At 38.4% G+C, this 144,179-nt stretch overlaps 2 protein-coding genes, 1 long non-coding RNA gene and 6 other non-coding genes across 9 annotated transcripts; 6 read left to right on the top strand and 3 right to left on the bottom strand.

The window, feature by feature from the left end:
* The first annotated feature begins 28,460 nt into the window (after positions 1-28,460).
* Positions 28,461-106,774, top strand: LOC132847462 (cilia- and flagella-associated protein 46). The gene is made up of 60 exons (XM_060872758.1): positions 28,461-28,560; positions 28,725-28,831; positions 33,591-33,722; positions 33,932-33,996; positions 35,242-35,406; positions 35,507-35,630; positions 35,836-35,924; positions 38,891-39,037; positions 39,156-39,255; positions 39,365-39,463; positions 42,526-42,716; positions 42,909-43,137; positions 43,268-43,385; positions 43,643-43,763; positions 44,675-44,790; positions 45,861-45,940; positions 47,576-47,700; positions 48,244-48,456; positions 48,544-48,742; positions 49,549-49,692; positions 49,835-49,945; positions 50,115-50,296; positions 60,269-60,400; positions 60,637-60,802; positions 61,180-61,256; positions 62,655-62,656; positions 65,729-65,870; positions 66,263-66,446; positions 66,842-67,004; positions 67,220-67,443; positions 67,713-67,826; positions 69,390-69,533; positions 70,644-70,792; positions 72,382-72,480; positions 74,604-74,689; positions 74,790-74,953; positions 75,087-75,287; positions 76,390-76,496; positions 76,666-76,848; positions 77,108-77,243; positions 81,104-81,301; positions 84,302-84,475; positions 84,976-85,098; positions 89,685-89,864; positions 90,100-90,270; positions 90,437-90,534; positions 93,697-93,773; positions 94,079-94,242; positions 94,810-94,916; positions 95,607-95,686; positions 96,459-96,611; positions 100,454-100,533; positions 100,940-101,000; positions 101,384-101,419; positions 103,711-103,810; positions 103,922-104,034; positions 105,053-105,134; positions 106,049-106,185; positions 106,298-106,372; positions 106,532-106,774. Exons 1-60 carry the CDS (start codon positions 28,512-28,514, stop codon positions 106,627-106,629), a joined length of 7,686 nt encoding a protein of 2,561 aa, XP_060728741.1. The 5' UTR covers positions 28,461-28,511; the 3' UTR covers positions 106,630-106,774.
* trnag-gcc (transfer RNA glycine (anticodon GCC)) lies at positions 50,877-50,947 on the top strand. Its single transcript has one exon. It is a non-coding gene; the product is annotated as a tRNA-Gly (tRNA).
* Positions 51,772-51,842, top strand: trnag-gcc (transfer RNA glycine (anticodon GCC)). The gene has a single exon. It is a non-coding gene; the product is annotated as a tRNA-Gly (tRNA).
* Positions 54,870-54,940, top strand: trnag-gcc (transfer RNA glycine (anticodon GCC)). The gene has a single exon. It is a non-coding gene; the product is annotated as a tRNA-Gly (tRNA).
* On the top strand, positions 56,574-56,644 carry trnag-gcc (transfer RNA glycine (anticodon GCC)). The gene has a single exon. It is a non-coding gene; the product is annotated as a tRNA-Gly (tRNA).
* On the bottom strand, positions 61,380-61,450 carry trnag-gcc (transfer RNA glycine (anticodon GCC)). Its single transcript has one exon. It is a non-coding gene; the product is annotated as a tRNA-Gly (tRNA).
* Positions 68,375-68,445, bottom strand: trnag-gcc (transfer RNA glycine (anticodon GCC)). The gene has a single exon. It is a non-coding gene; the product is annotated as a tRNA-Gly (tRNA).
* Positions 106,775-109,975: 3,201 nt separating the features above from the next.
* On the top strand, positions 109,976-110,564 carry LOC132846797 (uncharacterized). Its single transcript, XR_009648543.1, has 3 exons — positions 109,976-110,076; positions 110,196-110,270; positions 110,429-110,564. It is a non-coding gene; the product is annotated as an uncharacterized LOC132846797 (long non-coding RNA).
* A 17,878-nt stretch (positions 110,565-128,442) lies between these two features.
* Positions 128,443-138,976, bottom strand: valopa (vertebrate ancient long opsin a). The gene is made up of 5 exons (XM_060872756.1): positions 138,613-138,976; positions 136,057-136,267; positions 134,466-134,583; positions 133,983-134,222; positions 128,443-128,670 (listed from the first exon to the last, which is right to left on the bottom strand). The coding sequence occupies exons 1-5, from the start codon at positions 138,974-138,976 to the stop codon at positions 128,443-128,445; spliced, it is 1,161 nt and encodes a 386-aa protein (XP_060728739.1).
* Positions 138,977-144,179: the final 5,203 nt, after the last annotated feature.

Below are 144,179 nucleotides of genomic sequence, written 5' to 3'. Positions count from 1 at the left end.
AATAAATTAAGCTTTATTAACTGGCAGGCAATGTTTTTTTTCCCCCTCTACAGAACCTGGGGAACCACAGATACTTAAGTTTCTCATATGAGTATGTATTTTATTGACAGCTACCAGAATGTTAGTGAAACTTAATTAAATATTACAAAGCATGTACACTGATCTTGCTTTTCAAGCTGAGTGAAACACTCTAAATAGTTTGTGATTGAAAATCTTTTCTCAGAATGATGCTAACCCCTGAATGAGGTTCTTATCTGAATTCCTTTTCAGCTCCTGAAGACACATTTTACAGCTTGTTGCAGAATTTACAGCTTCTCGGTGTATACACAATACACCACACCATCTGAACCTACTGTAGTACCACTGAGAAGCCTAGACTGTCTCAATATATTACATTTTTTCAGCCTCCAACATATTACGTTTGAACCTCATCAGTCAATATATTCTTTCCTTTGATGATTTTCTCCACCTCTCTCATATCTACATCTTTAACATCTTCTCCTCCTCCTCCCAGAGTGTCCCTTTGCTCTCCTCAATACTGTTTTTTTTCCACCCTGTCTTCAATCTCCTCTGTCCCTCACACCTCTCCAGTATTCTCAGACTTCTCCATATCCTTAATTCCCATCTGGCTTTTTGTTTGTATGAAACTCTCTCTTATTTACCATCCTGTTTTCTTCCTCAGTTCTGTTCATACTCTGTTGTGTGCATTTATTTATTTAACACGTCCCGTATGAACTGTTCCAATATCTTAATTTAAAAAAGAACTAAAGAACTAAAATATATATATATAACTCACAAAGGCTGTGGGAAAATGGTTATGTGTTATGCAGATTTTTACTATATGCATGTAATGAATACAGAACCACATTTTCAGAGACCTAAATTGAATAACATTATGTGTATGTAAAAAAGCCCCTGCAATTTTACAGTTATAATGTAGCTCAAAGTTTTATGTTGCACCAACAAAAATGTTTATTAAAGCAGTCAGTTCATTTTGGTTATGAAAATCAGAGTTTACTTTAAAGTATTAAGTTAAAAACTTCTGGAATTTTTTTTTTTCTATTCCAGAAAAATATTCTGGAATAGAAATACGATTTTTTAAATAAAATAAATAAATAAATAAAACACAATATGGGTTGATATGAACATAAGCAGTTGCGTGATCTCCCGTTTAAAATTGTTTCTTGTATCCTGTCTTGTAAAATATATAATATATATATATAATGCAAAATTTTTACAATAGCAATACAGTAAGTGCACACACACACACACACACACACATACACACACACAAAAGAGGAAAAACATTTGCTGCCTTGTAACAATGCTTATAATAATTAACCACAGTCAGTTAAATTTGCACAAATTAGGCAACTGCTACTCTGCACAATGTAATAGATAGATACAGACTTCTGAGATTATTGTCAAAATTGTACATGGTAAAAAAAACAACAAAAAACCTTTTGATTGCTGTGGTTCATGAACAACAATACTGTAAATCCACCAAATTGTACGATGTATCCCATGATATTCTGAAAATATTTTCCTCTAAACCTCCTCCAGCTTAAAACACAGCATTATCCCTTTTCCATATGGCTTTCCCAGCAGCAGGTTTGTTAACACAAGGCAGACATGCTGATGCACTTCTGAAATAAGCCACAACATTTTGAAGTCCTTTGCGATTCATTAAGTGTGAAGCTTCTAACATGCCGTTTATATTATTTAATGTTCTAACATTTTGCATGTCTAAGGTTACAATTTTCACTTCATCTCTCAGCTTACTAAGGATTTTAACCACTTGGATGTTCCCAGAATGCCAGAGCTTCTTTCATTTTGAACTGTACATTATAAGCAATGTTTTTAATATATATAAAATTGTTATCCTATTACTATGAGCTTTATAGAAATCAGTATTGGTACTGACCTTTGCCTGTCAGCAAGAGATTCAATTGACAACACAACTGTCTTATTTGCTTTGGGAACAGTTTACCAGCCATACAGCACATGGTGGAAAACATTATGGTGTTTGGGGGATAGAAGATGGACAGATGGAAGCCCAGTGACTCTATAAGCGCTACGTGCTGAGAGGAAACAAAAAGAAAAAAAGAAAAAAGTTAAGAAAAATAGTTTTTATATCGCTTAGAATTGTCATGGTACCAGACTAGGAATGGTGGAAAATTCCCAACAAAAGTGAAATTGACATAATAGAGACACCTTAACAAGACTTAACACTTGCACCCATAATTTATGACTTTTTTTTATCTTGAGGAGATGGGAGAGAGAAAATATAGTCATATTATAGACACATATATCAATTAATGTAAACAATCACACACTACATTGTATTTCACATGCACTTTACATATGTAAAATATTTATCTCAAAAAGAAAGTTATTGTGCGTATTTCACAAATGTTGACTGAAAACTTTCCTATTAAAGAGTATAAAATTTGTGATTAAAAAACCCAATTAGGTATTTGTGTTTTTATGTGTGATATTTAATGTGCACTGACTGCATAATTTTCCCACGACTGCATATTTATAGTCACTTTTGTGAAAAAAAAGTACCTTGTGTTTACTGCAAATCCACCGTTTTGCTTCATATGTGTCACATTTATGCTCCTTTTTGGATAATGGATATGCCACTCTATTCTTTCTATTACGAAGGAAGCTGGAGCTGTCTAGAATTAAACATGCTTCTACATTTAGTGTTTATGACAGAAGCTCAGACGAATATGTGGGAGGTAAGTATTCCTGCATTTTATGGCACCAGTGGCCAGTCAGAGATAACAAAATTATGCATCGACATCTTTTTACATGCATATTTTCCTGTAATTCTTTTTACCTCATCATAATCTGATACTTTACACAGCAGTACCATACAGCATAGCAGACACAACAGGACTCTGGTATATTTCCAATGGAAAATTAGGTTATATCTCTTCCATCCAATAAATTGTGCCCAAGATTGCATTGATGTTCAGGACAAATTCTGTTGCAGACAATCAGACCTCAGCAAGATTAAATCAACTTCCTTTCAGACTCACTCTTCACTCTGATTTATTTACTGTGCTCAAAACCATGTCACACAATGCTATTAAGGAAAAGAAACATGTCTAAGTTTATAGAAATGTAGAAAATACAAGAACATTTCTTGACATGATCAATATGGACATGTTTCTATGCATGAGTTGTCTTTGATTTAAGCTAAAGCTTTCCACGAACTGTTTCTTCACAGTTTGAAAAGCTTTAATTAAAAAGGAAATTCTTTGTGCATTAAGAAGTTTTAAGAACTTTTTATCCTCCTGTCACTGGTAAAGTAAATAAAGGCCAAGTTTGTAAGTTTGTTAAATTGTACCTAAACTTCTCACATATACTGCAATTCTCTGTGTCTACTTAAAAAAACAAAACAAAAAAAACAGAATCTTTCACGGTTTTCATGTGACAAATCTTACACAGTTCATAGCTAGAGCAAGTGACAATTCTTTCAAATTTGAACACAGAATCTCACACTTGTACTCATAAATGTATATAAAGGCAATTCAAGGTTTAAATCAGTTAAACGTTTAAAGGTTTCAGTTCTTTATTTTACTGTCAAATATTCTGGCTTGATTGTTTTCTTCTGCAATTAACTTGTACTCCAATTTAAAATGTTCAGATATCTTGGTTTATTTACTATTAGAGTTCCAATGAAATCTATGTATTCAACAGGGTTATGTACTTAATTTATACCAACAAATTTTTCACAGTTTTGATATGATGGGGGTGTGAGTGTCTGGCTGTGTATTTCTGTATCAGCCTGCAGAACTTCATTGACATTTATGACATTTGGCAGACACCCTTATCAAGAGTGACTTAAATTTTAACTTATTTTATGCAATTGAGCAATTGAGGGTTGAGGGCCTTGCTCAGGGGCCCAGCGGTGGCAGCTTGGAATTTTACCTCTGATTTTAGCTCACAACTTACCAATTGGTAGTCTAACACCTAAAACACTAAACTAATACATCTCCAATGTGAACTGTGACTCACTGTATGATTTCTTCTATTCTGTGCAAACTATACAGAATCTTATACATGAAAATTGTAGCATATAAGCAGATTTTTCAATATTCAAACCAGCCCTGTCACTAACAACGATGACATGGTCAAAGTCACTAAGATCACCATTCTGGTGTTTGATGTGAATATGAACTGTGCTGCTGCCACATGATTAGCTCATTAGATCATTGCATTAAAAAGAAGATGTACCCAGTGGCCAATAAATATATAACATAGCTAATACTGATAGCATTACTAGTAGTATTCATTCATTTTCTACCGCTTATCCGAACTACCTCAGGTCATCGGACATCAAGGCAGGATACACCCTGGACGGAGTGCCAACCCATCGCAGGGCACACACACTCTCATTCATACTAGTAGTATATTAGATTTTATTTAATTTTTTATTATTATTATTTTATTTAGTGAAAACTGTAAAATTGTAGAGCTACTAAGATGTGTAAAATCTATCAGGCACTAAAAATATGCTTTACTGTGATATCCTATATTTGTCTTCCTAATATCATTCTCTTATATACTTTCTGTTTACATATGCTTGAAGTATTTAGATTTCCTAAAATCTTTTGCTTTTTTTGGTTTCTGAGAAGGTATTTAATTTTTCAGAACCTGTATACAGCATGTGAGGCCCTTAAGACTATACTTTATGTGTGAACCATTGGACAGCATTTTCATGATTGTGTTTTGTCTTTTGTTTTCATTACTCCTCCATACTTGTAAGATGTCACGTGTAATGGAATTCAAGCACTAATTAAATGGCTTTACATTCACATGACTACCATCAGTTTGAATCAGAAATTCATATGTCATTAATCTGTGTGTATGTAAGAGCTCATATATTAGACCTGTTAAGAAAATATAACTTATCTTTATAATTTTATATGGCGTTAGAGGGAATTTTGTGAAAATATTCCTGCCACACTCAGTAGTGGGTGTCAGTGAAAGCAGAAGCAGTTCTGTGTGGGAAGACAATAATAAGGGAACATTTGTCTATGTGCTAGAAAAAAGGTTGCAGTGGTAAATGCGGCCTTTCACATTTGTCATAACAAATTGGAGTAAGTGCACATAATGGCATTAGTTTGCCTTATTCACTCTTGTATCTGTTTCTCCTGGAACCTCTACAAGCAAAAGCAAAAAAATGATCCTTTACACATGGTAAGAGTGATTATACAGACATATCTGATCATGTCTGATTACAATACAGTTACAATACAGTCACCTATTACTGAAAACACACGTCATGTGAATAAACAAATGATTCAAATGTGAAGTTCACACATTTTAGATTTAAATACTTGTTATGTTTGAGGTCTGATTTTTTTTTATATACATTCACCACCCACTTTAATAGGAACACCTGACCACTTGTCTAAGCAGCTATCCAATTAACCAACGCAGCACAGTGCAGATATATGGCATGTTAGTGACATATGGCCTGGTTTGACTATTTCATAAACTGCTGATCTCCTGGGATTTTCACACACAACAGTCTCTAGATTTTGCACAGAATGGTGCAATAAAAAAAAAAAACACTGAGTAAGCATCTGTTCTGTGGGTGGAAATATACTGTTGATAAAAGAGGTCAGAGGAAAAGGTCTATATTGGTTTAAATACTTAATCTGGGAAAGATATAGTAGCTCACATAATCACTCTTTACAAATGTGATAAGCAGAAAAGCACCTCAGCCTGTACAAAACATTAAATTCTAAGTTGGATAAGGAACAACAGCAGAAGACCACATCAGGTTCCACTCCTGTCAGCCGAGAATAGGAATCTGAGGCTGTCATGGCCACAGACTGAACGAAACGGGACAGTTGAATATTAGGGGAAAAATCACCCGGTCTTTTTCTAGTTTTCAACTATCCAGTCTCAGAGCTGCCATACCACACTGTGACACAGTTAGTCAGGATGGTGTCTCAATGGTGCGGGGAAAGAAAAATTTTAAGATCTTGGAAGACAGATGAAATGTCTCCTCAGGAATAAAGTTGGTCTTCCTCATTTCTAACCCTCTAAGTGAATTATTATGGTGCCAGAAAAGATCTTTAAAGATGTGGATACCTAGGAACTTGAAGATTTAGACACATTCACATACTTCATTCCCTCTGATGTAGATGGAAGAGTGTCTGCTGTTTTTATCCTTCGGATAGAGGTTTGTGGTCCTCTCGGCATTGAGGTAGAGGTTGTTGTTGGAACACCATGCTGTAAGACCTTTAATCTATTCCCTGCATGCTGACTCATTATTGCTAGATGATTGCAGGCAGTGAAACATCAGTGGCCTAATTGTGTAGTGTACAAGTAGGGAACCATTGCATATGTGTATGTCTGACATAAGATAAGATAAGATAAGATAAGATAAGATAAGATAAGATAAGATAAGCCAGAGGTGTTTTGGAAACAATAAGTTGTGGAATGTTTTTGCAAAAATGTACCATTTACAAAAAGTAAAAAAACTCTATGGACATATCAATAAAGTGAGTCTACTGCCAAAAAGCTTTAAACTAGTTGCAAGGAAAAGGCAGAAAATGCCAAGGAAGCAGGTTGGAGGAAAAAAAAGACTCCTATAATAAACAATATTAAAGTTAGTAATATTTTAGGAATAATATATCAGTCATATTTCAGATCTATAAATATGAGGAACTGATGAGGACGTATTCTTAGCACCCTAGTGTTTGGGCAGGTCTAATCATTTTTATGTTAGCTGAAAGTTATTGTTTCAAGAGATTCTGAGATGTAAATGTGCAGTAAAAGATTTTAGACAATAATAAATAAAATTAACTGTGATCAGCTGTCTCCCATGTATACTGTATTTCTCTTTAATGCTTTCTTTCAGGGCAACTTCTCTCAGCTAGTTCAAAAGAAATGGCACCCTCTGAAAGGAGAAACTGTTAATCTAGAACTGTTAATCATTGTGCAATTTAGTCACATTTTTGTCCTTTTCTGCTTTATAAATGTGGCCTTTTATGAAATTTGCACCATCACCGTCACTAAATGTAAATCAGCTGTGTAGTCAACATGAGCGAAAAACAAAATCCTAATTATTAAAACTTTTCAATTCAGTTTGGCCTCTGAAAACATTCACACACGTTAAATATTCATAAATCAGGCCTATTGTGTAGAGGCATTCTATTAAAAAACATTGAAAGCAAGCCACTGTTTCACAATTTTTAGAATGTTACAAAGTTCAAATTTTTAAGAAACTGTTGAATACTTCATGCAGAATGTTCTAATAACATTCTGTGTTAGCTGGGTTATTGACAGAATAGGCATATACATACGAATGAGAAAATGGAGCCTTGGAGAGCAAAAGTATATTACTGTGAATAAGATGCAACTACTGTGGTGTAATCAAAACTGCCTGAAGTACAGCTGTGACCAAAGCCTCCTGCAGATCTCCTGCATGGTCTTTAAAACACCATGAATCAGTATAACATATTGAATGAAACTGAATGATCCAGGGAATGTATACTGATACTGTAGGAAGCATATATCTATTGATGGAAATCCCTACTGTCATTGCAAGCAATCTTAAGGGTTCAATGTCCATGGTGATACTACTATACTACTACTACTTAGAGCAGAATTGACTTACTGAGAAAGGTTGGCCAATGAAGAGGACAATTCGATTCTACATATAATGAGTATAGACTCAATCTATACATTCAAGAATTCAGGCTGTCAACACATAGAAATTAATTCAGCTGCTGAATGGCATTCAGAGCAGCTCAGTAGCTACAAATGTCATAGAAAAAGTTCATTTTAATGTTTACCTTCCCAGATTTGTGGCTTCTCTCCAAAAGTTTAGAGTCTAATAGACTGCTTTACATCGTCTCAAAGCTCTATTCCTCAAAGGTTTATGAAAAAAATATGGAAGAAACTTTTGGTGTTGTTTTGCTAAAATGCAGAATTAAGGCTTGGGAATATAATATTACACAGCAGTGATAAACTGTTATTTGCTCCTGGCATTTATATTCTAGCAAGTTACATTCTAGAAGTGTCCATAATGTGGCTTCATTAACCATTGAATATGAAAATATGTTTGCATGCTGTTGGCAAATGACCAACAAGGATCACTGAATGAGAGCAGATACACACAGGATCTGTACAACCACAAGCAATTCATTTTTGCCTGAAACCTGAGCTTGCTAACGTTCAACACCCACATGTACTTACCTGCCTCCTCAGGTTAAATCCCCTCATGCACCTCTAAAAACATATCCACCATGGAACAAATTAAAATAGCAGCAAACAACCATCAAATTCCTTTAACGTCCTGAGTAAAGACGGACCTTGTTGGAGCAAGAGAGAGCATCTTCAGATGTTGTCTTTTCCATAAAAGAAGGTAGAAGATGTGGGCTGTATGTGGGATGTAGTGTGGACCAGACTGAATGAGCAATTAGACTCTTCTGCAATATAAGCCACCGTAAGTATTGCAACTGCAAACTGCAAAAAAAACCAACAACATGCAAAAAAACGCAAAACAAACTTATGGTGACAACCTGGAGAGGGCTTCATATACTTATAAAGTGTATCGAATAGGAGTCTTTGATATCATCAAGGTCACAAACTTTCCTTTCCAGCCAAAGAGAAACTTCCATTGAAAACCTCTATCTGATTAGAATGATAAAACTGCTTGGTATGAATGAAAACCTGTAGCCACATCAACCATTTGCAGATGAGATTGAAGATGCTTAGAGAAGTCTGTTTATTGTAATCTAACTTCTACCTGGTCCTGAAGGAATTCTGAATTAACCTTGGAATGTTAGACTTACGGGGGCACGGTGGCTTAGTGGTTACTGTAGCACGTTCGCCTCACACCTCCAGGGTTGGGGGTTCGAATCCCGCCTCCGCCTTGAGTGTGTGGAGTTTGCACGTTCTCCCCGTGCCTCGGGGGTTTCCTCCGGGTACTCCGGTTTCCTCCCCCAGTCCAAAGACATGCATGGTAGGTTGATTGGCATCTCTGGAAAATTATCCCTAGTGTGTGATTGTGTGAGTGAATGAGAGTGTGTGTGTGCCCTGCGATGGGTTGGCACTCCGTCCAGGGTGTATCCTGCCTTGATGCCCGATGACGCCTGAGATAGGCACAGGCTCCCCGTGACCCGAGGTAGTTCGGATAAGCGGTAGAAAATGAGTGAGTGAGAGATGTTAGACTTAAAGTATGCTGCTTGCTTCCAATGTTATTATTTTTGTTTGAACCTGCCATTGATATTATCTTAGAAATATGATTTACCACAGTTCCCAAAATACAAGAAAATAACTAATTTATTAAACCACAACATCCATGATAAAGCATTTACTGAATAAATAAACACTAAATCTGTGAAAGCCTGTCTCATCCAGTGAGCTATATTAATCAAGTACAAACACATCATGTTCAAAGAACTTGATCTCAATCCAACTCTTTAACATAATAAAATGCACTATCTTGTATGGATTATTTTAGAGGTACTGTATATGTTGTCAGAAGCAGTGTGCTTTGCTTATTGACAGAGAAAATAGACCAGCATGCCTCCAGCATGTAATAGGACTGTATGAAAGAGAGAGAAAGAGAGAGAACTAAGAATAAATAGAAACTAACAGAAAAAAACTGTCTTAAAACTCCATGTCTCTTACTATTAGCTGAAAAATGCTTAAATTGTCTTTCTACCTGAGCAGAATAGAGACTAATCTGTCAATCCCTAAGTAAGTATACTGTATGAGGTGATGGGGTGATTGATAGAGATAGAAAGCATCTCTGCTCTTTCCCTTTATCATCTTTGAGGAGCAAATATGACCACAAGATAATGCAAGACCATTATGAGATTTGTAGATCGGTAAATAAACACAACATAAAGCCTGTGTGTGTGTGTGTGTATGTGTGTAATATATTACCTTCAGTAATATTGTACCTTCACCAGTCCAACCTGACTTGGTTTGGTTAGTATCTAATAAAAGAGAAAGAGAGCGAGAGAGCGAGAGAGCGAGAGAGAGAGAGAGAGAGAAAGACAGACAGACAGACAGACAGAGACCAGATCAATATAATAACTAGTGTTTGAGGAGAGCAAATAATAGGAATTAATAGGAAGAAAAAGATGCCATCTGTAAATAAGCATTTCTTTCTTCATTAGCTAACATTTCCAATTATATACAGTATATACCTTAAACCCATCACCATTTATAAGCTTTAAACATAATCAATCATTTATTTCTAAACCATTTTATACTTGTGCCATGTGAGATAGTGCCCTAGTACTTATACCAAGTAAGAAGTACCTGAGAGAGCACAAAACCATACAGCGCAACACAACTAACCGCACATTTTTATGTCATCATTCCCAAGCCAGCACTGAGCTGTGTTGTTGGCTAAATTCATATGGATTACTGCTGAATGATTCTAAACCAGGCAGCTGGGTTTGCACCTCTGTCCCACTCTTTCATTTGGATTTACTTTCAAATTCCATTTGAACTAGCTGACCTTGTCAAATTTTAATGTCATAAACTAAAGATTATTTCAGTAGCACTAACAAAGTGCAGCGATGGTACGTACACTCTAAAAAACGATTCGTTGGCTGAACAACCATTACTTTTAAAAATAAATAAACTAAACACAAATAACAAAGTAATTTTAACTTTCCAACCTCTACTTAGCATATATAGTGTCTGTAACATAAATATATAAGTTACAAGGTGAACCTAAATGTATGCATAAATATAATGAAAAAACATAAGTCACGTCAACTAGTATTAAAATTGCATCAAAACTAAGTAATTATAACATAATATTTTAAGTTTGACTGTGAGCCACGTGATATGCAAATCTGGAAAAAACTGGAGCCATTTTGTGACGCACATGTGAAGACGGTGGAAAGAGGTAAGCTTAACTTTCAATAAACTAAGCAAAATATTCGATTTTGAGGTTTTGAAATTAATAAACACTTGTTTGTAGTGTTAGATGAAGATATTTTCTGAAACGCAAAGAGACGAAGACGCTGAAAAGAGGTAAGATTTGTCGTTTTAACGTACATTCGTTTATTTGTGTTTGTGTTTGCGTTTGTGGTCAAGAAAGAAACTTTTTTAAATTGAATTTCTGAATTGCTACGAATTTAGCTTCAACAATTAGAAACGTGTTACTTGAATACTTATGAAAGTCCAGTTTGTACAAGTAAGTTATTGTATGAAAGGAGGAACGAGTGTGCACGCGATTGTCCGCCTAAAAGCAGTGTGCCTCCATCGAATGAATGTTCTAGTGGTTAATTTGTTTATTTCAGAGGTATATGACCATGCATCGCGTTGGCATGTTTGCATTAAGATAAGGGCGAATTCTGACGAATCTGTTCCCGCCCTGCTCCGTGTAACGCTTTGCAGTTCTTTGTTCAATTACCACCTTGGCTTGAAACTTAACTTTTCTTATAATAATGAGAAACTTCTACGCATGCGTAAATGCGGAGCAGAAGGGCGTGACACGCTTCCGACATCCGCTGGTCTCAGCATAGCACATTATGCAAAAACGTGATCTATTAATATCTTTAAATAACAGTATTGATAAATTACCAGTATATGAGTATTTTGCCAAAAAAAGGTGATGCGTCATTAGTATATACAATCTTTTACTGAAAAGGTCTATGCTAGTAAGACTCTGCAATGTCTTGCCTATTCATACTAAATATAAAACTTTTTTCTCTTTCTAGCTCAGAGCAAGAAAGTATTGCAAAGGGGGCAGCATCAAGGAAGTGTCCTGTTTGTTTTTTTGTTCAAAATTTGTTAATTTGACACATTTGTTGTACATTCATGATGTGTGGTTTTAGGCTTCACCATTGTATTGCAGCCTGTTTCAAAAAATAAAGTGAAATGCTTTATTTTGTGTGATTTGCATGTGTAATTTATTTTAGTGAAGTGACATGATGACCCATACTAGGAATTTGTGCTCTGCGTTTAACCCATTCAAGCAGCAGTGCAGTATGCAGACCAATAGCTGATGATCTAAAATAACTTAAAATTTTACATTGGTTCAACTCAATTAATTATCTTTTTTTAACATAAATGAGCTTAAATTTTAAGTTAACTTAACTTGCAGTTACTTAGCAGATTCTACCATGTTACTTATATTTTTAAGTAAACAATGTTGAGTGTACCCAAAAATTTAAGTACATATAACAACAGTTTTCTTGTTAATTTTAAGTAATTTTTTTCCAAGTTGGGTTTACTTAAAAAGTGTGATGCAAAAATGGTGCATACATATTTTAAGTAAATCCAACACATCATTTTTTAGAGTGTAGACAAGAAAACCTTCCAAATTAGCTAGACCTTTAATGACTAGCAATTCACTTCATAACAGTTACTACTGTGATTAAGCCTTCAGCAGAGAACACACATTTGTACATTCTGTATATTGCATTTATTGTACTTATGGATTATGGTCCAAATGTCCTGTTTGGAAGGTGAATTATGAAAGTATAGAAAGATCTTGTAGTAGTAAGTGCAACTGGACTGAATTATACAGCACATACCTGAGTGATTGCATCACTCCTACTGTACTGTAGTGGTGAAATATCACACACACTCATGCTCTCTAGCCTAAAAGCCTTCCAGACTTATAGCATAATGCACAAAAGTTAGACAGGAACAGCTAATACTGCCTACAACTCAAGGATTGTAATCCAAATTCTGATGAAATTTTGTGAAATCCGATAAAATATGACTTAAATTTCATTAAAATGCAAAATTGTAAGATAAACTTGTGACAGTGATGTCAAACAAAGTAAAGTAAATATAGTACCTTATATAAAAACCTTATGAATGAGAATTAGCCTTAATCCTAATCACAATCCTACCACGATTGGCAAGCCTAAGAGGTTTTAGAAATGTAAGCATTGTGGTATTTAATTGGAATGATGAATTCATTTAAAAATATGAATTGGTTCATTCATATTTTAGTAATCACTTTCTTCTGGTCAGGATCACAGTGATAAGCTGAAGGAAACCCAACAAGAAACAGGAACAGGAAGAATATACAAAATTCCACACCTACAGTAACCCGTCAGCAACATTAGCTGCTGCACCACTCTGCCTAAAGTACTTTTATTTTGATTACTATCTCAAGACACATAATATAAATGTTTTCTCATTGGTTATTAGGCTAGTCAGAGATACGGAAACCCCAGATGGTACTAAAAGTCCAGTATCCAAATTAAATCTTTGCCTAGGCAACTGACTGTTGCCAGGTTAGTGGTTTTCACACAAAATGTCTACCATATATGAATATAGAAACTGGCACTGTTGAGAACTGTAGTGACTTGCACTGTATTGACACAGTGGTTGGCCAAGTAAACATAATGCAGCAGATGACACATCATGCTTACTTCCCTTCAACATCGGAGGATGTCCAGCAGTTTATTCATTCTGCATTGTGCATTCTGCATTGTCATTAAGAACTATTATCAGGGTAGAGAAGAACAAGGATTCCTGGAAGTGATGGTTGGCATCACAGGGCCCTGATCTCAACATCATCAAGTTTGTCTGGGATTATATGAAGAGACAGAAGGATCTGAGGCAGCCAACATCCACAGATCTGTGTTTAGTTTGCCAAGATGTTTGTAACAAACCGCCAGGTGAATTACTTCAAAAACTGTCAAAAAAATGAACTATTAACACTAAAAACTTTTGCACAGTACTCTTTCTCTCTTTATCTATCTTTTTTCATATAATAATGATATTTGTGATTTATTAGATAAAACTATGTTATCATTAATTGGTGAAACCCTGGATTAGCAAAAACTTTTAATATTAATAAATAAGCCTGAGGGAATGAGAAGCTGTGAGAAGGGTAGCTAGGTGAATAAGAAGAAAAGGTGCATCAAGTAAAGCAAAGGAAGCCAAATGCATGGAAAGCTTTTGGGATTCAAGAGACTGGGGATAAATTTCAGGGAGATTAGGCTCAAAAAGTATGCTTTAACACAGCCAGAGGCAAGAAACTGAGATTTAGAGGGCAGAGGGAAACGAAAAGAAAATCAGAAAAGGGAAGGCATGATGACAGATGACAGAAGTTGAGGAGGTAGAGGAGGAGGCAGGAGGAGTAAAGAACACCTGCCAAAGGAGAGGGGGGTGGTCTTCTGCTGACAATAATCTGAAAGAGCAAAGATAAAAGGCCAAGACAGATACAGAGGGAGTGTGGAGTGGTATGACTCCTTGCTATTAAATGGCCCACATGTGGCCTTACAAAGAGCATTTCCCAATAGGTTAACTTAGAAGGAACTGTTATCTTTAAGTCAGTCCAGTGGAGATATTTCCCTGCATAATGATCCTATCTCAATAATAGCCTGAAAAAGTACTTTATTGGGCAATTTATATTATAACTAATATGGCCAGTGGACCATGATTATTTATATTGCCTTAACATCAGGTGTTAGTAAAATGAAAATTCATTCAGACATACTTGTACAGATTTTCATACAGAAATGGACCCATTGCTCTGTCTCTCTCTCTCTCTCTCTCTCTCTCTGTATGAGAGAGAGAGAGAGAGAGAGAGAGAGAGAGAGAGATACTTTCAATGCAGAATTCTTTCTGCTGTGTGATGTTTGAGGGATTTCTTGCATGCACCGTGCATTTCAAATCACCCCACAGGGTATTATTAGGATTTGTTCTGGGGTTTGACTTGGTCATTCCAGAATTCTCTATTTTTTACTTTTCATCGAGTACTTTGTGGATTTACTGGCATGTTTTTTGTCATGTTGCAAGGTCCAGTTCCGCTTCAACTTCAATTTTTTTGACAGATGATCTCTCATGTTCCTCAAGCACCTTCTGATACAATGTAGAATTTATAGTGGATTCTCTGATGATGATCTGGCCAGGCCCTGCTGCAGCAAAACATCCCCAAACCATAACACTTCCACCTCCATGTTTTACAGTTGGTATGAGGTTCTTTTGCTGAAATGCTGCATTTGGTTTATGCCAAACATGACCTCTGTTATTGAGTCCAAATAAATCAATTTCTGACTCATCTGTCCAAACCACATTATTCCAGAAGTCTTGGCCTTTGTCTCTGTGTTCTTTCACAAACTTCATCTTGCCCTCATATTTTTCTTAGACAGTAAAGGTTTTCTGCTTACACATCTCCCACGATAATTAAAGTTGTTCTGTCTTTTTTTCCATTGTAGATTCATGAACTTTGACATCAACTGTAGCAAGAGCTTGCTGTAGGTTCTGTGATGATATTTTAGGGTTTTTGGAGACTTCTTTAAGCATCTTGTGGTCAAATTCTTGGGTGAAATTGCTTGGATGGACTGACCTGTTGGTCATGTTGGAAGTTGTTTAAAATGTTATCACTTGCAAATGACAAATTCTTTTATATCCCTTACCAGACTCATAAGCATTAACAATCTTGTTTCTGAAGGCCTCAGAGAGCTCTGAGGATCTCTCCATAGTGAAACCTCTCACTTCAACAATTAAGAGCAAACCAAACTAAACGTCTAAGGTTTAAATATGACAAGCCTTCTTTAAAATGCTCTGTAACAATGTTCTAATAATTTGCACCTGATGTGATACACCTGTAGGTACTTTTATCCATTTTAAGTACGAATAAATGTGGGGTGTCAATACTTTGTCCTCACAAGAATTTTTAATTACATTTTACAGATCATTTAAAACTAATATAAAATGGTGTCATGATGGAAGCACCCATCTCGTCCTCCGACCGGCAACAGAGGGAGCCGTCCCCGGAGTACTAACACTTCCTGACTACATTTCCCATAAGCCACATGCCGGGACTGATTGCACCGTCACCTGCGGCCAATTACCCAGCGCCTATTTAAGGCAAACTTGCAGTAACTCCAGTGTGAAGTCTTGATTTGCTTCGGCTGTCATTCTGAGCGTTTCAAGTATTTCCTGTTTCTGGTTTTTGATCTGTTTCTGTATTTTTGATTGTATTCATGACTGTTTTCTGCCTGCCCTGATCTTTTGCCTGTTATCAGTGTTGTATAAAGTACTAGAAAGCAATACTTGAGTAAAAGTACAAGTATCGTACTAGAAAAAGACTTTGGTAGAAGTGAAAGTTACCTTTTAGAATATTACTCAAGTAAAAGTCTTAAAGGATCTGATATTTACTGTACTTAAGTATCAAAAGTCATTTTCTGATATTTAATGTACTTAAGTATTTAAAGTACAAGTAAAAAGTAAAATTTCAGTGATTTTCGGTAGGCATAAGAGCAGGGGCAGTTCTAGGATTTCATCTTTAGGGTGTTTAGCCCTCAGTGAGAATTTAAAACAAGAAGAGTTTTATATTATATATTATATGACTACATAGTAAGCCAAAAGTTATGGTATTATTTAAAATGGCAAAAGTGGACACCAAAATGTTATGCATGATGCCAGTCTTGAATCAAATCAGTTCATGTATGTGTGCATTCTCTACAAACAGTGTGTCTAATGAATGCAGTCATTAATAAAAAAAATATTCACAAGACAAAGACCAAATCAATAAATGTTATTTTTATTTAGTATTGAATGGATTGTTTGCATTAATATTTTGTTTGTGCTACAACTCTGGTAATAAGAATAATGAAATGTCACTGCCTTTGGTTGCCGTCTTTGCGGCTTTCCGCCGATTAACGTTATAGATAAACGCCTCCAGCTCTGACTGCACGAGCACGCTGCGCGTTCCTGTGCTTCTCTGTAGAGCGTGCGGAGCTGCGTAATGCAATCTAGGAGCAGTGATTCGCCAAACCTCCCTTATTGCAGTTGCACACATTTCTTCTGATTTTATTTTGTAGTAACGAGTAACGAAGATGCTTAGTGGAAATATCTTCTTCTTCTTCTTTCGGCTTTTCCCTTCAGGGGTCGCCACAGCGAATCATCTCTCTCCACCTAACCCTATCTTCTGCATCCTCAACACTTGCACCCACTAGCTTCAAATCCTCATTAATTACATCCATATACCTCCTCTTTGGCCTTCCTCTTTGCCTCCTGCCTGGCAGCTCCATGTCCAACATTCTCCTACCAATATACTCACTCTCCCTCCTCTGAACATGTCCAAACCATCTTAATCTCGCCTCCCTAACTTTGTCCCCCAAACGTCCAACATGGGCTGTCCCTCTGATGTACTCGTTCCTAATCCTGTCCAATCTTGTCACACCCAAAGAGAACCTCAACATCTTCAGTTCGGCTACCTCAAGCTCTGACTCCTGTCTCTTCTTCAGTGTCACTGTCTCTAAACCATACAGCACGGCCGGTCTCACCACTGTCCTGTACACCTTCCCCTTGATTCTTGCTGATATTTTCCTATCACACAGAACTCCTGACACCTTTCTCCACCCACTCCAACCTGCCTGCACTCGCTTCTTTACTTCTTTCCCACTCTCTCCATTACTCTGGACTGTTGACCCCAAGTACTTAAACTCCTGTACCTTCTTCACCTCTTCACCCTGTAACCTTACTGTTCCACTTCCCTCCCTTTCATTCACACACATGTACTCAGTCTTGCTACGACTGACTTTCATTCCTCTTCTCTCCAGCGCAAACCTCCACCTCTCCAGGTTTTCCTCCACCTGCTCCCTGCTCTCACTACAGATCACAATGTCATCTGCAAACATCATCGTCCAAGGAGACTCCTGTCTGACCTCCTCTGACAACTGGTCCATCACTATAGCAAACAGGAAGGGGCTCAGAGCCAATCCCTGATGCAGTCCCACCTCCACTGTAAACTCCTCTGTCTGACCTACAGCACACCTCACCACTGTCCTGCTCCTCTCATACATGTCCTGCACCACTCTGACATACTTCTCTGCTACTCCTGACTTCCTCATACAGTACCACAGCTCTTCTCTTGGCACCCTGTCATACGCTTTCTCTAAGTCTACACAAACACAGTGCAACTCCATCTGACCATCCCTATACTTCTCCATCAACATTCTTAGAGCAAAAATTGCATCTGTTGTGCTCTTTCTGGGCATGAAGCCATACTGCTGCTCACAAATTTCCACCACCTTCCTTAACCTAGCTTCCACTACTCTTTCCCACAACTTCATTGTATGGCTCATCAACTTTATCCCCCTATAGTTGCTGCAACTCTGCACATCACCCTTATTCTTAAAGATCGGCACTAACACACTCCTTCTCCATTCCTCAGGCATCCTCTCACTTTCTAATACCCTGTTGAACAAACTAGTTAAAAATTCCACTGCTGCCTCTCCTAGACACTTCCAGACCTCTACTGGGATGTCGTCAGGACCAACTGCCTTTCCACTTTTCATCCTCTTCAAAGCCTTCCTGACTTCATCCTTTCTAATCTTATCTACTTCCTGTTCCACAGAGTTCACCCCTTCTACTCTTTTTTCCCTCTGATTTTCCTCATTCATCAGCTCCTCAAAGTATTCCTTCTATCTCCTCTGTACACTCTCCTCACTTGTGAGCACCCTTCCATCTCTATCCTTAATAATTCTAACTTGCTGCACATCCTTCCCATCTCGATCCCTCTGTCTAGCTAACCTGTACAAGTCCTTCTCTCCTTCTCTAGTGTCTAACCTAGTGTACAACTCATCATATGCCTTCTGCTTGGCCTTAGACACCTCCCTCTTCACTCTGCGCTGTAACTCCTTGCATTCCTGTCTATTCTCTTCAGTCCTGTCCATATCCCACTTCTTCTTGGCTAATTTCTTCCTCTGGATACTATCCTGAACTTCCTCATTCCACCACCAAGTCTCCTTATCTTCTTTCCTCCTTCCAGATGACACACCCAGCACCTTTCTCCCTGTCTCCCTGATCACTTCTGCTGTAGTTTCCCAGTCATCCGGCAGCACTACCTGACCACCCAGAGCCTGCCTCAACTTCTGTCTAAATTCCTCACAACATTCCTCCTTTTTCAGCTTCCACCACTTAGTTTTCTTCTCTATCTTTGACCTCTTCCTCTTACATACCATCAGAGTCATCCTACACACCACCATCCTATGCTGTCTGGCTACACTCTCTCCCACTACCACTTTACAGTCACTAATCTCTTTCAGATTGCCTCTTCTACAAAGGATGTAGTCTACCTGAGTTGTCCTACCTCCACTCTTGTAAGTCACTCTATGTTCCTCCCTCTTCTGAAAATAAGTGTTAACCACAGCCATGTTCATCCTCTTAGCAAAGTCTACTACCATCTGTCCTTCAAGGTTCCTTTCCTTAACTCCAAACTTGCCCATCACCTCCTCATCACCTGTGTTCCCCTCATCAACATGTCCATTAAAATCCGCTCCTCTCACCACTCTCTCACCCTTGGGAATACTCTCAATCACCTCATCGAATTCACACCAGAATCTCTCTTTCTCCTCTAACTCACAACCTACCTGTGGGGCATAACCACTAACAACATTCAACATCACCCCTTCAATCTCTAACTTCAGACTCATCACCCTGTCTGACACTCTCTTCACCTCCAGAACATTCCTCACAAACTCCTCCTTCAGGACCACACCTACCCCATTTCTCTTACTATCCACACCATAATAAAACAGCTTGAATCCTGCTCCTATACTACGAGCCTTGCTACCCTTCCACTTGGTCTCCTGTACACACAGTATATCCACCTTCCTTCTCTCCATCATATCAGCCAGCTCTCTACCTTTCCCTGTCATAGTACCAACATTCAGAGTTCCTATTCTCAGTCCTACACTCTTACCTTTCCTCTTCTCTCTCTGTCTGTGCACTCTCCTCCCTCCTCTACTTCTTCGACCAACAGTAGCCCAATTTCCACCGGCGCCCTGTAGGTCAACGGCACTGGAAATATAACGGAGTAAAAGTATACATTTTATCCAGGAAATGTAGTGGAGTAAAAGTGAAAGTTGACAAATTTATATAGCGAAGTAAAGTACAGATACGTGAAATTACTACTTAAGTACAGTAACGAAGTATTTGTACTCCATTACATTACAACACTGCCTGTTATCCTGACCACGTCTTTGCCTAGCCTACTCTGCTGTGTTTGCCGTTACCGAACCCTGCCTGTTTTTTATGAGTTTGTCTATTAAAAGCTGCAAATGGATCCTCATTCTCACGACCCGTCATTACAAATGGGTTCGGGTTACTATTTAAAAAAAAAAAACAGGCTTTCATGGGATGTCCTAATTTTTTCACTGAGAGAGAGAGGGAGAGAGAGAGAGAGAAAGAAAGAAAGAAAGAGAGACTAAGAAAAAAAAACAGTCTTAAATCACCATGTCTCTTACTATTAGCTGAAAAGTGCTTAAATTATCTTCCTACGAGAGAGGAAGCCTCCTCATCTTAATCCAATCAAGGTCATGGCTTAAAATCACTTTCTTGCATTAAGCAACCCTGCTTCAATTTTGTTTACGAATTTCAGAAAAATATTGGTCATGTCATTTTTCACCCTCGAGCATGTACAAAATTCAAAAAAAGTAGTGCAGATTATAGCATGCATGTCAGCAAGTATAAGCTTTGGTAATATGACCGTCAGATGAACTTCCATTTGAAGAAATGTTGGATCTTGTTCAGAGGGTGTGCTCTTTTTCTTCACCAATTAGTCTGGAAAGATAAGGCAGGGTTTTGCTTCTATACATGCATCTGTAAATTATGATGTCTTTCTGCACACCTTCTTCAGCTTTCAAGTCAGCATCCTTGGCAGGAAGATTCAGTTAATTACAGTTTCTCTTTTTACTTCCCATAGCCTCCCACTTAATTTTAGCCTGGTGTCTAGTTGTATAACACATTCACAGATCAGACATATCATAAAAGCCACCTGCCTAATATTCTGTAGATCACCCTTCTGCTTCCAAAACAGTATGGGCCAGTAGAAGTATGGAATCCACAAGACCTCTGAAGGTGTGCTGTTGTATCTTAGCAGATCCTTTAATTCCTGTAAGATGTTTACTGTAAGGTGAGGCCTCCATGGATCAGACTTGTTTATCCATCACATCCCTCAGATGATTGATCCAATTGAGATTTGAGTAATTTAGAGGCCAAGTAAGTAGTTTTCCACCAGAACAATCCTAATATTGCTGAGAATCTATAGCGCTTATATCTAAATGATTACACATTTGCTATAAAAAAACATTGTTTACACAAATCTTATCATTTGTACATAAAAGTTATAGAAAATATAAAAACAGTAAAACACAACAATTTCACATTCTATGAATCTTCTAACATATCTAGGTGCAATATTTGCACTGAGGTGCAGTGAGGGATGATATCTATGTGTGCTCAAACAGAAAGTAATAATGGGTTGAAACAGGAGCCTCATACCATGAATACAAATCCGAAGAAGCAAACCTCAGGTGCTTTGGGTGATCAAATACATTTCTGGTAATGGGAAATTTATGTGCACTTAATTTTATGAAACTACTCATTTTAGTATAATTTTTAGGTAATGACATTTTTCCAATCAATGGCTTGTTTTATGTTACTTCTTTTAGTCCTGGACCTGCCATTTTCTTGATTGCTTGTACCCTAATAAATTTAATGCCAAGTGCAAGCATCTGTAAATAATGATATTGTCATTGTGCACAATACTTTAAACTTTTAAGTCAGAATCCAACACGTGACATGAAGATTTAGCTCACTATAATGTCTCTTTTTACCTTTGATAGCTTCTTACTTAGTGGGTCTCTAAAACATGGATTATAAAATAAATGCACAGATCAAACATACCATTAAAACCACCTGAATAATAATGTGTACAGCTCACATTAGCTCTTATACATTGAAGCATGAACTTTGCAAGATCTCTGAAGGTGTAACACACCCTGCACACCTACAGGCAATTTACCAGAGATTGAGAGATTATAAAAACCAGAGAACCTGAAGGTAACCAATGCAAACACAGGGACAACATGTGAAACTCCAGACAGACAGTAAAGCAAACTTAGCTTTGAATCAAAAATGATGTATCTGTGTTCTGCATAAAAAGGACTGTAAATTCATGCATACATTTGAGTTGATATTGTTGTGAGGTATATTGTAACATGTATCTATGCTATGTCACATCAAATAAGCTATTACACTGGTACATTACACTTTCTTATGTTACAAGAGAGGTAAAATATTGCCAACACATTTAATTATCAGATGAAACAATCATCTTGTCCAAAGACATCAAGGTACCCAAAGAGCAACAGTAAAATATGCAACATGCATTTGCAGGATATTACACTTTTTTGAGTCTGCACCAAAACTGAGTCAACCCTGTCTGCACCATTACTCTCTCTACTGAGTGTTATTTTTGCTCTTACAGATAAAAAGACTGTATGAAGGCTTTCTTATCAGTGTTGGTTAGAATGAAGATCATATCTATCTGGATACTATGAGTCATACCACAAGGTACATGATGAAATATGAGTATGCATGTCCCGTGGGCATTGGTAAGATAACTGACTAGTCCAGTACAGTCAAATCCAGTTTGAGCCGGCATAAAATTACCCTAGTTGTAAAGTCTCTTCAGGCAAAGTTTCAGTTTTGAGAGACTTGTTCATTTTTTAAACTAGTATGCAAAGTATTTCCTAACATTTCTACTTCTTATAAAAAGGTTTGTTCAAATCTGTTCACATTTATTTACATGCACATAGCATCTGAAGGATGATGGAGGTAAAATGCCTGTACAATAGCTGAGAAAAAAAGAACAAACAGTCAAGGGATATAAAAAAGATCTGGATAAATCTAATGAAAAAATTTAACAAGGTGATCAATCAGTGGCAGTCATTAAAACTGTAAGCAAGTAGCATAGTTTCACGTGGTTCTGATTCATCCATCTTGCTCATGTCAAACTGCATCACAGATGAATACACAATCAATTGAGATCTGGTCCTTTGGCTGCAAATTACATTACGGCACCTTAATAACCGGATATGGATTGATCAAGTGGGAAACTCAAACCATTGACGTTGACTAATGAGTTTCAATGCTTTTTTATGTGTGTGGTTTTAAAGAGCAGATTATAGAGGATTTATTGCTGGTTAGTAAAGCACAGTGATGCAAGTACTGTAGCTCCACTAGCAGAGCTAAAGGTTCTCATATCTTTTGCATAAAAAGATAAATGATACCCTGTATCAAACTTCAAAAATCATTCATTTTAATGTGACAGTAATTTTTTGTTTATTTTGTATGGGGTTTTTTTAAACTGTACTACTGCCACCCGCACTTCATCTTCCTGTACGGTTAAAATTATGCAGAGTGAAATATGTGTAAAATGTCTGGCCATTAGCTGAAGCTGATCAATAACTGAAATAATTTTACATGAATCTTACAGCAATGAATCTTACAACTCCGGGGCTGTGCTGACTTTTCATTATTATTTAATAGGATGTGATTTATAAATATACATGCAGTGAAAGCCCTACATTCCATTAATCACCCAAAAGAGAAAAAAAGGTGCAGAAATGAATCATGTAAAATACCTATACAGATTAAGAACTACAGCAATGCCCTTTCTATGATTCACAATCTTTAGCATTTACACATGTCCACAGACCCCTGTAAGTGACAGTGATAGAGTTCTATTAAATTTGTAAGATTTAGGTACATGTAAATTACGTTTTTCAACTTGGTTTCATTTTTCTCTATCTTTTTTACACTGTGTGACCAAAAGTATGTGAACACCTGACCATCTCACCAATATATGGGCCTTCCCCAAACTGTTTAAAAATCTTCTAGAATGTCTTTGTATGCTGTAGGATTAAGAATTCTCCTTTATTCAACCTAAATGGACCAAACATTTTGTAGTAAGTTTGTTGTGGAAGAACTTCAGTGGCCTGCACAGAGCCCTGACCATAACCCTGTCAAACAACTCAGCCATAAACTGAATCGGTGACTTTGCCCAAGATCCAACATCAGTGCCTGAAATCACTAATGCTCTAGTGGATGAATGAGTAAATCCATAAAGCTACCCTCCAAAATCTAGAGGAAACGCTTTTCAGATGATTGGAGGTTATTATAAGCGCAGAGGGGAATGTTTTCACTTCTACCAAAATCCTACTTACAGGCTGAAAATCCCTCTACATTCTCAGATATTAATGTGATTAGCACGCACAATTTTCTGTTGTTGCATTGTTAGCCATTGCTCAGCACCTAGCTGGAAAAAAGATAGAAAGTAAGAGATTGAAAAGGGGATAGAAATGAGAGAGGAGTTATGGCTCAGGCTGAAGGTCTTTGGTCAAGCTTATTGCATCTTAAGCTGATAGTGATGACAATTTTCCATTTATCAGCTCCCCTTATCTTGGAAGAATAGATGAGAAAAACCAGAGACAGCTAAGATGATTTCATGGTACACTATGAAGTGTAATTGAGAAGCAGAAATAACAGTCTGTAGGTTATTATATCACAATATTACATGAGAAGGTGACCTAAACAGCTTCACGCTGTAGCCACAAATTGATACTCACATTCTAAACAGCTTGTATAATTACATCTCTGCTATTATAGGGAGTATGGATGTTGAAAGAGATGCTGCTTCCTTGCTAAGCACTGCAGTCTTGTATCTACATAAAGTACAGAGCCTCTGAGTCATCGGTACACTCCAGCTTATACATTCATGTCTACAGTTTTAGGTGCTTTTCAACACCACTCACGCCACTGTTTGGACGTCAATCCCTGTTACTATTACACTTTATCCTCTTTTATGACTCACATGAAAACTCTTTTTTGCTGAAAAGCTTTCATTTGCAAATTTTTACTCAACACCTTTTTTGTTAACTGTTCCTTTTTTATCCAACGGTGACATCAAGTGTGAACAATATGCTATAAAATAAAAAGAATTACTATTATTATTCATTTACCCATGAAATGAAATATGAATGGACTAATGAACTGTACTGCTGTGCCATGGTTTTTCCTTCCTTAACACTAATTAGATTAAGCAGTACAATGTTTTGATTTTTTTGTGGGATTAACAATGAACCTTGTTGCAAAAAGACAAATTCAGCATTTTTGCAACTTTCAAAAATTGAAACTTTTTTGTATAATTAATCTGTCTAGAGAATTTGTTTAGAAAAATTATTTGACACAGCTTGTATTTCCAGATCATGACAAACAAAAGCAAACAATGTAACTGCTAGTTAGCCAATTAGCTATCTATATGTCTGGACATTTTTCTCACTGTAGAATTATGAAAATGGTATCTTCCCATAACAAAACACAGGTAGCTGTTACAATGCACCTGAACATGCGGAATGTGGTAGCCTAGAGTTTAACGTGTTGGATTACTGATCGGAAGGTCATGAGTTCAAATCCCAGGGCCACCAATCTGCCACTGCTGCGCCTCTGAGCTTAACCCTCAATTGCTTACCTGTATAAATGAGATAAAAATGTAAGTCGCTCTAGATATGGGTGTCTGCCAAAATGCCATAAATGTAAACGTGCATGCTGTAAAAGTGCAGTGGCAAACACACATGTGGAGGATTCACGTAGTACATACTAAGTACATACTAAGATTCAATGTTCAATGTTCGACAGATTTTCCCAGTTGTATCCTGCAAGACTGCTGAAAACAACTTGCTGCTGTTTAGATTAGACCTCCAAAAAGGCATTGTGTGTAGACAAAGATATTAGTCTACTGCTGTCGGATGATGAGGGTTATACTGTATAAGAAATAATCCTTGACATGGCATGCTGTTATGGGAAAATAATCTGGAGATGGAGTTGACAAAACCGTCCGTCACTGTGTCACCATTGTGGGGTTCACATAAACATATTGAATAGTGAACAGAGTGATTGTATAGCAATATTCTTGGCAATATTTTTCTCAAAAATATTTGAAAATTGTTATTGGAAAAGAAACCTGATGCTGTACAAATGTGCCAAAACCAATTGATGTGTGGAACAGTAGGAAAGGTACTTCATTTTACATGCTCAGCTCACACACATTGAGGTGAATAATATATAATAAGTGTATATATTTAATTCTGTAGTTATTTCTTGGTTGTTCTGTTTATAGATACCCATGCGAAGTCAAGAAGTGAAACTATAAGGGCTCTAATGCTCAGCTGTTACAGAAAACATAGCACTATAAGTAGAAAAACAATGTAAAATAACAGGTGAAATAATGTGATCTGAAAGAAGTGCTGTCTTAGTATCCTGTTTTTATGTCCTTTTTTGTCAGTGTTATGTTACCTAGTAAATTTTCTAATTGTGTAACTTACTTCGGAATTGCTATTAAATCCAAGTGAATGCATCAATCCTTTTCATTCCCTAGTCATTTAAAATTAAACTGAAAACATATCTTTTATCTCTAAACACACATCTCTCAGCAAGCAATACTTTTAAAAAATGACTTTGAGTCTAATAAAGGTATTAATAACGGAAACATGAGTCATGGATTAATAAACTGCATTCATATGCTGATGTTTCTGGTTACATTTGATTTAATTATGTTCTATGTGAAAGCAGTAGTATACAGTGAGACGGATATTGCCTAGATGTGCCAGGTTGTGAGCAGCCTTGGCTGTGTAATGTACTTTATATCTCCACTGGTGGGTATAGAGGTTTTTTAAAAAAGCCGTAGTGATTGCCTGAAAACATGTTCCCCTGCTGTCTGTATGGCCCAAAACAATACTGCACACCCAAGAAACTCCAGCAGCGCAGAAAAGCAAGTAAAAGATTCTGCAAAACAGCCAGAGAAATAAAAGCCAAAGAAAGACTTATGGGTAAACATGAAATACGTTGGCTTTTAAGATTACAAAGGATATATGAGACAAGCAATCAAAGGTGCACAGAGCTAAATAAAATAATCTAATTGTTCTTACAGTCTCAGAGCACAAATGATTTTCCCCCTTTGCCAGAAATAGGCCTATTTGAAATGCATTTAAAAGTATCTAAAATATATACTTTATGCCTCAGTGCCTCAGCACTCTCCCTCCTTTTCTCTTTCTCTCTCTCATTATATAAGGTTCATCAACACTACATTGTATTCAAAAAATTTGTTATTTTTGTTGTCCTAAATTAAATTTAAATGAAATCCTTGCGTAGTGAGATGAAAATTTCTATCATGACCTAGACTGTGTGAAAGAGCACATTTGCACCCATATTATCATCATTACCATTGCATCCCTTTTTTCCTAGGCACTATAGTTTGGGACATGTCCAATTAGAGACTGTTATCATTGTTGATGACTATTATAACAACAAGATGGCTGATTCAGCCACAAGAGCATTAGTGTAGCAATGTCAGGGGTGAAGGCCTGGCACATGGTCAGCATTCTATGTCAAAAGTTTATACCAAAGGTGTTCAGTGGGGCTGAAGTCAGGGATCTGCAGGCGGTTTGGGCAAAACATGTCTTCATTATCATGCGATGTTTAGGCCTCTTACTTCCAGTACTGGGAAATCGTTCGAGACACAAGCTTGGAGAAGTGGGTTTGGGTGTGATGGAAGGGCCAGATGAAATGACCACAGAGTAAAAATACAAGATACATGCACATGCATATGCATAGCAAAATTATCATCATTGCTTGAGAACGAGTCTCACCTCCGTATCAAACAGTTTCAGCTCTGAACAGCTCCGTCAGTGACAGACTGTTCCTAAGATCCTAAGTGTCTGAAGGAGTGATACAGACGCTCTTTTCTCCCTGCTGCTATAAGACTTTACAATCAAAGCTGCTCCCAGTGAACCAGTCACTATAATACACACTGTTATTACTGTTTAACTGCAATAATAACAATAACAAAGTATTTTAAACAACACGTGCAATAACAGAAATTTTGAAAAACGTACAATATTACCTGTGTGCAATATGTCTGTTAGTGTAACTACTTACTCGTGGTCTCTTTTTCTTCTCTGTATTTATACATTATGATTTGTATACTGTATATTATATTATGTCTCTATTCTTTTATATACTTGCATTTCTTTCTCTTTGCTGCTGTAACAGAGAAATTTCCCCATTGCGGGATGAATAAAGGTATATCTTGTTATTTGCACCTGCATTATATATTTACAGCCTTACATTTTTATACAACTAAGCAGTTGAGGGTTAAGGGCCTTGCTCAGGGACACAACAGTGGCATTCGAACCCAGAACCTTCTGTTCAACAGCCCCTCAATCAACACCCACGCGCAGCCATAGGACACAACACACCGTAACCACCACGCACGCTACCACATCCAGTGTTACACCTAAGCTTCAAAGTCATTTAGCCAACATTACTGAGTGTAGATGAGCTTTGGGAAATAAGCACAGTGAAAAACAGCGTTACACTGAGAAATAATTCAACGCTGCACTTCCGGAGAACACGCGCTCTGCATTCGGTCGTTGCTGGGATACGGGTCTTAGTAACAGGCACGCGAATCCGAAGTGTCTTTTAGTTCGGCAGTTAGCTTCTTCACCTTAACTTAGAACATAGAAACCTTAAATTCAATTAATTAGAGTAGCTTCATAGGTTAAAACTGCCACATCAATTCTAGTCGGTTGTTTTTAATCTGTGTTTGAATGTGTTTTTCGGAACACGAGACACGTTTAATCAGCTCATGACATGCCGTTAGCTAGTGTCAGTGTCTCACACGAACTATGGACCTCCAGATACGACAATATTTAAAACTATCACAGGATAAAGACGGTAATAATGGCTCCAGTTGTTGTTGTTTTAAACATAAGCGGGTTTTTTTCGTATTTGTAATTTTCCGCGTTCATATAGTTGAAAAAAACCCTCTATGTTTAAATAGGTTTACAGCTTATTTAGGGAAGTTAATCTGACACGATAATAAACATCTTGTCTTGCAGATCCTGTAGCTCTGAGAGACGCTTATGCTACCATTAAAGACGCTGTCTCAGATACTCGGTGTTTCCTCCCAGAGCTGTATGTGCTGTGTGCAGAACAGGCTCTCAGGGTAAGCACTTCACAACCTCCTATTTATTTATCCTCCTGCCTTCCCCTCAAGCAGTCATCCACCCAGCTGCAAAATTGTCCTTTGTGCACTATATAATATGCTTTAACTAAATGTAAATTACTCTGAGGTACTTGCTCTCTTTTGGTCACCTTTAGTGCCAAGATGCTCACTTCTTTCAGTTTTCGAGAGTCTCCTACACAGCCAAATCAATGTAATATCAAAATTATACATCATTTCAATAGAATATTTATAACTAAAGTTTTTTAACTACATCCACCTTTCAGTTAAATGTAGTTTTATCAGCTATACCTGAAATATTGAGTATGTGGCCTAAAGTTTCTGGACACTTTTGACATTTAGCAGACACCTTTATCCAGAGTGACTTACATTTTTACTTCAATTTGTACAATTGAGCATTAAGGGCCTTGATCAGGGGCCCAGCAGTGGCAACCTGGTGGACATGGCATTTGAACTCACAACCTTCTGATCAGTAAGCCAACACCCTAACCACTGGGCTAAGGTGCCCCACTAATCACACCAGCACAGGGGCGTAGCCATCATTTAAAAAGTGGGGGGGACGAAATGTCTAGTGTTATCTGTTTTTTTTTTTTTCAGTTAACCCTTGTGTAAATGACAGGTTTTATTTTAATCATGATTTTTTTTAAATCATGCTTATATGCGTTATGATTATATATGATTATAAAACAGAAAGAAAGAAAGAAAGAAAGAAAGAAAGAAATAGAACAGCTTGCCACTGGGACAGTACCCTTAAAAGGACATCTTTGTACCCTATTTAACCCCAAAAATGTATACATTAAGGTACACATTGGTACTCTAAGGTAGTGATGTGTACCCTTTTGAATATAAAGTACAAAGATGTATTGTTTACATATTTCAAATTGTATTTTTTGTGTATGCACAGTACATGGCACACAGTAATGGATACTTGCACATTCAAATAATACTTAATTTTTTTGTACGTTCAAAACACAACATAAATATTGACACGTTGAAGAAACATTTCCTCAAATTGTCATAATTCATATAATGTTAGCTTGCATAATGAAAACAAATGATGAAAACAGTGCATGATATTTTCTTTGAGAAACAATTACATTACAATTAAATCATTATTTTAATTTTAATTCTATTCATTACATTCATCCCAAGCTAGAATACTGCGAAAACACATGTATTTATTTATATAAAAAGAAGCCTCGCTTGCATACGATTTTAATGCAAAAAATACAAACAAAAAGAGCAAATCGACCAGCAAAAATGAATTTGATTTTTCTTTAATTTATGTTTACTAAAACATTAGAAATGACACTTTACTAGTCTACATCATCATTTAGCCCTTGTTATCTAGTGCACTATGCTAGTGAATATTTCATTTGAGGTTGTGCTTGTCTGTGTGTGTGTGTATGTGTTAATACATGGTGGTAACTAACTTCAATAGACCGTTTTTTCTTCTTTTCACACTCAGAGATGTTTTGGTCGACAGCAGCGACGTTATTAGTGATGTCCATGTAAAATAATTAGTAAATTAAGAAAAATGGATCGTGGCCAGTTTAATCTGGTCTGATTATTAAAATGACATCTTTAATGTCACTATTCGTCGTCCTCGTCTCTGTCGTGTACATACAGTGATACATACTTGATATTATGTAGAATTGGCAGAGTTAAACATGCTGTAAAATCTCAGTTCAACATTATCTTTATTCTTATTTGAAGGGTTTTGATAACACACTTGTTAAAACAAAAGACGTTATAAAAGAGTTTATATAACGTTTGTCAAAGCAGCTATTTTTCCTCATAATCCTTTAAATTAAAACTTGCTAATTATTCAAAAAGAGCAACAGGCAGAGTTACTAAACATTGTGCAACACAATTCGGATACCATATGCCAACTTACACTGCTTGACATTTTTATAAAAAAGGAGTGAAGCGTTTTTTGCCGCTTTGAGCTCATCGTAACCGAATGCTGGACCGCGGGTGCGACTCGAGCTACAGTACTGGGGCGCGTGATGATGACGTGACAAGTGAGTGACTGATTGCCGTGAACGTCATGTATAGACTATCTTAAACTTTCTTGTCTCTTTGAATTTTAAATCACTCTGCATTTATATACATTGCTCCATTAAAACCTCAACATGTGGTGAACACAACTCTCCACTAAAAAAGTGAGGGGGACGAATTTACTTTTTATAAAAAGTGCGAGGGACATGTCCCCCGCGTAATCTATGCCCCTGCACCAGCACATGCTTTTTGATCAGCCTATTACTTATGTAAGCTCCCTTTTCATATTATAATAGCTCCACTTTTCTTTCCTTTTGGGAAAGGCTTTCCACTAGATTTTGGAGTGTGGCTGTGTTTTGTTAATTCAGTCACAAAAGCATTAGTGAGGTCTGGTACTGATGTTGGGTGAGGAGGCCTGGGGTACATTCCAGTTGACATTCCAGTTTAGCAGAATGGTGTTCAGTGGGGTTGAGGTCAGGGCTTTCTGCTGGACATGGAGTTCTTCCACACCTCCCACCTGCTCCTACGTTAAAGCGGGTATGTTAGAGTACAGAAGATTCTCTGAGATTGTACAGTACACAGGGTTCTCCAGGACCGAGTTAGCTCTACCACTGCAGACATATTACAGACATTCTCAGAATAATGGTGAGACTAGGGTGGTATTGGCAAGGTAGTGTGTATCCTGCACACATGAGTTGAATTTTGGTGCATGAGGTGAATTTTGGGATTTTCTTTTTAAATCCTCAATGTCATTTTTGAGGGTGAGAAATTTGGTGTGGAAATGTGGTCAGGATGCAACACTAATTAAGGATAAGAAGATGATTAATTGTGAAAAATATGAGCTGGGTAGTATGTTGTAGTATGCACTGCTGCATTGGGAATGGTCCACTATTGAGCTAATAGCACTAACCAGTTTTCTGGGGTGGCCTTTTCCACTGATGCATTGAGGAGAGGGAATTTAACAAATTGTGCACAGATGGACAAAAGCTTGTATGCATACACAACTATATATATATATATATATATATATATATATATATATATATATATATATGTATATATACACACACATATATATATATATATATATATATATATATATACACACACACGTATATATATATATATATATATATATTCATTCATTCATCTTCTACCGCTTATCCGAACTACCTCGGGTCACGGGGAGCCTGTGCCTATCTCAGGCGTCATCGGGCATCAAGGCAGGATTCACCCTGGATGGAGTGCCAACCCATCGCAGGGCACACACACACTCATTCACTCACGCAATCACACACTACGGACAATTTTCCAGAGATGCCAATCAACCTACCATGCATGTCTTTGGACCGGGGAGGAAACCGGAGTACCCGGAGGAAACCCCCGAGGCACGGGGAGAACATGCAAACTCCACACACACAAGGTGGAGGTGGGAATCGAACCCTGACCCTGGAGGTGTGAGGCGAACGTGCTAACCACTAAGCCACCGTGCCCCCCTATATATATATACATATATATATATATATATATATATATATATATATATATATATATATATATATATATATATATATATATATATATATATATATATATATATATATATATATATATATATACTATAAACAGATTGAGTATTACCAATCTTACTTTCCCATCTTTATCTAGCATGATGGTTCATGTCCTCATATTAAGTAAAGAAAAGCATGAAATTATTATTCATATATATTGAACAAGACATGTCTCATCTACTTTACAGATCATCTACAGTTATCAAATATTGTTATTATGCATGTTTGGTGTCCTCAGATACTGACAGTTCATAACAAAAAGTGATGTTCTGGTATGTGGTTTATGTGGTTACATTTTTTCTCTTTATTACAATTTTGACACTACTTCATACACAGAAAATCATCAATTATCTGTAACTGCTGTGTTAAACAGACATGCTTTCTCTGAATGTGTGTACTGCAGCTTTTAGTTTGAAATAGATTTGTTTGAAATAATTCACAAGCACCAAAGAATGGTACACTGAGACACTGGAGCTCTTTATCTGCAAAATGGCTGAAACATCTTTAATCTGCAATAGAGAGGGTTTGAATTAAGTGCAGATCTCTACTGCAATAATGCGGCACTCCCTACCAGGCAGAAAATGACAACAGGAACATTGTGTGCTTTGGAGTGATAAAACAGGCAAAGATGATTGGTCACATGCCTTTTTAAATTGTGATGTGATTTTACTGTACCAATTATCCCACCATGGCAAGAAGTATTGTAATAATACGCAGAGCCAATAGTGAACCTCTCAGTGTCATAAAAGAGAATAAAAATAAGTTGTAGCGCACAGACAGCATACATTTTCTGACTTTTTAATAAAAAAATAAGTGTGAGATCATAGAATTTTGCCAACATAAACTATAATCATATCCCTTAAATGTAGTATTTCCAGAATGGACTTGCACCGGTTAGGAACCTACTGATCATTTATATCGAGGGGAAAGAAGAACATCATATTTTATTATATCAAAACAAAACATAAATAATTACTATTACAGTCATAAAAGCTAAAAGCTCATACATTATGCAAGCATGTACTTATAGTATACTATATTTCCTTCTCATTAGCACAAATCACATGCTCAAGGGATCTTTTAATAAGGTGGTGTGAAATATTCTGAAATATTAATCATCTGGACTCGATGAGTGTATTTGGTTATGCTTGTGTGTGTTGCTGTTTCAGCTGGGATGTAAGGAGATCACAGAGGATTGCCTAATGATGTACTTAGAGAGCAAACCCCCACCTGATCAGTTTCTATGCCGTGCATACTTCTGCCAGGCTCAGTTGAACTCACCATGCACTATTGCCTCTGTGGTAGGTATCCATGCTTCCTGGATTCATTAGAGGCCGTATAGTCACTTATGGGTAACATTATATAAGGAACTCGTGCGTCATAGATCATGAGGGTGTAGTTATTCTTAGAGCATGCTTAGACACCGTAGATTGTAAAAAAAATAATTCTGTTATTCTTCTGTGTTTCATGAGAAGCAACATTTTCTTGTTTCTCTGTGTTCTATTTCCAGGAGGACATGCATAGAGCAGTGACATACTATTTGAAGGCTATAGAAATATCCAAAGATAAGCCAAGGTAGGCTGTTTAGGTAGCAGGAGAATGGAACATTTCTCATCCCTATGCTACTCATCTCTTTGCTTTATTATAATTATCAAATGTATGCTTTTTAAGTGTGAGAGAAAATAATGTTGTGCCGTTTTTGGTGTATCACCAAAAACTGCTATCTAAAAAAAAAACATCATAAAATAATCTGCCTGGTTCAAACCCTGTAAGAGCTAAGATTTAAATTAAATATCTTTTTTTTTTTTTTTTTAGGATTTATCTAAAAAAAGTTAAAAGTCTGATCAGAGTAATACCCCTATGCATAATCCCATTACAATATAGATGTTATAATCTGAAGTGAGTCTTCAGTGGTTAGTGATGGATGAGGGGATGAGGTACAGTTTAAAAGATTCGGTGTCAACCATTTTTTCAGCATACCATATTGATAGTCTGCAATATCTTTGTAACTAATTTTTAAGCACATATACTGTAATAATACTAATGTGCAAACCCTAGTCTCATGTGTTTTTTATGAGAGATTAAAACGAGTTGTAGGTTACGGAGTCTTCTGGGTCTTCCTTTTCAAATAACATTGAGATGCAGATACAAATAAGCCCTATAGTTTGATGATTCTCCTTTGCACCCATAATAACCGATCACTAATCTGCCTAAGCTTTTGCGCATCATTGCTTGGATGTTATACATTTGCTTTTTTCAATGTCTTTGATCAATGGGCAGAGCATTGTGGAAATGGAGATGTACTGAGAACAGACAGCAGCACTCATGAGAGAGCAACAGCACTGAATAATTGAACTAGGCTCAGTTTCCCCAACATACTGCTGTGTTCAGATAATCTTAACTGCTAGAAAGTGTTCAAAGTGATTCTCAATTGGCCATCTTTTGAGACAACACGCCCTGAATATTTTACTCCCATCCCTGCTTTGCCATCTCTTCTTCCTCTGTTCCATTCTTGATAACACTCACCATAACATATTCCCTTATTTTGTGTTCACATTACAAAACTGTACAATACATTATATTTACAATTACAACATTCATCAGATGCCCTAAACAGAGCCATTCAGATAAGTTATTTGCAGTACTTCTAGAACATTTTAACAGTGAATACTGAACAATCAAAAACACTGCTTTGTTAACTTTAACTGCATTTGTTAAATCTAACTCCTTCTCTCTCTCTCTCTCTCTCTCTCTCTCTCTCTCTCTCTCTCTCTCTCTCTCTCTCTCCTCCCCTTTCTCCCCTCCCTCTCCCTCATACAGATACCATTTTCTAGTCTTCAATGCTTCTGTTCTGTACCATCAGACAGTGCAAGCTTTCCTGAGGCCTGGTTGGCGGCGGTACTTGGTCTCCTCTCTCACACAGGTTCTCAGTGCTCTGGAGGAGGTAGTCGAACCTGACTATGCCTGGCGGGCTGAACTGATGATGTAATATAAGCTTCAGATGTTTTATCATTTGTTTTTTGCTGAGCAATCTTATTGGCATGTATTGAGGCTCCCTTTACAAACACCTTGCTTTTATGTTCAGACTCCTTGTGGAGTGCCTGATGGATGCTGGTAAGAAGAACGATGCTGCTGATTTTTCCAAGGTCACCTCTGATTTTATAGAGCAGCACACACCCGAGCTGTATCCCCGAATTTTCTCCATACAGGTAAATCATTCGTTCTCCCCTCTGGTCAATTGCACTTTTTATTACATTCTGCCCACACAGCTGAGCATCCCTGACTGTATTGGACTCAGCAATATGCCTATATTTCTTTTTTCTGCCTATATTTTTCAATGTGTCAGTTCCCCAAGTGTGTTGCAGATTTTAGAATTGCTATTTTGTGCTAATTATTCTGTTTGACTTGTCACAGGTTCACCACGATCTTATAGATGTCACCGACATTTTAACGAAAGCAAGTCCAAAATTACTTGCCATCTATAAACTGCAGAAGCTTAAAAAGTGAGTTGACTGATTCCAGAGCACTCATTGATTCCCCCCCCTTCTTCAAACTGATATGAGTTCAAGTATTGTGCATGATGTGCCTATGATATTAAGGTATTATTTTTATAATACAGAGCTTGTGATTAGGGTTGCAAAGGTGCGGAAGGTTTCCGGTAAATTTCCGGTAAAGTTCCGGAAACTTTCCACGGGAACTTAATCTGGGGAATTTGGAAATATTCCAAATTGGAAACTTTACGGGAATTTATGGGAATTATTTGGAAATATAGGGAAATTTATATAAACTATATCATATACAAAGATAAATAAACATTTTGTTTGGTCATAAGAAGACATGCATGCAAAATGACGTCTTGACTGATTTAATTGTAAGTAGAATTTTAACTGATTCTTTCATTGAGTAACACAAAAGCATAAACTTAATGATTGTAATAAACATATTTCCCTATGATAGCTGTAACATGAAAGCATCCCCCACCCTTGCCCTTCTAAAAAAGTCCCAATCAAAATGTAAAATGAAGCATTTTTTCTCAAGCTTATAAGGTCTCTGCTTCTGTGGTAGTCAAGGCCTGAAAAATGGAGGTGAATCCCCCCTTAAGTGATATATGGAGGATTTTTTTTTTATTTCAGGGGGTTGTGATTGTGTGGGGGAGGGTCATCAAATTATGTGTGCATGTGGTATCACTCCTAATATACTGCTTATTAAAAGTTACTAAGGTAGTTATTAAGTTTAGGTATTGGGTACCATTAAGAATGTAGTATAAGGTAATGCAGAATAAGGCATTAATATGTGCTTAATAAGTACTAATAAATAGCCAATATTCTAATAATATTCATGCTAATAAGCAACTAGTTAAATGACCCTAAAATAAAGTGTTACTGTGCATGTTATGGAAAAATGCAAGTACATGCAGTGGGTGTGGCCTCAATGGCCCTCCAGTAAGCAGTGTGCTGTGTGCAAGTGACCCAGTAATGCAGGGTACAAGTCAACTTAAATTGCATTAAATCTTGTTTTAAACACAATTATGCTGCAAGATTTTTTAAACTACATTTAAGTTCCTTGTTATAGGCAACTCTGCATTTTTTTAAATTCCCAGTTAATTCCCATATATTCCCGATAATTCCCATATATTCCCGTTAATTCCCATATATTCCCGTTAATTCCCATATATTCCCGTTGATTCCCAGGGAAAGTTTCCAGCCTTGAAAATTCCCGGAATTTTGCAACCCTACTTGTGATACATCTGTTGGGACAGAATTCATTTGTGCTTGTTGTTGAATTTGAATTATATTTCTATAAGTCTTGTATTGCATTTAAATTTAATATAGTGGTGCCCTCAAAGGCTGCAATTGTATTATCACATCCTCTGTATTGAAATTTGCCTTTGGGCAAAATGGTGACATGCATGAATTATGCCCTATTGTATTCATTAGGGTTGTTGTTGTTGTTGTTCTCCACTAAAAGTGATCACTCAGACCAAACTGTAGGTCTTAAAGACATGAAACTGGGCAGGAAACTATTAGGCCTACTGGTGATGCTATAGTGAAATGGTTTATATTTTATTTTATAACTCTAATACTAATAGTCTATAGTGGATTTTTCTTGTTGTAGGATTGTAAGTGTAACTTGGCTAGTACATTATGTTTATGTGGAACATCACACCGTGTTGTAACAGGGATGTGGTGCCTTTAATTAAACTTGACTGGATTGACCAATCAGAATGCACCGTTCTCGAGCTGCTGAGAGGAGAGCAATAGAGTTGCACGTGCTTCGAGGATGTGCTAGTTTATTTAGCGGTTGGTTACTTTACTTATCTTTATTAAGATATATTGTGCTTATTAACTGAGTACAACTGTTCTATTTCTGTTTTTGTTTGACTTAATTTATATTAATGTATAATACTGAAATGTTATAGTGATGTATTCGGCTATACATCTAATGCTAGTATGGTTGTTCGGTTAATTCTGCCACTATGTTGTATGTACATTTATAGTGTTGACATAAGGATAAAAACTTAGTGTATTTTTATAATTCGGAATATTGTAGTTTTTATTTATTTAGTATAAAATCGCTTTTATTTTGTGCGCATGCGCACTGAGTAAACCACGCAGTTGGCACGTGAAGGCCTCATGTTAGAGCGCGTGCATCTTGAACAGTTCACTAGGGATGCAGAGCTTATTAGAGAGAGAGAGTACAGTGAAGTTCATTAAGTTCATTAATTCATAACTGAATGAAATAGACAGAATTCACTCGTTATTTATTAGTTACCCAAAAAACTATGATGCCTTTTTTGGTGTTACTTGCATGCAAAAAAATTCCAGAAAAAAATTGTTTCCACACTTAAGTCCTGCTGTTTGTTAATTTTTTTCCTTTTTTTAAACTAAGATTTTTACTTCGTAGATAAATGTTGTACTAAAATGCTGATCTTTACTGAGTTCAGTCCATGTTCTGTATCTGCCCCAAAAGGTTAGATTTATCACTAATCCAGTCCCATTTGTTTAAAATAGATCAAATCTGAAACATAGACTCTGTTCTCCTACATCATTATTTTTATTTTAATATTGATGTAAAGATTACATGCATGGAGTTATAAAGCACTTTAAACAATGGTCATATGCAAAACAGTTCATGTTACAGATTTCTGTAGGGTCAGGGTTATGTAGGTGAAATTTGATGTACTGCACTGTTGTGCTAAGCAGTTGCTTGATTTGTACTGTTGAATATGTGACTTCAAAACCATGAGGGCCATAAGCCATTTACATTGATGTGCCTATGATATTAACTTATTATTTCTATAATATAGAGCTTGTGATACATCTGTTGGGACAGAATTCATTTGTGCCAATTACATTGATGCACACATTCCAATTTTTAATAGTAAGTTTATCAATTGTGCTTTCGTGTTCTATGCAATTTGGTCCCTGCACGTTGCGGCTTCAGCTTATTTTTTTATTTTTCAATCTAGCACACCTGTCAATGGAGGCAGAAAAGTATCTGATGAACTGAGGGAGATTTTTCTCCTGCTGACTCATTCAGTCCAAACCCAATCATCTACTAACAACAGTTTTAGTCCTGACACAGATCACAGTCCTCACATCCCATTGTCTAGCAGGTAAATCTGTTTTGCAATGACTATCCATGACTTATGTAAACATATTACAATTTATACATGTATACAGTATATTTAGGCTGTAGCTGAGTCATACTGTGATCAATAACTTTTATGGCAGGATTGAGCTCCTTTTGGATTTGGCCTTCCTCTCTCTACAGCTGAAAACATGGTTCATGGCTGAGGAATGTGTGAAGGAGCTAAAGACCATTGATGACATTGTGAGTGGACTGATTGCTTCTTACTCTTTGTAATCTCTCTAAATATATACTCATTACATGTGTTTCTGATTAAGCAGTTAACAAGATTGTGCATGTTTTTTTAACGCAGGCTGTTTGGCAGCATATCATGGTTGAGTGCATTGAGTGTGAACTGGCCCTAATTAAACAGAATGACAACACTGAGGACTACACCAAAAGCAGCGTGGAGGTACTAGTATTTTATTTACTTAGTGTAACTTTATTACTGAATTTGGTTCAAGCCATCTGTGATGTTTCAATGGAAGATGTGTTCACACTGGTCCAGTAAACCCAGTAAATACCCAGAATTCTTCCCTCTTTCAGTTCCCCCATTTCTTCCCACTTCCCAATCTTTCTTTAATCACTACATCCCTACATAAACTCTTGTGAAACTGAATATATTTTATATCCAAATCAAACTTCCTGTGAAATTGCATAGGTGCAAATGGGTTAAATTCGACAGAGTAATTGGGAAACGCGAGAGAGAAAACTAATGACAATAAAAGGGAGAGACAGCATATGAATCAAAACAAAGACACACAACATGGAAACACAATTCGTATTAGGGCTGTGCAATTAATCGCAATCGCAAAAAAAAATCACAATTTAAGCACATGCGATTTCTAAACCGCATAAGGCTGCAATTTTATCTATTAAGATGTTAACCAATCAGAGCTCACGCAGCGCACAGCGCAAATTACAGCTAAACTGAGCGGGAGAAAGATGTTAACCCATCAGAGCTCACGCAGCAGACAACGAAGCTGAGCGGAAAAACCGAATAGGCGAGCGGGAGGAAAGAACATAAAATATGGATGCAGGTCAAAATAAAAATGATTTGGTGCCAAAGTGAAATTCAACGTCAGTCGTTTGGGAGTATTTTGGATTCAGGAGAGAGGCTGTGTCACAGAGCAAGGTAATTAGCAAGACTTGTGAAATGATTATTCCAACGAAATGGAGCAATACTACAAATCTGTTCCAACACTTAAAACAGCGCCATAAAAAACTGCATGATCAATGCATGTCGACAAAGTCCATCGAAACAAACAAAAGCACACATCAAAGCCAGCCCGAACAGATTGAAGAAATATCCATTGTTCAAGCATTTGCAAGCGCCATGCCTTATGAGAAAGGATCAAAACGGCACAAAGAAATTACCGACACGGTCACCTATCATATATGCAAAGATATGATGCCTGCGCACATCGTCAGTAAAGACGTCTTCCGAAGACTAATACAAACACTCGACAAAAGATACCAGCTGCCATCTCGCACTCATTTCACACGATTTGCTATTCCCGAAATGTATGAGAAATGTAAGGCGGGCGTTGAATACGAGCTCAAACAGGTGAAATACTATGCCACGACCACAGATATTATATATTAATGACAACTTTGAAATGAAAAGTCGATGTTTGCAAACAGCATTCTTCCCAGAAGATCACACTGGAGAAAATATATCTGAAGGGTTAAAAGAAGCTTTAGCATCATGGGAAGAGCAACAAGTGTCTATCACCACAGACAATGGAACTAATATAGTGAAGGCTGTCACTTTGAACAACTGGACACGATTGCAGTGCTTCGGACACAGACTGCATTTGGCAATTCGTAAGTTAGATTTTATTATACATTTTTTCTATTACATACATTTTTACATACATTCTATTACATACATTTTTTCTTAATAGATATTTATTCTACTTTACATTAAGTAATGTATACTTTACATTAGGGCACTTTGTAGTGCATACTTTTTTTATTAAGAAACAAATTGCACAAAGATATTTAATATGAAAACGTATTATAATGTTTTGTAATAGTATTTTCAACTTGTACCATAGTTGGTAACACTTTATAATAAGGTACTATTTGTTAACAGTAGTAAATTGCAGTGTTTTCCTTACATTGAATTATTTGTGGAGTTATTTCTGAAGAAAAACCGACTGTCCTCAGAAATTTTTGAATGTCGTTTTCTTTTTATTTTGCATGTAATGCCTGATAAAGCAGCCGAGCGTTGCTTTGTATACAGCGTTACCAAGGAAAAAGCTCTCTGTCCCACTCTAAGCGCCTCCTACTGGCGGAGAATGAATTTGCATATATGTCGCCACAAATACTAATCCATTAGCTAACCATAAACAATTTTTTCCAGCATTTATTTATTCTTGTTAATGTTAGTTCATGTCAGTACAACTATTCATGTTAGTTCATGGTGCATTAACTAATGTTAACAATGACAATGTTTGATTTTAATAATGTATTAATAAATGCTAAAATTAACATGAACTAACATTAATACTATATTAGTATTGTTCATTGTCAGTTCATTTTAGCTAATGTATTAACTAGTTGTTAACAAATAGCACCTTATTGTAAAGTGTTACTCAATAATTTTATATTTGAATGAATGAAATACACATTCATCATGTTTTGCAATTTTTTATTTTTTAGAAATTGGGGAAATCAAGGATGAACCTCGCATTTCCTGCGCCAACGGCTTGTGCAAAAAGCTAGTGGGACATTTTTCCCACAGTTGGAAAAAAAGAAGATGTTAGCCGAAGCCCAGGAAGAACTCCAGCTTCCCCAACATGCCCTCATAACATCATGCCCAACAAGATGGGGCTCAATGCAACAAATGGTAGACAGGGTTTTGGAGCAACAGAGGGCATTGTCTCAGGTCCTTTCAGCTGACCGTAAAACAAGACACCTAGTGCCCCAATGACAAGACACAGATGTTCTAGAATCTGTAAGTAAGGCATTGGGTCCACTTCAGGAGTTCAAGGATGCCCTTTCCAGTGAAAACTACATCAGTGTGTCGTATGTGAAACCGGTTCTTCACCTGCTGAACACCAAGATTCTTGCAGTTGAGGATGAAGATACTGACTTGACAAAGTCTATAAAATCAAAAATTCTGAACTACATCAACAAACATTATGAGGATGAAACTACCCAAGAAAAAAATCGCAAATAAAATCGCAATCGCAATATTCATTCAGAAAATCGCAATATGATTATTTTGTCCATATTGCATAGCCCTAATTCGTATCTTTACATGTTTTGTTTTACTGCATGCACAGTATAACATTTTATTTTTTCGACTAAAATGAAAATACATGCACACAACAAAATAACCTACATTATTTTTTTATTATCATCTCTTTATTTAACCACTCTATTGAACTCTGAGTTCTGCTTACATGGTCTAATTGTCTATATGTACTGTGCAGTGTTCAACATGGATGTGCTTTCTGTTCCTAGGCCCAGTTAAGTGTAGTAAGACGTTTAGAAGCATTGCTCCTCAGGGCAGTGAGAGAGGGACATGCTGAGGTGACACAGAGTGTGTGTGCCGCTCTGTGGAACAGCTGCTTACCTCTGCTCCAGCAGAATCTCCGGAAGAACCTTAAAAGCCCTCTACTCACACTCTCACAAGCCCTAAAAAACATGAATAGGTTTGTGTTTGCATGTATTTGTTATTTACATCTCCAGAAGAGTTTTGCCTACATGCACTTTTTAAAATTTTATTACACTAGGTCATTGCAATTTTTTACCAGTGTTTTTTTTTAGCAGTGCACTATATGTTAAAATTATTGAGTATAATGCATTGTATTTGTTAACTGTACTTTGTGTGTGTGTTTCACAAGCATGTTGCTGGACATACGGTGTCAGATTCATGCTGAACTGGCGGCTATAGAGGAGGAAGCAGAGAGGTTGGAGCCTGCAGCACAGCACCTCCAAGCAGCCCTGGGCCTGGATGAGAGCGGCCAGTTCCAGCAGCGCCTGTCCTTCTCTCTTTACCTCATTCAACAGCGCAGCAATCTTTACACCACTCCCACACGCCCAGAGGACCAGGCAGCCATGCTCCTTCAACAGGTCTGATCACTTGTGTGCTACACAATTTTATCTATGAAACCCTGTGTAACCCAATGGGTTACAATGTAGATATGCTTAACAGTAATGACCAAGCAGTGTCTGTTTTAATTGTAATTTTTTGCATTTGAAGACAAAAGAGCGGCTGGGAATTGATCCAGCAAAGTGGCGCCACACACTGGTTAGTGCTGGTATTGCTTTGGCACCTGAAACCTTCCAGACGGTCCTGGATGCAGAAGGCACAGCTAAAGGTATTACTGCTTCATCGTATTTAGCTTTTGATGTTTTGGCATTGGAATGTCTGTGGGTGGTAGTAGACATGGAGCGCCTCTCATATTGCTATGGGAATTTTTTTCCCTCCATATTCACCCTACATATTACAGCTCTATGGCAAATGGGTACCTCTGATTAAGCTTTTCCAATCCTGTTCCTGTGTCTGACAATTTGGCTTCTACACAGTTTGGCTGATATTTTTTTTTCTTTTTTTATGTTTGATATTCAATGTTAGATAGCAGACTAAAGGACAAAGTGGAAGAACTTGCTGCTAAGGCCAAGCACTACAGGACCTGTGTACAAAAAGTAGAATGTCATCTTGCCAGGCTGGAGAGAGACACAGATGACAGAGAGAGGTATAGATATATTTGAGTTGATCTGTTTCCTTACAGATTTGTGCTCAAGATGGCAGATGCCACTGTGAAAATGGACTTACAGTTGAATCTGTGTTCTTAACTTGGAACCTCACAGGAATGTTGAAAAAGGTTTCAAGGATTATGTGGTGAGAACCACATAATCCATGAGGAGCTCATTAAGCGGGCCAGCACCAGAACCAGTTCTACTCAAAGAGAGAGAGAGAGAACATGCCATTAAAAATAGCTTAGTCAAGAGAGCACAAATTATTTATTGTATCCCAACCTAACTGCCAACTAAATGTATGCATGTTTATAGATAGGTTATTATTTAAGACACTAAAATCATAATAAACCCTTTTTGTAAATTGAAATAATATACTACACAACTTAGAGAAATACAAAGAGGTAGAATTATTTCCAATTAAATTTTTCTGTGTGTAGTTCACATGTAAGTCAAGTTTCATGTGAATGGGTACAGTATTCTGTAGGAATTTTGAATTTAAAGCCTATGCCTAACAATAACATACTAATAATAACTCACTGTTCATTTACATGCTATATTAAAAAGTCACATGTCTAGTTAAAAGTACATCTATAGTTCTTAAATGCAATAATTGTTTTGGTTAGTATTTTGCATTTTCTCCACATTACGTGGCTGGGTTCTCACATTTTGTCTCCACACACTATGTCTCCAAAATACAAAAGACATGTGGGTGGACTGGCTACTTTAAATCGCCCATACGGGGTAATTGGATGTGTGTGTGCATGGTGCCCTTTAATGGATTGGCATCCCATCCAGGGCGTTATTCCTGGTATAACTTCAGGAAAAAAATAAAAGCACCATTTTGCTTAGCTCTAGTGTTGATATAGTCTTTCTGTGTTTATTGTGTTTCTGCAATTCTCCATGATAGGATGAGACTGTGGGTGTCTCTGGTCAAGGCTGCAAGGAAAGAGGAGTTGTGGGATGTGTGCAGGGCAGCTTGCCGCTTCTGTCTGCTTTATGATGATGAGAGATGGACAATCAAGTGTAAGAGATCTATTTGCATTAGTCTAAATATGTTTTTAAAATGCTTTTTTTTTAACGACTATTGAATATCTTCTAGTGGAATTATGTACCACACAGCAGAATAGCGTCTTGTTTCTCCAGAGAGGTTGGGGCAGGGAACCTGCTTCCCACTCTTCTCTCTAAAATTTCTCACATTGGTTTGGCAATATTCAAGTCAGGTGATTGAGCTGGCCAGAGAAGGTGCTCCTCAAATCAAGACTGAACTGTGTGTATGGGCGCATTATCATCCTGATAAATGGCATTAGGACAATAGGATGCACCTGATCACTTAAAATTTACAAATACATGCTGGCAGTAAATTGACCATGTAAGCTAATTATGGGGCCAGCAGTATACCAAGATATGGTCACAGTTAGAACATAGATAACAGTTAGAACATAGATAACACAGATAACAGTTAGAACATAGATAACAGTTAGAACAAGTCCAAGTTGTTCAGTTCTTTTGGGGTTTTCAAACATAAACTCAACCTGCTGTTGGTAATAATGTAATTAATGATTCATCAGGCCATATGACATATTTCCAGTCTTCAGCTGTCCAGGTTTTATGATCATGACACCATGTTGTTCACATTTTTGCACTGATGTCTGTGATTAATGATTTAGCTGTTTCAACTCTTTCTATGGATGTTAGCTTTCTGCTTTCTCTGCAGTCTTTTTTCTCTGCAGACTGTTTTTATAGAAACAAGGTCATTAAAGTGGATATTAAGTTCTGCTGTCACATTGCAACAGTGGTTGTGTTGTTTGACCACAATCCTTCTTAGTGTTTGATGTTCCCTTTAAGTTTTGATTTTCGTCCTCTATTCTTCTTGTTTATTTGAAGTCCAGCCATGCTTTCATAACCACATAATGACTGTTGCTCTTGAAACAGTTTGACTGTAATCTGTCCCTTTTGGAAGTCTACAGCTTATTGTACACTGACATGCAACCTAGACAATATATAGCAATGAAAAATAAATAAATGATCATCACAACATTTATTTTTTCACAGACAATATTAACCTCAATGTGTGTGTATTCTCTTGACCCAAGGTGAACAAATGGACAGGGAAGAGAGTGGAGAGCGAGAGCTGTTGCGTATGCTGGCTGAGGTCCACTTCATCAATGCTGAGGTAGAACAGACAATCAATACTTGGGAAAATATGTTTTACACAATTTGCACAAAACTTTCAGCCTACTAGTGGTTTTAATCCAGAATGTATATGTTTACATTTGCTTCTGTTACACACAGAAACATATAGCCCATGTACACTTTGGCATGTAGTAGCCTAGTGGTTAAGGTGTTGGGCTTCCAATCGGAAAGTTGTGAGTTTGATCCCAGGTCCACCAAGCTGCCACTGTTGGGCCCCTGAGCAAGGCCCTTAACCCTCAATTGTAGTTGTATAAAAATGAGATAATGTAAGTTGCTTTGGATAAGGGCATCTGCTAAATGCTGGAAATGTACAATCAACTTAGTGAATTTTGCATTTCAAAATGTTTAGCATCATATCAACTGTAGTTTGCCTTAATCTGGTGCCCTTGAGACAACAGCTTGTTTCTGAATCACTCCAATCACAAGATATTTTACCTTTTGAATTTCCTGCTGTTATTTAACATCACTATACTAATGTTATAATCAAGATCAGTCCCCTTAGCACACTGGCCTGCTTCCAACCATCTGAGACTGCTGAAGACACAGTCATAATTATTTTGGTAAACAGGCTAAAAACATTTTCAGCATGCAAATGCGATTATATTATGACAAGCTCTCCAACTAAGACCAACTTAATCCTGTTTTTAATGTCTGTAAGGTCTGAACTAAAGAACGTGTCCAGTACCCTTGGGCTGTGGTCTGCAACCACGTCTCTTGAGACATTTGAGAGGAAAAAAATGAAAAGCAACAACATTATCAAAAAGGCACTTTCTCTTTGTTCTCTGTCAAAATGTTTCCTTTGTTTTCTGAGAGGTGTTTCCAGAATGTTTCCTTTGATTCCCAAAAGGAATTCCACTAATTTGATGAAGATGCCAGGTGTTGGAAGTGCAGGGATTGAATTCCCATTTCTCTAATCGACTCACTTCACTTTGATGCTTTGTTGCTGTGTTTGTGCACAGCTCACAGTCACTGCAGCTTCGCATCACCCAGCTCATGTAAAAACCAAAGAGTAGGTTACAGACAAAATCTGGGTAGAACTTACAAGTAATATTTCAGGTATTTAAGGACTTCTGTGATTTATATCTGGACCTGAATGTTTTATGTCACTATAACCCTTTTTTGGAATGAAGGTTTAATATGATTTTCATCCATATCTGTGTCAGGGATCAGCGCGGATCTGTCAGGGATCAGTGTGGACTTTTGGACACGTGCTATTGTTTGTTTGTTTTTGTCACGTTTCTGCCCCGCCTTCATCTGCTCCTCCCTGTCTCCATACCTGTTCCCCATTGTGTGATTGACTGGTCTGCGTATATATGTGAGCCGCGTTGCCGATGGCAGCGCGGATTCATTAGTTACGTTAGTTCCCCGTGTAGTGTGGATATGTTTGTTTGTCTTCCTTATGTATTAAACCCCTTTCATTTGAAGCTATCCTGCGTACGGGTCTGTCTCCTTCCTTCTGCATCTGGGGGCATGACAATCTGACCCCGCCATATCTGCTATATCAGATTTCTCTTTTCTTAACATAATAAACATTGGTTATGATCTTGTAGTTTCTCAGTTGCAAAATGAATGCTTTGTGCCACTTGTTTTAAGTACATAGTTTTGTGTGTTTTAGGCAACTATTCATAAACTCCGCTCTGAGGGAGTAGAACTCAATGACTCTCCTGTCCCACCTGTTAAGAGAAGAGCACCCACACTTGATACAGACACTAGGAATGACCCTCAGTGGACTCTATACAGGTACACACAAATAATATTACATCAAAGGGTTAAACTTCTTTCTCAAACAATGTTCCCTCAAAATGATCTGTGTAAAAAATTTAATGGCCCGCTCACATAGAAATGGCCGCCTCATCCCGCCTCACAAGCGCCTCTGTTCACATAGTGTATCATGTTAAATGTTGATTCTATTTCATGCTCAAACCAATATTTAAGAAGGGAAATTGGTGTGCCCTATCCAACACCATAGTATGCGTTTAATGGCATTTTTTATTTCAATCTAAAGGGTACAACATTCCCAAAAAGGCTCTTGATTTTGGTTTACAAAACAAAGCCCACAAAGTAGTCTCTCAGCGTGACAATGAAGGATGTTCAAGTTTCTTTTACAGTCTACTTACATTATACTGTTTTCTTAACTCTCTTGGCATGCATGAGCTGTGAAAACTAGAGAATTCTGTACTTCAACTATCTTGATTCCTCCCATTCTTCTTCTCTGTCTTTGATTTCTTTCTCTTTCTTTTGTTATCTTTTCTCTCATTCTCTTTTACTTTGTTGTGTCCACAGTGACTGGATTCAGGAGATGTCAGTCTATGCAACAGCTAATTTTTTGCGTGGTGCAGAACTCGGAGCAGAGCTGCAGGAGCCGTGGCTGGTCGTTAATGCAGCCGTTTATCTGTGGAACTATAATAATCATATTCTTGCCGTAAAGGGGCAGAACAAGCTTGTACAAACATTCAGCCAGTTGGTGGAGCTACTCAGAGAGACAGGCCATGAGGGGTGAGGCTTCCAATGAGGGGTGAATCTTATAATCAATTTTCCCCCAAAATGTAAAGTCAGTTGATTACATTGACTGTGTTGTCACAGGGAAGTGGTGCTGCTTGTCCTGTTGTGTGATGCTGTAGCACAGGGTATTATCCAATCTTGGTATATGACATCTAGTCATACTAGTCAGGAGGAACGGCAGTCTTCTGCTGCCAAGACTAAGAAAAGTGGAAAGAAAGGAATGGAGAAGTCAGTCTCCACCCAGGCAGTTCTACTGGAGGACATAAAGAAGGCTTTGCAGGTGAGACATTGTTAGTGTTTACACACTGAAAACCACTGATTTTTTACCAGCAATTTGTTTAAATTTACAGCCTTCACACAGTATTGTACCAGGATAACACACATTCAAAAAGCCCTGTTAGAAAGGAGGTGACCTATACAATTCCCACATGAATTTGGTGGTATTTATCTCTAGAGTCTATCCCATTATAAATTTTTACAGCCCATACTGACTATCTTTTACTATCTTTTAATATTTTGGGATAAATAGCAACTTCTCCAACCATATTGGTGTTTTTTAAAAAAGAGAACCAAACACACACACAGCCCCTCCCTGTTCCCTCAGATCCTCTAGCACTGCTTACTGCTTGACTGGTCTCATCATCTCTCAGGGTACAAGGCATACATCAAGGCTATTCTATGTTTTGATACCAAGGGGTGGAAGAAACTTCGCATTGATGTCAGAATAGCTGTCTTCTGATCAGAGTCACTGGCTGTCTTCAAACACTTCCTGTTCCGTGTGTGTGTGTGTGTGTGTATATATATATATATATATATATATAGAGAGAGAGAGAGAGAGAGGAGAGAGAGAGACACACAGTGGGGTGAAAAAGTGTTTACCCTCTTGTTTTTTTTTTGCATGTTTGTCACACTTTAATGTTTCAGATCATCAAACAACTTTAAATATTAGTCAAAGATAACACAAGTAAACACAACATGCAGTTTTTAAATAAAGGTTTTTATTATTTATAAAAGCTATCATGTATAATGATATTAAGCATTGTATAAGGCCAAATAATAGTATTGTTTGTCTTTTCTGTGCTGAAGATGTGTGAATATGCCCTGCGTCTGTCCAATGGGAACAATGAGATGGTGCCCATCGTTATTCGAAAGCAGATTATTGGTACGTGGGTAAATACCAAATGCCTGTTGCAACAGCAGATTGGACAGAACCTCGACATTGATGATGAGGTGTGTGGTAGAGTCTTTGTAATCACCTGTAAACTAATGTAACATTTTTTTTGGAATAAATACAAATAAAAAGCATTAAGTCAACTTTAATCTCAATTTTAATCGTAGTATGGAGATTTACATTCATGCTTGATTCTCTCAGTGTACAAATGAGGCAATACAGGCCATGTCACGTGTACTGGTTGGAGTGGAGATGCTGCGGTGTAATAGTAACCATCCACCGATGGAATTCTCTGTGCCCAGCCTTACTACAGTCAGTTTTGCTATGTTGTAACAAAAAAGGAAAGCATGACTTACTTTTAAGACTTGCTTTACTTTTGACTTCATAACTATTTGTCACCAAAAATCATTTTATTGTTTATTTCCTATGATTTTTTATTTTTTATTCTTTTTGTAATTTTTTTCTTTTAATTCTCTGACAGCTTGTGCAACTAGCATCTGGCTGTAAATGGTCTGATCCTGTGGTGGAACTATATGCATGGTCTCAACTTGCTCACTTTGCTCATCGGAGTGCTGATCATGACCTTGTTATGGTTTGCACCCAGGATGCACTTCAGCTGGATCAGACTGCCATCCATGAGGCAAAAATTTCAGAGTGTAACCTGTGAGTACTTATACCCAACACTGTTTTTCCAATGTTTTTCAAAGACCGGAGAGAAAATGCACAACATGATCATCCAAGGCTCAGTTTTAATACTTAAAAACAGTTCAGAAGAGTTAAAAATATTTTAATGATGAACGTATCAACTATTTACTGAATAATTTCTCAAGTACTATAGAATTTTCATTTCCTGAAAACCCAGTATGAGTTTTGTTCTTTGCATTATGTTGTGCAGTATGTACCAGTGGATTGGTCTTAATAAATTGGTTGAAGGTGTGAATGGATGGATGTGTAAATGTGGGTATGAAACACTGCCTTGGCTCCCAAAGGCCTCAGGACATTGTGTATCTATCTATCTATAGATAGATAGATAGATATAGAGCAGGCAGACAGGAACGAAGCAAGACTGAAAAGGGAGGAAAAAGCATTAAAAGAAAATTGTTTTGCGGCTTTAGTGTGTGGTTGCCTCTGCTTACAGCTTATAGCAAGCCTCTCAGCCCCTCCCCCATTCCTCTGTTGTGGTGGCAGGAACTGTGTGTGCTTCCTCTTCGAAGGCGCATGAAAGTCTCCATCTGTCACTACAGCATTGGTGGTTCAGTGGTAGAATTCTCGCCTGCCATGCGGGAGGCCCGGGTTCGATTCCCGGCCAATGCAAGGTTAACCTTTTCCTTTATGTTAAACACTCTATGATACCACATATAGCTCATTTAACTTAGTATTTAGCATATTAGCTAAATATTGCAGCTATTGTTCATAGTTATAAGTCCAGTGCTGAGGTTGTAGGTCCTGTTTGTCTTTTCTTCCGAGTGTTTGCTACTCTATTTCTTCCCTGCTAAAAGAGTTAAAGTGATTGTTATGAAAAATGCATAAAAGGATAAATGTCTTGTGGCTGTAGTGTCCCCTCCCCCATTCCTCTGTTGTGGCGGCAGGAACCACATGTACTGTTTGTTTAAAGACATATGTACGTCTAATTTTGCAGCTGTAGCATTGGTGGTTCATTGGTAGAATTCTTGCCTGCAATGTGGGAGGCATGGGTTCGGTTCCTAGACCATTCAAGTTTCTTCCCTTTTTTTATGTTAAATACTTGCAGCTATTTTTCATGGTTATAAGTTGTAACTGGAACTTACTGTTAGAGTCCAGTGATGGGAATTACGGCTAGGTAAAATGATTGTGGTGTCTTTATAATAAAATTGAATTTAATAATATAACGTGGATGAGTTCGGCGGGCCGGATTAAAAAGCCCAACGGGCCGTATATGGCCCGCGGGCCGTAGTTTGCCCATGTCTGGTATAGCAGGTGGACAGGAACAAGGTTAGACTGAAAAGGCAGGAAAAAGCATAAAAAGAAAACGTGTGTGGTTGCCTCTGCTTACAGTTTATAGCAAGCCTCTCAGCCCCTCCCTGTTCCTCTGTTGTGGTTGTAGGAACTGTGTGTGCTTCCTCTTTAAAGTCACATGCAAGTATACGCCTGCCACTGCAGCATTGGTGGTTCAGTGGTAGAATTCTCGCCTGCCACGCGGGAGGCCCGGGTTCGATTCCCGGCCAATGCAAGGTTAGCATTTTCCTTTGGCTGTAGTGTGTGGTTTCCTCAGCTTACAGCTCACAGCAAGCCTCTCAGCCCCTCCCCCATTCCTCTGATATGGTGGAAGGATTCGCCTGGTCTTTTTGTTTAAAGTCACTTGTATGTAAAACCTTGCGGCTGTTGTAGTGTTGGTGGTTCATTGGTAGAATTTTTGCCTGTTATGTGAGGGGTCTGGGTTTGATTACTGGACCATTTAAGCTCTCTTTTTTGAACTACCTCGGGTCACGGGGAGCCTGTGCCTATCTCAGGCGTCATCGGGCATCAAGGCAGGATACACCCTGGATGGAGTGCCAACCCATCGCAGGGCACACACACTCTCATTCACTCACGCAATCACACACTACGGACAATTTTCCAGAGATGCCAATCAACCTACCATGCATGTCTTTGCCCCGGGGGAAACTGGAGTACCCGGAGAAAACCCCCGAGGCACGGGGAGAACATGCAAACTTTACAAACACAAGGCGGAGGCGGGAATCGAACCCCCAACCCTGGAGGTGTGAGGCGAATGTGCTAACCAGCTCTCTTTTTCTTTTATGTTAAATACTTTATGATACCACATATAGCTTATAGTATTTAGAAGATTAGCTACATATTGCAGCTTTTTTCATGGTTATAAGTTATAACTGGAAAGTACTCTTAGAGTAATTCCAAGATGGCGGCGTGGCAGTAGCACGCATCGGCCACTTCGGATACAATATGGTGCTATTTACGTTTTTTAGCCTGACTTTTGCTAGTACATGGACATCAGAGACGACGGTCTTCATGTATACAACCACCAGAAGTTAGTACAATACAGAAATCGTGCAACAACCAACCTGCACGATGATGTGTTGGAAAGGCTTTGCGACCTCTGCTTGCTGTGGAGACCAGGCCTCCAATCCTCTGTGTCTCCTGATGCTCCAGGAAACGGAAGCGTGGCAAGTGGGCGACCGTCTGTTCCGGACGCCGCCATTCAGCTAGATGGGCTCACCTTGTTTTGTGCAGACAGAAATGCAGTTCTGTGTGCTAAGGCTCGCGGTAGTGGTGTGTGTGTGTTTACATGAACACGGAATGGTGCAAGATCTTTGTGCATGTTTCCAGTTACTGTTTCTCGCTAGTGGAGTTTGTGACTGTTAGATGCAGGCCATTTTATTTACCATGGGAATTCACTAGGGTTTTCATTGTCAGAGTACATTCTTCCCAGCGCTAATGCTAAGGACGCTCTATGTAAACTCTATTTAGCTGTTAACGATCTGCAGAATGTTCACCCCAACGGACTGTTTATTATTTTTGCTTTTTTCCAGCGTTTATTTTTGCTGGAGATTTCAATCATGCAAATCTCAAATCAGTGCTCCCTAAATTCTATCAGTATGTGGACTTGCAATGAGAGGGGAAAACACACTGGATCTTGTTTACACAAACATTCTCTGCGCCTATTGTTTGGAACTCTACAGTTTGCGTATCCTCCAAACCGCTATGCGGACGATGCCATTGCCACGGCCCTTAATTTTGCTCTCACCCACCTGGACAATAAAGACACTTATGTACGAATGCTGTTCATAGCCTTTAGTTCAGCATTTAATACAATCATCTCTCAGCACCTGATTGGGAAGCTGAGCCTGCCGGGACTGAACACCTCCCTCTGCAACTGGATCCTGGACTTCCTGATTGGTAGTCCTCAGTCAGTCCGGATCGGGAACAGTATCTCCAGCACAACCACACTGAGTACTGAAGCCCCTAAGGGCTGCCTGCTCACTCCACTGCTGCTGTTCACCTTGCTGACCCACGACTTCGCAACAATACACAGATGGAACAATATCACTTTGTCGTGTCTCATCAGCACGAATGACGAGTCGGCATACAGAGAGGAGGTGCAACAGCTAACTGTCTGGTGTAAAGCCAACAACCTGTCTCTGAATGTTGATAAAAGTAAAGAGATGGTAATTGACTGCAGAAGTGCACAGAGCAACCACTCTCTGCTGAACATTGACAGATCACCTGTAGAGATCATCAAGAACACCAAATTTCTTGGTATTCATCTATCGGAGAACTTCACCTTGTCATTCAACACCAGCTCCATCACCAAGAAAGCCCAGCAGCGTCTCTAGATCTTACGAAGTCTGAGAAAGGCCCATCTTCCTCCCCCCATCCTGACTACGTTCTACAGATGCCCCTTTTCCACCAAAGCAGTTTGAGTGCTGGTTCGGAGCCAGAGCCTAATTTAGAACCAGTTCTTTTTTTTTGACACCCAAAGCACCGGCTCTGAACCAGGAAAAGTGGTTCTTAAGTAGCACCAAAACTTTGGTCTAGACTTAAGAACCGCTTGCATCAGGGGCTGTGGGCAGGGCTACTGTTAGTGACTTTGATAATGTACCTTTAGTATACCAATGCTTAATACACTTTTACTTTACCGCAATATGATCAATTATCAGCACACATGATAGTAGATAGCTACATGCTAAGGCTACATTTTTTCTGTGCTAATGATAAAATAATGTTATGTACTTTTTATTATTCTCGATTGCAATCTCCGTTTATACAAATTACATCAAGCTGCACGTACACTTTGGATTTGCCGCGTTTGGATGCCAATGTAGGTTCACAAAGCCATGAGAATTAACAGTAAAGCCACATCCGCCATTGTTGATGTTGTGTTTGTGTTTGCCGCTGCTGCGCTAACGTTGTTGGGAAACATGACACGTACACAGTGACGTAACACTTTGCTCTGTGATGGCTCTCTAGTCCATGGAAAGGCAAACTGGTTCTTAGAAGGATCACTAGTGGAACCAACTTTGACCCAGCACTAGCTCTGAACCAGCACCCGGTTCGTTCTGGTGGAAAAGGGGCAAGAGGGACCATTGAGAGCATTCTGAGCAGCTGCATTACTGTCTGGTTTGGGAATTGTGTAGCTCACAGCAAACCTCTCAGCCCCTCCCTGTTCCTCTGTTGTGGTTGTAGGAACTGTGTGTGCTTCCTCTTTAAAGTCACATGCAAGTCTCTGCCTGCCACTACAGCATTGGTGGTTCAGTGGTAGAATTCTCGCCTGCCACGCGGGAGGCCCGGGTTCGATTCCCGGCCAATGCAAGGTTACCCTTTTCCTTTATGTTAAACACTCTTTCCACTATGTTAAACACTTTATGTTAAACACATGTTTACTTAGTATTTAGCAGCTTACATACATATTGCAGCTATTTTTCGAATTTAGAATATTACCTACATAACCTGTTTTTCATGGTTATAAGTTGTAACTGTGACTTATTATTAGAGTCCAGTGCTGAGGTTGTAGGTCCTGTTTGTCTTTCCTTCTGAGTGTTTGCTACTCTATTTCTACCCTGCTAAAAGAGTTAAAGTGATTGTTATGAAAAACGCATAAAAGGAGTCCGGTGCTGTGGTTGTAGGTCCTGTTTGTCTTTCCTTCTGAGTGTTTGCTACTCTATTTCTACCCTGCTAAAAGAGTTAAAGTGATTGTTATGAAAAACGCATAAAAGGATAAATGTCTTGTGGCTGTAGTGTGTGGTTTCCTCTCCTTACAGCTCACTGCAAGCCTCTCAGCCCCTCCCCCATTCCTCTGTTGTGGCGGCAGGAACCGCATGTACTGTTTGTTTAAAAACATATGTACGTCTAACCTTGCAGCTTGTAGCATTGGTGGTTCATTGGTAGAATTCTTGCCTGCAATGCGGGAGGCATGGGTTTGGTTCCTGGACCATTCAAGTTTCTCCCATTTTTTATGTTAAATACTTAATGATACCACATACAGCTTATAGCATCTAGCAGATTACCTACATATTGCAGCTATTTTTCTGCAATAGTTTTTTATTTTAATATTTGAATTAAACAAATCATATTAAATTATACAATGTAGTGATGGTTGTTAGTATCCTTATTTTTCTGAAATTTAATTTATGATAAATTCATTATTTTATAAAATGTCATAAAACTGGGGCCCCTGGCACCATCTCGGGGCTCCCAGTTTGAGAACCACTGTCCTAGACTACTTGTTCTGACCAGGTGTTGTCAGTGAACAGGCTGTAAAACTGTTGGCTAAGTTACAGACACTCATGAAAAAATTATGCTGATTATCTGGGAACCATCTCTAACAGCAGTCAAAATGTCATTGTGTCAAACAAGTTGTGAATTTGTTGTAACATTAAAACAGGAGATCATGATTTACTCTGTGCTCAAAGTGATGCTCACAGCTCCAGTGGTTTTCTCTGTGGGTGAACGAGGATTGTTGTTGCGTTAAATCTTTTCCAGATACAATAGTGCTATTTTCTGATTGGCTATTTTGTAGCCTCTTTTTTTAATTGGCTGATAAGTGGCAGGCTCAACTAAGAACTCCAGGGGAGACACGCTTGATTCCTGCCTGTTTCCATAGAGACAGCGGTGTGGACAGATACATTTTGTGAGCTGCGGCATATTAAATATATGATAAATAGTATGTTTTTCTACGTGAGAAATACAATGTGTTGCATTCTTTTTATGTTTTTATACATATATATACTTGGCATTGGTGTAATACAGTATTAAGCGGGTACAGCAGGCAGACAGGAACGAAGCAAGACTGAAAAGGGATTAAAAAGCATAAAAAGAAAATTGTTACTTTTTCTTACAGCTTATAGCAAGCCTCTCAGCCCCTCCCCCATTCCTCTGTTGTGGTGGCAGGAATTGTGTGTGCTTCCTCTTCGAAGTCACATGCAAGTCTCCGTCTGTCACTATGGCATTGGTGGTTCAGTGGTAGAATTCTCGCCTGCCACGCGGGAGGCCCGGGTTCGATTCCCGGCCAATGCAAAGTTACCCTTTTCCTTTATGTTAAACACTCTATGATACCACATGTAGCTTATTTAACTTAGTATTTAGCATATTACCTAAATATTCGAGTGCTGAGGTTGTAGGTCCTGTTTGTCTTTCCTGCTGAGTGTTTACTACTATGCATGTTGGATATAAGTCATGGATTTTAAGTGTCATGAGGACAAGGATTAAGAACAGAAGGAAATATTTTAAGAACTGAAATAACATCTATAGCATTATCTATCAAATTTTTATTCCTAGTTCATTTTGCAACAGTATTAAATAAAGGAGGCAAAGAGGAGGTATATGGATGTAATTAATGAGGATATGAAGCTAGTGGGTTGACTAGCGTGTTGACAAGTGTTGAGGATGCAGAAGATAGGGATAGGTGGAGAGAGATGATTCGCTGTGGCGACCCCTGAAGGGAAAAGCCGAAAGAAGAAGAAGAAGATTAAATAAAAAAATGGAGAAATACATTGATCTAGCAGCACTAAGAGATTTGTTGTAGCTATGAAAGCTTTCCTATCATGCCAATTGAAATACTGAATATTTATTTTGATGCAATTTACATTCCAATTTCCTAGCTGATTGTTTTCAAGTTCGTGTGTGGTGATTGTCCCAGGCTAGTTTTTTCTCTTTAATTACTTTCCTTTTAAGTTGAGCTACAATATCTAGGCTGTAGCAAACTACTGACTCTAAATAGTGTTGTGGAAGTTTGAGTTTTGAGAGATTTAAAGTATAAAGTGTCACACTGTTAGGCAAGGGCAAGAGACAAGGCTTCACAGTTTATTGTGTTCTGCTGCATAGCAGGACCCCGCACTCCTCGTGTAGCATGAGCAAGGCCGGGCCCCGATACATCAAGATTTTATAGACAGAATTCAAACAAAGAATACATGTCAAAGCAAAACATCATCAATCATTGGCTTAAATGCACAACGACTGCTCATTTCACCTGATCACCTGATCAAGCTAATCTTGTCTTACCAAGGTCTACTAGAAGGTCTTCTAGAAGCCTTTATGAGCCTAAGTCCCACCAACTCGTCTCCAGTCCCCGCTGTCCTTGTCATAATCTAAGAAATCAACAACTCACAATAACCATGTCACGAGCATAGAAGGACAAGGCCTTACAAACATCTCTAGAGCAAAAATGTCCACCACAATAGTCAATACCCTGATCAAGTTCTGTTGAGTAAGAAGGCGAACCCATCATGGATGATAATTCTGGAAGACTATTCATAAATCTCTCTGTCGTAGCAGAGTATGAATGTATGTTTAACATGGTGAGGTGGCAAATCCTAGGCACATTTTAAAAGAAACGAGATATTGGTCGAGAGAGCTTTTGACTGAGGCACTGTGACTGTATTTTCAATAATTATTCCGAAGGTTAGAATGAGATCAAGAGTGTGACCTCAATAATGAGTGGGTCAGATTACATTCTGGTTAACTCCTACTGAATCTATGATGGAAACAACTGCTGTTCTCAGAGAATCTTCTAACTCACCAAAATGAATATTAAAGTCTCCAACAATTAATGCTTTGTCTAAAGAAACAACTAGGCTTGAAATCTGCAAATTCAGAATATGGTCCAGGATGTAAAGTCACATGCAAGTTTTTACTTCGCACTGGGGCATTGGTGGTTCAGTGGTAGAATTCTCGCCTGCCATGTGGGGGCAAGAAGTGTATATTTGGAACAGAGTGCCAGCCAATCAAATTGAAGCATTTTTGCTGCTCTCCCAGGTGCTAAATGTACGTCACGGTCAATTTTTATGAATTAAAATTTTTGTCTAACCCTCAGTTCGAATCCCACTCAGTGCAACTTTAAAAATATTCTGCACACTACTTTGTGAACTATAAACACAAATACATATATCTAACACATTTCTGAATAATATATAACGAATTCTGTAAAGTGAGACACACTACATAAAAGAAATCAGTGTTAATCATTATGTTTATTTGGCATTCTAAACACTTTAAAGGAGTAAAACACAACAGAAATAACACACGTAAGAAAAACACACAACATATCCACATATTAATGCAACATTAAAGACTAATTCAATTAATACACATTTAAATAAAGAGAAAATATATTTACAAAGGTTTACTGCAGGTGAAAAAAATTTACAACATTTATTTTTATTTTCTCGTTTCTGCCACCCATCTCTGTCTTTCCATCTCATAAAATACAGACTTCTGAAACTCCTTCCAGGTCATTTCTTTTTCCATCCCCTAATGCTGGTAAATGGAAAAGATTTTGAAGGGCAGTAAATATATTTCCCAGCAATTCCAGGGGAGTCTGTATGTAGGTGTGGACTGTTTGGGCCCTGCTTTAGTTCCATCTTACAAAACCTACACAGGCGTCCAACATGGTGTACTTCAGGCCTCTTGCGCTTTTGCTGTCTTTTCTCCTCCACCCGTTTCTTTGTGGACGCAAGTTCTCTCTGAAAGAACTCGGTTTCCGTAAAGTCTTGGAATGGCATTCTGGGGTTTGTTAGTCCTTCACCAGTGTAAGCTTTGAAGACCTTTGTAGAGCAGTAGAAATATCTGACAGGGCCTTGTTGAAAAAAGTGGACAGAGGAGCCATCATTCTCATAGCGAGACTTTGGCTGCCCACAGGCAAGACACGTCTTTGTCTGCTTTCTCTGCTCTGGCTGTTACTGCTGCTGTTGTTGCCGCTCCATGATGCCCTCAACAATTTTCTCCAAGCTCTCAGGAGTCAAGGGTGTGGTTTGAGCAGGTGCTGGTGGATGTACAACTGCAGGGTGCATAGTTACCACTGGTACACTGGTAGTTTCACTCCCCTCTGTCAACGAGTGCCAGAGTTGCTGTCGTTCCTGCAGTTTTTCTGGACTTGTGTTTAATGAAGTACTGGTGTTCAGCAGTTTGGCCAAGTGCTTGACATACTGTGATATGTGCAGTCTTGTGGTTGGATGAAGCATGCTGTTGGGGTCAGTACAGGAACTGTGGACCATTGCTGCATACTCCTGATCCACAAGCTTTAGCATGTCCTTCTTCCTATGATGCTTATTATAACATTATTTTATCATTAACACAGAAAAAATGTAGCCTTAGCATGTAGCTACCTACTATCATGTGTGCTGATAATTGATCATATTGCGGTAAAGTAAAAGTGTATTAAACATTGGTATACTTAAGGTACATTATCAAATGCGCTAACAGTAGCCCTGCCCACAGCCCCTGATGCAAGCGGTTCTTAAGTGTAGACCTGCAACGTTTTGGTGCTACTTAAGAACAACTTTTCCTGGTTCAGAGCCGGTGCTTTGGGTGTTTAAAAAGAAAGAACTGGTTCTAAATTAGGCTCTGGCTCTGAACCAGCACTCAAACTGCCTTGGTGAAAAAGAGTCCAGTGCTGAGGTTGTAGGTCCTGTTTGTCTTTCCTTCTGAGTGTTTACTACTCTGTTTCTTACCTGCCAATAGAGTTAAAGTAACTGTATTCACAACACCTTTGCAAATGTGTGATTTCCTCTTAACTTTTAAACCTTGACCTGTATACAAAGCAATTAAAAACCTAATTTTCTAAAAAAGTAAAACAAAACGTAAACATTTATTTGAAATTTGTTGCTGTCCTATTAATTGAGAAACTTGTTTGTATGTATCTAGGTACAGTGTGAAAGCAGTGCAGGAGATGCTGAGTAGTGCTGCATGTTTGAGAGGTTTGAGTATGCTTCATAGTTCCTGTGGCCATTCTGCCAAATACACAGAGGCTCTTGCCATGCTCCAGACAAGCATCAGGTTAGTCTGTAAATACTATCTACTGTTGAACTCAACCAAATACTATGAATATATCTAAGTTTGGGGAGCGTTGCATTGTAGCTGTGTTTTTTTTTTTATACATAAATTCAATTTAAAATGCTGCAGACAGTTATCTCAATCAAACGGACAGCATTAATAGGTTAACTTTATGATTGTGCACTAGCTTTTAAATAACGTTATTAGGGAAGGTAATAACATGTTTAATCATCATGTAGCTATGCTGAGCAGGCAGGTAGCTGGCCTCTCTGTGGGACAGTAGCAAGGCATTACTGGAACTCCTGCCTTCCTCTCTTGGACACACCTGAGCAGAGACAGCAACTCCAAAATCCACTGGAGCTTATTGTGAAGGCACTATACTGCACCTACCCTCAAGCAGCCAGCGTAAGCACTTCCGCTGTCTCATGTGTATCTCATAGGTTTAAATTAACATCAAACCAGTACCAGCAATAATGGTAGACTAATGGTAGACTACTCAATTAATATCTTTTAAATTGAATAGCTTATTTGACTTAGCTTTTGGATTTCGACCCCAGCGGTGGAATATTTACTTATAATTAGAATTTAGCTTATATTAGCGTTTAAAAATAGTGATTTGTACATCTGAAGGTATATAAGATAATAATATAGAGAATGAAAGAAAAGCACATTTTCTGTTCATTTAAAGGACAGAAAAGATATAATTGATAAAATGATAGAATCTGTTGTACTGTATAACTGATATATAAGTGAGCATATAGTCACTTTAACTCTTTTAGCAGGTAAGAGAAAGAGGAGTGAAAACTCAGATGGAAAGACAAACAGTAGCTGCAACCTCAGCACTGGACCCTAATAGTAAGTACAAGTTCTAACTTATAACCATGAAAAATAGCTGCAATATGTATGTAAACTGCTAAATACTAAGTTAAATAAGCTGTATGTGGTATCATAAACTGTTTAACATAAAGAAAAACACAGCTTTTGCATTGGCCAGGAATCGAACCCGGGCCTCCCGCGTGGCAGGCGAGAATTCTACCACTGAACCACCAATGCTGATGAAAATGCCATGGGGCACATATGTGGGAAGAGTTGAAAGGGTTTGAGAACTTGAGAAAAGTTGCAGAATATTCTTTTCTTTTCCTTTACCCTTGGGATGCTTTTGCAGTGCATCTGTACTGGGAAGCATTGTCCTACAACTTTGCTCCATTTGGCTGAATCTGGGCTGATAGTATATCTCTATTCACTTCAAAAACCATCCAGCTGCTTCAAGTCAAGTCAAGAAGCTTTTATTGTCATTACAATCATATATATCTGTTGCGGTACACAGTGAAATGAGAGGTGAAAACATGCTGGATCTTGTTTACACAAACATTCCCGGCGCTTACTGTGCAAAGCCCCGCCCACACCTCGGCTACTCAGACCGCATCTCTGTTATGCTAATTCCAGCATTGTGTGTAATTGGTGTAGGTCTGTGCAGTTCATACAGATGATGTGCGTGTATTTTGTGCTCAGTTCAGTTATTGAGAAGTCTGATGACTTGTGGGAATAAACGGTTACATAGTCTGGTCATGAGGGCCCGAATGCTTCGGTACCTTTTTCCAGATGGCAGGAGGGTGAAGAGCGTGTATGAGGGCTGTGTGGGGTCATTCTGTTGGCTTTGCGGATGCAGCGTGTGGTGTAAGTGTCCATGATAGAGGGAAGAGAGACTCCAATGATCTTCGCAGCTGTCCTCACTATCCGCTGCAGGGTCTTGCGATCCAAGATGGAACAGTTCCCAAATCAGATGGTACAGTTCCCAAACCAGACACTGATGCAGCTGCTCAGAATGCTCTCAATGGTCCCTCTGTATGGTCAGGATTGGGGGAGGGAGATGTGCCTTTCTCAGCCTTCGTAGGAAGTAGAGACACTGCTGGACTTTCTTGGTGATGGAGCTGGTGTTGAGTGACCAGGTGAGGTTCTCCGCTAGATGAACACCAAAAAATTTGGTGCTCTTGACAATCTCTACAGATGATCCGTTGATGTTCAGCGGAGAGTGGTCGCTCTGTGCTCTTCTGAAGTCAACAACCATCTCTTTAGTTTTATCAACATTCAGAGACAGGTTGTTGGTTCTACACCAGGTAGTTAGTTGTTGGACCTCCTGTCTGTATGCTGACTCGCCGTTCTTGCTGATGAGTCTCACCACAGTCGTGTCCTCAGTGAACTTGATATAGTTTGATCTGTGCATTGCTGCACAGTCATGAGTCAGCAGAGTGAACAGTAGTGGACTGAGCACGCAGCCCTGAGGAGCTCCAGTGAACTGTAGGGGGTCCAGTGAGGGTGGTAGCATGGTCTTGATGTGCCTCATGACAAGCTTCTTGAAGCACTTCATAACGATGGGTGTGAGTGCTACGGGACGATAGTCATTGAGGCCGGACACTGTAGACTTCTTTGGGACAGGGACAATGTGGTAGGTTTGAGGCATGTAGGAACAACGGCGCTGCTCAGAGAAATGTTGAAGATGTCAGTAAAGACATCCGCTAGCTGTTCTGCATATTCTCTGAGCACCCTGCCTGGAATGTTGTCTGGTCCAGCAGCCTTCCGTGGGTTAACTCTGCATAGAGTTCTCCTCACGTCGACCGTGGATAGACTGAGTCCCTGGTGGTCGGGGGAGGGATGGTCTAGAAGTCGTTCAGCGCGTCTGGGAGGGAGGCATCACTATTACAGGCAGGTGAAGCTGTCTTGTAGTTTGTGATCGCCTATATGCCCTGCCACATGTGCCGGGTGTCTCCGCTGTTCTGGAAGTGGCTGTGGATTGTCTGGGCATGTGCGCGCTTTGCCTCTCTAATGGCTCGGGACAATTTGGCCCTTGCTCTTCTTAGGGCTGCCCTGTCCCCTGTTCTGAAGGCTAGGTCTCTAGTCCTCAGCAGTGCATGCACGTTAGCAGTCATCCACGGCTTCTGGTTTGAGTGGGTGGTGATGGTCTTGGAGACGGTCACGTCATCAATGCACTTGCTGATGTAGCTGGTCACTGCTGATGTGTACTTCTCCAAGTTGGCGGAGTCGCAGTTGGTTGCAGCCTACCTGAAGATGTTCCAATCAGTGCACTCAGAGCAGTCCTGAAGAGCGGAGGTGGCTCCTGCTGGTCAGGTTTTCACCTGCTTCAGAACCGGTTTTGAGCGTCTGACGGGTGGTCTGTATGCTGGAATTAGCATAACAGAGATGCTGTCTGAGTAACCGAGGTGTGGGCGGGGCTTTGCACAGTAAGCGCCGGGAATGTTTGTGTAAACAAGATCCAGCGTGTTTTCACCTCTCGAAGCAAATTCCACATGTTGATGGTATTTAGGGAGCACTGACTTGAGATTTACATGGTTGAAATCTCTGTCGATGATAAACAGTCCGTCAGGGTGAACATTTTGCAGGTTGCTAATAGCTCCATCTAGCTCACTTAGCGCCTCTTTAGCATTAGCACTGGGTGGAATGTAAACTCCTACAATGTAAACAGTGGTAAATTCCTGTGGTAGATAAAATGGCCTGCATCTAACAGTCACAAACTCCACTGACAATGAGCAGTAAGTAGAAACAAGCACAAGAGTTCTTACACCATTCCGTGTTGATGTAAACACACACACCACCACCGCGAGTCTTACCACACAGAGCTGCATTTCTGTCAGCTCTAAATGAGGTTAGTCCATCGAGCTGAATGGTGGCATCCGGAACTCTGTCGCTGAGACACGTCTTCGTGAAAACAAACACGCAGCTGTTTTTAATCTCTCGCTGTGTAGAGCGTTTGAGTCGGATGTAGTCCAGTTTATTGTCCAGGGAGCAGACGTTGGCTAGTAGAATGGATGGGAGAGCTGGCCATCTAGGGTTTGTTCTTAGCCTAGCATGGACTCCCGGCCGCTTACCGTGCTTCCTCGCACACTGCTTTCGGCCTCCCCTCTCCTGGTCTCCGAAATCAGGCGACACCGAGGACTGGGGGCCTGGTCTCCGCAGCAAGCCGAGGTCACGAAGCCTATCCAGTACATCATCGTGCAGATTGGTTGGTGCACGATTTCTGTACTCTATTAGTTCCTGGAGGTTGTATACATGAACACCGCTGTCTCTGGTGTCCATGCACTAGCAATAGTTAAATAAATAAAACCTTAAAAAAACGTAAATAGTACCGTGCGTGCTTCTGCCTCGCCGCCATTCATACAATTCTGTCACACCATCAAAAAACACCAGTGACCTAGTGCCAATGGAATGCCATCACACTGCCTCAACCATGTTTTACAGATGACATTGTAAGCTTTGGATCATGAGCTGTTCTAAGGATTCTCAATATGTTTTTCTTCCTGTAATTCTGGTACAGGTTGATCTTAGTTTCATCTAAGGAATGGAGGCAACCAGACCTTTTTCTGTTACTGAGCTCACCAGTGTGTTCTCTCTTTCTTAGATGTTCCTAGTGTTCCTGCTATCGCTCTCATGGATTTTTTTTTGTTTTTGAACGCCGAGTTTGACTTGCATGGAGAGCTCATTTGAAAGCATGATGGTTCACAACAATAGATTAAAAATGCAAATACCACACTTGAAATGCTTAAAATGTGTGCACTTAAAATGTGTGCACTTCCCCTTAAAATTTTAGAGAAAATCTTAGTAAAGATAAAAGTTAATCAAAGAAGCTTCTTAACTCTTAAACGATCTCATAAAGTCAAAAAGTGATATGAATGATAGTTAATAAAATGCTACAGATTTAATCGTGTAGGGATTATTGTTGTGACCATACATATTAGAGATAAAACATCTTAGGCAGCACAGAAATGCCATATTGTGTATGTATACGTTCTGCTGCAATGAGATAGCACAGCGCATATTAGCGCATCTCTAATATGATCAATCACAAACGTAAAAAAAAAAATCACTCCTTTTTTTATTGGACAACTAATCACAGTCAGATGGGTGAGTCTAAAAATGTTTGTATTTTGAATACAGGCCCAGACCTTTTACTTGCTTAGTTGATGTAGAAATAACAAAGGAATAGTCTACACATGTCCATGAAACGGCTTTGATTCAGTTGTCCAATTACTTTTAGTCCCTTGAAAAGGGGGTATGGTGGTGGCAAATCTCAAGAGCTGTAATTCCTAAACCCTTTCTCCCATTTGGATGTAAATACCTTTAAATTAAACCTGAAAGTGTGCACTTTCAGTTCATATCCAATATACTGTATAACTATAGCCTAAACATGTGATAAATACCTGTAAAAATCTATTGTGCCTATGTCTGAATATATATGGACCTAACTGTATATACAGTAAACACACACATTTACCGTCTCATTTTCATTTCTTTGACAATCACACACCATCTCTGTAGGTACATTTGAAGATGACCTGGCTGTGAGAGCAGCCATGTACAATGTGATGTTCCAGATCCATGTAGACACTGGTAATTTGAAGAGTGGCCTGCAGGTCTTGGATCAGGCCATCAGGGAGATGCCCCGCAGCCCTCAAAGACTGTGAGTTTATCTTGCCTGGGCAAATACCTGTCCCAGAAACACTTAAATGTTTATGTGCAGTATATTAATAGAGCTACAATTAAAACTTTACTGCTGAAGAGTAAATTGTATTATCATAATTTATTATATAAATTATGTTTATTTTTTTATAGTTTCATACATCATATTTTCAGACTGAGAGTAATCTCAGATTTTTTTCAGATTAGGTAGGTCATTGTCATTTAAAAAGGTTGAAACATTTTCTTTATTATGGTATAGTATAGTTTGGATTTTGTGACATTATTGACTATATTTACAGTGGTATGTTATGGTTCTAACACCTTAATTAAGTATTCTTGAGTCAGGGAGTGATTTGTGTCTGTGTGATATTTTTGCTATGTATGTGTGTGCAGTACACTCTATAAGCAGAGGGTGCTGGTGAAGGCTCTGTTAGGGGAGAGCATTGAGCTGGATATGCACAAGTTTACAGAGTATGGAGAAGTGACCTGTGCTACAATGTGGCATCATGTTACTCTGTCTACCAGAGACACACAACAAAAAATGCACTGTTATCAGAATGCAATCAATACATTACAGGTAAGTAAGTAAGAAATTGTTGTACAGCCTACATACCTCTATAGTTTAGAGATGTATAGAGAAGAATTTCTGATATTCAGCCATGCCAATAATAGTTAAGTTGTTGAAAAGCCTATTATCTGAGATGATTCTAAGTAGGTTTAACACTAAAATCTAAGCTGAAAAGAACAAGGGGTTCTCCAGCATTTTAATGCAGAAACACTGGTTTGAAGAACTTGCATGTGGTGCTTTTATGTGGTGCCACTTTCTGGATATTTAATTTGTACTGGGCGTATTGAACAGATGTGCAATCTTGGTGGGTTTTGTTAACAGAACAAACTTATTTGGATAAGCTAATATTATTGTGAAAATGATTTGTTATCCATAATTATTCATGTTGTGTTGTTTGTCTTTAGAGTGCTGATAGTCAGTGGCAGAAGGTGAATTTACTGCTGGAATTTGCAGAGTGGTTGTACTCCAATAATTTCCCTGTGACTGATGCACAGATACAGACCCAGTTGACCATAGACATTCTGCTCTCCTCTGGTTTGGACACCAGTCAGAGTACCAGTAACCATGGTAACCCAATTAAAAATAACACCTACAGACAGTATACATGTTGTGAATGTAATTTTGGATGTGCGGAATTTAATGTATTTTCACAGTACCGCAGTATTATTGTACATGTTTAACCAGGTTCAAGGGCTGCGAATTTGGTGTGGGTTTGTGTATGTATAATTCTCTTTACAGAGTACATTTTTCAAATAATTTACACAGCCATTTTGTTCTGTTAGGGCACCCTGGTCAGTCAGGCACAGATGTTCCAGTCAGCCGTCCGTCTCATCTGAGTACACAGGCTCCAGCATCTGTGATGTCTCAAAATGAGCTGAATGATGTGCGCACTCTAGATACTCTAGTGCAAGCACACACATTACTGGCTCTCATGGAGTCCAGAGTATCTTCCAAGCATGAGCAGTACCTGATTCAAGCCTATGACTACGTTGTGAAGATCTGGCAGGTTTGTGAATCAATTTGTAGCTTTTAGGCTAAAAATATGTAATCACTTTTTTAGTAAAGTTAATTTTAATTACATTAATTGTATTCTGCAAAAAAGAATATCAAACAGCTGGTGTAAGATTTGTTTTGGGAGATAGTATTCCTTCTACAATTATTTCTAAGATCTAAATATTTTAATATTCTGTCACTATATTATGCCATTATATAGTGAAGTGTGTATGTATTTCTCTTGTGCTGGAGCTAACGTTTTAATTAATTTCTCTAATGCAGCTGTCCATGGAAATATCTCAGAAAGTCAACAAAGATGTTTTAAAGAATACTGATGTGTTAGCAGATAGCCAAAAAAAAGACAAGGAGAAAGAGAAAAGCTTAAAGTCCAAAGAGGTTTGACACATACACTATGTAGCCATAAGTATGTGGACACCTGACCATCACACCCATGTTTAGTTTCCCAAAGTTGGAATCACACAATTGCACACCAGGTATTGTGTTTAGTATTGTGAAAGCCTGTATTATGTATTTATAAAGTTCAAGTATATGTATTTATATATACAGGCTATTCAAAATGATTCCCAGGTGTGAGTAATGAGTAGTCAGTGGATTGAGGGCGTGGAAATTTGGAGTGGCGGAGCTTAAGTCGCCTGCACCCATGACCCCACTGAACATGTTTGAGATCAGTTGAAGTAGGGATGCCTGCTATACCCCAGGCATCCCTACCTGGCAGCAGCGAATTGCCAACTGGACAAATCCCTTCCGCCATAGAAATAGAGTAGTGAACGCTCATAAGGAAAGACAAACAGGACCTGCAAGTGCCTGTTACAATTTTTAACCATGGAAAATAGCTGAAATATGTAGGGAAGCAACTGAATTCTAAGCTAAATAAGCTGTATGTGGTGTCATAAAGTATTTAACATAAAAGAAAAGGAGGAATTTGCATTGGCCGGGAATCGAACCCGGGCCTCCCGCGTGGCAGGCGAGAATTCTACCACTGAACCACCAATGCTGATGAAAAAGCCATGGGGCACATATGTGGGAAGACTTGAGAGGCATTGTGCACTTGCGAAAAGTTGCAGAAGATTTTTCCTTTACCCCTGGGATGCTTTTGCAGTGCATCTGTACCATGAAGCACTGTCCAACAACTTTGCTCTGTCTGTTGAAACCGTAGAGGAAATTTGGAAGCGTTGAGAGACTTTGAGCAAGCGAAGAAAACTTTTTTTGTCTTTTGTTCCTCTCCTGTTGTCCTTTCTTCAACGCTGTGCCAGCCACTCTTGCTGTCTTGGACAATCATAAGCACATGTGTATTCTCACACATAACATAATGAACTCAATATCTTTTTGTTAATACTTTTTTCTTGATTATTGGATTTTGGTGTTGCTAATAAGGCATAGCTTTAACCCTTGGTTTAGCCTCACCATATTATGTATTTATAAAGTTAAAATATATATATTTATATATAAATGTTATCCAAAATGATTCCCATATGTCAGTAATGAGTATTCTGGGGATTGAGCATGCTGGAGTGCCAGTGGCAGCTGGGAGTTTAAGGTGGTCATGTTTGTATGCTGTAAGCTAGAGGGAGCTCCACCCCATTGAACACGTTTCAGATCAATTGGAACACTGAGTATATCCAAGGCCTCCTTACCTGGCAGCAGCAAATGACTACTAATGCTTTTGTGACTGAATGGGCAAATCCACATCGCCACTTGAAAGAGTGCCGTTTATAAAAATAGCAAAGGAAATATTAAATCTGGACTTCAATGTTAAACAAGCACATATGAGTACAATGGTCAGGTGTTCCCAAGCGTTTGCTAATATAATATACCTCTAGAAGGTGTACATGATTAATATGCATGATTTTTAACATGCTAAACTGTATACTAAATAACAAATATTCATAGACTTCGATAGTAATGCTAATTTTCCCCACCCTGTCTTCAACTTTTCAGAAGAAGTCCAAGGTCCCAGGTTTGGACACTTTTCATTTAAGCCCAGAGAAATGGGCCCAATTTGAGTGCCCTGAAGAGTTTCGCCAGGCTTTCAAACAGGAGCGTGGGCCATGCTCCATCAACAGCTACAGCATCAGCAAACAGGTCAGTGATTCTCGACAAGGGATCACTCAGACTCTGCACTGTGTAAATCTTTGATCAGTCACCGAATTTTAATTTTGAGATCATTCTTTCACCTTGAGGCCCACCAATAGCGAAGTCTTTAATCAAACTCACGATGTGGGTTTCATTTAGCTCCTTTGTGGATGAAGTAGTAATATTGACCTTTATGCCTACTGAGCATGGAATTGAAGGTTGTTTTACTCTACTTAGTATTAAAGACAGGAACCCATGCCATCGATCTTCTAAAATGAATTTAATGAGAATAAATTATTTAGAGGAAAAAGGCATTTCTTTTATATGAACCTGTGAACCAGCATGGAAGTTAAATTGGTAAATTTGAAATGAACAGAACATGGATATTTTTTCTTTTTGCACCTTTATTTTGTAAACAGTTCCTTGTTTTCTTCCTCATGAATACTGTGGTGTAACATGAAAGCAAGCTTATTGTTTTCAAATGATTCTTTGTAGCCTCCAAGAAATAATTCATGCAATGTACTAATATACTAAAAATAACTAATATAACAATTAAAATATGTCTATGGTTACTTAATCTTCTAAACAAATTGGAATGCTGTAGTGTTTTTTTATTGTTAATAGGTGGTGTCAAGTCAAGAAGTTTTTATTGTCATTACAACCATATATAGCTGTTGCAGTACACAGTGAAATGAGACAACGTTTCTCCATGGTCAAGGTGCTACATAAAACAAAGACAGTGCTAGGACTTAGTAAGTAGTCCTAGCCACATAAAGTGCAACTGTGCAACCTGGTGTAAACAGTGCAGGACAAAACAGTGCAGGACAAGACAGACAAGACAGTGCAGGACAAAAGACAGTGCAGACAAAAGGTTACAAGACAATACACAAAATACAAAAAAGACAATACACAAAAGACAGTAAACAAAAAACAGCGCCGACCGACCAGTGTCAATACTATATGTAAATACTGTAAGTTCAGACAATATTGTGTGCAGTAATACTAGAATGAACACAGTTTCTTAGCAGCAGGTCCCTGAGATAGTGTATAAGATTGTGACATAGCTTTATCTAGAAATATATGTTGTTTTTAACTAAGTGTGTTTTTCTGTTTTTCTAGAGCCGAACTCTGTTCTATCTAGATGTTCTTGTAAAAGAGTTGGAATCTATCTCTCTGACTCCCCTGACCCTACCTCCTTTGCACCTTGCTGAGGCCATTGCTCATGACCTCTTACTCAGCAAGAGTCAATCTGACCTTTACCGCCTCAGGTATGCAGTATAGGCACTGACAACTCTGCAGTCAGTATACACTACTTAACCCTCTGGATTCGATAAACGCTTATACGCGTTTTGTGGCATAATCTCCTGTTAAGGCCAAAATGAACTTAAATTACACTTTTAGTTTCGATTGTACAGATAAGAGCAATACTGTAATCTGTAAAGGGTCTACTTTTATTTGTATACACACATAATATCAACGAAACACTGTGCTTTTGTAGAATAAAGAAAATAATCTCTGCCATCTCTGTCTCGGTCACCACTCTTCACAGACACATAAATAAAACAATTCGAATCTCAGCGAATACTTGCCTCAAAGACAAGATAAATATATGCATAGAAAGCTTAAAATGTCTACTTTTAAATAAACAAATTCAAGTCAAAAACAAATAATCTATTTTTATGTAATCCATAAGAAAGTAAGGAGTGGTCCGGTTCCTCCTGTTTCACCTAATTATAGCTAATGTGTTCCCGCCTCCCTCTGAGCGCACTGTTCATATGGAAATGAACTGAGGTGATTCAGGTGATCACGTACACGCCCCCGAGACACAGGAATGACTCAGTACATGAAATCCGGACCTGTGTGCTTTGCGAAGCAAAGCATGGTAAGAGGCTGGACACTCCTTGGAAATGCCAGGCATGTGATGTTCACTTGTGTGTTCAGCTGAAAAGGAATTGTTTCCTAGAGTGGCACAAAGATATATAACTGTTCAATTCTGGGTGCTATGTGACAGAGTAGGTTAGTGGGCTTCTACAAACCTTGCACCCTTTTTTATTTTGCACTCTTCCTGTTAACACTTTTTTTTTGTTGCACAGTTTTGCCCTGATTGTGTCTTCTGTGTTATTACTAACTTCTAAAGTGATTTTGTGTGATAGTTAAATATTCTAAATAAACTACAAACAAAAAATATACACATTTATTTTGTCCTCACATTCTTTCTTGTAACTCCTCTCTCAGTCACATACCTGCCTGAAAGGCTCATTATGCAGCTCATTATGCGGGCCTTTGTCTTCTCAGGTGTGAATCACATTAATAGTCATGATAGTTGATGCCTACTCTCATATGCCCTTTACAAACAAAAAGTGTCTTAGAAAATTTAAATCAACATATTGTTTTCTCTGAGTGAGTAAACAAGATGATTTTCACATACTTTTGAAGCAAAAATTCTAGGCTACGAGATCCAGTTCTCAAAAGTCCTATGTATGTGTTTTATGGCCTTATTCAAATTATTTAAAATATTTCATTTTTCACTAAACACGCATAAACATTGTTTTCTCAAAAACACAATCATGTACATACATGCTGCTCACATATTATTGTAGTCCAGTTTGTGCTGATTACAGTGATATTAGACTTTAGCCATTTATGTCTTTATAAGCAACTGAAAAAAGCACAAATGTCAGGGTATGACAGAACTTCTCCAGGCCCTCAGACCTCAGAGGGTTAACATCCTGCTTACACTTCAATTGACTCTGAACTTCATTTGACTCTGAACTCTGACTGGTTTTCTGTGTTTCTCAGCTGTATTATGACTAACTACTAGGCAAACATTCTTCTCATTGTTTCTGTCTCATTCCAGGATAGTGAAGACATGTTGTGAACTGGGGCTTGAGTCTTCGTCACCCTACAAAGAAGCACTACTTAGTTTTGCTCATATTCCTGAAGATGAGCAGATCTTGTAAGACATCTATTGTCACCGATATGTATTTCCATAAGTCTTCATAGAGACAGTATTCAATATGTTACCATTTTTAGAGATTCTGTGACTTTAATGTAACTGGAAAAATGTTGTTTAACCCTCCAATTTTCCTCGGGTCTATCTGACCCGGCTGGAAAGTTTAATGTGTCATAACTTGGGTTTTCTTCCACATATCTGCTTGAAATTTTTCAGGATTGTTCCAAATTATGAACTTTGCAAATTAATTTTGTCTGTTTTTGTTGAACTATGTGTTAGTAAAATAAATACTTTGAATATTGGGTCCTCCCGGGTCAATTTGACTCGGCCACATTTAGTGGAGCAATAGGTCACACTTTTGCCCTTTTCAGCATAATGAACATACATACAGACACAAAAATGCACACATAAAATGTCCACTAACACACACACACCCAAAACACACACTCACACACAAACACACCCAAATTGGGCATTGCATTTCATTAGGCCTCCAGAAAAAAAAGCTACATATTTGTAAATATTTCACACTTTTGATATGCCTTTGCCTAGCAGAATGCAAAACATGATCTTCTGAAATGATGCTACACACACGCACACACACACACAAGCATTGGGCATTGCAATTTATTAGGCCTCCAGAAAAAAACAAAAGCTACTCATTTGTAAGCTACTCATTTGTATTTCACACTTATATGCATTTGTCCAGCTGGGGGCAAAATCTGATCTACCAACAAGCTTCACACACACACACACACACACACACACACACACACACACACATTGGGCATTGCATTTCATTGGGCCTCCAAAAAATAAAAAACTAACCATTTGTGAATGTTTCACACTTGTTATATGCATTTGTCCAGCTGGGGGAAATATCTTCTCTACCAACAAGCTTTACACACACACATACACACACAGACAAAATAGACATTACAAGTGTAAAATGTTCAAAAATGTAAGGCTGATCACACAGAATGGTGATAATTGTATAATTTTTGATATATAAGCATTTAAGTCAATTTGACCTGGAAAAAACAGGTTTTATTATTTACTGACGTTAAAAATGGTCAAAATGGTTTCAAAACAATCTCCTGGCTTTGAAATATACCAGCCTGTAATTTAACTTTTGTGCCTCTATAGTGAAAATAATTCACAATTTCTTGTTTTTTTTTTACTAAATGAGGCATTTCTGTATATAAATAAGGTTTATTATACCAAATATATATATATTTTTTGCAAAATATATGTTAATATGTTGGAAACAAGTTAGACTAAAAAGGTGAAAAAAAAAATGGCTATCATATATACTTAACTTTTTTATAAGCAGTCAAAACAGACAAGGTCAACTTGACTCGGCGCTCCTAATTTGCATAGGAATGCAGGAAAGGAAAGCAGGAGGGTTAATGGCTTTGGGCCAGAGGCAGACAGACCACCATTTGACAATAGTGATGGTCTGATCTGTAGGTAGCAATTGCTCTAAATCCAGCTACGAACAATATTTAGGCGTACCGTTAGCAAGTCTCTTAAAAAGTTAGTTGGATGGATCAAAAGTCATGCAGCATGACTCAAAATTATGGCATGAAAATATTTGAAACTTATGCTCTGGCCTCATTAAAGTTACTGTTTAATGGAAGGCAGGTGTTATTTACTCCTATCCTAATTATAATCACAGCTCTATAGCAGTGCTCTTTGTGAAATACTGATTCTATGTAATCATGCCAGCAGTTATAATTAGTGGTTTATGCTAGCCCTGTATTTACTTTTTGGTATTGCCTTCATTCGTGTTAAAAGAAAGTATAAATAAATGACAAATGTATGTGGGAAGGAATAATTTCAGGCAAAAGTGGCAAGAAAAAATTATGACATGCTGCCTCTCAAGCTTGAGTGCTTATGTGCTGTAACGTTTATGTGAAAAATACAACTTTTTCCTTCTTTCTAATTTGAATATTTGTTGGCCTCTTGCTGAAAGAAACACCATTTCTGTTTGTGCCTTGTCTATCATTTTCTGTCTATTTCTTGGTAATTATTCCTTACTTAATTTCACACAATTGTGTGATTAACTTTGGGTAAGATGTCATAATGACCCTTAATACTAAGAGTAATTTTTTTTACCTTTTTAGATGTCGAAAAACAGTTGCTCACGAAAAGGAAAGAAAAGGACTTCATACAGTGGGTCAAGTACAAGTCAATAAGATGCAGGAAATTAGTTTGGTAAGGGCATTACAGCAAACAGCTACCTTTGATGATGTCTTTCTGTGATATTTTTATGGAAATTGATAATGAAAATGTTTTGACTATATAGACAGCACCTCCTTGTGTGTGGGGAGTAGCTGAAGGCAGTATGTGCAGGAATAGGCTGAGTGGATGCACTGTGCATCAGCTGTGGCTGGAGAAAGCTGCTGTGTGCATCACTATGGGCCTTTACCAGCCTGCTAGAAGTCTGTTATCTGAGGCTCACCTGGTGGCCAAGGTGAGAGAGGACACTCACTCTAAGTATTGTGAGCTAGAATTATGTCAATAGCTGAAGTTAAGCAGCAGTCAACTTGTTGTATGTTACCTGTATATAAATAAACTATTAATGATATCCCCTTTGTCTGTTCCAGGAACTTGGAGACCAAACCACATTGGCTAAGAGTTTTTACCTTCTGGCTGTGTTGGCTAATCAGGAGCATCAGTATGGCCAGGCTATTGCTTTATTGGAGCGGGCTCAGGAGATTGGCGGGGATGAGGAATTCTGGTACAAGCTCACTGAGAGCCTCTTGAACACCCGAGCACAGCTTGATGGAAATGAGATCTACACACAGGTTCACTTCTTTAATTTCTGCATACAAAACTGTTATGGTGATAGTTCAGTCTAAATTAGCAAATTACACATCCTGCATTTGTTTTAAAACCTGTTCAGCCTTTAAAGTAAATGTTTGTAAAGTAAATTGGCTTCCTGTGCCATCTTTAGTTTATGAGAAAGCCAGGTACAGCTGTAGACTTAAACTGGAGCACCATCTGCTGGGTGAAAAAAGAAAATCATCTGGCCCACTTTCTGGATGGATGTAATTAAACTAATTTAATCAGTAGTTTCGGATAAGCGGTAGAAAATGAGATGATGATGAAATCAGTAGTTATAGGTGATATAATTCTTTTGACTTACATGTGTATCAAACATGTTATTTTCTTGTTGCAAAAAGGTATCACACATATATATTGACTTTTAAATCAAACACTTGCGTAAACTGCAACAGAAATCCAGAAAACAATTGTGCAACATGAAATTCAGTATTTTATTGTTATAACTTTTCATAATGAACATTGTTACAAAGAAGCTTTAAAGCTTTCTGTTAGATAATGCTTCTCCACACATCACTCCATCACAATCACAGATAGACAGGGCACTGCACGGCAGGCAGGGACAAGAACAGTCAAAACAGGGAAGGTCAAAACCAAGCAGAAATATCACAGCACAGGCAAAAGAGTGAGGAGTTAAATCAGAGAGAAAAACAAAGCCTGGATGAATTAACAAGAGCACAAGGCAGACTGAGAAGACCATCTGGTGAAGAATGGCCTGTCAGCTGTGCCCACGTAGCATAAATTGGCTGCCGACCTGGAAGTGAACGTTTCGAACACGGACGGAAGTGCAGAAGAGTGCACTAACACAGCTGAATTTCTTAATATTCAGTCCAGGGTCCTTATAAATAATTTCCTAGCCATATCTTTGTTTCCAAGTGTAATGAAGAAAACCACCACTGCAGAAAATGTTGTCCAGTTTACATTTGATGGATCTGTGCTGGTACTGGCAAAGGGTTAATTGTGGAAAGTGCAAAATTACAGGTATTACCTTGGAATCTCATGGTTGTTTGTTACCACGACATTTATGTTTTTGCAAATGCTTTTTGCTCTATTTGTGCTTTACAGCTGTGCCGGATCACAGACACAGCTATCAGAATCTTTCGGTCTGCTGTAGAGCAAAACCCGAATCGAGCCTCAGCCCTCCACTTCTATATTGCGTCACTGCAGGCCATGTAAGGGTTCAAATATATATCAGTCTATGTTGTTGTGGTTTTAATTGAATTCATTAAATTGAATTCAATTTATTTTTATTTTATTTTTTACAAAAACTGCAGCTTCAATGTTTGTTATTTGTTTGTGCAGCTGAAAAACATACATTATGCTGAGCATGTTCTCTCATAGGGGTGCAGTTCTGCGTCGCCAGTCTCTGGGGGTCACTTTTCCCGGTCACAATGTTAGTGCTAATACAGTGAAGAAGCTGAATGCAGTGTGTGACACTCTGAAAGACAGTGCATCAACATTACACCTGCATGGATACAAGACCCATGCTGCAGAGACATCCCTAGAGCAGGCAAAAACTCTGAGGTAGAAAACTCACACCTTTGCTCCATACACTGGTCTTTTAAGCTCTTTGAATGAAGCAATATATGCTCTAGATCAGGGATAATCTAAATGAACTTGGTATTTTGTGGCACTAACCAAACAGATTTGGTTATTGGTCAAACTTTTTGACATGTTAAATTAAAACTGTGTATAATTGTTTCATTTTTTCTCAAATGTTCTTTAAAAATAATTCAGAAAAGACTAGTCTGGCTTGACTAATCTGCATTTTTTTTTTGTAAAGAATCCTGGCCTTGCTCACTTTCACAAAAGAAGAGAAACAGCAGCACTTGCTTGATGCCCTCTCACTCACACAGAAGGCTGTATCCCTTCAGGAGGAAGTACTTTCCAATTGTCTCAGGCTTCTCCCAACTCAAGAGGTATCCATTTTATATTTTTGTGCATACAAAGGGGGCAGTAAGCAATAGATTACCATTTGATCTAGATCATTTAGATCATTCTCTAGATCATTTAGCTTTCCAGCAAGAGAAATTTTGAAGAATTCTGATGAAGTCAATTGCATTCTATCGATAAAATTAACTATATAACTCAAGTACTGCAGAAAACTACACCAGGTTACATATGTAACCTGGTTCCCAGAGAAGGCCGGGACATGCCAGGGGAAAAATTCTAGGCAGGCGGGTGGCGATCGACAAGGCCTGCAAATCCCTCATTCTTTTGAGAGAGGCCAAGGCTAGGAGCAGAGCCAACTTCAGGGTCAGACCAGAGGGTGCCTACCCAAGGAGGCCCAGAGGACAGGTTCGTGGTTCACAGCGATGGCGGCCACGTACACCTTTAAAGTAGATGGGGACAGGCCCCGAGAAAAACAAGACTGCAGGAACTCCAGCACTGTACCGACCGGGCAGTGAACTGGATCCTGACAGTGTTCATTGCACCAGAGGCGAAAAAGCCTCCACTTCAGAGCATATAGCTTCCTAGTGGAGGGAGCCCTAGCATTCATTAGAGTCTCGGTCACCTCAGATGAGAGGCCTGCCTGGATCTGTTCGCCTCCAAGGAGTCGACCCACTGTCCGCTATGGCTTTCCCTCTCTCATCCGGCCCCTTTGGGCCTGGATGCCTTGGTATGGATGTGGCCGAGGCTCCGTCTGTATGCTTTCCCCCTGGTAGCTCTGCTCCCGCGAGTCCTAGCCAGAGTGTGCCACAACCAGGTCAACCTTCTCCTAGTAGGGAGCCCTAGCATTCATTAGAGTCTCGGTCACCTCAGATGAGAGGCCTGCCTCTAGGAACTGGTCCCCCTCAGGGGCCAGACTCGAAGCTTCCACATCTCGGGGCGGGGTTTAGGAATGCCCCCTGTGCCTGAGAGAGGAGATGCTCCGTATTTCAATGACTGGCCGCCATAGCCTTTGACTGGGCCAGAATGAGCCAGTCGTCCAGGTAATTCAGTACACGGATGCCCTGGACACACAACTGTGCCAGGGCAGCGTCCATGCACTTTGTAAACGTGCGTGGTGAAAGGGCTAGGCCAAAAGGAAGAACACAATACTGGTACACTTCGCCCCCAAAGGTGAACCTGACGAACGTCCTTTGCTCTGGCAGAATGCCTATGTGAAAATAAGCATCCTTGAGGTCGATCGTCACAAACCAGTCTTTGGACCTGATCTGGGACACGATAACCTTGAGCGTGAGCATCTTGAACCTGTAAGTCTTCAGAGTATAGTTCAGAGCCCGCAGGTTCAAAATCGGATGCAGCCCCCCGTCCTTCTTAGGAACAACGAAATATCGGCTGTAAACCCGCTCTGTGAGGGGAACATGCTCTATGGCCCCTTTCCTCAGGAGCAAGAGAAGTTCCTCTTGGAGGAACACTGCCTGGTGCCTGCCAACGATCGTGGGCAAGACACCCTGAAAACAGGGAGGACGGGAGGAGAACTGGATCCTGTAGCCATTTCTACAGTACCCAGGACCCACTGAGACACACCTGGCAAAATTTTCCACGCTGCCTGGTTGCCTGAAATTGGTGTCAAAGAGAAGCAGGCACAGACCCTACTGCTCCCCGAAACGCCGGAGGTGACGGGGCAGGCAGTAGAGGGAGCCTTCCTGAATGGGAGCCCTCAGGCATGGGGTCTGGACCCTGGTACGCCGACCGGCCTCCCTAGTCTTAGATGGGGGTGCACGGGCAGCCACACTAACCCTCCTTACTGCTCTGAATGATCTAGGAGGGGGTTGGGTGCGGCTGGAAGATGACCCAGGCTGCTCACTGAGACGAGGGTGAAACTCCCTGAATGCCGGCGACTGGCATTTTACCTCCTGGTGCCTGTCGACGAAAGTACTCACTGCGTCGCCAACCAAGCCCTGAGGTGACACCGGGGGCGTTCAGGAGAGAGGACCTATCCTTATCTTTAATATTGGTTAAATTGAGCCACAGGTGCCTCTCCGTGGCAACCAGCGCAGCCATTGCACGGCCTATGGAGCGGGCCGTCTGCTTTGTGGCACGGAGCGCAAAGTCAGTGGCTCAGTGGACCTCAGATACCACCTGAGGTCCCAACCCCTGGCCACCGTCGAGCTTGCTGCCGTGTAGGGCTTACCCACAAGGGCTGAAGTAGTCCTACAAGGCTTGGATTAGTCAGACATTGCAGGAGAAAAAATACGCGCTGAAAATGGACTTCTCCAAGACCTCAACACCTCGGCATGGTGGCCTGGGAAAAACAGCAGCTGCCTGCGTGAATGTGGTCTGTGGCCTGAAGTTAGAAAGCAGTCGTCTAGCTTAGGACAGACGACATGATCTCCCTCTTCAGGCCAATCTGATTTTAACCTAGACACAGCGCGTGTCACAACCTTGAGGAGCTCATCGAACGCCACTAATTGTGTCGGCTGTTCATAGGGGGAAAGCCCCTCCCCACCCGCTTCGAGCTCCTCAGAGCCGACCGGGCATGTTCCTCTCCTAAACAAACAACACAAAGAGAGTGTGAGCTTTCCCTAAAATATATATTTTTCTCTTCCTGTACTAGACAGTCAGGATTGACACACATACACAGAGCGTTTCCTGAAGACAAAGAAGCTGGAGTAATATGACGTAGATGCCCTTATAGACTCACTGGTGCGTAATAACTTCGTCACGTGTCCTTCTCGAGCCATTAAATTGGCGTGTTTGCACACAGAGCTTCAGACACAACTTCCTCACAGAAGCGTTCCCATAGCGTCAGCCCTGATGCAGCGTCGAGTTCCCTTGAAAGGGCAGATGGGTGGTGATTAGCTATCAGAAGGATCAGAATTTATAGGAGTTTCACTTTGGTTTACTACAACATATCTAGCAATGTTGAAAATCCAAGTGACATTAAAATTTAAATAGCACTTCTGCAGTTCTCTCCCTGGCAGCAGATGGTGCTGGTTCCCCTTGCAAATGCAGCATTCATGGTCCAGTTTCCATATTTCTTGATGTTGTTTGATGAGTTTAATATCACAGTTATTACAAGTATTCTACGGACAGCTGTGAGAGAGCTCCACACGTGGCATTTACTGTAGCATTGAGCAAAATATGTCTGCAATCTACTGCTGAACATTAAACAAAATGAATGAATATTCTGCACATGCAATATAGAACATAAAGTCATTTACACTGGTCGGCGCTGTTTATGTGTATTGTCTTTTGTGTATTGTCTTTTGTGTAACGTCTTGTATTGTTTGTTTGCACTGTCTTATGTCCTGCGCTGTCTTTTTGTCTTTTATCCTGCACTGTTTACACCAGGTTGCACAGATGCACTTTATATGGCTAGCACTAACTTACTTAAGTCCTTAGCTCTGTCTTTGTTTTATGTAACATCACGGTCCTGTAGAAACGTTGTCTCATTTCACTGTATTCTGCAACAGCTATATAAATGACAATAAAAGCTTATTGACATGACTTGACTTGAATTGGTTAGGGAGTGACTTAAATAATTTGCAGTGTCCCACAGGTTGTAATGCTGTTCTCTGATTTTGTATCAGGTAGATTCTCTTTCTTTTATACAAAATTGTGTATTCTAAAAAAGGTTACATTAATTTGTTCACTGATTCACTTTCTCTTGTGTTGAATTGTCAAAAAAAAATTAGATTACTGCAGGAGGCCCCGTTTCCCCTAGGGATTCTGTATTTTTTATTCTTCTCTTAGATAAAGGAAGGACGCTTCGTTTATGATTATAATTTTTTACTTTAAAGAATGGTATACAGTAAGCATATTATTTACACTGTGTGTGTGTGTGTGTGTGTGTGTGTGTGTGTGTGTGTGTGTGTGTGTGTGTAACCAGGGTGGGTGGTGTAGGCTACCTGCCATGCGTGTGTCTGTGCATTTTAGGCTTGCTTTGGCTGACCTTGGTTTGTTGATGCTGGAGATGCAGTGTGAGGAGGAGAAGGTCCATGCAGCATTTCAGAGCAGAATGAGTACCACTGAGAGAGCTGTGGATGACTATATGAGGAGCAACTCAGGTTTTAATGCTCTAGAGAGGGTAAGAGAAAAACATCTCAGACTCAAATCACCACCACAAAACTCCTAGACAAAGTAAAAACACAAGTGTCCTTTTATTTATGCATCTGCACAAAGGCATTTCAACATGAGCAATATAGAAAACATATCACAATATCTGAATACCCAGTGTGTGATACGATATTAAACAACACACCAACAAAACCAAAAAAGAATTCGGTTCTGTTTATTATTAGACTTTTATTATTAGAATTTCTTTATGTTTATTATAAGACTTGTTATGTTGATAAAATTTTGTGTCATATATGCCTCCATGAAGTAGTTTGAAATGAGCAGACATGCATAAGTATAAACGTGGCATTTGAATTGCAGTCAGCACTATAACAGTTTAAGAACATGAATCAACACCACAACATGAATTCAACAGCACAAAATCTATTCAGAAAGTATTGATACAATAGCGAAAATACTAATAAGGGAAAACTACTTTGTTGATACACAAATAAATTTTATTGTCCAAGAGCAGGGGTGGCCAACCTGTGGCTCCTGAGCCGCATGCGGCTCTTTCCACGGTTTCATGCGGCTCTTATATTTATATCGAAGTTTGTATTTGTGTCTTTTTAATATACGTGTTCACTTCGCTTGAGTTCAATACGATATTTTCATCAAACGTGCATGTGAGTGGGATGAAAATACCTCAAAGTTTCCCAGTAGAAGCGAGATCTCTTTGTGGTAACACGGTAAAAAATGTGGCTCTTGGTCTCTGACTAGTTGGACACCCCTGTCCAAGAGGTTACATGTTATGGTTAATAACAATGGAAAATAACAAGACCATCATGTTTCCTGGTTTTGGAGTGGTTCAGCACATGTGCAGTGTGTGAATCTTTTAACCCTGTGTTAACTTTGGTCATGATTCAACAGACAATATAACCTTTATATTTAATAAAGAAATAGTTGGGTAGTTGCTGACCCATCTCTGCACATATTAGTACATTGTATTGCTGCCTCATTATTGGCTGTTTAGATAATCAAGTGTATAGATGTTGTTAATAAAGTGTTTGCTGAGTGTATGATAGCAACAATAATTCCTGCTTTGTCGTAGACCTGTCCTTTACAGGCGCATCTGTGCTTGTTTTTGGTTTTGCTTTTTTAATTTTTTTTTTAAATATACTACATAATCCTTACCGAGAAATAGTGAATTGTGAAACTTCACAATTCATGGCTCCACCAGTGGTGTCAAAACAAAAGATCAAGTCATGGGAAGATGAAAGCACCACAAAAATTCTGAAACAATGTCGTTTGAATCGATGAGACCAAGGTGGAGATGTTTAGTCATAATTCATAGTGCCATGTTTGGAGAAGACCCAGCATGTCACCACCACCACCTCATACCAGATGTCAAGCATGTTGGTGGAGGGGTGATGATTTGGGATACTTTTGCAACAACAGGCAAACTTGCAATCATTGACACAATGATGAACTCTATTTTATACCAGAATTTTCATGAGTGAAATCTGAGGCCATCTGTCCAGGAGCTTAAGCTAGGCTGAAATCTAGTCATAAGGATCCCAAGTTTCTGAATGTTGATTTAATGTTTTTTTTTTTGTTGTTTCTATACACTGAACAAAATGATAAACGCAACACTTTTGTTTTTGCCCCCATGGTGTGGTATATCAAGATGCTGATTAGACAGCATGATTATTGCACATTTGTGCCTTAGCCTGGCCACAATAAAAGGCCACTCTATAACGTGCAGTTTTTATCACACAGCACAGTGTCACAGATGTCGCAAGTTTTCAGGAAGCATGCAATTGGCATGCTGACTGCAGAAATGTCCACCAGAGCTGCTGCCCATGAATTGAATGTTAATTTCTTTACCATAAGCCATCTCCAAAGGCGTTTCAGAGAATTTGGCAGTACAGCCAGCCGTCCTCACAACGGCAGACCACGTGTAACCACACCAGCCCAGGACCTCCACATCCAGCATCTTCACATACAAGATCGTCTGAGACCAGCCACCCAGACAGCTGCTGCAACAATCAGTTTGCATAAACAAAGAATTTCTGCACAAACTGTCCAGGGAAATCTCAGGGAAATGCTCACATTTGATGGCATCTGGTACTCTTCAAGTGTTCTCTTCACGGCTGAATCCCGGGTTTTCACTGTATAGGGCAGATGGCAGACAGCATGTATGGCATCAATTGAGTGAGCGGTTTGCTGATGTCAATGTTGTGGATAGAGTGGCCCATGGTGGCTGTGGGGTTATGGTATGGGCAGGCATATGTTATGGACAACGAACACAGGTGCATTTTATTGATGGCATTTTGAATGCACAGAGATGCCGTGATGAGATTCTGAGGCCCATTGTTGTGCCATTCATCCACGACCATCACCTCATGTTGCAGCATGATACTGCATGGCCCAATGTTGCAAGGATCTTTACACAATTCCTGAAAGTCGCGTTCCAGTTCCTGTCAATATCCAGCAACTTCACACAGCTATTGAAAAGGAGTGGACCAACATTCCACAGGCCACAATCAACAACCTGATGAACTCTATGTGAAGGAGATGTGAGGCACTTCGTGAGGCAAATGGTGGTTACACCAGATACTGACTGGTTTTCGGACCCCCAATACAGTAAAACTGCACATTATAGAGTGGCCTTTTATTGTGGCAATAATCATGCTGTCTAATCAGCATCTTGATGTGCCACACCTGTGAGGTGGATGGATCTCGGCAAAGGAGAAGAGCTCACTAACACAGATTTAGACAGATTTGTGGACAATATTTGAGAGAAATAGGCCTTTTGTGTACATAGAGTTTGGCTCATGAAAAATGGGGTCAAAAACAAAAGTATTGCGTTTATAATTTTGTTCAATATATGTTGGTGAGGATTAAACTATTGTTATTTAGGCCCTGACAAATAAAAAGAGTAAAAAATTCTTCTCATTTTGTAATATCCCATCCAGAGGATTAAGATCAGATCTGCAATTTACCAGTTCATTTCTGTTTCTTTTTGCAGGAATGGCTATCCATGGAGCAGTCTGTGGGTCAACTGACTTTTACCCAGCTGACTGTGGTCCAGTCTCTCATGAAGAATAGTGTTGAAACTAGAATGCAGACGCTTGGTATGCTGGGAAAGTGCTTGAGGCTGTTAGCTCTGCAGAAAGATCCACTTTACCCCATGTGGGACATGGTATGCCTTCCATATGGGAAGTAGTTATAGATACACCCGAGAATATAAGTCAGGAGTGACAGATTCCAGTTTTGTAGGGCCATGTCACTGCAGTTTTTAAGATTCCAACAAGTGTAATTCTGTTTAACAGTTAATCATTTCTTACAGTAACAGGCTGAATGTAAACTGACTTATGGGACATTTGTGTGTATAAATAAGTGAATTATATAACTCAGTTATAAGATTAATAAGATAAATTCAACGCTGAACATGGGTACTTCAAAATAGGCTGACATTTATTTTCTGGTAAAAAGAGTTCAGAAGAGCGAAACCTTAAAATTCTGTAGACTATGATACAATACTTAGGGTTAGGGTTGGACAGTAATAATGTTAATATTGTCTAACATTTTGAACTTAAGGAGAATTTTTGTATCTATGTTATCATGTCTGTACTTTTTAATTCTTTTTACTTTAGTGTATCACTCTTAGTCCATTAGTATATTCATATGTTCCCATTACAGTCAATCCCTCGGCTGCACCAGTTGGAAAACGGAGCAGAGAGGAATGAAAAAGAGGAGAGTAGTGGAGCAATGAAGGGCAGCATAACATGGAAAGAAGATGCAGTTAAACATGCTAAAATGCAGGTAGAGTAGTCACCTCAGACAAACATGAAAAAAGTATAAAGTGCTTTTGGGTGGGAAAAACAAACCTAACACTATTTTTAAGCTAAATTCACGCTTTGGTATCTGTCAAAACAACATTTGACAGACCTACTCTGTCTGCATGTTTTGTCTGAACACACATCTTCAGCACAAATCAGTGTGTTTTCTGACAGGTGCCTATAGTTCCATGTGTGTGCTGCCTCAGGCTATTTATTGCAACCTGTTTTAAAAGGAATGACACACTCCAGACCACACTGCTACAACCCAGAAGTCCACAGTTCACTGTCAAGGGAACTCGACGCTGCGTCAGAGCTGACGCTATGGGAATGCTTCTTTGAGGAAGTTGTGTCTGAAACTCTGTGTGCGCACACGCAATTTTAATGGCTCAGAAAGGACACGTGACGAAGTAATTACTTGCCAGTAAGTCCATATAAGGGCATCTATGTCACACTGCTCCAGCTTTCTTTGTCTTCAGGAAGCGCTCTGTGTATGTGCCATTTGTCTGTCTGTCAAGTGCAGGGAGAGTAAAAAAAATAGGGAAAGCTAGGCGATATGTTACAGTCAAAGCACTTTAAGAGATGCGTGCATCCGTGCCCCCACTTTATCACGGGGGACGACTCGCATTCTCTTTGCGTTATGTGTTTGGGAGAGGAGCATGCCCGATCGGCTCTCGAGGGAACCGGCTGCGTGCATTGTGAGGGATTTCCCCTCCGCACTCTTCGCTCCCGCCTGGCTGTATTTTCAGCTTCGGCTGCGCCCCATGGTTCGGGTCCTGCGTCCGCCGAGGCGGCGCGCTGGCTTCAATCATGGGGTTCCCAGATTGAGTTAGCGGAGGCGGAGCAAGAAACGGGTGTTTCCCTTTCTCTTGCCCTCTCCCCTGACTCCGTTCGCTTGGTTTCGGTTTTGGGAGCTCGTGCTGCGATTTCTCCCGACCTGGAAGAGAGCATGCTGCTTTCCGCATCCGGCTCTGAGGAGCTCGATGTCGGAGGGGAGGGGCTTTCTGCCTCTGAACGGCCAACACAATCAGTGGCGTTCGAGGAGCTCCTCAAGGTGGTACCTCGCGCTGTCGAGAGGTTGAATTTAGATTGGCCTGAAGAGGAAGTTAGTGTCGTCCGTTCTAAGCTGGACGACCGCTTTCTGACTTCAGGCCGTCAGCCACCTCCACGCAGGCGGCTGCTGTTTCTTCCAGACCTCCACGCTGAGGTATCGAGGTCTTGGAGAAATCCCTTTTCGCTGCGTATATTTTCTCCAGCCATGTCTGATTATTCAGCCATTATGGGGCTTGAAGGGTGTGGGGTGATGCCTAGGGTTGAAGAGACCCTAGCTAGCTATCTCTCACCTGCATCGCCCCCATGGTGGAAACCTGCCTTTCCATCCAAGCCTTGTATGACCACTTCGGCCCTTGTGGGTAAGGCTTATAAGGCTGCGGGTCAAGCGGGTGTGGCTCTGCACACCATGGCGGTGTGGCAGAGCGGGATGGCGGTGAAGGGCTGGAACCTCAGGTGGTGTCTGAGCTCCGCCTAGCCACTGATCTCGCGCTTCATGCCACGAAGCAGACAGCCCGCTCTATAGGCCGTTCTATGACTGCGCTGGTTGCCATGGAGAGGCACCTGTGGCTCAATCTAACAGGCATAAAGGATAAGGATAAGTCCTTTCTCCTGGACACCCCGGTTTCACTTCAAGGTCTGTTCAGCGATGGGGTAAGCACTGTCGTCGACAGGCACCAGGAGGTGAAACGCCAGTCGGTGCCGTTCAGGGAGTTTCTCCCTCACCGCGGGGAGCAGCCTGGGCCATCATCTAGCCGCACCTCCCTTCTAGCTCGCTCAGAGTAGTAAAAAGGGTTAGTGTGGCGGCCCGGGCCCGGACCCGTCCGGTGAGGCGGGACCTTAGGTCTGCCATCTCAGCCAAGTGGGCCACAAAGGAGTCCTGATGTCTGGGAACGGGTCTCCTGGGAGCGTCCTATTCAGGGACACTCCCCCTACTGCCTGCCATGCCGCCTTTGTCGTTTCGGGGGGCAGTGGGGCCTGTTTCGGCTCCCCTTTCTTGTGCGGATCTTCCCGGGTTAGTGCCTGCCAGTGCGTGGAAACTTCTGCCAGGGGTGTCTCAGTGGGTCCTGGATACTATAGAAAGAGGGTACAGGATCCAGTTTTCCTCCCGTCCCCCGTGCTTCCAGGGCATGTTGCCCACGATCGTGGGTGGGCACCAGGCGGTGTTCCAAGAAGGATGGGATACTGGATACAGGATACTGAACTGTACTCTGAAGACTTACAAGTTCAAGATGCACACGCTCAAGGTGATCGTGTCCCAGATCAGATCCGAGGACTGGTTTGTGACGATCGACCGCAAAGACGCTTATTTTCACATAAGCATTCTGCCAGAGCACCGGAAGTTCCTCAGATTTGCTTTCAGGGGCGAAGTGTACCAGTATCGTGTCCTTCCTTTTGGCCTAGCCCTTTCACCACACACGTTTACGAAGTGAAACCGAAGACACCGTTGCATCACCAGGGCATCTGTGTACTGAATTACCTGGACGACTGGCTCATTCTGGCCCAGTTGGAGGCTATGGCAGCCAGTCATCGAGATGCTGTGCTTGCCCACATGAGGTCCTTAGGCCTCAGGCTGAACCCAGGAAAGTGTGTGCTTTCTCCTTCTCAGAGGACCACCTTTCTGGGGGTAGTTTGGGACTCCACCACGATGCAGGCACATCTGTCTCCCACTCGGGTGGCCTCCATCCTGTCAGCAGTGAAAGCCATTCGGCTAGGCTGCGGCCTCTCTGTCGCCGAGGCACAGAGGGTGCTCGGCCTCATGTCAGCAGCAGCCAACGTTATCCCTTTGGGTCTGCTTCACATGAGGCCATTCCAGCTCTGGCTCAGGGGTTCGGGCTTTCATCCTCGCAGACATCCCCTCAGGGTTATACGGGTAACGCGCCGTGGGCTTCGTACCCTTCTTATGTGGAAAAGACCCCGGTTCCTGGCCTTGGGTCCCATTCTAGGGGCGTGTCACCGTCGCAGGACTCTTTCGACGGACACCTCGCTCTCGGGCGGGGGCGCGGCCTTGGATGGCCTATGGGAGGGCCCATGGCACATAAATTGCCTGGAGATGAGGGCTGTGTTTCTAGCGTTGAAACACTTTCTCCCAAACCTCGAAGGCTGCCATGTCCTAGTGCGGACAGACAGCACAGCGGTGGTGTCCTATGTCAATCTTCAGGGCGGTCTGCATTCACGCCCCCTGTTCAGGTTGGCATGGCAGATTCTGCTCTGGGCAGAGACCAGGTTTCTTTCGCTGAGAGTGGTTTTTATCCCACGGCGTGTGAATCGGGAGGCAGACTTCCTGTCGAGGCTGGCACTGAGGCCCGGGGAGTGGCGTCTTCACCCCCACATTGTGGAGCGTATCTGGCAGATTTTTGGCCGGCGGAAGTGGATTTGTTTGCCTCTGAGGAGTCGACCCACTGTCCGCTGTGGTTCTCCCTCTCTCATCCGGCCCCGTTGGGCCTGGATGCCCTGGTATGGACGTGGCCGAGGCTCCGTCTGTACGCCTTTCCCCCAGTAGCTCTGCTCCCGCATGTCCTAGCCAGAGTGCGCCACGATCGGGTCAACCTTCTCCTAGTTGCCCCTCGTTGGTCCTCTCGAGTTTGGTTCACGGACCTAGTCTCCCTCCTGAACGGCACTCCATGGGAGGTTCCAGTCAGGAGGGATGTCCTCTCTCAGGCACAGGGAGCAATCCTTCACCCCCGCCCCGAGATGTGAAAGCTTTGGGTCTGGCCCCTGAGGGGGACCAGCTCCTAGAAGCAGGCCTCTCAACTGAGGTGACAGAGACTGCTGAATGCTATTGCTCTCTCCACTAGGAAGCTGTATGCTCTGATGTGGAGGCTTTTTCGCCTCTGGTGCGACGAGCCCACTGTCCACAGGTACAGTGCTGGAGTTCCTGCAGTCTTGCTTCGCTCGGGGCCTGTCCCCATCTACTCTAAAGGTGTACGTGGCTGCGGTCGCAGGGAACCACGAACCTGTCCTTGGGGCCTCCTTGGGTAGGCACCCTCTGGTCTCTCACTTTCTGGTTTTTACTATAGAAAAAATAACATAGAATGAACACATTAATATTAACCTGTCATTCTTACAGTTGAGACTACTTTCATGCAGTTATAAATAAATAATGCACACTTTCTGAGTTAGATTCCCAGTTAGATCCAATCAATCAAGCATGTTGTGCTATTAAGTTGATATACCATATTGATATATTTTTTTGCAATTATATTACATTTATGTCTATAATTAACATATGTAGCAGAGCTAGCTGAACATGATGAGATGGAATGAATAATAAATTATTAATTAATTTGTTCTATACAAAGGTAACATGACTAAAATGTATCTCATGTGATAAGAAGTGGTTTAAATGTGTCTAATGTGCACTTACATTGTATGCATGTATTTCTATGTACATAATACCTGTCCAAATATGGTAATGTTTGGTGTTTGTCAGTGTAAGAATATAATCACACATACAAATACCTAAACCCACCTTTCAGGCTTAGTAGTGTCATGATGTATATTACATGTGCTGACTTACAGAACAACAGGAAGTCAGTGAAGCAGATGTTGGCACAGGCCAGTGAAACTCTAAATGAGGCTTTGAATCTTGGGCTGCAGCAAAACCTGCCTGAGCTTCTCTCATATGTTTGTGAGGAGCTGTTGGAGTCTCACAGCCAGTATGACCCAGATGCCTTAGGCCAGTATCTCGCACTGCTACAGGTTAGAGTGTCTTGCACTGTTGAATAAAAAAACCACACACATCACCCAATGCAAAGAGATTTAACGGCTTAGATAATCATGGTTTTGCACCTTTTCTTATTTCTTTATATTTCTATATTTTTAATTATACACATATTTTTGGACTAGAGGATAGGGGTTACACTGTATGCATGTTGTTGTTTGTACTTTTTAAATGCTCTTGTTGATGATTTTCTTATCACTCCACTGATCTCAGAGCTGTGTGTGCTGTACTGAGATGTCCAGAGTGTTACATGCTGCCTTTGGGGACAGCAGTCGTTCTCAGGTGGCTGCTCTTCTGGGTCTACAGAAAAACTTAAAGTACTCACTACCCAGCTACAGCAGCCTGCATTCAGCCATTGACCAGTCACTCCCTACACTATCACAGGTTCTGCTCTTTTAACCCTGAGACTAGAAAAAAGTTATTCTCTAGTTTAACACATCTGTACAGTTGAATCTGTGGTAGTACACCCTAAATGATTTACCAAGGACAGAAGAGCATTTTTGCAATTATTTTCATCTAATTAGGGCTGCTTAAACTGTTTCTATCTTAGGCCTACCAGCACCTGATTGTAAACCCTAACCACTTAAACTTCCTGGGAGAACTGCCGCCTAATCTCAAAATCCTGCTGTTGCAACATTCTAAAGACGGGTAATGTCAAACTTTGTTATCAGTAACATAGAAGTAATAATAAATAATACACATAATGTTTTGTATTATCCATGCATATTCACATTTGTATACACAGAATGTGGTTCATTGACTTATTCTTGTCAGTTAGAACTGCTCCTGACTATGTATATACAGCACCCCCTAGTGGTAGAAACGTGTATTCGCATGCATCTTAAATATCAGGAACTTCTGTCACACTTACTGTCCATCAGCTGAGCATTGGGTTGCAAAGGGGCGGAAAGTTTCCTGTAAATTTCCGGAAACTTTCCACGGGAACTTAATCTGGGCAATTTTGGAAATATTCCAGATTGGAAACTTTACTGGAATTTACGGGAATTTATGGTAATTTATGGGAATTATTTGGAAATATAGGGAAATTTATATAAACTATATCATATACAAACATAAATAAACATTTTGTTTGGTCATAAGCAGACATGCATGCAAGGTAATACAAATTTTATAAATGACGTCTTGACTGATTTAATTGTAATGGATTTTTTTTATTTCAGAGGGGAGTGAGTGTGTGGGGGAGGGTCATCAAATTATCTGTGCATGTGGTAACACTCATAATTTACTGCTTATTAAGAGTTAGTAAGGTAGTTACATTTACATTTACATTTACAGCATTTGGCAGACGCCCTTATCCAGAGCGACGTACATAAGTGCTTAAATCTCTAACATTGGATACATTAATGCTGGCTCATTAAGTTACATACTTAAGATACCATGAGTTTAAAACATTTGTTCAAAGTTACAATGAAAAAGTGTCAAAGGGTGTTTTTTTTTTTGTTTTTTTTTTAAATGCAAAAGATAAGGAAAGAAGTGCTAGTTGAAGTGTTTCCTGAATAAGTAGGTCTTCAACCGCCGCTTGAAAATAGCCAGTGACTCAGCTGTCCGGACCTCTAGGGGAAGTTCATTCCACCACCTTGGTGCCAGTACAGAGAAGAGTCTTGTAGTATGCTTGCCTCTTACCCTGAGAGATGGTGGAACCAGTCGAGCAGTGCTGGTAGATCAGAGGGTGCGGGGTGCAGTGCGCGGAGTGATGAGGGCTTTGAGGTAAGAGGGAGCTGGTCCATTTTTGGCTTTGTAGGCCAGCATCAGTGTTTTGAATCTGATGCGTGCAGCTACCGGAAGCCAGTGGAGGGATCGCAGCAGCGGGGTGGTATGCGAGAACTTTGGCAGGTTGAAAACAAGCCGGGCAGCTGCATTTTGGATCATTTGCAGAGGACGGATTGCATTCATAGGTAGACCTGCCAGCAGTGCATTGCAGTAATCCAGTCTAGAGATGACAAGAGACTGAACAAGTACCTGAGCAGCCTGTGTGGACAGAAATGGCCGAATCCTTCTAATGTTGTAGAGAAGAAACCGACATGAGCGAGTCACATTAGCAACATGAGAGGAAAAGGACAGTTGATTGTCCATGGTTACCCCAAGGTTGCGAGCTGTGGCTGAAGGGGAGATCAGATCATTGTGCAAGGATATAACAAGGTCATGACCTGGGGATGAGTCACCTGGGATGAACAGCAGTTCAGTTTTGCTAGGATTGAGCTTTAACTGATGAGCAGTCATCCATGATGAAATGTCTGCCAGACATGCTGAGATCCGGTCAGAAGCTGTGGCATCTGAGGGTGGGAAAGAGAAGATAAGTTGTGTATCATCAGCATAGCAGTGGTAAGAGAACCCACGTGAGGAAATAACTTCCCCAAGAGAGTGAGTATACAGGGAGAAAAGAAGAGGACCAAGTACTGAGCTCTGTGGGACGCCAGTGGAGAGTCTGTGTGGAGCAGATGTCACTCCCTTCCATGTTACCTGATATGAGCGTCCTTCCAGGTAGGAAGCAAACCATTCCCAAGCTGAGCCGCAAATCCCAAGACTCCTGAGGGTAGATAAGAGAGTCTCGTGGTTGACCGTATCAAATGCTGCTGAAAGGTCAAGGAGGAATAGTTATTAAGTTTAGGTATTGGGTACAATTAAGAATGTAGAATAAGGTAATGCAGAATAAGTCGTTAATATGTGCTTAATAAGTACTAATAAATAGCCAATATTCTATTAATATTCATGCTAATAAGCAACTAGTTAAATGACCCTAAAATAAAGTGTTACTGTGCATGTTATGGAAGAATGCAAGTACAGTACATGCAGGGGGTGTGACCTCAATGGCCCTCCAGTGAGCAGTGTGCTGTGTGCAAGTGACCGAGGAATGCAGGGTACAAATTCAACTTAAATTGCATTAAATCTTGTTTTAAACAAAATTATGCTGCAAGATTTTTTAACTACATTTATGTTCCTTGTTATAGGCAACTCTGCATTTTTTTTAAATTCCCAGTTTATTTCCATATATTCCCGTCAATTCCCATATATTCCCGTTAATTCCCATGGAAAGTTTCCAGCCTTTAAGATTCTCTGAATTTTGCAACCCTAGCTGAGCATAAATAAAATTAAGTGCTGACTAACTTTTGCTCACAAAAGGTGTAGATAGGTGAAGTAAAAAATAAAATCTTATATATATTTAATTGGTATTTCCCAGGAAAACAGCCTGTAAAATTGGAAATGTCACCATGTATCACAGCATCACTGTCAAAACTCAAATCCTTTTTACTTTAAGTTCTTTTATTCAAATTCAAATTTCATTTATTTGTATAGCACATTTAACAATTCCCTTTGTCTCAAAGCAGCTTTACAGATGTATAAAAATAGATAAATAAAAATATGTATATAATGATAAGAAAAATAAGAATAAAAACAAATGAATGAATACATACAATTAAAGTTTAAATGTAATTTAATATGTTTTTTTTATTAAAGGACACCATCACAGCTTCCACATTTCCAAATTGTGCACATGTATCTGTAAAATTATTGTTTTATTTGACAGTTGTTTAGCATATATGGCATATATTTTATGTTTCTTTATGTAAGTCTGAGTGAACATCCACAGGTGAAATACAAGCAGTCCTTGTGCACAGATTAAGAACTTGTTCAATGCATGCATACAAAGTTGCACAGTAGAATCCATTATGCTCTTCAAATTTTGACACTTTAACAGATAAAATCAGTAAATACAAATCAATACACACCTGGTAATTAAATATTGTGCAACTCTGTATTTTTTAATTTTTTTGTTTTTTCCTCCTACAGTTCAGTGCTCTATGGGGCTTTTTATGAAAAGGCAAAATCCACTGAAAGTCATAAATCCAAAGGTATGCAGACAGCAGGTATTTCTTCTCTTTTTCTTTGCCTATTTATTCTAGTATCTCATCTTAAATATAAAGTTTATACATGTATTGCTATAAATATTTGTAAGGTTTGTGCACATATCTTATACTTTATACAAAAAAAATACCTGTACTGCAGTGTTGCTAAGCCACAATTCAAGGTTCTACTGAATATCCAGGATGAGAATTGTGTCCTGATTCATTCTCAGTGTTTTAAACTAAGTAAGGCTCGGTGGAACCTATTATTGCTTGGACTTTAATGGGTTAGCATGCCTCTTAAGGGAAGTGTTTTTGTGCTGCTACAGGTGGGCTGGTGTGCTCCAGAGTGGCCAAAGCCCGTGTGCAGCGCTCTGTTCTGCTTCAGCTCAGAGATCAAATCCAAGCCTTTCAACAACTCGCTGCCCAATCTGTGATCAAAGAGTCCTGCTGGCTCAGAAATGCTGGCCAGAACGAGGATTATACATGGCTGGTACACACACACACACACACACACACACACACACACGTTATACTGTTCTTCCTCAGAGGACTAGCTTACTCTAAGCCAGGAAAAACAAGATGTTGCTTCTTTAAAATTGCTGTTGTTGCTTGTTCAGATATTGTGAGTATTTTCAGGAACAGTTCCAAGTTATATGAAAAGTATAATATGTTAAAAACAGATGCTGTGATAATCTTTGGATTCTGGTCAATCAGATATGAGAATTCAATAGCGCTATGATATAAAAATGATTATATACATAAAGGAAGATAAATTTGGAGCACAACATTACTGAGCAGTGACTTGACATGTTTGTTAATGTAGTAATCATGGAGCTCTCTAAAATCCAGCATATTAGTGCATAAGGCCATGACATCAGTAAATGCTGTTATTATTTTATGTGGTAGTTACAATTAAAACTGTTATTATGATGAGAATTATCATGAGATGCTATTTCTATCATAAGCAATATCTTTCTGTTCTTAAACTTGTTTTTTTTCTACTCCAGACTCCATCTTTATTTATTGTTTGATCATACTCACTTTTTGTTCTGTACAGAAAGACAACACAGACCATGAGTTGAGCGAGCATTTTCAAACTGTAGTTAAAGGAATGGAGAATTTTCTGCATCCTCTCCTTTCTCAGTTTGACTTCTCATGCTTCAGGTATGCACACACAAAGAGTTCTCTGACCCTGGGAATAAATATTCCTTTTATTTTCCCTGCTGTTGATTGTTAGTAGGGGGGCACGGTGGCTTAGTGGTTAGCACGTTTGCCTCACACCTCCAGGGTCGGGGTTCGAAAATTGTCCGTAGTGTGTGATTGCGTGAGTGAATGAGAGACTGTGTGTGCCATGCGATGGTTTGGCACTCCGTCCAGGGCATATCCTGCCTTGATGCCCGATGACGCCTGAGATAGGCACAGGCTCCCCGTGACCTGTGGTAGTTCGGATAAGCGGTAGAAAATGAGTGAGAGAGTGAGTGATTGTTAGTATGTAATGCACCTGCAAATCCATTTTTCCAAATCATTATGTATAGAAAATCTCGGCTTCTGAGAAGAAAAATCTTGAAAGCACAGCTGTACATAAAGGGTTCTTAACTTCAATCTCAGACCACAACCATCGATTGAGGGGCTGTCAGCATCAATCCATAGCAATCTCTTTGAGATTGTCTGTATGTAAGCAGATAATTGACCTGACTGAATCCAAATCCTTGCTTCTTTCACAGTTTAATTTTCACTTCTGTATCCTTCTGCACGCATCTTTGTCGTTTTTTTTGTTGCTAATCCTACCATTCTTTCTTCTCTCTCTCTCTCTCTCTCTCTCTCTCTCTCTCTCTCTCTCTCTCTCTCTCTCAGTCATTTCCCTCGATCGATAGTCATTGATGAGACAACTCGGACCAAAGATAAACAAGAGCAAGAGGCTACAGATAAAACTGGTAATTACAGAGCTAGCTCTGACTTCATAATTTTACACATGCTTACAGAAAACAAATCCAATTGATATAGTCCCAAAACAGCCCTATCCAACTGCCGCAGCTCATTGTATGAGATTTAAAGGAAAGCTTTAAAAGTTCATACCTTTAATCAGCTGATTTCAGCATGGCTTAGTAAAGAATTCAGGAAATCATTCTACCAAGATGTGTTTTAGATAACATTTATTGAAGCAATCATCTATTTAATTTACACCTTTTTTAGACTTTTATATTATATTATATTATAATTGAGTTTTTCATTGTTTTCTGAATGTAGGAAAATGTGTTGAATGCTGCCAATAGGGTGTTCAACCAACTTATGAAAATCCAATTATATAAAATATCTTGCTTACTAAGAACAACTAATTTAGAAACAAGTAACACGACTGAATGGTGTTGTCAGTTACAGATAGTTTAGAGCTATAATTAAGACACTGTATAATAAATCATATTAGCAATTTTGACTAACAGCACAACTACTGAGACATTTGATTTAAACTTTTGTCTAGTTGTCTATATACACTATGTTTTTGACCTAAGCTTTTTTCATGAGACATGTTACAGTTCACTGTTGAGATCAGAGAGGATAAATTAAATAAATAACTTATGAGACCATGTGAAAAGTCTTTCTTTTGTCGGAGAGACATGCATATTGTCTGATGTTTTTTTTATATCTGAGTATTTGTACACACTCATCGGAGGCTGTATGTCTTGTGTATATTTGCAATACTTTCAGAGCATGGCGAGTATATAGTGGTGTTAGCAGACACTATGTTGCTGGAGTTGCCATTAGAAGCTCTCACTGTTCTGCAGGGAAGTGGAATCAGCTCCATCTCACGGGATATCTCCTTGCAGGTCTTTCACACACGTCTCCTCAGAGACAAGCAAGGTAAAACAGCAGCTGAATGTTTACATCTAAAAGCACAACATTACACTATCTGCCTTACTCATATCAACTATATGATGTTCATTATATCCATTATGTCAAGAATCTGTGCAGGCATTCAGGAAGTTGAGAAACAGAGTGCTAACACCATGCAATCAAAGGTGTAATATCATGTAGTGTTTTTATTTACAGCACTTGGGGTTTGTGCATTCATTAATGGATGAGTTCTTTTTGTGGGTTTTATTGTTATGATTTATATTATGCAGGATATAAAGAATGAACAAAGGACATGCATAGTATTAATGTCACACTATCTATAATAAGAAGAAATGTAGCTGACATTTTCATCTACAATATCAAAACAAAATCTGGATTAGAGTTTATCTGAAAGAGATCACTGAATCAGATTACATATATATACTGTACAGCTTGTCATCATTGTTGAGGCAATACAATTACTTACAACATACCCACACAGCCATGCAGTAGCTAGGCTTTGTGTGACATGCTGTATTGTATATATGTGTTGTATGTTATTTGTTTCTAAGACAGCATTGTTTATTTCTTATTATTACGAATCATGGGTATTCATCCTGGGAAGAAATCCCAAAGTCTTTCCAAATTTAGGTGCAGATATTGATCTTATAAACAAAATAAATTTCCTCAAAACCTGTGATGAACTTTTACTAATCTAAATATGACCAAATTACATCTACAGATATAGTATAGATAACGTTTGTGAACCCTTTAGAAATTCCTATGTTTGCATAAATATTCCAAAAACATCAGATTTTTACACAAGTCCTAGAAGTAAACAAAATGAACGCAAACAAACAAATCAGCCAACAATATTATACTTCTTCCTTTAATTATTGAGTAAAATAATTAAAAAAAATAAAAATTACATATCTGTGACTTGGAAAAGTTTTTGAAACTCTGCTTTCAGTATCTGTTGTGAGCCCTTGTGAAGCGATAACGGCAAGGAAAGTGTCCGGTAACTTTTGATCAATCCTACACAATGTCTTGGAAGAATTTTATTCCATTCTTCAGTACAAAAGAGCTTCAACACCAGGGCGGTAGTCCTCACATGAACTGCTTGCTTCAGGTCTTTCCACAATTTTTCTTTTGGATTAAAGTCAGGACATTGACTTGGCCTTTCTAAAGCATTATCTTTGTTCCTCTTTAATCATTCTTTGGTAGGCAGTCTTGGGTGCTTGGGCTTGTTGTCTTGGTGTATGACCCAATTTCTCTTGAGATTCAGTTCATAGACAGATGTCTTGCCATTTTCATTTAGAATTCACTGGCATAACTCTGAATATATTATATTGTTCCATCAATGATGGCAAACTGTCCTGTCCCAGATGCATCAATACAGGCCCAAAGCATGATACTACCACCACCATGTTTCACAGAAGGTACAAGGATTTTATGGTGGAATTCAGTATTTTCCTTTCTCCAAAAATATTGTTTCAGTGGTCTTAAATTTCCTCCATTTGTACAGAATCTGTCTGACTATAGATTTTTGGAGTCAAAACTCTTTAAAGATGATTTTGTAACCTTTTCCAGCCTGATGAGCAACAATAACTCTTTTTTGAAGGCCTGAGCAATCTCCCTTGATCCACTTCCACAAACACGCAACATGAACATCAGAAATTGATATATCTTTAAATAAAATTTGGCACTCATGGAGACCTGATTGTCATCCCATTGACTGAAATCAGATAGACTTAAGATAGAATTTGACCTTGGAAGTAAACACTAATCTCACAGATATTTAATATTGGAACATTTTTCCTGAATAAAAAAAATTACCAAGTATAATACAGTATTTGTGTCTACTTTGATTGGTTTACTTAGACTTCTTTTGGGACTTCTGTGAAAATCTGATGATGTTTTGAGTCATATTTATACAGAAATATAGAAATTTCTAAAGGGTTCACAAACTTTCAAGCGAAACTTGAAAAAAAATAAATCTTCAAAAATGTTCTTAAGTGAAGAACACCATTTTTCCAAAAGATAATTCCTCACTTGGTATTTTCATGCTGATCAAGGCTAACAGCTGAGTTCAGATCTGTTGGCTTTGAAGGAGATTTTTATGCACTCATTCACTGCATTCATTTTTCATGACAATGTTTCATGTTTCATGAAAAATGTTTCATCATGGGAAAAAGGTGATCTCAACTTTGTACTCTTTGTATTCTGTTTGTAATGATTACTTCCTTTATGGGTGCATGTGGGTCAATATCAAGCCTGCAAAATGCCTGCAACAGCAAAACCGAGCCACCATTTTTTACCTTTAACCTGCTGCCGATGTGTACATATTGATGTTGTAATCAAATAGGGTGAACACATGTCTAAATGGTTTAGATATTGTTTTTATTGAAGAACTCTTACCAAATATTTCGTTGTAGAACTGTCAAAACTGGTCAACAGGAGGAAACTTGTGTAGTGCCGCTGAGATGAGAACTTGCTGACCTAGCTAACAACTTACTGAAACATTAAAAGTCATGGCTGTTGGTAGAAAAAAATCAGAAGGTATTACAGGAAAGTCTATATGCTTCCTGAGGTGTTTCTGTGAAGACTGTTAATCTCTTTCTACTTCATCTCATTTAGAAAGCCTTTAACACAAATTCTATGCTAATAGGAATAATCTAATAAAAAACACTCAGGATTTACATCCTCGTAATCTCTTTTAAAATTCAGAAAATTTCTCCTGTAGGTGTAGGACTGGGGGGCTGTTATAGATGTTAAACAATTAATTAATTTCTTTATTTTTTCCAATGCACGCGAGTCTTGTGCATGTAAATTGACTAATTAAAAGCTAGTAGCTTTAGTGAAGAAAGGCTTGCATGTAAATCTTGCTTTGACTCATCAGAGTCTGGGTATTTGTGAAAACCAAATTTTCTATAAATGGGTATAAAGTCTAAATGAGAGTGACAAGATTTCAAACAGACATGGAATTTGTTTTCACTGCATGATTACTGCATGATTTGTGGAACCAGTTTAATACACAAAAATGTTATAAATAAAATAACTGCTTCAGTCTGTGTGTGATCACAACTGTTTCCACCCCATGCAGTGTAATCAGATAGACAAGTGGCAGCAGCACAGTGCAAATAAACAAGATTCATATAATGTTTCCATCATTTAGAATAGGGATAATGTGATTGTAACCATGGCATGGTAGTACGTGCCTGGAATTGATCTATAGATTTTACACTCATCATTCTTTAGATTTTACACAGAATGCCGAGAAAATGTAAATTAAAGTTTTCATTGGGTGGCATTTCTGCAGTTTTAAGTGTCTTTTTGAACAGAGAGTTTAGAGTAAAATGACCAGACTGGTTTGAGCTGACAAACTTTTTGATGCTGACCACTGAAGATCTGTCATCAACAGCCATTAGGAGTTTTTTTAGGAGCATAGAGTTTTTGTAGTTTACTTATAAGGCATGAAGGTATGACATTTAGAATCTGTTTGTCATTCGAAACATTTTGCATTCAAAGGACTAATTGTTAACAGTGTGCAATGAAACACATCGTATTGATATTGTTTTATTTTTTCCTCTTCCCCTTCCTCCTTGTCTGCAATTCATTGAACTTACATTTTCGACATTATATTTTTTTATCTAGTGGTTTCCTTTTTAAAATCTGTTGTCATTAAACATACAGGCCAGCAAAGGTTCAGCAAAACTTTACTCAATTACTGATACTGAAGGTCATTTTGTGTGTGAGAAATTGTGATAGGTTATTACTGTTATTGGTTTTAGATTAAGGTGCCGCTGTCATTTAAAGTTCACAGTCAGGTGGCGATATCCTGTTCCAACACTGTGTCCTGTTGATTACAGTTGAAAGTGACAACAAAAAAGAGAGAAAAAGTGCAAAGGCTGCAAAAGGAAAGGGAGATCAAAGCAAAGCCATCAAAGTGGTGAGTCAGCTAAATTAATTTTTGGCAGGCGAAGCAGTGGAATATTACTTTTATGTGTAGTCACAGCTGTCAGATATTTAACTAACCCTTCCTTTGCTTTTAACTCAGTTTCTTTCAATCAGTTGCCTAATGACGCTTTGTGGTTGGGTGCCCGGCCATTTTTCACTTTTGTCAGCATTGGCTGATGGACTCAAATAACTTTGCCTCTCTTTCACTTTGACTCTTTCAGCTTCCTTTCAAATGCCCTTTTAATTTTTGTCACTTTCTTTCCAATTCTCATTTTTGTTCCTGTCTAGACTTTCCACTGTATTCTATAGTAAACTCTTTAACTAAGCATCTGAAGTTACAGTATTTTTAATTCGTATGTGCACAAGTTGTAATTAATATTTTCTTTTTCCTTGTTTAGGCATCAGTGGGCCATGTCGTACCTCCACACACTTTTGTAGTGGATTCACACAAGTTCAAATGTATCCTTCTTTTTGTATTGTATAAAGCATGAGAGAAGAATGAATTTTTTGTTGACATTTATGTACCTCACATATATATATGTATATATATATATATATATATGTATATATATATATATATATATATATATATATATATATATATATATATATATATATATATATATATATGTATATATATATATATATATATACATATATATATATATATATATGTATATATATATATATATACATATATATATATATATATATATATATATATATATATATATATATATATATATATATATATATATATATAATATTGGTTTAATATTGGTATAATATTTAAAGATTGGTTCTCTTTTCTGTTCCTACGTTTCTTTAACTGTTGTCCACAGATATTGTTGATCTACACAAAGATGGAGGAGACAGCAGTGAGTACAGTCTAAAATTATACTAACACTTCACAGAGTGAAGACAGGAAAACTCAAAAAGGCTCTATATTTCTCATCCTTATTTATTTTGTTTTTATTTTTTATTTTATTTTTTATTCATTTTTATTGCTAGGCACTTATATCAACACAAAAGCACATACACATACATGCCTCTGTGCTGCTCAGTTCTTTCTCTTATAGTGCTCGTCTCTACCCACTTTATCCTTGCTGCTCCTCACTGAAACACAGAACACATGTTTGTGTAATCCTGCATAGGTATACATCCTTATTACTTACTTTTCCCATCCCACCCTCCATGTACATGACCATGTCCCTATATCTTAGATTCAATTTACAGCATATTGTTTCTTCACTAAATAAAGAACAAGCCTCATACTTTCAGTTAATTTTGATTGTTTTTTTTAGATATTAAAATTGCAGAGGCTTTTGGAAAGAAGTTTGTTCTAATTCGGGGGTGTGCACACTTACGAGCGTTTTTTCTTCTTTCCCCTAAAAATGTTCTTATATGATTTATCTTTATTTATGTATTTATTTATTTATGCATCACAAAGATCTTTCACAGGGGTGTGTAGACTTACAGTATGTCCATTGTACGTGAAATATACATAAATATATGGAAAAAAAATGCATCTGTGCATGAGAAGATAGAATAGAATAGAATAGAATAGAATAGAATAGAATAGAATAGAATAGAAAGGTCTTTATTGCCAAGTATGTTTTCACATACGAGGAATTTGTTCTAGTACAGAAGCTCCACAGTGTAAAAACAGAATATTTCTGACTATTAGAAATCAGATGTCATTAGTTTCACAGTCCTGTTGAGCAAAGGCTGAAAGATAAACGAATATTATCTAAAATAGAAATAAATATCCAATAGAAACATTAGTTTATACATGTTTCCAGAACTGACAATAGTTACTGTTGCTTTAAATCAGGGATTCTAAAACATTTTACAGCCAGGGCTTAAAGTAATTGTAACTGTCATTGACCCGCCGAACATCATAATAAATAACAAATCATTTTTATGGACCAGGATGTGAATTGTCTATGACAATTCAACATAAGTGACATCAAATGTAATGTGTTTTTATTTGGATCTGACTGATATTCCAGTGCTTTATCTGAATGCTGAATTGTGTGTAAATATTCCATGATAGAGAAATGACCTGAGAGTTGTTCTGAGCACATACTGACAGGGGATTAATCTTGCTCTTCCTGAGATTTATAGGTGTAATTCCTAGAAGCGTGCTTGTGTGATTATAGGTCCTGGTCCTGGTTTTTCTAGCCTCACTGCATATGATCATCTCAGATACTGGTTTTGGGTTTGGGATTTTTGGTAGTTATTTTCAACAGCAAAAACAATGTATAGTCCTTCTTTCATATATGTCATATATATTTCAGATAAACTGCTCCAAAATTTTTAGAAATCACACACAATTACATTTATCTTCAACGAAGCTTTCTTCCCCAATCCTTATTCCCTAAACACATCCTTTCTCAGTCCTGATGGACATTCGTAGTAGGCACTGGAGCGCTGCAGTGAATATCTATCATGTGGTGCTCCTATCAAACCACACATCACAGCCCACTACCTGGACAATTTATCCAAGTCCTAAGGGACTCGTTTTATTCTTTTATTCTTTCATGGAACATAACACTCTGAGCAAGGTAAATAATTTGCCTCTCTGCAGTAACATATAAAGTTTTCCGTTGAACTGGTGAAATTCTCTAGCATTGCCCTGTCCTTGTAAACCACCACTGACCTTACAAAATAAGCATACAACATAACTATATATATGTACAGTAGCTTTAAAACTTGACTCGTGTTTAAGTTGCATGACCTTTTCTTATCCTAGGTAATATCATAAACATAGATGTATGGATTGATGAACATGCCTGCCCTGCTTTTATATGGATGCCTGCATTGGTGCAGTGGTTTTACTGCAGAGAGCGGCCTGAACTCTCACTATGATTAATTATTTAAGATGTACAAAGCCAGCTGAGTGGAGACTGTCAGTCACCCATTACCATTTCTAACTTCAGCTTGCATCAGCCGGTTGTGCTGTATTTTCCAGTTACAAAACAATTTTTACTAAACCATTTTTATATACTTAGATTCCGTTGAGATCACTGCTTGTTTGCTCCTTTCAGAAGCACAAAATAATACTGAATTTGAGTAATTAGGGCAAAACTGTCAAGCTTGTATATATGCCATATTTAGTAGTCTGTCTTGCATAGATGTCAGATATTGTACTGTACTATCCTATTAGGGAGCAGTCCAGCAGAGGCCATGAGAAAGATCCTAGACATGTACTCACAAAAGTTCACAGCTCACTGGGAAGGAGTCATAGGAAGTGAGAAGGCCTGCAGGTAAGAGCTGACCTATGATCAATATGCATGTATAATTTTTTTTGCCATAACTCTGTATACCTTTCTGTAACAACAGTGTGTTTACTATATAACTATAAATATGTTTCTCAGCCCTCAAGATTTGGAGCGTCTGCTGACAAACTGCAGTTCTTTTATCTTCTGCAGTGGAGAAGGCTTTCTCACTTATATCTCTCCTGACAGACTGGCCAACCTCAATCTGAATGGTATGCCCCCAAAGTACATTCCCATCTCTGTTTTTCCTGTAACTCACAAAGAGCTAGCTAGTTTATCTTGTGTCAAATGTAAAATGCCAACCAGGAGGGTGCTTGTGTTCTAATACGTTATTTTTGAAGAATATAGATGTTTACCAGACTAAGCGAAAATAAAATCTGGACAGTGCTCACATTTAGCTGTCTTTCGGTGTTACCATTATTATTTTTGGATGTGTTGGCAGAGTAGTGAGAGCTCTCAAAAGCGGTTTTCTACAGGTGCTTTCTGCATTAGAAGCAAGATTATTGAAAATGGAGCATTATTTGCAAATATTATTATATCTTAGGGTATACAATGACTAATATACAGAATGTCCCTTTACTTTTTGATGCAGATAATGATAATCATGTTACTTATGTAGCGTAGTTACATGCCATGCCATTACAGAAGTAACATAATGATGCTATTATCTATATTAAAAATGAAAAAGACTTTCAGTTATTGTAGCAGAAGTCTCCTGGAGCAACACATTACAGACTCTGAGGTTATAATTGTACAATATAATTATCCATGCCAGGGTAGTTTTTGCTGTTACCACATGAAGTGCATTATTTTCCCATATATGTGCATGGTGTGAGAAACCAGAAGTCTTTCTATAAATGTTACATAAATGTCCCCTCACAAAAACATCACCACATAATATACGTAAAGATACTTTTTTAACATAAATACTTGTTTTATTAATCTGTTTTTTCTTATTTTTAGATTATGTGGAGCCCACCATACAAGTCCCTGTGTATGACCTGTCACTATAGAAACCCTACCATATTAGAACAAACCCATTAATATTAACCTGTTGTTCAAGCCATGAACTTATACAAAAATAATGCACACCGTCTGACCCCTCATATTCAAAAATTCAACCAAATTGTGGTGTAATACATTTTACCTTTTAATTATGTTTATTTTAGTTGAATTATGTATATTTTCAGTGATAAAATAATTATATTCAATTTATGCCTCCCTTTTCAGAATGCCTGTTGGCTGTCCTCCTTGGCATGTCTCATAACAACCCTAGCATGTGGCATCAATCTCAACAGGATGTTCAGAAGAGGTGAGAAGACACACGGTGCTATCTGGTTTATATTTCAGGACATTGCTGTTGTTTGAGTAGTGACCTCATTGTTTTGTGATGGCTTATAAAAGAAATTGTTGCCCTCACTTTAAGTTGGTTGTAATGTTTACAATATATAGGGCAGCTTGGAAATTCCTTTCAAATGGTGACATTTAACACTGGTCAGGGTCGCAGTGTTTTAAATGAGGTGGCCATACTGTCATAGCCATAATTCACAGACCATACTGATACTGCTGTCATTTCAACCTCTGGGGGTTTTTCCATGTTTTTCTGGTAAACAAACAAACAAGTAACTAAATAAATGCTTCCAGTTTAGGCCATTCCAATACTGACATGAATATGAAGGTTTGCAGCACTACAGATACATGTGTTTTTTTTGTTTACATTTTGTGTTCACGTGTCTTCCCCGCTCTTGTCTAAAGGCACACCTGTTCCTCATGTGTCTAATTGTCTCCCTATTTATTCCGGCCGTGTTGCCTTGGGCAGCACGGAATCATCATCTTTGGGTCATCTTTGTCTCTGGCTTGTTTCTTTGAGTTTTGGGTTTCTTTTCTTTCTCCTAGTGTTTCCCGGGTTATGTTGTATTTAATGAATCATGTTTTTAGCTATCCTGCATTTGGGTTTGAATTTCTTCTTGAAGACACTCCCGTTTCCTGACAATTCTTTAGAAAACCTAGACAAGATTAAATATTAAATTAAATATTTCCAATATTTCCTCATTTTGGAGAAATATAGTTGAAATTTTCTCTTACAGCTCTCTTTCACAATATTTTACTGTTTGCCAGAATTCATAACAACATGTAACAAGTTTTCTACACCACCTCAGATATGAGGAAAGCTTCACTCATTACAAGATCTGATCTCTCTTGCCTGTCTTTATTTGTGTACTCTAGTCAGGCCCACCTTGCTCTGGAAAATCCTTTAGAGTGTGTTTATCTGCTCACCCTCAGTGGAGTTCACTCTGTGATGCTCAACCAGTGGGCCAGCAGCAGCAGGACTAATACACACCATTTGGAAGCCCTCATGGAAAGTAGGTTTCCAGCAAACACACAATCTCAGACACCCCAACACAAGTGAATATACACACAGATTTTAATGTGTATTGTTTTATCAACACGTGTGTGTTTGTTGCTGTGCTTTAGATCTTCTGAAAACAGGATTAACATCTGGTCAAGCTGTCCATACTTTGCATGAGAGAGCATCTTTTGCCCAGAGAGGTATTAGAATGTGTGTTTGAGAGTAAATGGTTGTGTTGAGTTTTATTTTATGTATTTATTTTTATATATGTTGCATGTATAGCTCATGTATTGTAATAGCTGACTTTTATTATTGCTATGAATATTTTCATTCATTTCTGTTATTACCATCTTCCATAGAGCCTGAATGTGCTCTGAATCAGGATGCTGTACGAGACTGGAGTTCTTCTGCTTTCAACTTCATTATCTATGGATTACCTAATTTAATTGTCACCTGAACACATGGGACATTCTCACTTTAGGAAACAATAGCGACAATACACACTGTTAAAATGAATTCAATAATGTTACTGTTCCAGGCACAAAAATCGACATCAAATCAAATACATACTAACATATCGTTGATTGTTTATCTTTTTCTACAAACCCGATTCCAAAAAAGTTGGGACACTGTACAAATTGTGAATAAAAACAGAATGCAATGATGTGGAAGTTTCAAATTTCAATATTTATTCAGAATACAACATAGATGACATATCAAAGGTTTAAACTGAGAAAATGTATCCTTTTAAGGGAAAAATAAGTTGATTTTAAATTTCATGGCATGAACACATCTAAAAAAAAAGTTGGGACAAGGCCATGTTTACCACTGTGTGGCATCTCCTCTTTTTATAACAGTCTGCAAATGTCTGGGGACTGAGGAGACAAGTTGCTCAAGTTTAGGAATAGGAATGTTGTCCCATTCTTGTCTAATACAGGCTTCTATTTGCTCAACTGTCTTAGGTCTTGTTTGTCGCATCTTCCTCTTTATGATGCGCCAAATGTTTTTTATGGGTGAAAGATCTGGACTGCAGGCTGGCCATTTCAGTACCCGGATCCTTCTTCTACGCAGCCATGATGTTGTAATTGATGCAGTATGTGGTCTGGCATTGTCATGTTGGAAAATGCAAGGTCTTCCCTGAAAGGGATGACGTCTGGATGGGAGCATATGGTGTTCTATAACTTGGATATACCTTTCAGAATTGATGGTGCCTTTCCAGATGTGTAAGCTGCCCATGCCACACGCACTCATGCAACCCCATACCATCAGAGATGCAGGCTTCTATACTGAGCACTGATAACAACTTGGGTTGTCCTTGTCCTCTTTAGTCTCAATAACATGGCGTCCCATGCCAAAAAGAACTTTTTTTGATTCGTCTGACCACAGAACAGGTTTCCACTTTGCCACAGTCCATTTTAAACGAGCCTTCAGCCCAGAGAAAACGCCTGCGTTTCTGGATCATGTTTAGCTATGGCTTTGTTTTTGACCTATAGAGTTTTAGCCGGCAACAGCGAATGGCACAGTGGATTGTGTTTTCTGGAAGTATTCCTGAGCCCATGTTGTGATTTCCATTACAGTAGCATTCCTGTATGTGATGCAGTGCCATCTAAGGGCCCGAAGATCACGGGCATCCAGTATGGTTTTCCGGCCTTGACCCTTACACACAGAGATTGTTCCAGATTCTCTGAATCTTTGGATGATATTATGCACTGTAGATGATGATAACTTCAAACTCTTTGCAATTTGTCTCTGAGAAACTCCTTTCTGATATTGCTCCACTATTTTTCGCCGCAGCATTGGGGAAATTGGTGATACTCTGCCCATCTTGACTTCTGAGAGATACGGCCACACTGAGAGGCTCTTTTTATACCCAATCATGTTGCCAATTGACCTAATAATTTACAAATTGGTCCTACAGCTGTTCCTTATATGTACATTTAACTTTTCCGGCCTCTTATTGCTATCTCTCCCAACTTTTTTGGAATGTGTACCTCTCATGAAATCCAAAATGAACCAATATTTGTCATGACATTTCAAAATGTCTCACTTTCAACATTTGATATGTTGTCTATATTGTGAATAAAATATAAGTTTGAAATTTGTAAATTATTGCATTTCTTTTTTATTCACAATTTTTACTGTGTCCCAACTTTTTTGGAATCGGGCTTGTAGTACTGTATAATCTGTATAATGCTGTTTTATGGCTCTTAATAAAAATACATTTACTACAGGCTTTCCCAGTTCTTGTTATATTATATATTATTATATATTATATTATATTTTTTTTTTGTTTTTTTTTCTTGCCATAATTTGCATGGTTTAATAATTTAAGTCAATTATTTTGACTTGAATTATATTAATTATATAAGTTTTTAGTGTATGCAGGTCTGTGAGTGCACAAAAAAGCAGAATGTTGGTTTATATTGACAAATGCTAATCTCCTTTTGGCTTGTTTTATGCCTGTTTCTTATGTTGTAATTATTGGTCCATTCCTTGTCTCTGTAACACTCTTTAACATAGAGACCAGCTGAAGAGATGCTTTACACAAACAAAAGGGAAATGAGCAAGCACTGAACACAGTGCTGTGAGTTATGAATTAGTGTGAAATGAGAAAGGAGAGCACTTCATTTACAGCAGGGACAGGAAGCTTGATCAACACATTTGTTTATATGCAGTATCATGTAAATATATTCTTCCATCTGTTCTAATTTTGAAAGACGTTTGGTTATATGCTTGAAATTGAACCTGGTTAGGGTTGTTAATTCAGAGGAATGGGTTTATCAGAATATGCAGTGCAACATGATTACCCATAATCCCCTAATCCGTTGTTTTTCAGTAAATTCAACTCACTTTTTTAATTAAAGTGTTTTTAATTAGGACACATATTTCTCTTTACTAAATCCTCCTGCTTTTGAAGGGGTAGATAATATTTCCCTATTTAGTAGTGCATCAGGCTCTGGTTTTTAAAGATGTGTGGAATTTATTATCTCACGAAAAGGGTTTATGCTTTAAGCAGTGCCAGTTTGTATTATGAAAAGGTTTGACATGTTTTTAAGGTTGTTCCAGAAAGTGCAGTCATGTAAAAAGCAGCAGAATCAAGAAGGAGACATTCAACAATAATGAGGGTAACCTTTACTTCACCTTCCCTGACTCTTTCCACTTCACTGATCTGCAGTGGATTTGACTTCTTGGAACTGAAATGTCCATAACCATCTTAAATAAGTCTTTTATATGTCTAATAAGAATATAAACATTGATTTTAGTATGTATGTGTAAGATGCATGCTTAATATTCATAGTTTGTTTATATATACTGTATATATTTAATTATTATTATTTCTTAGAATACATTTTATTATTATTAAATATTTTTTTAGAACAATGTTGTCTGTATTGTATTGTTGTCTGTATTGTATTGTATTGTACAGGCGCTACATTAGGTTGTTCGTCAGCTGATTTGAAAAAACACAAAAAAAGAACGGCACACAAGACAATTAACAGAGGTTAGCCACATCTGTTAGCCATCTCACCTTTTCACCCAGTCTAAATGATTACAACTTCCTGAACAAAGCAAGGACAGTACAGCTCTGAAAGCTCTTTGTAAGCTTTGCCCTCAACCTTGTATGAAAAGACCTCCAGCTCAAGTGCACTTGCTAAAAAATTATTTCATATAAAGCAATTTGATGTGGGTTGGTGGATGTAGCACACATGAGGTATGAAACACACTCTACTATATGTTAGCAAAAAAAGCACCTCAGTCACTTTTAAAGCTTGACAGTGCTGATAAATTCTTTCTAGTATCTATGTTAATCTGCTCACCCTCAGTGGAGTTCACTCTGTGATGCTCAACCAGTGGGCCAGCAGCAGCAGGACTAATACACACCATTTGGAAGCCCTCATGGAAAGTAGGTCTCCAACAAGCACTTACTGTACAATCTCATAGACACCCCAACACAAGTGAACATACACACAGATCAAAATGTGTACTGTTTTATCAACATGTGTGTCTGTTGCTGTGCTTTAGATCTTCTGAAAACAGGATTAACATCTGGTCAAGCTGTCCATACTTTGCATGAGAGAGCATCTTTTGCCCAGAGAGGTATTAGAATGTGTGTTTGAGAGTAAATGGTTGTGTTGAGTTTTATTTTATGTATTTATTTTATATATGTTGCATGTATAGCTCATGTATTGTAATAGCTGACTTTTATTATTGCTATAAATATTTTCATTCATTTCTGTTATTACCATCTTCCATAGAGCCTGAATGTGCTCTGAATCAGGATGCTGTACGAGACTGGAGTTCTTCTGCTTTCAACTTCATTATCTATGGATTACCTAATTTAATTGTCACCTGAACACATGGGACATTTAGGAAATACTCACTTTAGGAAACAATAGCGACAATACACACTGTTAAAATGAATTCAATAATGTTACTGTTCCAGGCACAAAAATCGACATCAAATCAAATACATACTAAAACAACTAAATATGTGATCTGTTTACTGCTGTCTGTTTTATGGCTGTTTTAAAACAAGGACGGTACAGCTCTGAAAGCTCTTTGTAAGCTTTGTATGAAAAGACCTCCAGCTCAAGTGTACTTTCTAAAAAAATATTATTACATTTAAAGCAATAGGATGCTTTAGCAGTTGGATGTGGGTTGGTGGATGAAGCACACACGAGGTATGTTAGCAACAAAAAGCACCTCGGTCACTTTTAAAGCTTAACAGTGTTGATAAATTCTTTCTAGTATCTTTAAAATAGTATATATATGTTGTTCTCAATTATTTGTATCCATCTAATAGTTGTGGCTTTTATTCTTTTTTTTTTTTGAATAGTACAGTATACTTCCTATTCGTATCTGTATTTGTATCTGTTTAGAACAAATTATCTCTTCAATTTGAATAATATGTAAACAGTACATATATACAATTCGACCCCTACTTCAAATCTGTTTTCCAAAATCCTTCAGCTGTGGCATGCAGAGTCGGCAGTACCCCCCACAGGTCATTCTCTCTTATCCTTCATTTATTCAATCATCATTTATTCATAAACAGGTTATCATGTTCAGGTTTGTGGTAGATCTGGAGCATATCCTGGGGAATGCCACAGTTACATCTAATCAGGTGTAAACATAATTGTACAGGTGTCTGTATAGATGCTCCACAGCATGTATAGCAATCAATAACAAATGCCAATGTAGAAACATATTGTGATGCTTCTTGTGGTATTCTGTTGCCTGTATACAGCTAGTAGATTCTCAGGATGGAGAGATGATGGGGCCTGCAGACAGAGTTTGAAGAGGTCAGGTGAGTGCTGGGACAGGAAAGGCTTTTAAACCAGTCCATTAATCATCTGCACCATTACAGTGAGGCTGTGGATGAAATTGTTGCTCAAGAAAAAGACCATTGATGGATTACAGAGAGAGGTTTGTGGTCATTGTCAGACAAAAATCATGATCAAGGTCACGAGGATGTGTATGTACTTACACATGATTGACAATTGGAGAAGTTAGAAATTGACTTAGAGACATTTCAGGTTTTAATTTATTTTTCATAATAAGGGACTCAGATTTTTTTTCTGACTCAGATTTGAATTTCCTTAAATTAAAATACTAGTAAAATGCAATTTACTGGGCTTGTTTTTATATTTAATAGCACAAATGATTTTTTTAATGATTTTAAACAACCATAAAATGTCTACAAATTAAAACCTTTGTTTTTATTTTAAGTTTTTATCTTGGCTTAGTACATAAGAAATTGTAGATGTATGCTGTTTCATATGCATTTCAAGTTTGATGTATGTGTTGCTTTCTTGGTGTGATGCATTTTTGATCTTGTGTAATTTGAATAGATGCTCATTCAACTACTCAAATTTAACTTTTGACTTCAGCTCGCTTTTCCTTAGGAAACATTTCAAATAACCAATTCTTAAAAAACAAAAAAACAAAAAAAAATAAAAACAGGGGATTGACCGGTCAGTCACTTTCAGTCATTATTCACTGGGTACACCTGAGGCACTAAGCTACCTTAATATAGTATTTCTAATAAAATGCTTAGTACGTAATCAAAAATACCAACTCCAAAAACTTTTTTTGTATCGTCTGTCTGCACTCGGTTGTACATGATGTCCTTTATTTAGTAAGGACAGTTTATTTTTAAATCCTTAGCTCTGTGATGTGTTATGTAGCTTTGTAATGTTTTATGCAGCACCAGGGTCCTGGAGAAACATGTTTTGTTTTGTTTTATTTCACTATGTACTTTGTCAGCTATGTATGGTTTAAATGACAATAAAAGCTTCTTGACTTGACTTATGACAAACGAAAATAACCAAGTGATGTATTTTCAATTTTTAGTTGTCCAGTTTTGTTTAGCACCTGCCCAGGAAGGCCTTCTACCAAAAAGAGGCTAGCAGCAACCATATCAAACTGTTTTTTGATGTTTGATGTGAACAGCATTTTTATGAAGCTTATTCAGGCTACTTTTTAAAAATTATAATGGTAAGTGGTATGTTTGTAGATGCATTAGAATTTTTATTGTGTCAGGTGGATTTGAATATGGTAAACTGGGCAATTATCTGTTTTCCTTCTCACACATGAATATGATCTGAATTGAAGAAGAAATAAATGTTATATGATATTTGGCTATTGAATAAACAAGAGATTAACATTAGTGCTTTTGATTGATCTGTCTGTAAAATCTAACCTTTTTTCAAATGTGGACAAAATTATAAATTAGTGGCAATATTATACAATACGCTTATAAGCATTATCCAATAAATTAACATTATTAACCTTTTCTCTTTAATTGTAGAAAAAAACATTCACTGTTCATTTTACATTCCAGATTTAAATGTCAAATTAATGTGATATTTGTTCTGAGCAGATAAAGGAGATGGGTGGAAAAGAATAAAAAGCCTCAGCTTTTGATGCAGATTCATCAAGAAAGTACAACACTTTACAGGTAAACTCACAAAGCTACTGCAATTATACTCATCGTTACCCTTTTTTACAGTCTTTTGTTTGCAGTGATCACTTACAGTGATTTCTCCCTTTTTTCATTTGACAGGAATTTTTGACTTTCTGTTTGTCTATGCCTCCCTTTTCCTCCTGTTGTGCAGATACAGTGCCCTCCAGTCTGTATTGGGGGAAGGGTGTTCAGAAGCACATGAGCAAGAACTGCAAGTAGACATCAGGTGAAGCTAAATGACTTTGCCATACAGTGGATCAGTATCTTCACTGCGAGGTGAGAATAAAGAGTCAAAAGCACAAGGCAGAGAAGAAGGCAGAGCTCTGACTGTCAAATCAGCAGAGTGATTGAGCAGAGTGAACTACCTCTGAATGTATTATGGATATCAGGTTCATACACCTGCACAAACTGTGTGATTACACACATACACATACACACACAATTGCTGTATAAATATGTATGCATATGTTACAGATTATCCACATTTTCCTTATGTAGATGAAAGATGAACAATTTTTTTTCTCTCTCAACTGTGCATGCATTGCACCAAGCCAAAACTAATGTAGTCTATAATATGATTCCACTTTCAATTTGTCTGACTGTCTAATTAATGTTTAAGTCCCCTTCATGTGTCTGTTCTGATTATTTCAGCTTTCAGCTGTGTTCAGAGACACTTGCACACAGGACACTAATTGTACATTTGCCAGAAATGTTCTTATTAATATAAGGTTTTTACTTATTCTCAGCTATAATTACTGCTGTTTGCTGTTTTTGGGCACATTTTCCTTTTTATTGCTGTTTTCTATCTCTTTTTCTGACACATAAATTCACATTTGAATAGCTAGTATTTCTATGCATGTATTCAGTTAGGCATTTATAGCATCAGGGAATACACAGTCACAATTTTATTTTGAGGTTCATTATGTTACACATTCTCTACCTGGCCAAGAAAAAAGTCGCCACATGGTTTTAGCTAATAGGTAAGCAAAATGGTAAGAGCCTTCCACTGGATAATTACTGCAGCGGTCCGATTCTCTCTCAAAAATACATGATCGTGCCAACATATAAATGCAACTCTGGATGGAAATAAAGTTTGTGACATTGCATAAGCTTATCAAAACATTATCACAGCCAATGAATGGTGGAATCAATGAAAAAGGTTGTCCAATTATATATTAGAGATAACAAACTTTTACATCTTTTTGTTTACTGTGAATACATCAGCTGATGAAGCACACATGACATAGTATAAATAAATGTAAATAAATAAATAAATAAATTTATAGTCACATCTCACACAACTTTCTTATACAGAAATTGTATGCAGAACTGTGAAGCATCACTCTGTCATGTCCTCTTACTGTCAAAACGTTGCACCTGAACTGGATTTGGGAAGAGAGGGAGGAGAGCTCAATACATGTCTTAATGTTTTATGAACTGCCACCATCTCCCTTGAGACTGATGCTTTCTGAATTTACTGCTGAATTAAACCATGTGGAGAATTCTGTCTGCCTGATTTTAATTCTGTTGTGTAAATGTAACACAGGCAAGCATTAATTAGTACTTACAAATTAATCCACAAACTTTATGCGTGGAACTATAGTACTTTCTATTTAACAGTATTTTTTAAAGCTACAAACACTGCAATTTGGAACCTTTTATGAGCTAGATTAGAGAGAGTGAACCTGAGAGTAAACTCAATATTCAATACCACAGGAGCTTTGAGCTTAGCATTTAAACCATTTAGACCAGATATAATGTAAAGTCAGAGGAAAATCAAGAAGGGTGAGCAGAAGAAGAGTGCTCAAGGAGCCTTAATAAGCCAGTCTAGAAGGTGTCATTCAAGGTGATTTAAGGTGACAGTGGGGGTGACAGATCATTTTTGACACATCGAGGATACACAGCTGCCTAAGACTTATAAATAGTACCAGCAGTGAGTTCTCATACACTTTCATGACTTTTTTGTCTTACTTCCATGTACCAAGGTAGTATGTCCACTTGCTTGGTGCAAAACGCCTTAAAAAGGACACAACAAGAGAACATTTTAAAATAAATATCTGGTCTTTATGAATATTTTAGAAAGTGAATTAATGCAGGAGTCAACGTTTTGTCCATGCATGGTGCCTTCATGATAACTCCCTTCATTCCCACTTAACCTCCTCAAACCATATACAGTAGGCCACAGTAGATCCAACCATTTTGCTTTAAAACATTGCATTCCTTGTTTTTTTTTTTAAACATAGCTTTATCAGAGCTGTGTTTCTTCTGGCCAATGTCCCTGCCTCGATGCAGCATACAAATTTTCTTGCAATCAATTAGACACACATAACTTGGACATTGTCACAAAGGATCTTTGCAGAAATCCAGACATGGATATCTGGTCAAGATTCTTTTATAGTGACTATACTGAGTACAGCGAAATGAAAGCAGATCTTACAGGGTAATTCACATATAATTTGTATAATTGTAAGAATTTAAATAGGTGTATATGTAAAGAAAAAAAAACAACAACAACTGCACTTAAGATGAAATTAATAAATAAGTCAATTATTTTAAATAATGAATAAGGCATAAATAAGTATGTAAATATTTTATATAGATATACCGATACAGATTTTATTTATTATTCATTTTTTTTTACTGAAATATACAGATATAAATAAGTTATTGCACAATAGTCAAACATAGGGATTTGTAAATAGTGAGAGGGTATTAAAGCGTAACAGAATGTGAACATGTCAGTAATAAATAATATAAAGAATGTAAGGGAATGTAAACCTATAGGTTTGTGTATAAAATGCTGGATTAGATTGTTTACCGGTGTGTGAATTTTCACAAGCCTGGCAGCATTTAGCTCCTGTATGGTGCTGAGGCAGAAGCTATTCTTAAGTCTATTGGTATGTGTGATGATGGACCTGAAATGTTTGCCAGAGGGCAGCAATTTAAATACGTGATGTCCCGGGTGAGAAGGGTCCTTTAGGATGTTTGCTGCCCTTTTAAGCTGCGTAATGATCTAAAATGAAGATGTACAGTATAAAATAAAAATTAATTCAAATAAATAAATACATTCATATTATAGGAGTTTATGGTGGGTGTCAACAATTTAAAAAGGAAAACAAACCCTAGTGAAAAGTATTATTCTGTAAGTGTTGCATGTCAGAAGTATACCTCAACACTTTACTTTGCATCTGCTCATCATATTTAACATTACATAGACTAATAGGGAATTAAACACAGAGCAAGATTTTGTAGGAAAATAACAATGATGCAAAGACAGTTTCTGTTACCACCCTGAAACTGATAATTAATTATTGTTTATGTTTTAACATCAATGATTGGAAGCAATGTTATGAAGAGGACTGGTCCAAAATTTTGGAATTTGAAATTGTTTTCTTTTAGTTGTTAAAATTCTGTTAAGGTTCTGTATATTACTGAAGTATAGGATTTACTGTAATTCTTATATTCTTATTCCTTTGTTTTTTATATTTTGGTTGAGTTTGTGGGTAAAATGACTACATATTGAAACCTTGTAATACAGATTGTCCTGAATAGTTTAATCTTTTATGCCTCTGATAAACATTTTGTCCAGTTTTAAAAAAGTTTGGTAGTTAGGTATTGAGATAGAATACCTCTGTTTATCTCTTCATTATTTTCATTGTCACATTTGCCTTTTACTTGCTTTGAGTAGTATTATCCAACAGTTGTCTGGAGGGAGTCTCCAGTTGAAGCAAAATGGGTTGCTGTTTGAAAGACCTAAAACGTGTTATATGCTTCTACAAGATTTTTAGCATTATGTTGTTTTTTGCTTGTTATCCACTAGGAGGTGGGGCACATCAGTGATTATTATGTTCCACAAAGCAGCACCTGGAATTTTGGAGAATCTGGAGTGGTCCAGTAAAGGCAGGAGTTTCAGAGAGTACAGGAGGTGCTTCACACTACAGCAGGGCCTCAGGGCTGATGAACAGGAGAGACTGAGAGAGCTGGTGCAGCAATCCCAGTAACCCCCTGCAAACCTTAACCCATATCTCCTCTATGAGTTCTACATGGATGGTAAGTGTCACACTGCCAAGAGAGTATTGGGAAGCAAGCTATTTATATTTAGTCATAATAAAGCTGTCACTTCTGCAGATTTGAACTGTTATCAAATTCCTGACTTTTTTGTAGCTGGTTAATGCTGTAATGTAGAATTTACATATGTATATGTAAATGTATGTTTACAGACCGTGCCATGCTGAAGCACAATTGGTGAAGTTGTAGATCCATCAAACATCAAACGTAAGCCTTGATCTGCATGCTTGAATTCATTTATATTACGGACAGTTTAGATGACGCAGTTGACTTTTTGAAGGTCTGTTCTAATGTGTCATAGATGGCATTAACCTTGATATTTCTGTGATGCAAACACAGAAATGGTAGAAAGGGATAAAGGTCTTTTATTAAAGAGAATTCACTTTTGTCATTATTAAAATGAATGTCTTTGAAATAGAGAGAGACTTATGTTCGGGATAGATACTGTTTAATTGAGAGACTACTGGTTGGTGACTGTGGTTGAAAATGTGCTCTTCTCTCTTTTTCTCTGCATAGTAGGAGATCTAAAATTTGCCCTTTTCCATTATGTATTAGAGCAGAACAGACAGATAAGGATATGACTAAAGATAATGATAGATTTTGTAGATGTACATTATAAATGCTGCCATCATGTGATATCAGATGCTGCTGAGGCTTTTCAGTACAAATGCATGCAATGATATAAGAACATTAAGTGTGTTGATACACCAACTGTCAGATTAAACTAAGTCATAATTGTGCCTAAAATGTATGCTGCAGCACTGCTATGGTTTACAGCCAAAGTAGCATTTCTTTGCTAAGAATGTGTGACAGACGCAGCTACTGGGATCAACTGAAGCCTGGGATTTGCTCCTTTGGAAGAGGAAACTCTTAACCTGTCTCATGGGTGTTGTTGTGAGGTCATTAAAAATTGCATGCATGTCTCTGCATTTCTATCCCAGCTCAGGGTAAAGATGAAACAAGATGAGGAGAGGGAGATTGCAGAAGAGCCTCATCTCCAAGACTGAGTTTTAGAACTCAATCTGAGCTACGAGCAGGTTACCCAGGACACAAAAACGTGATTATTACATTTATGTTATTACATTTACAGCAGTTGGCAGACGCACTTATCCAGAGCGACGTACATAAGTGCTTAAATCTCTAACATTGAAAACATTAATGCTGCTTCACTAGGTTACATACTTAAGATACCATGAGTTTAAAACATTTGTTCAAAGTTACAATGAAAAAGTGTCAAAGGTTTGTTTTGTTTTTTTTTAAAATGCAAAAGATAGGGAAAGAAGTGCTAGTTGAAGTGTTTCCTGAATAAGTAGGTCTTCAACCGGCGCTTGAAAATAGCCAGTGACTCAGCTGTCCGGACCTCTAGGGGAAGTTCATTCCACCACCTTGGTGCCAGAACAGAGAAGAGTCTTGTAGTATACTTGCCTCTTACCCTGAGAGATGGTGGAACCAGTCGAGCAGTGCTGGTAAATCACGGGGTGCAGTGCGAGGAGTGATGAGGGCTTTGAGGTAAGAGGGAGCTGGTCCATTTTTGGCTTTGTAGGCCAGCATCAGTGTTTTGAATCTGATTTGTGCAGCTACCGGAAGCCAGTGGAGGGATCGCAGCAGTGGGGTGGTATGCGAGAACTTTGGCAGGTTGAAAACAAGCCAGGCAGCTGTATTTTGGATCATTTGCAGAGGACGGATTGCGTTCATAGGTAGACCTGCCAGCAGTGCGTTGCAGTAATCCAGTCTAGAAATGACAAGAGACTGAACCTGAGCAGCCTGTGTGGACAAAAATGGCCAAATCTTTCTAATGTTGTAGAGAAGAAAACGACATGAGCGAGTCACATTAGCAACATGAGAGGAAAAGGACAGGTGATTGTCCATGGTTACCCCAAGGTTGCGAGCTGTGGCTGAAGGGGAGATCAGATCGTTGTGCAAGGATATAGCAGATCATAACCTGGGAATGAATCACCTGGGATGAACAACAGTTCAGTTTTGCTAGGATTGAGCTTTAACTGATGAGCAGTCATCCATGATGAAATGTCTGCCAGACATGCGGAGATCCCATCAGAAGCTGTGGTATCTGAGGGTGGGAAAGAGAAGATAAGTTGTGTATCATCAGCATAGCAGTGGTAAGAGAACCCATGTGAGGAAATAACTTCACCAAGAGAGTGAGTATACAGGGAGAAAAGAAGAGGACCAAGTACTGAGCCCTTTGGGACACCAGTGGAGAGTCTGCGTGGAGCAGATGTCACTACCCTCCATGTTACCTGATATGAGCGTCCTTCCAGCTAGGAAGCGACCCATTCCCAAGCTGATCCGCAAATCCCAAGACTCCTGAGGGTGGACAAGAGAGTCTTGTGGTTGACTGTATCAAACATTGCTGAAAGGTCAAGGAGGATAAGGACGGATGACAGTTTGGCTGATCTAGCAGCATGTAGTTTCTCAGAGACATCCAAAAGGGCTGTCTCTGTGGAATGAGCTGCTTTGTTCTGTGAGAGATAGACAGACAGTTGATTATAGACAATGCGTTCAAGAATTTTTGAAAGAAACGAGAGAAGTGAAAACGGTCTGTAGTTACTGATGTCTGATCGATCCAGAGCAGGTTTCTTTAGGATGGGAATAACCCTTGCTGCCTTGAAAGTAGTTGGTACCTGACCAGATGCTATGGATCTATTGATGATAGTGGTAATGAAGGGCAGAAGGTCTTGCGAGATGGTCTGGAGCATAGTGGAAGGGAGTGGGCAGGTGGTAGGATTGCAAGACTGGATGAGTTGTAAAATCTCTTCTGCTGCTACAGTTGAAAAATTCGACAACAAAGGCGTAGGGGAATCCATACTCTGAGATATAAGTGCAGTCAGGGCTGAAGTGAAGGTCCGGCAGATTTCCTCAATCTTCTCCTGGTAGAAAGAAGCAAAGTCTTCTGCAGTCAGGGAGGATGAAGCAGGTGGAGCCAGGGGGTTGACTAGAGAAGAGATGATGTTGTGGAATTTCCGAGGGTCATGTGAGGAAGCTTCAAGCTTTTCCTTGTAGAAGGAAAAGCTTGGAAAAGCTTTGTAGAAGGAAGTCTTGGCAGAAGTCACATCTGAGGAGAACGTGGCAAGGAGTGTTCGCTAAGAATCAAGATCTGCATCATGTTGTGATTTCTTCCACTTACTCTCTGATGATCTTAGCTCTCTTCGACTGTTGTGCAGTACTTCTGAAAGCCAAGGAGCAGAACAAGAAGTTTTCTTGGGTTTAGTGAACATAGGGCAGAGGAAGTCCATAGTTGAGGAAAGAGATGAGAGGAAAGTATTTGTGGCCGAGTCCAAGGGTAGTGAGGAAAAAGACTCAGGATCAGGAAGAGAAGAAAGAGTGCCAGAAGCTACAGAAGAAGGGGAGACAGAGTGAAGGTGGCGGCGGGTAAGAGCGAAGTGGTGAGAGTTAGTTTTAGGTAGGATAGGTAGAGTGATGGTGAAGGACACCAGGTGATGATCAGAGACGTGTAATGGGGTGGCAGTCATGTCTGTAGCTGGAGAAGGACGGGTGAAAACCAGGTCCAGGACATTGCCTCCTTTGTGTGTGGGGATGTAGCTGTTGAATGTGAGGGCGAATGAGTTGAGAAGAGTCAGGAGGGAAGAAGATTGAAGCTTGTCAGAGGGGAGGTTGAAGTCACCAAGCACCATCAGAGGGGAGCTATCGGAAGGGAAAGCACTAAGCAGTGTGTCCATTTCTTCCAGGAAGTCTCCTAGAGTGAGAGAAAGCATAGGCAGAGGATAAAGCAGCTGGTGTAGCAGTGTTCTTTGGGGATATCCAGGTTTCTGTTAGCGCAAGTAAATCAAAGGAGTAATGGGAAGTTAAAGCAGAGATAAAATCAGCTTTCTTTACAGCAGACTGGCAATTCCAGAGCCCACCTACCACCACTGTTTATTATCTTACCTGTTATTAGAGGAGCCACATCTGAGTGTTTCTTACATTTTAATAATCACCTAGCATCTAAGCAGACATTTTTAGCTCTTAGAAGGGTTTCATAGGTACTTAGACACCTGTGGTAGGCTTAGAAACTAGCAATGGCAGCTAAATACAGCAGCGGCCTGAGCAAAGCTTGATGGTGCTGATGAAATTGTACTGGATCTGTTAAACAGAGCATGTTATGCTACAGAGCAAGGCCTCAGCTCACCCACACATGAACTCCATGATGTGTGTTCTGCCAAATACCATAAACTCTCCAACACTACAGTCCTAGGTTTCACAGTGAACTTAAATAAGATGAGCTCTATATCTCTAAAGCAGAACAGATTAACTGAGAACACATTCCATCACCCCAACATATGGTACTGGCATCTGGTGAGGATGCTATAGGCCTGTTGAGATTTGACTGACTTTATACTTGAGGCATATTTATTCATAAAGTAGTCTCTTTGATATATGACTACGTCTGGCTCAACAACCCTACTTAAGTGTGGTTTCCTCCCTCACCTTTACGTGATGTAATTTGCGTAATTATTCTGTACATCACCCAGGACATGTTCACTAACAGCACACTCACCTTCAGAATGCTAATGTAAAAACTGTATATGTTATTGGAGAAAATACTAAATCAGGTTTTAGGTGTACAAAACACTTTGTCACCTGTAACTCTTAATATTTGAAGCAATAAATGATTTCAGTAAATACATTTGTGTTGCATTTATGATGAAATCATCATGTTAACATTAATGTTCACCAAAGCCAGTTGTACTGGAATAGGTCTCATTGTCTCCCTTGACTGGAAATGTATTTCACATAATCTGTAACAAAAAAGTGCAATCAGGTTTTCTGAAGATTATAAGAGAGATAGTAGGGCACAGACAGGAGAAAGTGGAAAAGAGGAACAGGATTAGGAAGGAGGCATGAAGAATGGAAGACTAAAGAGTGATATCAAACAGAGTGAGTAGATGACAGGAGAGGGGATATGATAGAAATGATCAAATGATCAAAATAAATGAAACTGTTGAAAACATGTAGGTTCAAGTTCAAGCATGATGATAGTTGACATAGTACTGCATCACCAGACTCCATTCCAGGCGCTCCATAAATGAATGCATCTTAATGCTGAATCCAATGAACAGTGTAGTTTGGGGTTGTGATGCTCCTTCTGATGCTCAGAAGCATGAGAATGAAGAGTGGTAGGGGGGTACTCTTTCACATAGGATCACAAAGGAACATGATCTTTATATATACTGTATTTGTATTTTAAGGATCCCTAACCTCTGTTTGTAAGTAATTATTTGTTCATGCAAATGTAAATTTTGTTGGAAGCAGAACTAGATTGAAATAGACAAATATACCTCAAAAATGATATAGCTATACGATGATACTGTCTCATTCTTTTGTACATCTGAGCCAATCTTTTGTATGTCAGATGGGCAGACAAACTCAAAAGCCACAGTAAATAAATAGCATGGGTACAATTGTAACATACTTGTTATCTGTAAATGCAGACATACAGCTGTGTACATGCATATACAATATCTCTCTGTCCATCTGAAAAAGTAAACAGCAGGATTTCACTCCTCTCTAGCTGGAGATACAATTGATATAAAAATACTCCTGCTATAATTGCCTTTAATATGGCTTCGAGGTATGGAGAGTTTAAAGGTGTCATGCTCTTTAAAATTGCACAATTATGTTTCAGTTACAGAAACCATATACAATACCATGTGTTGCTATCATGAAAAACATTTTATTAATAACAAAAATTAGAATTGAATAAAGTTAGTCCAAAAACAAAGAATTTATGAACTCTGCATCCTCGTTCAATAGCAACACAATAATGAAAATGGAACCTATGAACTGATATATGTAATCTCAAATTTAATTCAATTTCATTTAAACTCAAATAAAAAAAATTACAGTTGATCCATCATATTTATGTATTAAAAGGGTCATTAACTGAACATATAGTGATATTGTTTCAATGTGCAAATATAGAGAGTTTTTTGCTGGTCAAGATGGAATGGTTGCCTCTGCTTTTGAATTATGCAGACACTTGACTGACGAGGGTGGAACTGCACCTATTTGTACTCTATTTGCACTGGCACAGATAGAGCAGCAAGTCACACTGACCATTCAGTATTTTGCACAGTATCAGCTGAGAGCCTGGTCATTTTTCTTAAACAAAAAATAGGGAAACCTTCACTGTGAAATAAATGAACAGATGACATTTCTAGAGTATGTATTAGAGTATGTATATTTTGTCTTTTAAGGTTTTTTTATTTATTTTTCTTCAGTGATTTTGTTTGAAATGTGGTATATAATATAGCAACAATTAAGATAGTCTGCATGCTGCAGCAAAAAAGAGTTCACCCTGTCATCCGAAGATCGTTGGAATTCTGATGATGCCTCAGCCATCCATGGCAGGGAGTCCCAATAGCTAAATTGCCTGTGCTCCCAGGGAAGCATACTCAATATTAAGTGACATATATCACATTGACACTAGCCAATTGTGAACTATGAGCTCATGAATGTGGAAGAGGGTGGATAATTTGTTCTGTAGCCCTGTGACACTTTATAGGCTACAGTTCAAAAAGATGCAGCTGGCTGGATTCATGTGATTCAGAAAACAGCAGTGATAGCTTTCGTGCTCCATGTTTGGTAGCTGTCATATGATAGTTAGACCTGCCTGATTGGTGGGAATTGGACAAAACCAATTTAGGGAGAAAATAAAGGAAATTGTAACAATATCTTGTAACCATATCTTAGTGTCTCTTGGGAGGGATGTTGGGAAGCACTCTTTTATACAGTATCACCTTCACAGATGACAACATTGAACCTCTCTTGCTTTCTCAGCTTCTTGGAATACAGTGTTTACCTTTTGGAGACAATCATGTCCGTCTGTACCTTGAGATGATCTTTTTTTGAGAAAAATTCTTGATCTGTGACACTTATGTTTATGCAACAGCTGACTGTAGTGTTGTAACTGCATACCCTAAAGTAAATTTTTTGTACCTATAATGTGAATATTTCAAATTGAATCGAGGATATAATGTACCAGTTTAAACCAGTTCAAACTTAGGAGGTTGTAGTGCAAAAAGAAAGATGTGAAAATCATGCCATTATTCCTTTGGGCCAGCAGTTAAACTGAAATGTGCAATCATTTTTTTTTTAATTTACATATTTTTAATAAATGTCTCAAAAACCATTAATAAGTTGAATTAAGCAGAGCGGAACAAATGGAGGCCATGATCAATCTCCTGAACATCCAGATCAGTTTCACAGTAAGACCTTTCTTATTTTGAGGTAATTAAAAGCCAGTGTGTATTGACTTGTTATCTCATCAGATGCAGACAACATTTTCCTTATGGCCTTTGAGCCATGAGATTGTTCTGTCTAAGAATATTCTGTCTAAGCATCTTTCTCTTTAAACGAATGCTTTATGGTGGTAAGTTTCTATTTTACTTTAATTGTGACTTGCAGATGTTTTTTTGCAGAGAAACCTGGATCCATAAATGTTCTGGTATGCTTGCTAAAATGAGTTATATGATCAGACTGATAATATTTATATTACTATCATTTTAGCTTAACAAATTAAATGAACTAGTCCTTATATCTGCCCTGTAATGGACTGGTTGCATGCCTTCATTGTGATCAGTGATCCTGGCCAAGGATCTGGATCCACCTTGACAAATGAAAAATAAAATGAAAAACGCTTGTGTTTGTAACAGTGCTGTCTCTACAATGATACACATTGGTATTGACAACTTTCTGCAGTGTCCGAATATCTCTGTACCTATATATACCAATCTATTTGCCTGAATAATCATCTGTTTATCTCATCCCTCAATTTTCTCAGTGACAGCTGTGAAAGATTAATGCAAATTGCAGAAATTAGCAAAATAGTTAATCACCATATTAGTGAAGCTAGTCTTTAATTTATGCTAAGAAATAGGGAATTAAAATAACATTTTCTTACCGACAGAAATGACTTGACAAGGTCACTTTGTTTTATTAAACATTGCTCATTTAAAGTTCAACCCTTCAGAAACTGCTATTTTAGTAGATGATGGATTTTTCTCCCTTTTTTCTAACTCAAGGCATATTAGTTTAGTCCCTGCTCAGTCGATACACATTCATCTTTTTAATCAGGCAACCCCTTTCGTGTAGCCCCTGGTGAGTTGTATTTATTATAATCTGGAGTACATTGCAAAGAGGATGGGTCGGGTAACACTGTACAGGAATGGCAGACAGTAGGAGGGTCACTTAATCCAATATAATTCATTATCATTCAGCCCAACATTATTTGAGGAAAAGAGATCTGGCAAGGTATAAATGGCACATGACAGGGTGGACTAGTGCTGTAATAAGATCCTAATGAATACAGTGACCAGTATAATAAGATTTGCTTATACATATCCTTGTCCCATTGTCCTGCATAATGTATGTATTTTAGTTTTGGTTTTGCTGAAGAGGAAAAAGAGTTTTAAGAAGATACACAAAAAAAGAAAGATCTATTTAAATATATCTGGAGGATCTTTGGAAGTTTCACACTTTGCATCCTAGTGTATGAACTATGATTTAATTCAACATAATTTGTTGCGTTTTTTTTTATAGGAAATACCTTCTTAATGGGTTATACACCATTCTTAATGGGTTATACACAATTTCTTAAGAGTAACCAGTCTAGAAGATTTTTCTCCTTGGATCAGGAAAAAGAAAGAAGGTTCATGTTATTAATATAGCTTAATATAGCATGGTATAATATAGCTTCATAGAACTGTGGCAATCCAACGCACTGTCCTGTAAGTAACTGGTAAAACATAACAAGAAATAGTTTTACAATGACTGATATTGGAATGATTTAAAGTCAATCTAGCACTAGAACAGCATTAGTATGAAACATTGTCAGAAACATAGGAAGAACCTAGGGAAAAAATAGAGACTGGAGGGGTAAAAACAAAGTGGAATAAAGTGGAATTTATTTGATTTCATTGAATAAGTAACTAAAAATTTGATTGCATCAGTAGTATGAGACAGTTAGACACCATGCAGACACTTTTTCAATGTATTTACAAAATAATCATTAACACAAGCAGCCCTGGGCAGTCAAGATCCACATGTGACATACCTGTTGAAAGAAGAGAGGAGGCTTTAAGCATTATGTTGAGCTAGAGGCGCGAATTAACTGTAGATGTTCTGCACATGACTGAGAGTAAATGTACAAACCGGTGTTGGAAACTGGTCTTACTGGGTGCATATTGTGGCACATCTGAAGGTTTTCAGCACTGCAGAAAGTTAAAACTGTCATCAGCATTAACAATAACAAGCATTAGCCAGCTACATGGATTGTGTTGATAAAGTAAACCTTCCAGTGTAATCATGGACTGATAGTGAGCTAGCAGAAAGAGATGATTGTCTAGTGAGAGTGCACTAGAAAAAAGTGCTTCTATTTATTATGTTTAATATGTTTTATTACCAATTATTTTATTAACAACAGCTTGAAAAGTTATTTAAAGTGTAAAGTCTCCTTTTTTGCTTTATTAACAGTGTGCACAGACTCCACAAGTTTGTGCAAAACCTTTTGATACATTTTATCTTACATTTTTTTGTCATCTGAACACAGACTTCAGGATAAGAGGTTAGTCATGATGAAACCCTGACCTTTCGTAAAAAGCAATTTACATGGATCTCAGACTTTTGGATCCCACTGAATATTTTCATGTTTTTAATTTGACAAGACTTTTTTTTTAAATCAAATTTTAAGGTCATTTTATTTAGAGCTACAGGCAGAGATGTGATTTTTATCAATAAATACAGGATATTAATCAACATGTCCTGACTAAATAGACTACAATTTATGTTATTTATCAGACTCCCTTATGCAAAACAACGTACATTTATTTCATTTACCCAGCTGAGCGAGTGAAGGTTAAGGGCCCTGCTCAGGGGCTTAAGAGTGGCAGACTGGTGGCCATGGGATCCAAACTCACAATCTTTTGACAGCTTAAACACCTAATCCACTGGACTACCACTAGAGACTAAAATAACTTAAACTAAGAACTTAGACTAAAGACTTGGAATAAAAGAATACACTTCATTGTGTGCACACATTCTCAGTCTAACTGAATCCCAATCAGAGAGAATAAGAGTCAGGAAGGTCCATCTGAAAGTAAAAAATCCATCACTGTTTAAATGGGATGTGAGTTCAAAAAGTGCTGTGCTGAGTGTTTCGAATAACTTGACCCTTTTACAACCTTCACTGGAATTTCTCAATGTCATCAGAGAGCTAGAAAGCAGGATTTACTGTTTGTTAATATAAATAAAGAAATTAAGAAAACAATGCTATTCTGTGATCGTTTACTTCAAATAATTAGGATGATCTTGTATATGACTTAAAGCATTCTATAATATAGTATTAGTAACAGAGACTTAGTAAAAGTAAACATACGTTTATATAACACTTAATATTTCAGTTCATTTGGATCTACACCATCAGTAACTGTACTACGGTGTAAAAGCAAATGTATTGAAGTGAAAAGTGAAAAACTCCAGTAATCCTTTCTGTGAAAACTTTTTTTGACTGCTAAAATGTTAATTAATTGGCACACATCATGTCATCTTTTATCACCTACATAACATTGACATGAGACATCATATACACTGTTTTACCTCATTCAATAACAATTCTACATTATTACCACATAAACACAGTTCGTTCTGAAATCTTTTTGCTCTGACTTACTTAGTATTTTTGTCCTAAGAGTGTGGTCAAAAAATTTAGTGTATCTCCAGTAGAGAAAGCATTCCTGTTAAAACTATGTTATGTGTAATTTATTTAGTGGTATAAATAAATGTAATGAAAATGTTAGAATAACATTTTTTAAAGAATTTCATAAAATGGAATCATGCACAATTTAAAGATGATGATGAGTTGTTGGAGGTAGTCAATTAATAATGTTATGTTGTCTTGTTACTCTTGTTATTAATTCTGTGTCAGTAGTACCGGCAATATACTACTGTATATTCTCTATTCTATATATATATATATAAATAGTATTCTCATGATTAACATAATATGGACTTTGTAGAAAGAGACAAAACAAGAATGATTACTGGTAACACTTAACACCCATTGCTAAAATTGAGCTATTGCTATCCAAAGAGTACTGGCATTGATAAAGCTGTCTCTGCTCACAGGCCACTAGAGCTTCAGCGGTGATGCACACTGAATCCTTTTATTGTGGTGGGAAAAGATGTTCAATAATTGTGAAGTACAGTTCATGTCTTGCTCAGTTACATAGGGCACACTTTGTTTTCTGGGATGGGCAGCGGGCTGTAGGAGCAAGAGTTGCTGTGCTGCTCGTTTGGATTTGGAGTGCTAGCAGCAGGGATTCGGGCAGCTATAGCTGACATCTCGCCCGTGTTGCTCTCACCGGTCATGCCTGCTCGGTCTGTGGATTGGTTAACCTCCACTGTGGTGTGACTGCTGCAGCTGAGCAGCTGGATCAGGCACTTCCTGAACTGAAAAACATACCATACCATAAATGACAGCTGGTGGTGATATTAGATGGGAGTGTTCAAACATACTTTTTTGATCACTGCTGATGACATGTAAAATACCTGTCAGGAATATAATAATAATAATAATAATAATAATAATAATAATAATAATAATAAAGCTAAGAATTCACACAATCTACTTGATTTAATCATCTCACATGACCAGGACTGAAAGGATGCATTAATTTATAATAGTGGTCTCATTAGAATTAGCTTTGCTTCTTCAAACTGCCACATAATCAGGGAAGGTTAGTCCATGCAGCTAGCCCATATATATCCTACACTCCTGAAATAATCCAATTCAATTCAAATTTATTTCTATAGTGCTTTTAACAATAGACATTGTTTCAAAGCCGCCTTACAGAACATAAGAAACATAATACAAGAAATGTAACATTATACAAAAATTAATATTAGACTTATATTTAAATGTGTTTGTATTTATACCCAGGGAACAAGCCTGAGGTGAGTGAGGCGACTGTGGCAAACTTAGATGGAAGAGGAAAAAACCTTGAGAGGAACAGACTCAAAAGCGAACCCATCCTCATTTGGGTGACACTGGAGGGTGTGATTATCAATATAAATAACTGTCCGGTTATTTCTTTGGATCTACACTGTCAAAAGAGTATAATTTTATCCAAATGCTGTTGGTATAATAGTTTCTCCTTTTATTCAGAGAATCAGCTTATATTCTTAAAACCACAATGAAACAGCTTTTTGTCTTGATTGTAGTATGTGAACAAAGACATAACTCTACCAAAATTGTAACTAACTGTTATCAGGCCATCAGGGTTGTATCCACAATCCTGTTATGGTGGGAAAAAATATTCTAAAAGCTTCTTTCATATTTGAGTACTATTAGAGTTGAGTGTGCATGTCTTTCTCAGTAGCTGCATCACAAACTGAACATCTAAAGGGTAAAAATCTAGGCTTCTAGGTTGTATGTAATGTAACTGGGTTTTAAAATTTCTGTATGCAAAACAAGAGCTTAACATTGATAAATTGATATTTATAGTCGAATAATGTTTATAATCAAATACCTTTTTAGGTTTGGAGGCAAAAAGCTCATACTGTAACTAATATTTTTCCAGCTGCCACATGCACTTTTATAGTTTATAACCAGTCCTCTTATGTAGTTTTGAAACTACTGATTGTCTTCCCCCTGATTAGTCTCGCTATATAGGTTCTGTGATTTAAGTCTCATATCTGTTTAGCATCTGGTGTTAAGTTAGATTGCTGTTGGTGTCACTGCAGCATACAAATTATATCCTGTATTATGTGTTAGTTGAATGAGCAAAAATAAAGATGCAGTCGATGCTATAATGGCTGATCCTGTTATGCTATCAACATGTCTTAACAAACTCCAAACCTGCAATTCTTATTCTAGAGACATGCTTTAGTTTATTTTTATGAGTTCATGCAAAGGGAATCAAATTTACCTCTAATAAAGTTTTCCCCTCAGACATTAGTCATGTCTGTGGTCTTAATATGAATTAATGGCTTTTCTATTAATCTATTTTTAACTACTAATGTTGATAGATATCTATGAATCCTAGAAATAAAAGATATATTAATAGCTCTTTACTCATATGAGCACATTGATTGAGCCCCTTCTCCAAACTAGAGGACACATGATTGACTCATGACTCAATCCAGTAGTTTATATTGAGCAACTTCTTTGTTCAGTTGCCTGGGGTTTATGTTTTTATTTAATATGAGTATTTATGACTTCTTATGGAGAACCTGCAGTGAGCTTTTCCAGGAGTAGTTTCATAATCAATGAACATTCTTTAGGGACTAAATCATTAAATACTATCCTGTGAGGAAAGAAGAGTACCGGTGATCCATGAAAACAGTAATTTGGAGGAATGGAAGCAATTCTAAACAGCTTTACCCCAATTTACACATAAAACAATAGAATAGAATAGAATGTGTGTATAAAATAATTCTATTATTAATTTTATACACTCTTTAAAACAATTTTCAAAAAAAGTTTAAAACACATGACCTTGCTAAAAACACGATTGTCACTTATTGCCCAATTTTTCTCCTCATAAATAAATCAAATAATCAAATCTCATGCCTTTAATGCTTTAATTTTATTGTTTAACTTGGATTCAAGGGTCTAAATGTGACCAAGGCCATATTAATACGTAAAGGACAAAGTACTGTATCTTGTGTACAAAATCTATGAGTTATATTCTATAACTAAGCTAGATATAAATTCTTCAGTTCACCTGCTACTGCACTCTTGTACATTGTGAGGGTAACAGATGGTAAAATTAAGATAAATTCCATTCCTGAATGCAAAGCATGATAATAAATAAGCCAAATTGTGAGATTCACGTAAAACTGGCACGGTAAATCTAGTTTAAATCTAATCTGCCTATATAATGGACAATAATGGCATATTTCATTACAGGTACATTTTCATTTTCCAAGGTGTGCACAATGTAAATGTATCCCCTAAGGTACAGCAGCAGTCCTTAGGGCCCAATTTTAGAGCATAACAATTGATTTTTCTTTACTCTATTTATGACAAGAGTTGCCCTGATATTCCTTTTTCTCTAATTAACAGGGGGAAGAGCAATCCAAACCTGTGACAAGCATTTCTCCCCAGCGGCACAACGAAACCCCAGTTTAGTGCCATGCTGAAAAAATTCAAATCACTAAATCACTATATATATATAATTTTTTTTTTTTGTTAAAGCAAAGCAGAGCAATTTGTTTAATTAATCCTGCTAATTGGCATGACAGTGTAGTGAAACTTCTAATAACCGTAACAGCTGAATAAGTAGGTTACAGAACATTTTAATTAAATGCCAAAAAGCAGATTGTTCATTCCTGTGTCTTTTTAAGACATCCCTTACATGTTCTTCAGCCTCAATTCCATGCCTCTCAGGCTTTGGCTGGATTTAATAACCATGATGAAAAAAATTACACAAACCTTGAAAATTCTGAAGCATAGTTAAACTTTTGTTTCGCTTTTAAAAGCAGTACAATGTTTCTGTTCCAGATATTTTGAGAACACCATCTTCATTACAGAAAGATGTTCTACACATAACATTTCTAGAGGTAATGAATTTTCCTTTATCCATTTTAAAGCAAACCTTGGTTCACAATATAGCGAACCCCTTGAGAGGGCTGTGGGTTGAGTTTCAGCAATATTTCCAAGCCCATTATTAAAACCAATAGATAGAATAGAATAGGTGAACAAATCAATGAAACACATACACACAAGAAGTTTAAAGAGGTAATTAGTGTAATTAAAATTATATGAGAGTGACCAAACTTTATGAAGATTAACATTTATTAATTGTTAAGATACTTCTTTTTTTTTTCTAAAATTACAAACTGCTACTTTGAAAAGCTTGATGAATAATCTGAACAGTAGAAACATACCATAGTTTACACTTCATATCTTTATGAGTACTACAGTGTGTGCTACCAAAAAGGACTCAGACTGTTAAAGGTCCAACACCATGGTCTAGTAATAGGAATTGGTCATAATCTGCAGTAACAGATATTGCCATGTGACTCTAATAGGATTGGCCTTGTCAAGCTAAATACCAGTCATCAAAATAAAGCTTAAATTATTAAGAAAAAAGAAAGATGTTCTTTGATCAAGTGTGAGGCAGGACAGCCTTGAAATCTGAAAATCTTCCATATCTAGTTACACTTGTCTGCATTTTTGAGGGAAGTATATTTTTATTATGTGTTCTTATTTATTTATTTTTTTTTATTTTTTTTTCATATTTTTTTTAGATTAACACACTAACCCGTTTAGCAGCAGAGACCCTTAACTGGGGCAATCTTAACCACATGAAACCTTTCTTCTTCAGCCTAAGATCTACTGGAAGCAGTTGAAAGTGTATGAAAATGACTAATCAATTATATGTTTTATTTTCATACAAGGTTAATTAATTAAGTTTAATATTGCTTGATTTGAATATTTCTATTTTAAACATCATAATTCCATAGACTATGATAAAACAATGTTATTTTCATTGTTGTAGGTAGAAGCCAGAGGTACTTTATAAAAGCTTCTGAATATTGGACACTGGAGTGAAAAATAAGGATCAAAAGAACTAAAATTTTGTATGATGATGTAATGGAACTACTAATCAGATTCTAACAGATGCCTTATAAAAGATACACAAGTCTGTGTAAAAATCTTATGCAACCAGTTTTTTATATGCATTTTGTATGTTGTAATTTATTGTACTGTATGTATCAAATTATGTACTGTATCAAATAAATTGTATCTCCCACATTATGGCTGCTGTTAAAAAAGAAAAAATTCAGAAACGGAAGCAAAGGTCACAGCTACATTTTCCAGTGGGTCTGAGACAGGATCTCCAAAATACTTATAAAAACGTGTTTTTAGTGTCAACTGAGAGACCTGGTGCTGTTTTAAAGTAAAAGGTGGTCACACCAAATATTGATAATGCATTCTGATCCTATAATCATTCTCATATATAAAATCTTTGCTTTATAGAGTGTTGTCAGATGTCCTTAAGGCTTGCACAATACTGTAGGCGATCATAAGACTCATCTCTTTAAAGGCATGGGTAGAGTGGTATTTGGCTTTGCTTTTACAATTATAAAATATTGGAAGATATCAATAAATGTTTTTTCCTTAATGAATTTTAGTACAATGATCAATATAAAATTTTACAACGAGTAGCACATTAGAATAACATGCGTGTAGCATAACTAATGCATCGCTTCCTTCTTGATTCTCTCACAAGTGAGAGCCACTGTGGCAATGAAAATGAAATTCAGTATGGTTGACAATAATGCCAGTATTGATTCTGAAATAAAAAAAAGGTTCATTGTGCAGCAGAAGAAAATGGGTGCTATCTAGCTGGCTGAATCAATGTATTATTATTTTTTTTTTTTTTTACATCTTGGCCTTTCTCTTGTATACTTTTCTTTTATTCATGACCCATGTTTTATTTAGGAAGATGAAAAATCTAACAAACGTCGCTGAAGAAAGAAGAAATAAAATAACCACTCTGCTTGGTTTCCTTCAGAATTCAATCTTATGCCAACATGCTGTGATGTTTTCAATCCAACTGTCAGACAGATGGACGCCAGCCACACCCCAGTACTCTGATGATATTTAATGTTGAGGCTAGATTCAAGAACTCAGCAGTGCTGGGCTATAATTGCTTTTGTATCATAGCTTAAATCACAGTGATTCTGTAGAAAACATTGAACAAATCCTAAAATACTATCACTAAATACTAAGTTTTTAACGTCTTCCGTACCTGTTTGTTCATAAAGACGTAGATGATGGGGTTGTAGACCGCAGCAGTTTTTGCAAAGAAAGCGGGAACAGAAGCCAAAATAGGGTGTAAGTTGATGATGGGGTGAATAGTAACGATGACAGAGAACAGTGCATATGGTGTCCACGCCACCATGAAGGCTACAATCATCACCACAACCATATGAGTCACCTGCCGGTCAGGCTTCCGGGCATTCACCAATCTGCCATGAGAGTGAGACACCTGCACAGAGACAATGGAATGTGGGATTCAAAGCAAACACACTACGCTTCAACAATTAGAATTTCTAAACTTTTTTTTAGCATGAAGGTGACAAATCACTTCTATCTAGAACAAATGATATGCAATAACTGTCTATAACAATCTTAAAGTGCATGTAATTTTCTGTAATATTTTTGATGACTAATGGCATGCAGTTTAGTCCAAAACAATGTCTCTGAACACCAGCAGGAGCATCAGACTAACCTTTCTCAGCTTTCGGAGCAATTTGCTGTAACAGACGATGATGACAGCCAGAGGAAGGATGAAACAGGTGAGGAAGAATGTGATGATGAAAGTGTGGTCATGCGGGTCACCAGAGTACCTGTTGAGAGTCCAAACCAAGCCTCTATTTAAAGACAGACAGTGAAGAGGTAAGATTGTTGTTGTTATTGTTGTTATTATTGATTTATTACTATCACAGTGTAGTGAACTGGTAAAAGTTAACTCTAGTTTGACAAAAGCACCTGTTTATCCAAGCTCTCGTGTGACATTTGTAGAATTTTAACATTGTTCTCATCCAAACAAAAGGATTTGAAATGTACAAATACAGCTGAAAGTGAATGTCATCTTTGGATTTTATTGCAGAAATGAGGCACTAAAGGATTAACAATACCAGGATTGATCCAGTTGTAAACAGAGCATGACAATGATATTGCAGTCACATTGTGTAGATAGCACATATTAGTGGAAGTGGTAATCCATATAATATGGCATTGTCATTTAGCTAACTAGGTGCATTAATACAAACTGAGGAAATGAGTTTATCTTTTTCTAACAAAGTTTCAAATGTAGAACATTGTGTATGCGTCCTCAACAATAATTTATCATGGACTGAGCATTTTATATACAGTAGCTAAAAAAGCTTATCATAGATGTTTAAGCATAATTCTGGCTAACATAATTATTTGCTCCTGATATTTAACTGTGAGGTGGAAGTGTGTTGTAAGCAGGAGAGTTATATAACAGCTTCACACTGCACGTTATTTTGTCCAGTTTTGTCCCGTTTCACATACCTGCTGGTTCCACATCCTGAAAAGATCATCTGTCACTCACGCATGTCAAATCATCCACCTAGTTAAAGTCATCCAGACTGTGTTTCAGCCAACAAGTGGAATGCAGCAGGGAATGGGATTTGAAGCAGGTCATATAATTACAGTATTGAGGTGAACATGAACATGAAATCACATGAATTTTTGTTTTGGAAAAATCAACAGAAAAAAAAATGTTTCTGAATTCTAAAACTATAAACTTAAAAATAATATGCCGAACAGAATATCTACTAATCCCAGGCATCTGGGCTGCTGATTTGCTCAACCCTGAATTTATTTGAAAATATTAATAAAGCACACAATTTAAATAAGGTAAAACGTACATCAGAGATGCCTGAAGTCAGAGCACCATTACTCAAACACATTTAGCTAACTTGTCTGCAACCCTCAGGCGCTAAAATGTGTTTTCACGCGAAAGACGTCTTTTGTGAGCAGTGCAGCAATTCGAACTTTCTACATTAATGATCTGTATGAATAAGTGATCTGTACCATAAGTACTTGTAGCAAAATGTGGATGAATTATTCCAAAAAAGATTTTATACCCAGTACTGCTTATACCTTGATTATCTGCAATGCTGCAGTGTAGAATAGTGTAAAATGTCGACCCTGTTTGCATTCCCTGGTAATTTATGTGGCCATATTGTTTGTAATGTATATGATATTTAGGTGTATCATTGGTAGAACTCAGCAAAGATTATAAGCTTGTCTGGTACCAGTCTGTGTTTTGTTTTATTGTTTAATCTCACCAGTTAGGTTCACAGGTGGTGCCGATCTTGCTGACAGTGTAGCTGCTCCAGCCCAGTACAGGTGGGATGGTCCAGACAAAAGAGAAGGACCAGACAAACAGCAGTCCCAGTGCTGCATGTTTAACCCGCAGATGGACGTTTCCCAGAGGACGACAGATGACAAAGTATCTCTCGAATGCGAGGGTAGCCAGGGACCACATACCAACTATACCTGGTGTGATAGAAAAGACCAGGATCATAATATTAAATATATTCATATTCTCATCAAAGCTTAAAAATTTTAACTAAAAAAACATACACAGTATATAGAACTGAATCAAAAAGCATGCTGACATTGTTCAATCATTCATCTTCAGTAAACACTTTATCATGGTTTGGGTTGCAATGAATCCATAGCCTATTCTGGGAACACGAAGCCTAAATGACATCCTGCAAGTCTATGGGATAGATAATGGGACCATGAAGTTCAGCTATAGTAGTTACATTTAGGAATTAATCAATTATCCTTGACCATCTTTCATGTACCATAGCCCTTCACAGGACTGGATGCTGATATGCTTGATGTTGATATGTCATAGCACCACATGTGCAGTTCCAAATGATGACAGAAACAAGAGATTTCACCATCCAACCAAGTAATTATTATAAACAACTATTCTGACACCATCAAAAGATGCACAAGGATGCTCAATCTCTGTCATGAATGTCACAGTCAGTCCTATGTGTCAAGGTATTTCTTTGGGTCTAGAGAGAAAAAAACTCTGGTCTCAGAAATTAGAAACCAGTAAAGCCAAATGGACTGACCATGTGGAACCCTCAAAAAACTACAGCTTGTATCATAAGCTATATTTAAATTACATTTATCAATTTCACCAATAATACTACATATTCGGAAGCAACATCAACCCAGTAGGTTCTCATGGCCATGTATCAAAGGTGCTCTCGTGGCAGCCTAGGTACTGGCAGCACACTCCATTTTCCAGTATGCACCATAGCCAAAAACCAAGGTCACCCTGAACTTCACATCCAGTAACACAAGCATTTTTATCACATTCATAGTCACCAGATTTCTAATCATGCACACCTGTCACACCTGAAGTAATGCTCACTGTTTCCATGCCTGACATTACCATACATTTTTATTCATGTTGGCTTTTGATCTCTGTCTGCTTCCTGGATTTTGTATTGTGGATTACCCCTCATAGTGTTGTTTGACTTTTGCCTGTTTATTGTTCATGTCCTTCACATCCTTGAATCCCGTTTTGGATTTGCTTGCCAGTGCCTTTTTAATAAAACACTAAATTGCATTTGTAACTGCTTGAGTCTCACATCTGTCATCTCCTACCTTTTGGGTCTTAAGGACTTGTCAGTTTCAGATGCTATCAGGTTTTTTGCTCTGTTCCCAGAAGTGGGCTTCCTATTTAATACTCACACAATCAAAACAGACCCCACCAATGAAAACAAATGGTTATACTCAAAATCCATCCTAGTTCAAATAAAGGATGGTCGTTCTGTATGATTCAAGATTTCAGAGGGCTGAATTAATTTCAAAAAGCTCATACAGTGCAGTTGAAGCTGCCTAATATTATTAAAGCCAAGGATCCACAACATCGGTTTATGTCTAGTTAATTTCCTTGGTGCCATTTTACATAAAAAAATTAATTTGAATATGAGAATCGTACCAAAAGATGTAAATAGTAAATGATAAATATATCAATGAGTGCACAAAGATCCAGCAGTATGTTGTCTTGATTTGATTAATTAGATATAATTTATTTGATTAAATTAGGTTCTTAAACTTATTCCACACAAACATTATTGTCTTAATCACTTTTCAACTCGATTCAGGGCTTCTTACATCTAACTTCTGTGTTGATAGAATATAATCCTATTATGGGTTAAAGTACAATTTCACAAAGTCCATAAGCCTATGCACAAACACGCAACACAGTCACATGCTGTATCAGTAGGCACTCTTATAAAACAGATTCTATGTAGAAGCACTTTGAGTTTTCCTTAGCTATTCCTTGTCAAACTCTCCAATAAGTCTATTGTAAGCCTCAATCAAGTTGCAACTACATAATACAGTGTAGTAATTAGAATTCTTTTATCCACCACAATGGTACCTTCCTCTGAAAGAATGCAGCTGTGGAGCTGAAGTGATGCACCACTGCCCCAGTTCATTCTAGATCCCTCTAGATATTCTATTTACTATTGTAATTTATTTTTAACAGTTCAGTAATTTAGGAAATATACTGGTTATCTTGTAATGTTCAAAGAATCGAGTCATGTCTTTAAAGAGTAAATAGCATCAGATTTATTCCTTACACAAGACATGACTGGAAGAATAATACATGCCAAAACTATCACTTCTCCAGAAATCTTTGGAGTTGGATCCTAATGAACACTTGGAAAGGTTTATTAAATCATGCAAGCGTTCGTTGTAATGGATTTTGCTATATATAGGAATTTTAAAAATGATTTAAGGAAACTGTTGTAAACTGTTGTTTTTTTTCTAAGAATTTCCCGGTACCTTTCAGTGTCATGATTGCTTACCGAAAAAAGTGACTGCAAATCCCTCCAGCACGCACGCCCAGGACCCCAGAAAGAAATAGCCACGGTAATTTGTGACAATACTTAAAGTCCCACCGATCAGTGACATGAAAAAGTCTGCAACCGACAAATTAACAATGACAAAGTTTAACGGCTTTCTGAGTTGTTTAAACTTGTAGGTAACCAACATAACCAGAAAGTTCTCTCCCAGAGACAGCGTCGTGATCACCACCATCCACGCTGCCAACACTTTAAAGTTCCACGGCGCAATGGATTTCACGGGTCCGGAAAATGGATCATCTGGTTGGATCGCTTCAGCTACTGTTGTGTGATTAATACCGCTCACTACCTTTCCAAACGAGCCCATGTTTTCAGTTCATATGAACTTCTGGTACTGTACAATACGTAATGATTTATATAGCCATGAATGCGCGTGAATAATGTTTGCACGCATTAAGTTTAGATCAAAGCCAAAATGATTGCAATGCGCTGATTATCTGCGTGCTTGTGCTCTGTTGGTGCAGGAAGTCCATAACGGCTCTTTTGTCTGCATAATCCATGCGCGCAGTGTAGTTTACAGTATGTCCGCAGATTATTTTTGACTTCCATGTGAAAGTGATGATTCCATGAACTTTTGGAGTTTCTGTAGTGCTTGATTAGTAATCTTGGGTCACGTATCCAGTTAGAATGATTACCGTTTCGCGTCTCCCATGGCTTTATATAAGCTATTAACATCCTGCCAGGCACCACTCCTACCCTCAAGGAACAACGACGATTCATCCTCTCCCCTTCCAGCTGCTGCGCTCGACCAAGCGGTACAAGCGGTAATGCGCACAGAGCGCGTGCGTAACTGGGTCTGCGCAAAGCAAACTGTTTCCACAAGCTTCAGTCCTGCAAGAGCGCACAGCTGTGAATGGTCTCGTAACAGCATTACGCTTTTACATAATCTGTATTACTGAAATGTTTCAATGTTAATAGTCGGCTTTCCATCTCTTTGAATGTAGCACGATACAGTGTTTTGGTTTATTTGACTTTATTTGGATTTCATATGCATTTCAGTGCAATTGGTCCAAATGGGTATCGATGCGACTTTTCTAAACGTACGATTTAACTAAACGCGACGTATCGAATTGTGTTTGTACGAGGCAGGTACATGGCACGATTGCTGGAAGAGCAGGGGACACGTGTGCGGTGTTGCAGATGGGTCGATTTTAGACGAAATGATTGCTCACATCGATCAATGAGACAAATACAGCTTAAGTGCATGCTGCTCAAATTCTAGTTAGGGACCTCAGACATCTGCAAAGCTTAGATCTTTGGTGGAGACCATAATCAGACTATTTCTATTTTTACAGTTATTACTAGTTCACAACATTTATAATTTATAATTTATTCTAATTATCAGATTTATTATGTTATAGCCTGTTATCTAAATAATAATTATACACTTTTTTCTTTTGAGAACCCCTGTAGTAAACAAAAGATGTTATTGCACTTTAAATAAATAAAATTCTTTAAGAGTCCTTGGGACTCTATTTGAAAACCTTTCCAGTATTCCAGGTGACATCTATCCTGTCATTAGAACACACCAAGTCAACAAGATACTAATTTGTGTGGGAGAACACAAATCTCTATCAAGTTGTAAAACCTTTTACCTGCTGTATCTCACAGTGACTAATGCTCAACTAAGTGACCTAGTTTTAACATGCTGTTACGCTGTTTTCATAGCCTCTGAAATGTCCCACTGCTGATGTGGTCCCTAGGTCCACAGGGAGTCTTGAACAAGTTAGTTTCCTTATGAGTCATGTTCTATAATTGTGATCTAAATTAATATCAGTACTAAAGTTCTTCAGCGTGCCTCATTCCCTGATAACTAATACATATTCTACATTGGTCTGCCATTAGTACTTGTCTTATTTCATGCTGCATGAATAATTATGAGACCTTCATTTCCCCTTTACAAATGGAATGGAATGGAAATGTATGGTTTATAATAGAAAGGGCATCTTCTAACAGAATCAGATTTAGGTCAGGGAACTGGAGCAGGATATTGTTAACAGAAGTTATGAATGAATAATGTTGATGAGGTAATGTTAATGAAATTGTGTTACATAAATGAAACTTATATTGGTTTTATATCTATCTAAAAATGAAAGCAAGATAACTAATGTCAGATCCACATTTTATGTGATATAATTTCACACAATGTTTTTTAATGGACAATGAGTCAACGTTCAGAATTAACCATTCACACTGAAACACATGTTCAAGAATAATGAGCCTACAGCTGTCATCACTGAAGTGATTAAGAAAAACCCCATATAAATATCAGTAGTTTTTGTAACATTTTTGTGCCATCTGCTTTGTTTCATCTGCTAAAGCCATGTTCCATCAAAAATTCACAAAAGGATGAAACCCTATCACAAAGGAAGGCTGTCAAAAAAGCTGCAGAGATACTTGGCAAGTACTTTTCTCCCTCTGCATGTGACATTTTCTCGTATTGTTCACATGTCTGACTACGGGGTAGGGTGGCTAGACGAACGCCCTTTAAACAAAAAATAAAACACACTTCCACGTCTGCCTAAATTTTTCTGATGAAACCTGTAAAAAATGTAACAATGCACCCTGGGACTTCTCCTCAGAGGGAACCATCATGGGAGTATTGACACTTCTGGTTTACGTCCGGGTATAAGGACATTTAAACCTTGTGCACGCCACACTGTGACATAAAATATTGTCAGACATGCTGCTATTCCAAGCCTTTTATTTTTAATTGTATGTGTGCATTCTGCCATTTGACCCGTTTCTGTTTTCTGCCATTTGATTCTGTGTATTGTGATTTTGGCAGAGTTTATTCTGATTCTGTTGTTTAACTCATGCTTGGTTTTGCCAAGCTTAACTATACCTACTGTTTTGGATTTTGTTTGCACTCGCTCTGTGTCTGGAATAAACTGCATGTCAATCCTTCATCCACCATGTATAGAGTTCCATCACAGAATACTTTGCCTGCCCTGGATCAAGGAAATGTAACCCAGCTTCAGCCATGGTGGTTCATCAGGGAGAACTGCTGGCTGTAAAGAGTAAAGACCACAAGCCTCATCCAGGCCCTCAGATGTATGCCCACAGTTGAGTGGAATCCCAACATATGGCCCTGACCAACAAGTTTAACAGCTCCATAGACCTTTGCAAAGGATTTTTACGCCAATGTGAGGTCTTCTTCACGCACCAGGCTGAGGCTTACAGGGAGGACTCCACCAAGTGCACATTCTACTTGATGCTGCTTATGGGGAGAGTTCATGGGATGTGGACCCCCTGGTAAAAACATCCTGCCAGAACTTTATATATTTCATACATGAGGTATTTGAGCATCCAGCTGGGGGAGAAGATGTAACGGTAGGGGTGTCTGGACTACGCTGTAAAATTTGGCACTGCTGTCAGGATCTATCCCAGACATTTTGCCATGTGCCTTTTGTTTACGTTTTTTGTTCACGTGTCTGCCCCGCCCTTGTCTATTCCTTCCTACCTCAGCACACCTGTCCATTATGTGTCTAATTGTCTTCCGTATTTATTCGTGCCACGGTGCTTTTAGCAGTGCAGAATCCTTGTCTTTGTTTTATCTTTGGAATGTCTTCGTGGTCTGTGTCTCGTTTTTTGAGTTTCAGTTTTTTCCCCCTAGTGTTTCCCGGTTTTGGTTGCTATCCCCAAGTTTGGGTCTGAATTTTATTCATGAAGACACCCCAGTTTTGCTGACACATGCACTGCAGGCAGAATTAGCTTGTCCTGGGGAGGACACCACACTCTCCCAATACATCACGTGAGCCATTTATATGGATAGTCAACACTCAAGCAGCCCAACTTACACTGCCATGTTCACAGAGAGGGAGCTGTCCTCACCCATTTCTCTAGAGCCTAAGCAGCCTGGCCAGATGAGCACCAATGACGATCCCGCCTGAAGCTTTGCTTTTATTGCAGCCAGAGTGCTCACCGGTGTGCCTCGTGTCCAGATAATCCCTAAGGAAACCCATTCTTTTCCAGCCTAAATAGATTCCACATTGGCCGTTATTATCATCCACCACCAGCTAGTCAAGGAGTAGCAGCTCCCAACTTGGTGGTGCACAACCAACCCATCAGGAATGACTTCATCACTCAACAGACAACACTACTCACTCTACAGGTTGGCCTGTTACACTTCAAGAAGTTGACGCTGTTCGTCACATTGTCCCCTGGTAACCCTATCATCCTGGGATTCCTCTGGCTGCACCTCCATGACCCAAGTATATCGTGGCAGCAAAAGGAACTCCTATGATGAGCCGACTACTGCCATCACCACATCAAAAGGAAACCCCAAGTGTTGATCCACACCATGTCCGTTGAGATCCTTAAACTGTATCTGTTCACTGTTCACATCCAGGATGAATATCTGGAGTTAAAGGAGGTGTTTAGCACTGAACGGGTCTATTACCACCAGTCTGCCCATAGGACTGTGCCATAGATCTGCTACCCAATACCTCCCCTCCCAAGAGCATGATATGTCCACTAGCTATTCCTGAATCCTATGCCATGGAGGAGTACATTGAGGATGCGTTAGCTGCTTGCTTCATTTATCCCTCCTTGTCTCCTGTTGCTACTGGATTCTTTTCTTGTTGAGAAGAAGGACATCCATGTATTCACTACTGTGGATTAAATGCCATCACATTGAGACACCTCTTTCACATTCTACAAGGATCCCCAGATCTAGTACAGCTACTGTATGAGAAGCAAGAATATTTACCAAATTTGACCTAAGGAATTCTTACAATCTGATATGTATATGGGCGGGGGGAGGAATGGAGAAAATGGATTCTGGCAAGGTAAAGGTGGTAAGAGAATGGCCAAACCCCAGCATTGAGAAAGAATTACAAAGGTTCCTGGGATTTGAACATTTTTACCAATGTTTCACATTTTCACCACTCTTCTACGAGGTAAGACTAAGAAGCTCGCTGGATGAAGGGGGCGCGATACCCATTCCAGGATGTCACGGCCCACAGGAACCTAACATACATAAAAGGGGCCAAATGACTCAATGCATGCTGTGTTTAGTTGTTCACACTTTTTAATTTCACTGTCTCCTACATACCAGGCTACAAAAATGGAAAATCCAGGAGACACAATTCCCTGATAGACCCCAAACGCATCTTACCTCCATCAGTGATACTGGCTCTGTTACAAGGGGACATCATGGAGGACGTCCAGCATGCTCAGACCAATGAAATTCCACCTCCAGAATGCCCACAAGATGTAGGTTCCCTTGCCCCTGCGACCAGGCATACAACAGGACTGGTACAGAAATCCTTCTGGTGGCCCACTCTAACAGCCAACATCAAAAGGTATGTGGAAAAGTGCACCATATGGACTGTTAGAACCCGTCCTGACACCTTGCCGGCCATGGTCACACACACTGGGATCGACATATCTATCTATCTATCTATCTATCTATCTATCTATCTATCTATCTATCTATCTATCTATCTATCTATCTATCTATCTATCTATGAAATATGAAAGATGAAGCTGTTAGAGATGATTAACTT

This window comes from Tachysurus vachellii, chromosome 6 (genome assembly GCF_030014155.1).
Source record: "Tachysurus vachellii isolate PV-2020 chromosome 6, HZAU_Pvac_v1, whole genome shotgun sequence".
Taxonomy (NCBI): Eukaryota; Metazoa; Chordata; class Actinopteri; order Siluriformes; family Bagridae; genus Tachysurus; species Tachysurus vachellii.
The sequence above is the reverse complement of the archived record's forward strand: the minus strand, read 5'-3'. Positions and strand labels throughout refer to the sequence as shown.

Excerpts from the sequence above, each read along its gene's own strand:
- LOC132847462 (XM_060872758.1), top strand. The coding sequence starts at position 28,512 with ATGGACCTCCAGATACGACAATATTTAAAACTATCACAGGATAAAGAC. Across the intron at positions 39,464-42,525 it reads ACACCAAAAGCAGCGTGGAG|GCCCAGTTAAGTGTAGTAAG; the intron begins GTACTAGTATTT and ends TTCTGTTCCTAG. Across the intron at positions 95,687-96,458 it reads AGAGGCTACAGATAAAACTG|AGCATGGCGAGTATATAGTG; the intron begins GTAATTACAGAG and ends CAATACTTTCAG.
- valopa (XM_060872756.1), bottom strand. The coding sequence starts at position 138,976 with ATGGGCTCGTTTGGAAAGGTAGTGAGCGGTATTAATCACACAACAGTA. Across the intron at positions 136,268-138,612 it reads ATTTGCAGTCACTTTTTTCG|GTATAGTTGGTATGTGGTCC; the intron begins GTAAGCAATCAT and ends CTATCACACCAG. Across the intron at positions 134,223-134,465 it reads TGCTCCGAAAGCTGAGAAAG|GTGTCTCACTCTCATGGCAG; the intron begins GTTAGTCTGATG and ends GTCTCTGTGCAG.